At 57.5% G+C, this 122,093-nt stretch overlaps 1 protein-coding gene and 3 long non-coding RNA genes across 15 annotated transcripts; 1 reads left to right on the top strand and 3 right to left on the bottom strand.

Annotated features, from left to right (window-relative positions):
* Nucleotides 1-3,989: 3,989 nt before the first annotated feature.
* LOC130599498 (uncharacterized) lies at nucleotides 3,990-10,791 on the bottom strand. Its single transcript, XR_008972243.1, has 2 exons — nucleotides 10,619-10,791; nucleotides 3,990-4,342 (listed from the first exon to the last, which is right to left on the bottom strand). It is a non-coding gene; the product is annotated as an uncharacterized LOC130599498 (long non-coding RNA).
* Nucleotides 10,792-11,258: 467 nt separating this feature from the next.
* LOC130599501 (uncharacterized) lies at nucleotides 11,259-29,606 on the bottom strand. Its single transcript, XR_008972245.1, has 3 exons — nucleotides 29,477-29,606; nucleotides 16,249-16,293; nucleotides 11,259-11,374 (listed from the first exon to the last, which is right to left on the bottom strand). It is a non-coding gene; the product is annotated as an uncharacterized LOC130599501 (long non-coding RNA).
* Nucleotides 29,607-30,142: 536 nt separating this feature from the next.
* LOC130599502 (uncharacterized) lies at nucleotides 30,143-39,175 on the top strand. 2 transcript variants are annotated; one of them, XR_008972246.1, is made up of 3 exons: nucleotides 30,143-30,302; nucleotides 35,975-36,128; nucleotides 38,917-39,175. It is a non-coding gene; the product is annotated as an uncharacterized LOC130599502 (long non-coding RNA). The 2 variants fall into 2 exon arrangements; XR_008972247.1 differs by lacking the exon at nucleotides 30,143-30,302 and adding an exon at nucleotides 35,469-35,824.
* A 6,783-nt stretch (nucleotides 39,176-45,958) lies between these two features.
* Nucleotides 45,959-105,356, bottom strand: MEF2D (myocyte enhancer factor 2D). Of its 11 annotated transcripts, none has more exons than XM_057409994.1 (12): nucleotides 105,280-105,356; nucleotides 85,601-85,670; nucleotides 72,017-72,294; nucleotides 67,950-68,153; nucleotides 62,862-62,996; nucleotides 59,492-59,702; nucleotides 57,157-57,213; nucleotides 53,358-53,551; nucleotides 52,710-52,730; nucleotides 49,836-49,962; nucleotides 46,987-47,230; nucleotides 45,959-46,305 (listed from the first exon to the last, which is right to left on the bottom strand). In XM_057409994.1, exons 3-12 carry the CDS (start codon nucleotides 72,068-72,070, stop codon nucleotides 45,975-45,977), a joined length of 1,578 nt encoding a protein of 525 aa, XP_057265977.1. In that variant the 5' UTR covers nucleotides 72,071-72,294; nucleotides 85,601-85,670; nucleotides 105,280-105,356; the 3' UTR covers nucleotides 45,959-45,974. The 11 variants fall into 11 exon arrangements, with proteins under 11 accessions (XP_057265977.1, XP_057265976.1, XP_057265975.1 ...); XM_057409993.1 differs by having other exon boundaries at nucleotides 49,836-49,965; XM_057409992.1 differs by lacking the exon at nucleotides 62,862-62,996 and adding an exon at nucleotides 63,135-63,272.
* Nucleotides 105,357-122,093: the final 16,737 nt, after the last annotated feature.

Here is a 122,093-nt window from a genome sequence, read left to right on the forward strand (position 1 = left end):
AGGAGGGATGTTGGGTTCCATAGGGGCAGCCAGGCTGGCTTCAAGGATGCTCCAAGCTCACTTTGGTCCCAGCGGCCCCAAATCCAGCATCACTGAGGGGATCCAAAGGGCTTGCAAGCTTCTGGGCAGGCAGAAAGGCATGTTTTGAGGGAAAAACCTGGGGGATCTCATGTTTCTGGAGGCCCTGAAGTGCACTTCCATTTACAAGCCAACCCGAAGGATGCGACCGGCCTCCAACATCTGCTTTTGAGGAGAAGCTGGACTCTTGCGCATCCCTCCTGCTGGCTGCACATCCCAGGGTATCCAATAACCCCCGGGTTGCTCAACACCCATCCAGACCTGCCCAAATCTCACCAGTTTAAGCCTAAAAATGCAAGATCTGTAGAAAAGGCTTCGGAAGACAGTAAATTAGGCCCTGTGCAAGGGCTCTACATGGGAAGCTAATGACCTTTTGTCTCTCCTGTCTACAGACGGGCCTCATTTGCATGGATGCAGTTGGAATAATCTCGCCCATATTTCAAGCGTGTGGCTGCATCCCCGCATCCTCCTCCAGAGAGGTTCCCTCCTGCTGTGCGAGCCATTATAACCCTGCAGCCACTTCAGACTGCCTCCAAAGCCACCGAGACACCAGGCAGGCTCTCCCCGTGGGTCAGAAAGAGAGGGGCTGAGGCCCCATATGTGGCCAAACGGAGCAGACCTGATGTAGCGTGGCTAAGGGGTACCCCAACAGCAGCGCCCACGCCTCAGCTATGGAGAGCATGCCTATGGGGAGATGCTCCAGTAACAGCCCCCATCCTCCTCCAGGGACCAAGCTTTAGGGTTGATGGAGCCCAGGTGAGTTCCTGCAAGATGGAGCCCTGGGATGCTCTTTCTTAGGTGCTTCGAGGATCTTTGTGAAGCAGCTCCCAAAGGGCAGGTTAAAAGTGGTGGAGGTGGAAAAACTTGAGGTCTCCCTGCACCTCTCCCTGCTCATGTTGCTTTTCTCCATGGCCTGGAGGTATCTCAGAGCTCAAGGGGGAGCTTTGGGTCGTTGTTGCTCCTGGGACCAGACCAGCTCTTTACAAACCCAGCTCCTGCTCAAGGTGTGCAGCAGGGCTGGCAGGGACCCCCTTACCTGGGGTAGCGCTGGCTTCACATGGCCCAACCCCATCCACTTGCTCCACAGAGATCCCAAGAGCAGGATTAGCCCTGGCTCTGGGCAGACTGGATTGCAAGAGCCAGAGCAATGCAGCTCAGGCAGCCCAGGACCCCAAACCCCTGAGCATCAGCCTCCCCCATCTTCCTCCTCAGCCCTTTGCCAAGGCTTCCAGCATGAAAATCCTTCTCTCTTCCAGCATGAAAACGATGCTGGGACTGATGCTCCCTCATTTCCTGCTGCCATCCCCCCTTCCACTGAGCCTCAGCACCTGGTCTCAGCCCCTTTCCCCTGCCCCAGGATCAGGTCCATCGGGGAGCAGAGCAGCTCCGTTAACACCTCCTCCGGTTGCGGTGCCGGGGAAGCGGCGTGGCAAACCCAAGCCCTCAGACAAGGCCGAGCTGTCAATCCAGCCCCGAGCACTCAAAGGCTTGATTAAGGACCCCCCAAAAAAGAGAGAAGGATGGGGAGGGGGGGGGGGGGAACCAAACAAAAGGGAAACGGGAATTCCTGGCCAGGAGCTGGGAGGCGGGGACGGAGGGAGGGGACAGCCCGGCCACGTTAAAATTCCGACGGAGAACTTGGAGCCGCACTATAGAGTCTAGACAAGCATTCAGAGCCCTGGCCCCGATTGTTAGGGAGCCTCTATTGTCTTAATTAACCATTTGAGCCGCAATGGAAGCAGCCAAACCTTTTCTTCCGCGGCCCAGCCCTCCTCACGCAGACAAACAGCCCCGAGTCAAGTGCTGTGATTTAAACCCCCCTCGGCACACACGCACACACACACAGACACCTTCTTATGGGGTGGGGGCTCTTTGCAAGGCTGGTTGAGGAAGGGGGTAAAGGGGGGGGGGGGGAAGAAATGCAAATCCTCAGCGCGCCGTGAATGGGAACAAATGGGTTGATTCTTTTAATCTCCTAATGTGCTTAATAAAGCATTATGGCGATGCAAATTTGACTGTAATGCTGTACATATTTTCGTTGACATGCTGGTAATTTTAGCTGGCTGAACAATCCAGCGCTTTGTTTTTAGGGAGTTATTTCTGGGTCGGGGTAAAAAAAAAAAGGGGGGGGATATTTTGGAGGGCATCCCAGCGTTTCTGCCCGTGATACCCCCTCTGCAGCTCACTCTGCAGCTAAAGCAATGGCTAAGGTGGCCAAATTCTCCTCTCCTGACCCCAGCAGAGATGCAGGAGCAGCTCAGAAGCGCTTCTCAACCCCCCTTTGAGCTCCACAGCCTCTTTTCACCCTTCCCTCTGGTGCCTTCCTGCCTCCTACATCCCACGTATCCGAAGGGGGATGCTGGAGCATCTTCAGGTACTGGAAAATGTAAAGGTATCCCAGCATCTGAACGGGCCTACAGCTTAAACCAGGGACATGTAGGCTAGATGTAAGGCAGAAGCTCTTCCCTATGAGCCCTCATCCCCCATCCAGCCTTCTTTAGGGTGGGTTTGGGATTTCTCCGCTCTGAGGGGTGCCTGCTCCTTCCGAAGGTGTTTGCATGAACCATTCCCAGTGGCCACCTTGAGGCCTGCATGTTGAGGTGGGGAAGGGGCTAACAAGGGCTCGTATTGCCCCTTCCTCACCATAACCTGAAATCTGGCACCTCTCTGGAAGCACCCCAGGGCAGCGCCAGCTTCTCCTGTGGGAATCTGCCTCCTTTTCTGCTTGTGTGTGTGTCAAGGTACAAACCTGATTGGAAAAAGAAAGAAATTAGTGCCAATTATAATCATGGTGCCAGGCTGCGGCTCTCCAAGGGAAAACTGTCATTTTGGCAGGATAAATGCAGCCCCGAGAGCTCTGGAAAGCAAACAGAGATGCGTGTCAATGGGCAGGCTCTCAATGCTCCCGAGGCCTCATGGAAAAGGGGCTTTTTCAGCCCAAAACTGAGCATCAAATGCCCTCTGCATGTTGAGAACCCCCAAAACTGCTCTGCCCCCCTCATGGGAGCCCCAAGGCGTGCACTGGACCACTCCTGCCTCAGCATCTCCACAGGGCAGGGGTAGAAGCACCACTGATGATGGGGATGGGGTCCTTTGCAAAGCCCCTGAGTGCAGAGGGAGCACAAGCCTGGAAAGCCACATCCCAAATACATTGGCTATAGGAGCAGGCAGCAGCTCTCCCCATCCTCCTCTCAGTGTGCAAGCCTTTGCTGCAAGGAGGGTGGAAACTGGAGGCGTGAAGGGTCTCCCCTTAACCTATAGCGAGCATTGATCCCTCCAGCACTTCAGGGATGGTGGCAGGAAGCCTCTCAGCAGCTGATCTCCAGCAGGGAATGGCTGCAGGAAGGATTAAGGGGATTAACATGGTCCAGGAGCTACTTCCAAGAGGTTTGCCACAGCCAAGCGCAGGGCAAGGAGAGGCCTTTACTGGTCCTCCCTCAGGACCATTCCCAGCCCTCCCAGGATGCAAGGAGCAGCATCTGTGGGGAGGAAAAGCCACTTTGGCCCAACCCACATTCCCAAATTCCCCCCGAATTCTCATAGAGAAACAAGGACCCCAGAAACTCACATGCTCCTTCATCACACATGTGCTCCATCCATCACATCCATGCTCCATCCATCACATCCATGCTCTATTCACCCCATGCTCCATCAATCACAACCACACGCCAGGCATCATGTACACGCTCCAGCCTCCCTTGGGAGGACAGGGACCAGCCCAATACCCTGCAAAGGGGCTGGAGATGTCCAAGGGATGCCAAGGGTGACGTTCCCCCTGTTTCATCTTTGTTCCAGCCTCGCAATGTTACCCCTCTGCTCCTAATAATTCATCTGCTCATTCGGTCTGCGCCAAACACCTCTTTCATCACCATTCCCCGCCATAGGAACAGAGCCACCAGTGAACAGACACCTTGAGCAAGCCAAGCTTTATTGTCGGCGATCCTTCGCTTGGGGTTGGGTTTGCCATGCAAGAAAAGCAGTGGGGAAGAAAGAAAGAGCTCTCTTAGAGCACCGCGAACAAGAGGGAGGCAGAGGGAAGCCGAAGCCTTCCCTTCATTAGCATGAAATTTGCTGGTAATTAGATTTCGGGGCATGAATATTTTAAAAACATGGAAAAGACAGGCTGTCAAAAACAGCCCGGCACCGGCAATTCCATCATGTGGGAGACAGAGACATCCACAAGCCATTAACACACATTTCCTGCGCTCCGAGACTGCCTTTCCTTGCTTTGCTCCTTTTCCCCTCCCAGCAGCGTGTTCTTCACCTGCAAGCAAAAGAAAACACAAAATCACTGCAGCTTCCATTGGAGATGGTTGCTTCCTGCTTTGCCATCATCCCAACGTGATCCTGGCGCTGGTTTTCCCTCCCTTAGCATCCTTCCCTCCCCTGCCTCCCACCGCAGCCTTGCTTAGCACAGGCAGGCCTGAGGTTGGGTCATCCATCAGACCTCCCCCCTCCTGCAGGACCAGATTAAATTAAGGCTGCAGGAAGCTCCTGTCTTGATCTTGAGGCTTTTCTGCTGAAAACACTGATTTTGATCACTATTTGCATAATTGTATGGTTAGGTGCTCACCGGGTCCCTAATGATATGATCTGTGTTCAACACCGCTCCAATGAGGGACGCTTGTGAGGGGCATAATAAACCACTGCTCTGTGCTCACCTTGGCTCTGGGCTAGGATCCCCTTCCCACAGCTCCTCCCTGCAGCCTCATGACCCCCAAAGCACGGTGGGGCCAGCCCCACACACAACCTGTGTGAGGACGTGCACCGAGGGCGATGCCAGCCCCAGGGGACAGGGGTTGTGGTCGGGATGCTGGTCCCTGCTACCAAAACAACCCTCGGCAGAGCCATCATCCTCTGATGGCTCCATCCGAAGGGATGCAGTTGAGACGCAGCACTGCGGGCATCACTCTTGCCCATGCTCCGTTTCCAACAGGACCAAAAGGTGGATGGGAAACAGCCCAGTCCCACATTTCCCTCTGTTTTCTCAGGAGAACTTTGCATGCCAGAAAGAAATCCATCCCAGGGGCTGTTTGTTGGGATCATTCAGGATCTGAGCTCGTTTGGAGGTGGGGGTATCACAGGGTAGGACTCATCCATGCCCGGAACCAGCACAGGCACCAGAGCACATTCCCTGTATGACCAATGCGGTGCCACCAACCCCATGGACGTGCCCAGGGAGGAGCTGCTTGCTCATGCACTTGTCAAGAGGACATCAAGTTAAGATGCTCCTGCTCATTGCAGGGGGGTTGGACCGGATGACTTTGGAAGGTCCCTTCCAACCCAACCCATTCTATGGGTCTGAGATCCTGTTCTCTCCTGAACTCTTCCTGTGCAAAGCATCAACATCTGGGGGGGATTTTTGCTTTCAAAGAGCCTGGGTTTAGCCCTAAATGGGGACCAAACACTTGAAATGCTCTAGAAAAGGGGCCTCTTTCCTCTGCACATCCCAAGTCCTTCGGAAATCAAGTCCTTATTATAACCGAGCCCTCAAAAAGCCTCTTGGGAAGAGGAAACTACAACAAGACCCCCCCCCAAACCCCCATTATTTGACCTTGCTGTTAAAATTCTCCATGTTAGATCCTCTCTTCACTATCACCGTGATCATCTCTGGCAAATTCAGCCTACGCAAAACAGCCCCACACAAAGCAAATCCTAGACCTCAACTCGGGTCATGCCTCCCCAAAATCTCCTTTGCAAAGGCTTTATCGGCCCGAGCAGGGAGTAGAAGCAGTTGGTACAAGGAGCTGAGCGACCAAATCAAAAGCATGTGAGCAGATTAAAGAATCAATCGCTCCGTTTGATGCGGAGGAAATCCCGCTAATTATAAAGAAGGGGCTTATTTCCTGGAGTCACTGTGTTTGAAGTCATCCAAACCAGGAATACTTCATTCCTTTATGGAATATGGAACACCGAGCCCCTTCTCCCACTCTCCAGTCCTCTGATGCCATCGCTGGCACCAGGGCTTACAGGGGGTTATGGTGATGTTCTTCCCTATGTGCCTATGCACTTATTGGGTCAAATGAAGCCCTCACATTGCCTGCCGGGACGTGTTTAAATGTGCTTTCAAAGGAGGTTGGAATGGAAAAGGTGAAAGCTGTGGTTTAGCCATGCCAGCTACCTGGCTATTACTGCAAAGGGGTGCGCGTTCCCTGCCAGCAGCTTTCACAATCACGTTCTTTGGAATGAAAGCAGATTGAAGGGGTTGCCCTCATCCTGATCCTTGAAAGGGGAAGGGGACTGGCAATGGCGTTATCAAACCTCACCCTCCACAAGCCCTTCCACAGCAGGAAGAGAGGAGCGAGGTGAGGCTTTTGGTTTATGGACACGGGTCGATTACACCCATGGACAGGACAGAACCCCTCGGTATTTGGAGGCAAAGAAGGGCTTCTCCTTTCCCAACTGGCATAAAGATGTTGAATGTTGAAGACTCTCTGATTTTCTTCATCTTTCCAGGTCAGGACATGCTTTGCTCAAGGGCAAACCACCCCTCTGCAGCTCCTGGTTCTGGAGCCAGGTGATGACCAGCACAACTTGCATTAAAACCCCAGCAATAATCCTCCTTTTGGAGGCTGAACAACGTGACCTAAAAGGTGCAGGCAGGGAAAGGCAAGGAAGTTCACTTGATCGAGTCTTGCCATCCTCGCTGCGGGCTCAGGGGGAGCTGGATACCCCTGAGTGCATCCCTGGCGCTGATGCTGCTCCCAGCCCCAGCGTCCTCAAGCAAAGCCACCCCTGGCTATGGAGCGAAGCCCACAGGGTCAAACCCCTCTCCCAGGATGAGATTAAGCTCTCTGAGCCCATTATTCCTCTAAAGGCAACCTCTGGGGAGCAGGTTTCATGCAGAGCTGCCCATTTCCATGCTGGGGCAGCACCAGGACAGCCCAGGTTTGGGTTTTGCTCAACCCTGGTTATGAGATTTGCCTCCTGCGCTTCCCTGCCTGGCCTCAGATGTTTGGGATGGACTGAGCAGCCGGATTTCTCCTTGCCCCATCCCTGGCAGTGCTCAAGGCCAGGTTGGATGGGGCTTGGAGCAAGCTGCTCTAGCGTGAGGTATCCCTGGTTTGGAACTGGATGAGCTTTAGTGTCCCTCAACCCAAAGCATTCTGTGATTCTATGGTTCTATGACAATAACACTTCCCTGGGCACCAGCATTTGGCCCTTCCTGGCTGGTAAGAGAACGGCAAGAAGGGAATTGGGTTTTATCCAAAGAGGCTTTCTAGGGCTGGAGATGATCTTCCCTCTAATCCATCTCAGTGACATGCGTTAGCGGTGGCCTTGGCAGTCCTGGAGCCATGCTTGGACCCGATCTCAAAGGGCTTTTCCAACCTGGTTGATGCTGATTCTATTCTATGCAGCAGCAAGGGGCAGCCCCAGGGCTGAGCTCCAGGTCCGTGCCTCAGCCATGACCTGCTGCAGGAGGAAGGAGCCTTGGCTGCATCCCCACTGCCAGAGGGATGGGCTCAGGGCAGACAGACCTGGACCCTCCCTGGTCCTACCGCTGCCCTGCATCCCACCTCCTCAACCAGGGATGCGGGGTTTCTACGCCCCAAGCACATCCCCATCCACCAGCCCTTCCTGTACGCTGAGCACCGGGACCTCAGCACTGGGGCGCAGGAAAAGGGTTTACTCCCTGCAGGAAGGGGTGAGCAGGTCCCCACGGAGCAGGGTGATTCTGAGCGGGTCACTTTGCCTTCATTATCTGCAGTTTGTACACAGGCATCATTAGGGATTCATTCGGTTTCCCTAGCAGCAGGCATTAGTCTGGTTCCCTTTCCCCCTTCCCTCGCCAGCGCCCTTTATTTTTAGTGTCTTATTTACAGTTTGACAGAGTAACTGTAACCCTTGCAAGCTACTCCAGCGGCTTTAATCGGGGGAATAATGGCTCCTGTCTGGCCATGAATAGAATTTAGGGGACAGATTGTTCCACACTCGCCCGGTGGGGTAATTTATTTATGTGCGCACTTGTCAGGAGGAGAAAGGGACGGGGGGGATCTGTATGCGCCGAGGACACTGAAAGGGAAGGGAGAATGGAGCCAAACACCCCAGATCCCACTGCACCCCCCCGCTTCCCTTGCTTTTGGCAGCTGAATGCCTCCAGTGGCCGTGAACTTGGAGGGGTTGAAAGCCCCATTCCCAGGCCCTCGGCACGTCAGCGGGGCCGCCGGGTGCCGGCAGCGGGCTCGGGGCTCCAGATGGGTCCGGCCGCCGTGGGCAGCCCTCCCCGGCACTGCCCCGCATAGCCGCGGCGCGGGGAGCACGTCCCATAGCAACCGTACAGTAGCGGGAGCACAGCGGGGGTCTGGGAAGAGAGGCAAAGCCCTCGGAGAAATACAGGATGGGGCCAGACAATGGCCCCTCTCATATCATAAATTACACGGCAGCAACAAAAGGGGATGGATCCGGCCCTCGTCCCCACTCCCGCAGCCTGGGTGCTGGCGGGCATCCTCGGACAGGGTCCGCTCTTCAGCGGGGACTGGAGCGATAGGACAAGGGGTGATGGGTTCAGACTGAAACGGGGCAAGATCAGGTTGGAGATAAGGAGCAAGCTGTTCCCTGTGAGGGTGCTGAGGCGCTGGCATTGGGTGCCCAGTGAAGCTGTGGCTGCCCCGTCACTAGCAGTGCTCAAGGCCAGGTTGGACACAGGCTCCAGTGGAAGGTGTCCCTGCCCGTGGCAGGGGTTGGACCTGGATTTAAGGTCCTTTGCAACCCAACCCGTTCTATGATCTATGATTCTATGGCAGTGGCAGCCTGATGGGTTTCCAAAGGAGGGAGGTGGTGGCGTTGCCCCTCCCAGCCCATGACATCTCCTGCACCTTCCTCCTGTCTCCACTCCACAGCAACCCTGCATGCTGCCCCAAAATGCTGCCAAGCATCCGATGCCTGCGCATGGAGTCATCCATCACATCAGGCATGTGGTCCCTCAGCCAGTGCTAACCAGGAATGGGGAGAAAGAGATCCTGGTGCAGAGGCGCGATGCTTTCTCCTTCTGCTCTTCAGAGAAGAGGCCCTTTTGCTCCTTTTCCTCTTGGTGGTTCAGATCCGGGAGCATTTTGCATCCAGAGCCAACAGCAGCAACGTCTCAGCTCAGCTTCTCCCATGAGCTTTTGCCTGGGTCTGGATGAGGCTCCATCACAGCCCGCCCTGGACTCCCATGCAAAGCAGGACAGCGGGATGCAGACAGTGGTGCCCTGCTTGGTCTGGCTTCCACCTATGCTGGGAGCCTTTCCCTTCCAAAACATAGCCTTCAAGTTAGCACGTAATGACAGCCTCTGCCCAAGTGAAGACCCTTTCTAAGTCACTGGTGTGGTATTAAGGCATCCCTGATGTCTACACACTTCTTACACCCACAACAGCCATGTGGGTACAGAGCATCTTTGCTCCTGGGGTATTACCAGTTTACTGACAGAGGTGCCTAGAGCTGGGTGAGACATAGGAGGACTAAAGCAGGAGGAAAGCACCAAGATGCCATCTCCAGGCCATGGTGCAGAGAAGCACAAAGTGTTCTCTGGACCTCCATTGCCTGCGGCACAGCCCATGCGATGCTCCTGGCGTTTCTCCATCACTGCTCCAGGACCAAAGGCTTGGTGTTGGCTTTTTGGGAGCAGAGGTCCTGCAGGTGATGAGGGCTCTCATCCAGCTCTGTCCCAGACACGTGCTCAGGATCCCACCTCCGGGGGTCACCACCATCTCATGGCCAAGAGATGCACTCAGACCTAAAAGCTGCTCTAGTCCCAGACTGCTTCGGGTTGGAAGGACCTTAAAGCTCCAACCCAGGGACACCTTCCACTAGAGCAGGGTGCTCCAAGTCCCATCTAACCTGGCCTTGAACACTGCGAGGGATGGGGCAGCCACAGCTTCTCCATTCAACCCATTCCCCTTCAGGGGGGATTCAACCCATTCCCCTTGGCAGAGAGACCAAGACTTCCCCTTGCTCGGCTCAACCCCAGCCTTGCACACACTCAAAGGTGCAAGAACGGGGTCTTTGCTGCCCCATCCCACCACGGCGACGGTCGGCAGCGAGACCTGCGGCACGGCTGCGTCGGGCCTGGAGGGGGGAACCCTCCTCGTCGGGGTACAATGAGTGTCTATTCTGCTGATCACAAGCTTAATCCTCTTTGGTTTTTAATTGGCATTTGGGCTAAGCTGATTTAAACCTCTTCACCTTGTTGGGTTCCCCCCTCCCCACTTCTTTCTCCTTTAGTTTTGGACCAAATAACAACGCTGCCATCACCAAGTCCCCGGCACAATGGCATCTTTGTGCGAGGGTGAGAGGAGAGGAAAGGGGAAGGGAGGGGGGGAGAAGGGAAATGCGCTGAACCCACTCGGCAACAATGCGGAGTTTGTGATTCAGACTTGACCACTGGCAAAGGACCCGCTTCAGCTGCGCCTGGTTAATAAACACACTGTCCCTTCCCGGCCCCTCTCCCCCCTGCCCATCACCTCCGCCTCGGGGCTGCTCTACCTGTGGTACCCATCCCCGGACGGATGCGGCATCCCTGCGCCCCAATGCGGTACCCGCATCCCACCCCGCTCTCACCAGTAGCGCAGGACCAATGCACAGCAACAGGATGGTGATGTCCCAGGGTCTTCTCCATCCCATCTGGTGTTGGCGTCCCTATGGCGAAGCCCCAGGAGCCCCGAGCAGCCTGGAGGGATGCTGCTGCAAGTCGTGGTCTACATCATTGTGCTCCAGGAGGAGGAGGAGAAGGAGGAAGAGGATGCAAGTGGGAGCAGCCACGGTGAGGGGCTTCTGCACAGGTCCCACTGGCGGGGCTCTGGTGCCTTTTGGACGTGGTTTCTTCCCCACTGCTGGGTTCATGCTCACCTGAGTTAAAATCAAAAGCAGCAGAAACACCTTTTTCACCCTCTTTCCACTTCAAAGACAAAAGAACCCCAAAAGACCCCTTTGTTCTCCCAGGTGGAAACCCTTTCACAGGGATTGAGGATCACGAGGTAACATGGACCCACATGGACAAAGTTACATCCACAACTGTCCCAGGCTTTGGGATGAGGGGATGGGGAGGAAGATGCTGGTGACCACAGAGCTTTTGGCCTCTCTGTTTCCCTATGATGCGGTCATGGTGGTCTTGAAGCAGTCCCTGAGCATTCCCTATGGGATTCAGCCCATCCAGGCAGCGTGCAGAGGCTGCCCAGTGGAAGAGCTTATGGAAAGCCTTAGAGATGAATCCACTTACTAGGAAATTCCATGTCAACTGTCAGCGGGGCCGGAGACACGGGATTCACCAGCTGCAAAACGAGCAGAGCATCACAGAGGGGGATCCCACTCTGGTCCCTGGCAGGGAGAGAAAGAAAAGAGGATGGGAATGTGCTGAATGTCAGCCCCATCCTCCCGTGCCTGGATTACACCAGAGCAGGGAGATTACAGCCACGTTCCTGGCGGGAAAAGGGGATGGAGGAAGAGAGGGATCAGTTGGGACAAAGCAGGGCTGGAGACTGGAAATCTAAGCCAAAACCCCCCTTTTGTGGCTGCTTTTCTTCCCCATTTGCCTTCTCCAGGCTTCCCTCCCTGCCCAGGCCACTGCCGGCTCCACCAAGGCACTTGAAAGCCTTGGGAGATGCATTGAGGGAAGATGCTTGGATCAAATGTAGAGTGAGGATCCCGTTGGAACCCATCCCTGTGACCCCAACCCGGTGCTCTGTGGGAAGCAAGCAGGAGAGCTTGGTTCCTTTCTCATCTGCATAAACTCTGCCTTCATCCCTTCACACATGGATTCAAACAGCGAGTGCAGAGGTTGCTTGGCTTGTTTGATAGAGGAAGGTGCTTGGGCCAGAGAAAGAGCCTTTTTCCCTGCCCATTAGTCCCATAAATCATTGATAACACTACAGAAATCAGAGAGAGAATCCATGCTGTGGGAAGGAAGTGACGGAGAGTGAGCGGGAGCAGCGCAGGGATGCCCACATCCATCCTCTCCTTCCAGCCCCACTTCCCACCCATCAACGTGCCCCATCCCAGGCTGAGAATAAGGAAGGAAGAAACCCCCCCAGACCCAGCGTGGAGCAAAGGTTAGCAATGAAAGCAGTGAGAAACCAGCTAAGTCCATGCGGCTTAGCCAAATAGCTGAGAGCCTTAGTGCATTTTTGGGAGCTTTAGGAACGTGGTTCCCATTCCTGACTAAGCACGTTTGGCAGGCGGAGGGGAGCGCGTGGCTGCAGGAGGGATCCCAAGGGATGGTGATGGTCGTGGTCACCACTTCCCTGCTCCCTTCCCACCTCAGAGACCCCAGGCGGGCCCAGGACTGAGCTGAGCAGCACTTCCCTATGGGGACAATCCCAACCGAGCGCGTTTGGGGCTCCAGCATCCACCCACCAAGGGGAAAATCCCGGGATTTCTGTTCCTTCTCAGGATAAATTTCCGGTTGGTTTTAATCTGCTTTCCACATTCCCGTCGCACCAGGGTTAAACTCACTCGGGGTATTGAGGCTTTTAAGTTTCTAGGGTCCCATGGCAACAGAGGGATGGGGAGAAATTAAGAACAACAAAAACTCTCCTGTAACACCCAGATCTGCACCTAAAGCATCAGCTTCTCCCAACAGGATCTGCAGATAAACCCACCCCACAGCATTCCCAGTGCCGGAGTAGAATGGCTCAGTCCACACCCCATTGGGTTCTATGGTGTAGAAAGGGAGGTTTCCCCCCTCTTAGTGCAAGATCTTTGTACCCACAACCCATCCGGACCAGGTGAAGCCTCTCCCACCTCTGCTTATCCAAGGAGGGGATGAATTTGCTCATGGCTCACCTTGATTTCCCCTCTTGAACAGCCACAGAACGGGCTCAGCAGCTTTAAAAATGGCTCTGTTGGGTTTTTCTGGGGGAAAGAAGTGGGGGGGGACACCGAGATTACAAATCAAAGGGGTTTCCTTCATCCTATTGAGGTCTACGAGGAACGAAATAGCATTTCTTGCCGAGCCTCAAACCCCACATTATCCATGTGGGGCCCAATGATAATGAATAGAAGATGGGGTACAAAAGCCTGTCCCTCGCCTTGGCTCCATCCCACTGCACAGCCTGGAGCCGAAACAAAAGGAGCTCGAGTTTTAGGGGGTGAGTTGGGTGCTTTGGGCATGGCCGGGGGGTCGTTCATGGCCACGACGCCCTACAGTGAGCCCCACGAGGGGCGGGAAGAGGAAAACCCCCATGGATGAGGATGGGATGAGCACCCCGCGGCGAGGATGCGGTACCCGGGGCGGGATCGTCGGCGTTGCCCGGGATGCTGCAAGGATGCAGCCGCCCGCATGGCGAGGACCAGGGGGGGAAGAGAATCGGCCATTTTAGACGTCGGCTGCCTAAAATGGTGGATTCCCACCTTTTTTTTATCCCTTTCTGCTCCCGTTTCCAGCACGCATGCACCCGCGGGAAGGGGAGGGAGAGGGCAAGGGCGCCGGCAACGGGAGCCAGCCTGGAATTAGAGGGAGAACTGAAAAGAGGGGAAAGGGGGGGAAAAGAGGGGAAGGATGCGCTTCGCCTCGACACGGCCTATCCTATCCGTTGGCTTTTGTGCATCCTGCGGAAGGGAGAAGCAGGAAGGCTTCGAGGGGAGGGAAAAAAGTGGGGGGGGAATGAAGAGTATTAGGGTGAGGCTGGTGAGGGGCAGGGATGCGCATGGGGTGCGGAAGGGGGGGGATCTTCCCTCCTTTCTTCGCCGACCCCCCTTCGCCCTCCCCGCAATCCCGCTTTGACTTTTCCCACAGAAGTAGCCAACCTCCAAGAATGCAAATGACATTCATTATGCAAATGCATGCAAATCAGGTTTAACTATCGGAAGAAGGGCTCGGAATTTCTAATGGGTTAACTCTTTCGCGCGCAACCGGGATCACAAGAGCCCCCCGTGTCTTCCGTAGGGCTTTGTGTTCCCTCATCCAGGGCCGGGCACCCCGACCCGCACCCCCTGTGGGTGCCCCGTGGTCCCCATGGAGGGTGTAGGGTGGAACAAAGCACCAGGGCAAACCCAGCATCACCAACAAAACCCCACTGGCGTGGGAGCGCCTGCCCCTTCCTTCCACACGCGGGCAGGAGGGGAGACAAAGCAGGATGAATGCAGGACTGGGGGGGGAAGAAGAGAAAATAGGGGAGGAAAAGGGAAAACAAACAAAAAGGGAAATGAAAAATTAAAAAAGGAACAAAAAAAATTAAAGGAAATAGGAAAGAAAAAAATTGAAAAAAAAAGAAAAATGGAAAAGGGAAAAATGGAAAGGGGAAAAAATGGAAAATTAAAAAAATGGAAAAGGAGAAAAATGGAGAAGGGGAAAAATGGAAAAGGGGAAAAATGGAAAAGGGGAAAAATGGAAAAGGGGAAAAATGGAAAAGGGGAAAAATGGAAAAGGGGAAAAATGGAAAAGGGGAAAAATGGAAAAGGGGAAAAATGGAAAAGGGGAAAAATGGAAAAGAGGAAAAATGGAAAAGAGGAAAAATGGAAAAGGGAAAAAATGGAAAAGGGGAAAAATGGAAAAGAGGAAAAATGGAAAAGGGGAAAAATGGAAAAGGGGAAAAATGGAAAAAGGAAAATGAAAAAAGAAAAAAAGCAAGTGGAAAAGGAAAACAAAGGAAATGGAAAAAGGAAAAAGAAAATGGAAAAGCAAAAAAAAAAAAAGGAAAAAAAGGAAAATGGAAAAAGGAAAAAATGGAAAAGGGGAAAAAAAAAGGAAGAAAAGGGAAAAGGGGAAAAAAGAAGAAAAAGGGAGAAAAGGGAAAAAGAAAAAAGAAAATGGAAAAGGAAGACAAAAAATAAAGGAAAAAAGGGGAAAATCTGGATTGAAACCCATGAACTAAAGAAAGGGAAGGGAAAAGCAGGAGGCGAAACCCTCCCCACGCTGCACCCACAAAGGCTGGTGGCAGCCACGAGGGTTCTGCTGTTCACATCCCGCCGGTGCCGGGACAGGCACGGAGCCACCGGCTCTTTCTGCTGGGGAAAGAAGGCCCCAAACGGCCCCAAATCCCCCTTTTTTTTGCCAGCTTTTGCATTGGAAAACTCCTCATTTCCAATCGCAGCTTCCCGGGTGCTGCGTGAGGCCGTTCCCCTCCAAGAAGGGACCTATGGAGGGGTGGCACCAGGACCCCCATCTGCATCCCTGTGAGCCAGGATGCTCCCAGTCGTGGCACCACCACCCCTCTGGGAAGAGCCCAATTCCCCATCCCAGCCCCCAGAACACAAAGGCCCCGGTGCCAGGAGCTGAAATGGAGAAATCCCGGTGCTCACCATCCGCAGGGATTATGGCAAGGGAGCAACGGATGCATCGCATCGTTCTCAATGTTTTATAGAGCTGCTGCTATTGATTAGCAATAATAATGCATTTTAATATCAATTCTGAGCCTTTCCTGAGGATTATGCCTAAACCCTCTGATTTTCCTGTGATTTTCCATGATTTTTATGCTCCTTCCTATACCCACATTTGATTTTTTTGGTCCCAATCTGCTCCAAACCTCTTGTTCTTGAGGCTGGGAGCTGCTGGGAGCAGGAGGAAATCTGGGCTAGGGCAAGAAGCTCCCTAATCTAAGGGGTTTGGTTAGGAACACCATTGAAAGGATTGGTTTATAGGGAGCTGAAGTGCCCAAACCCCGAGCTATTGGCCAAATCCAAGTGAAATAAAGCTTTTTCTTTCATTAATAAATAGTCTTTATAAATGTGATCTTTGCCTGCTCGGGCCCCTGCAGAGGGAGAAATATGCAGCATTTGGTAAACCTTGAGCATCCTAAACCAATGAGAAATGGGTCAGCCCATTCCCTATGGAAAAAAAAAATAGGAGGGGGAATAAATAAATGAACCAAATCAGGATTAAAACCCTTATCAATGAAACCAATCTGGTTTCTTTCTTCTCTTCCTGGCCTCCAGCACGTGGCAATGGGCCATGTGCGGCCCTTGCCCTGCTCCTTTGGACTCCCAGCCCCACTTCCCAATGGTCAAACTGGAAGCGGGTGATTTTGGGGGAAGAAGGATTGGAAATGCTATAAAGGATAAAAGAATTGGAGGCAGAAAACGGGGCTGGTGGGTGCAGATCCCTATTGCTGGTGTCTAATAGGCAGCATCATTATCATAGCACACTGCTGAGAAAGCCAACTTCTCCAATGCTTCCTTAGGAGCACACACACAAGGAGCTTGTAAATTGTCCTTTACTCAGCCTGGTACCTCCTTAGGATTCACTTAGTAAATACCTGGTGGCAGAGGCATCCCCGGAGCTGCAGGGCACGGGCTTCAGGCTGCGGGAATGAAACACAAGTTTGGTGGGGTTAGTGCTGGAAAGAGCTGGAGAAGATCACATCCCAAACGGGCTGATCCTTAGGAGCCTTCCAACCCAAATCACTCCAGGATTCCATGAGCTGGAATTCTGGGTTTCTCCCAGCTTCCCACATGAAAAGCATCGTTTGCAGCAGTGATTTCAAGTGTGGTTTGCTATGGAAAAGGCACCTCTTTCCCTCCACCTCCCTCCTCTGTCAGATTTCCCCATTCACACCCGCATCTGTTTCAAACCTTTTTGCCACATCCTTGCTGCACCTCTTGAGCCCTGGAAAACTTCAGCGTTTTCCCAACCCCGAGGCTGCAGTCTTTGGGAAAAACAGGGAAATTTGCAGCTTCTACCTCCCCCCACACCAAAATACAGCTTTCCAAGTGTTTTCATCACTTTGCATTAAAACCCCACTGCCAAACAGCACTCACTGGGAGTGTTCAGCCATGCCGGGGGGGGGTGGAACCTGGCTGTTTCCTGCCCATAAGCCCTGTTTTATGCCCCAAAAGACCCATTTTCACTCCTTGCCAAAGGGGGTGATTTCCAGATGGGATGCTCAGCACTGGGCTCTGTCCAGGGCTTTTCCTAAGCTCCACCATGGGGAAAATGAGCTGGGAGAAGATGCCGCTGGTCTCTAAGTGAATCCAGTGTCAGATGATGGAAAACAGAGATGTGGAAATACCAAGTCCTCAGGATGAGCTATGGGGCAGCAGGAGCCGCCACCATGGTTGGAAGTCCCTAAAGGCTCCAGCTCCGTGCCCCAAACCAACATTCCCAAAGGAAAAGAGCCTTTAAAGTGCCCAACTGCTGCACAAACCTCTTGGTTTTCCTACCTAGCAGGACCTGTGGGGGTTTCTTGATGAAATCTGGGATTTGGGGCTATTATACGTGCACCAAGGGGTATAATTCTTTCTCTTTCAGGGAGAATCCTGACTTTTCACCACTCCTGGCAAAAGCAAGAGGAAAAGAGGAATCCTGCAGCAGCGACTCGCGATACCCGATGCCCATCACCTCTAAGGATGCAACGGGACACGGAAACACACTTTGCCCACCAACCAATTCCCGCTGGGATCACAGAGGGGATTTGATGAGCAAGCCTTAACGCAGCAGGAGGCGAAGGCTCCCTGCACTGTTTTGGAGGCAGGAGCTCCTGCTGCTCTTCTCTGTAACCACTTGCACCTCCTCTCCCATTGCCCTTTTCCCAAGGCACCTCACCAGCCTTGCCAGGGCCCGGTGTTTTTTGGGCCACGTTCCCTTTTGCATCCCTCCAAAGACACCACGGAAAAAGAGAAAGGAACCCAACCAAACCCAGCGCCCTTTCTTCTGCTCTTCCCAAAGGACCGGGAGGCGCGAGCACTCGAGAGTCAAATTTGCCCAGGACCTGCGGTCCCTAAGAAAGCAGGACTCATTCTCCTTCCCCAAACTCCACAGCAGCAACAAAAGTCCCTTTCAAGCCCTTCCAGACGCAAGTCCTTCAGCTCAATTAGTCAGGCACACAGAGACACAAAAAAGCCTCCCATTCAAGCCAGTGGCTGGCTGTGGAGGACAAGGGCGAAGAAAGGATCTTTCTCCCACGCTTTCACTGGGTGTCATAACAAGCAGAAAGCCCTCTTACGGGGGGATTATTGGAGATAAGAGTCCGATGGAGGAGCTGGTGCAGGAGCTGGGGCTGCAGGAGGAAGGGAGGAGGGGATGGGGTTGGGAGCTTGCAGCTCCCAAGGTCGGCAGCGAGCGCGGCACCGCGCTCCATCGCCAAGGGTTGAAAGAGGAATGACGATATTCCAGCCTCCCCCCTCCCTTTCCCCGGTCCACACACGCGCAGAATAATCCCGCTTCTCCATGGCAACCTGCTCCGTGGCCATCCCTCTCGCACCGGAGGAGGGAGGCAGCTCAACGGCTTGCCCTGGTGCTGGCAAAGCCTCCGTGAGATGGGCAGCGGGGCCGGGAGCTGTTCGCTCCCTGATGCTCCAAAACCAAGTGGTTATCCCAAGACAAAAGGGCCAAGAAGATGGAAAAGCTCCCTCTGTCCAGAAAGCCACCCAACCCAGGGGATGTTCCTGGGTTTAAGGTTAAAAAAATAACTTTTTTTGCCTTAAAAAAGGGACGAATTTGGTGGGTTTGTGGCTCAAAGTCGAAACAAAGAGGGAGAAGGGAGAAAATGCCCCGAAGAATGGGGTTTGTCTGCAAAATCATGAGGTGGGTCCACGGTCTGGGGCTACCCGTCCTCTGTGGTACCCATCCGACATCATGAGCCCTCAAAGCTCCCTGTAGGCAGTGGAAAGGTCCTTTAGATACCAATACTCGCAGCATGCATCAAGGTTCCTAAAGGAATTACGACCCTCATTCCCTTCAACAGCCAACCAAGGTTACATCCTTAATACCCCACAGCCTTCCCATCGGCTCCATGTGCGGCTCTGGAGACCGGTGCACTTCCAGCTCTTTCCAAAGCCATGATTCCGGGGGTCATCCAAGCAAATCCCAAGTAAAGGTTAAAAAACAGAGGGATTTTTTAGGCACCCTTCGCTGCTGAGGGATGCTCCCATTCCCAGAGGATGGGAAGAGCATCCAAGCTTAGCAGCGTTTTACAAGGATCGGGGATATAAACTCTCCAGCTTGGGGATGGAAAGCTGAGAAACTCTCTCGGAATACATTATCCCATAATTGTAGGGTTTCAAGCACTCTCCTTCCAAGCAGCTGGTGCCTGCTGATGCCAGAGAAAGGTTATTTGGACCAGGCGCCTTCCTGCCCGGGAATCCCTAAACCAACCCTGTGAAATGCCATAAAAGCTGAATATTCCGCCTTATTCTTACCTAAACTTGCAGGTATTTACCAAAGGCAGAGGGGAGGAATGGGTGAAACAAAGCAGGCTGCTCAGGGATAACCCTTCCTTCTTTCCCAGGGCTCTGCTTCCCTTTATCCCCCCAAACAGGGGTGAGTTTTGAGCTTCCACCAGGCAGGAACCTGCTGAAGGTCAAATGAAACCTGGTTTAGCTGCACCCACCTAAGCAATGCAAGGCCACAGGAGAAGCCAAAAGCCTCCTGGAGCCGCACGCAGGCTCGGGGCTGAGCCAGCCACCAAACACCCACTTTTTCCCATTGCCAGCACTTATTAATCAGCTTTTCTTTCATTTTTCCTCTCTTAGAGCTGCTTTTTCTGCCCGTTCCAGAACCAGCTCCACCTACCCATAGAAACCCATTGCACCAAGCGGCTGAACCCAAAGCAGATGCTCCCTTTGCCGGCACCAGCATCCTGGCACCGCTCCCTTTGTCCCTGCTCCGGCAATACTCCAAGCCCTAAAAGTGGAATTAAAATGGCTTTTACACCTAGCCCGAGCTGTCAAAGCTGAAGCTCAGGCCACGGCTGGGTGAGGATTACACAGCTTAGCTTTACACTTACAGATGCCAGGTTTAAGTCTGGTCTCGGCTGGAGCAGGATAAAGCCTGGAGTTATCCATCAGCATGAAGCCTGCGATCCACCGATAACCGAGACGGATTCAGATCCAAGACCTCCCGTCCATAAGGACACCCCTCAGCCCCAATCCCAATCCACAGCTGGGAACCACAACTCCCCAACCCTTTTGCTGCCAAGCCAGCCACAGGCAGACCCTGCTGCTCCCAATCCCATCGGTTGTCATCCTTCCTCCCAGTGCTTTACAGCCAGGGGGAAGCGCAGCGAGCGGGGAGGTGTCGGCCCTCACGCGCACACGTCCCTTTCCATCTCCATCCCTGAAAATCCCACAGGACAAGCCAGAACGCAGCCCCCAGGGACTATTTTTAGGGCCACGTTGGCAGCGCTGTCAACACAAGCCTGGACCAGCAGAACCTCCCGCAGCAGCGGCGGCGGGTGACGGGAGAGGCGAAGCTGCCGGCGAGCGCCGCGGCTCTGCCTTCACATCCAATCACCCCGGCTGCATTTGAGCGACCTCTGTCTCCTCCAAGCAGCCTCAAGACCACAGAGCTCATCGTTTTGCTCCTATCCGTCCCCTTCCCCAAGGCACTGCCACCCTCTTCCCGCAGGCAAGGCGCAGGAGAACCGTGCGGGCCCCCCAAGCACCGCGTTTGCACCCCGGGATGGGGTGGGAGAGGAGAAATCCCTTCTCACACACAGAAACCAGCACCAGACACCCCAAAGCCATCCCAAGCCGCATCAGTGACCAGAGCCACGTCAGGTGGGGACAGGGATCGGGGTCACCTTTCCTCATGTCCCAGTGAGGGCCCCTGGTTAAAGCAGAGCATCCATCCAGCCCCTGATCCCACACACCCGGCACTTGCTGGAAGGAAAGCGGGGCCTGATGCGATTCCGATGGCGGCTTAAAGCGCCCACTCAGCTGCTTTCTCATAATCCCCACAGGAAAATCATTCCCTTGAAAACCCTCGGGGGTTTTGGAGCCCTGATTGTTTGCAAAGGAAAGACCCTGCTCTCGGCACAAAGACGAGCTCCCCTTTCAGCCTCGATCCAGGGCTGGAGCCTTCAGTAAGCGTTTTTGACCCCTATAGGTACCGATGGCAAGAAGCTTTCTGCTTTCTCTTGGCACAGAGACATTCCTCACCCCCAAAACCCAGCTCTGGTCCTGGAGCACATCGCATGGACCCAGTACCCCAAAAGCAGAAGAGCTTTAGGGGTGATGTGGACGCAAGCCGCTGCCTCCTGCCTCAAAAGCACCTTTAAAACCATCGCATCTCCCATGCAAACATGGCTGGGAGTGCTTGGAGAAAGGAAATATATCCATACATTGTTCAACCCTATAGATATACACACAGATCTACATCATATCCATATGGTTTCTTTGGGGTGGCACGGCCGTGCCATTTCGCACCTACCCAACCCTGCGGTGGGAGCGCGATGCCAGAGAGAGAAAGGAGCTTTGCGGAGACCTGGAAGGGCTTGAGCCATCAGGGCCTCCTTTTGTTTGCAGCTGAGAAGTGGAAAAGGCCAGCAGAAAATTCCTCCAGTTGGGAAATCGCTGCTTTCCCCACTCCTGGTTTTAAATAGGAAAAAAAATGACCAATTTCTCACTGTTTGGAGCGGAGAATTTCCTTCTCTTATAGGTAAAAATGGGGAATGTTTCTCCTCTCCAATATCCACTGGCAGCATTGACCAGCACAAGTATTCCTGCACATTTGGCAATGTCCCGACCCGCATTGTTCATGAGGAGAAGGGGCTTTGGACCCAACAACAAACCAACCCGCTGCATTCCCACCGCCTGGCATTAAGTATTAAGGACAGGAGCTAAAGACAAGCTCTATCCTAAGGGAAAGCATTACAGTGAATGAAATTAATTCTCAATAATTCTATTTGTATATTCAGTTCTTCTCAATGACTCACTGAACCAGAGGAAAATTAGCATTGCTCCATTTTTACCTCTCCCCAAACACTGCTTCTAAGCACGGAAAAGAATGCAGAGAGCTAATCTCTTGATACACAACATGCAAGCATATCTCCTATTAATGTCTCCAGCAGTTATGTGACCAGAAGGGAGAACTGAGTAGACAGTGCTGAGTGTTAACCAGTCAAATCAGAGTGTCCAAGCAAGCTTAAACAGCCACATGTAAGCTGCAATTTGGATCAACGTCACACCAACACGCGGGGCTTTCTCCTTGCTCCTGCATTCCAGTGGCAAATCGAGGAGAAAGGGGGGAAAAAAGTCATAAATCAGCTCTTTGCAAGAGTATTCCCACCCGTGTTCCCAAAGGCCTCGGAGAGAGCCAAGCTCTGAGTATGCAGCCGGTCCCACCACTGGGAATCATCACCCACAACGACAAAGATCCGAATGAAGAAGGAATCTCCACCGGCATGGAGAGTACCAGGATCAACAGCACCCCAGCAGCAGCAAGTGGGGTGAAACTGGCTCCCATTTGCCTTGCCAGGCTGGGAGCACAAAGGAGAAGACCTGGAGATGCTTTAGCCCTGTGGTGTCGCGATGTCCCTGAGCCAATGGGAGGCTCAGGACTGGTTTAAAGGGTGGGTTTTGCATCAGGGAATGAAATGCACAAGCTCTGGAGAGCCGGGCCAGGCTTTAAACCCATCCTCTCCATCATGGACCACCATGGGCACCTCCTGCCCCTGGATCCATCCTGCCATACACGGGCTCCCTCCTCTCCCGGTCGAGTTTCGCCCTCGTCCCACTTCGCATTCCCCCATTCCTGCTCTTGTCTTTGTTATACCCAAGCAAGTGACACCATCAACCATCAGCCTATGGTGGTGCCGCCTTGGCCCTGCACAGACCAGGATTGGTCACCTCGGAACACCAAAAGATGATCGCATCCCATCGCTTCCAGCCTCTGATTGGACAAAAGGCGCTTTTTTCCCCCCCGCCTTGAACGAAGACACTGGCCAATGGTGGATGGCACATGGCAGCTCACCAGTGCTCACCCAGCAATAAAAGTCCCTTGTCCCTGGGTGAGCCACCAAAACCCCTTCGCATGAGGGCTCAACGCCAGGGTCCACCCGAAGCCACCTCCCAGTCCATGAGCCTGGTGAGCACCAGTTCCACCGGCAACTGTTCTCCTCCCATTTCCATCTGCCTCAGAGGGATGAAGGAGGAGAGCTCCTTGTGATGACCTCCTGGTGCCACCAAAGCCAAGGTTGTCCAACTCCATCCTATGAGATGCTCAGGGCTGCGAGCATCCATAGAGGACGTTCTCCCTTTCCACGGAGGATGCTCTTTCCCCTTCCACGCACCAAGGCTCGGATGCTTCTGTTGCCCTGTCCTCTGTAATGTCCCACTCTGGCTGGAGACAAGCAACCAGGCCAGGAGAGTGGCACCTCCAAGGGCAAGGAGGAGCAGCAAGGCACCAGAGAATAAAACAAGAGCTCTTAAGAACTTCCCTACGCCCCTGCGACCGCCAGCGTGGGCTGCGGGAGCAGCGCCAGGAACAATAGCAGCACCTAGATGAACCCTGAAGGGAAGACAGAAAGGAGGTTTTCCTTCAGCTTTCCCCAAGCAGATCATTACAGGGAGTTAAGGCATGCACTGAATTATTCGGAATTACAGGGCTGTGGGTGAGGAGGGAGGCAAATACCTTGTTCGTTCATTTAAAGTCATCGTATGAGCAGGAGATCTCTTTTACGTTACACCCAGAGGTGCAGCCTTGCCCCGGCCAAGCTGCCAGGGACAGCTTCTTCTGCCTCTTTCTCTTTGCCCCTTTGCTTTTTGCGAAGACCCCCACGAGCACATGAGCGAAACGAGCGGGTCCAGCACAGGTCAGAAGGCAGCTCCTTGCCTCTGTCTCTCACAAGAGGGTTTTCATGAGGTAGCAATGCCAGAATTGCTCCTCTCCAAAGCAGTTCAGGTGCTGGCACCCCCGTTTGCTCTTTATTATCATGAACTCTTTCCCCCCACCCCCCCACCACCCCCCCCCCCGGCGTTGGAATCACCATTCTGAGATTAGAAATGATCTTTACATCATCACAATCCATCACAAGATCTTTGTGTTCTTCTACGCACCATCAAGACCCCTTTCCAAATTGGTTGCTGTGTTTTGCAGGTGGCATCTAAAGGCAACCAGTCCGACCCTTACAAGCGAGGGGGAAGCACCCGGTTCCCCTCTTTGACCCAAAATTCCCTTCTACGGTAAAGCAGGTAAAAAAAGAAAATCTCTGTTTCCATCAGGGAAAGGTTGGTAGAGAAACCAGGGGAAGGGATAAGGACCAGCGTGGATTTGCAGAGAGGATAAATTAAGCAAAATCAAGTTCTCTGATTAGTCTCCCGTGGTTTCATACGCGCATAATATATTTTTTGCAAATCCCCAATCTTGGCATCTCGAGTCTATTCAAAGAAATGGAACAGACAAAGGGTTAAAAGAAGAAAGAAAGCATTTGGATAGAGGTACTAGGGAATTAAAACAAAGAAAACGGCAAGAAAGCAGTTCCCAAATCACCAGATCCTTCTCTTTTAATCCTGAGATGGAGTTATATCTATCAGGGAAGAAAATGAAACAGACAAAAAACAGGGAATGGGATACGGGGAGAGGGGAAAAAAAAAGGAAAAGGAGAAAAAGAAAAGGAATCCAGCGCTCGTATTTGCAAAACAACCATTAATAACCAGTGCTCTGTTGCTGCTTTATTAAACAGATAATCCAGCACAGTAATCTGCATTGATTTAGGGATTCTCTGGTGCTCTACGACTGGTTATGCAACGAAAAGTTCCTCCTTGAGCTGTAGTTCTGCGTCCTGGGTTTAACTAATTCCTTATCTGATGGGAAGTTTGACTTTGCTAATTCAAGACCAATTCCCGGCCACATCCTCGTCTTTCTCAAGACGGACGTTCTCTTCGCATGCACAGAATCAAGAAACTCACTTCAAATCACAGGAGGCAAAGAGGTTCTTTTAGGAAAAAAATCAAATCCTACCTCGGCTTTTAATTCCAGTCTCAAAAAGTTGTCTTTGGGGGGGGGCTTTTTTCCCTTTTTTTTTTTTCCTCTTTTCCTTTCTCTTCCCTGCTTTTTTTTTTTTTTTCACTTCATTTTTTCTTTTCCTCCTCTTCCTTTGGATGAATTTCCTTTCTTCTCCACATCCTCCTCCTCAGGCGTGTAATGGGGTTATTTTTACTTTCGGTTATCTAGCTTTATGAAGACTCGACACCACTCATACAGCTAGATAACCAAAGATAACAACCAACCCCTGAAGTCTACAGCATTAGCAGGAAAAAGCCAACCTCTTCTTCTCCAGGGGGGTCGAGGGGCCACATGGCTTTTAAGGAAGGAATGAGGGAGGAAAAACGGATAAAAAGATGCAAATATTAGCAGCGAGATCCAGAATATCACCCCCGCTACGGCAGCGGCCCTGTTCCTGCATCCCAGGGGCGAAAGCATCGGTGGGACAGGCGGGATCAGGCCCCTCGGGAACACAATTTGGAGCAGAATTCCAGGATCGCCCCGCCAGGAGCTGCCTATTTTCTTGCCGAGTTGGAATTTGTTTCATTTGCAAACCAAATGCTATTCTGCAGGTGCTGAGAATTAAGCCCGCATTATTTTTAATAACTATCAAATTAATGCATTCGAAGTGGTAATAATCAAAGCAAATAGAATTTGCGCCCGCAACTTAAAATATGCGTTAAAAGACCGATAGGACGTTTCCCCACCCATAAATGCATTTAACGCCCTCGAAACAAAATGACTGCGAAAATCAAAACCTGCCCGTTTAAATAAAGAATAACTTGTGGTGCCTTGGGCTCAGCCAAGATCTGGGGGACAGAAGCGATGAATAAACACAGAAAACACGGAGGAAATGATGAAAGGGAGGCAAGGGAGGAAGGAGGGAGGAAGGGAGCGAGTCCTGCTCGCAGCTCAGCACCCCGGCCCTGCGCGCAGGGTCCGCGCAGGGACCCGCAGCCCTCCTTTGCTTCGGGGGGGACCCGCAGCTCCGCTCCGAGGGCACCCGCAGTCCTCGCCTTCCTTTCCCGCATCCCTCCGTCCTTTTTTCCTGCGCGGGGAACCCGCATCCCTCCGTCCTTCCCTTCCTCGGGAGGGGAGAACCCGCATCCCTCCGTCCTTCGCTTCCTCGGCAAGCGGGGACCCGCACCCCTCTGGTGAGGATCCTGCATCCCTCCGCCTTTCCCCCCGCACACACATCGGGGCCACCCGCATCCTTCCATTCTTCAAGGGGAGGACCCCGCATCCCTCGCCTTCCTCCGGGAGAACCGCATCCCTCCCTCCCGCCTCCACCTGCATCCCTCCATCACCTCCATCCCTCCGGTCAGGCTGCGGGAGGCGGAAGGAGGGGGGGGGGGGGGGGTCCTCGAAGCTCCGCTCCTCCAAAACGCCGCCGCCCCCCCCCCCGTCTCTCCCGCATCTCTCCCGCGGAGCGGAGCGGAGGCAGCGCGGGGCCGGAGCCCGGCTCGGCTCCTACCTGCTGCCTGCCGCTGCCTGCCGCTGCCTGCCGCTGCCTGCCGCTGCCTGCCGCTGCCTGCCGCTGCCCGCCGCTGCCCGCCGCTGCCCGCAGCCTCTGCGCCGGGGGGGAGCGGCGCGCGGCACTTTTCATTCATGCTTTCACACTCCCGGCCCTCGCCGCCTCCCCTCATTGGCTCGGCCCCGCCTGACGTCACCCCGGCCCTGATCTCCCACCCCTCTGCAGCGCCTATCGGTTCATCAATGGGCGGGTGAGGGGCCCCGAGCCGCGCGCACCCGCGCGTCGCCGCCACCCATCACCACCCCCCCCCCAAAAAAAAACCCTGTCACCCCCCCCCTCACCTTCATCATCCTCCCCCCCCCCCCCCCGCCATCTGCACCATCACCGTCATTATGGCCATTGCCCTCAGCACCATCATCGTCCTCATCGCCACAACGATCAGCACCACGACCACCGCCCTCACCACCACCATCGCGGTTGCCATCACCCTCATCACCACCACCACCCTCATCACCACCGCCATCGCCAGCGTTACAACAACCGCCCTCATCACCGCCACCCTGGCCACCATCGCTACCATCATCCTCAATGCCACCACCATCACCTTACAACCACCACCACCGCTATCATCCTCAGCACCAGCGCCATCACCCTCAGCGCCATCGGCCCTTACCCATCCCCAACACCAAGCATCACCACCATGACCATCATCTCCCCAAACCTTCCTCCATCTCTCCACCCTCTCGGGGCCTCAGCCCTCTACCTTCTGCGGCCCCTCACTGCGGGGTCGGGCAGGGACCGGGGCCTGCCCGCACTCTGCAGACCCAGAGGGACATCAGATGCCATCAGATGGCATTGTATTTCTGCCGTTAAGACACCCAGCCCTGTTCTTTTTATTGCCCAGCCTTAAAACTAATAACGGGATTTTTCATCAAACAAGAACGAGGTTTTGGGGTTTATTTGGGGTCTTTTTTTTTTTGATTGTTTTGTTTGGTTTTTTTTATAATATTTTTCCTTTACTCTGAAAATTCCCCTTTGCCTCGGGTTTCCTTTCCCTAGGATCAAACAGCCGGGTTTGGGGCTGCAGCTTTGCCTCTGGGGCAGGAGCAGCAGGGACCAGCCCTGGGGGCCCTAAACCTGTCCGAGGTGGGAAGTGGGGGGAGTGGGCAGCGCATCCTGACCCCTTTTGCCCCAGGACGTAGCCTCTACTCCCTACCCCCGGACTCTCACTGCCTGCAGACCATCCTCGTGGCCTCCTACGTGCCCCCCGGCTGCATGAAGGGGTTTTTGGGTGTAGAATTTTCACCTCCAGCTCGGTTTAGGGAAAAAAAACCACGGATTTTCGGACACATCCTAAAGAGTGCTCAGGGAGAGGAGCGTGGGGGTCCGGCACCCCCGGTTCTAGCATCCCCCAGAGGGGATTTTAGGGACGCGGCCCCGCGCCTTCGCCTCTTTTTAGTCTCCTTTTTCGTAAATCCACGTGAAGAAAAGAAGAAAATCAGTTCCAAACGATCGAAATTTGTATTTTAGGCTCCTCCGAGAATTACCCTTGAATTTTGGTTGAAGCCGCCAAAAGAATAAACACGATGAATTTTGTTATATCCCGAGACGCGATGCAATGATACGGATTCCACTTTCAAACTTACATTCACAGCGGGATTATCCCAATGACACATGGTGTATATATATATATATATGTACATATGTATATATGTATGTACGTACGTATGTATTAAGGTCGCGTTCGAGCCGTCCCGGGCCGGGAGGGTTTTGGGGAAGGACCCCATAGATGCTGGGGTGCATTTCGTGTTTTATTATCAACCCAAGCCCATCTCCGCGCTTTGCTGCTGCCGAAAGGCGCTTTAGGGAGACCGAAGCCACCCCAAACCCGCCGGTAAATACCCGAGAGCCGCCGCCGCGATCGCGGCATCACACCGGGCACGGCCGATTCGGAGCTTCCCAGCCCTCAAACGAGCTCGCAGGCCATTGCAGCAAGGAAAACTTCATTTTGGGGAGGCTAAAAGCGGAGCTGAGCTGGGCAGGATTTGACCCCGCGGGTCCCAGCGCTGCAGAGACCGGAATCCACTCATGGACCGAAAAAGGAATCAAAACCTACCCCAAATGCTGCGCGATTTTATTCTTCCCCGAGCAAGGTTGAAGCACAAACTCCCTCTTTCCCCAGGAAGGGAAAATGAGGGCTAGGGATGCGGATGTTGTAGTTTAAAAAAAAAAAAATAAAATTGGGGAAATTTAAAATTTAAGATTTTAAAAAATGGGGAAATTTAAAATTTTAAAATTAAAAATTCAATAAAACTGAAATTTTAATTCAAAGGTTCCTGGGCAGGAAAAAGCCACGCGGGATTTTCACCATCACCAGCCCCGAGCGTCCCATCTGCCCCGAATAACGGCTCCAATTATAATAACCTCCCCCCCCCCCCCAATTACTTCATTTTGGGGCCCTTCTCGGCCTGCTGCGGGGTTCTCTCATCGGGCTTTAACTGAACGGAGCAGCTCGGCCCTGGTTGGGAATTGGTGTGGGGGGGGAATTAAATGAAGGCCACGCAAGGAGAAGTTTGGAAGTGGGGGGAATCCTCCCATTGCCCCTCAGCTCCACACCCTGCCGCGCTCAGCCGCGCAGGGAGCAGGAAGAGGAGCGTAACCTCCGCTCTTGTAACGCGGGGTTGATTTCATTTCATTACAGCCCCATCCAACGGGATTTGGTTGTTCGGTAGCGAGTCCCCAGCTCTGCGCACCCCCAAATCCTGCCCCCAAAGCCCGGCCGGGGGGTGCAGGGAACGGGGGTCACCCGTGTTCGTGTCCCCGCAGCACCCTCGGCCGCTCGCAGGAGGGAGATTTGGGGTCCCCCCACCCAAATCCTATCGGGACAGGGGGGTCTCTTGGCGTGGAGGGCAACAATGAGCAACGGACACGCTGGGGGGGACCACGACCGGGAATAGCAGCATCCCTGCAAGGACCCGCACCCCAAACCTCGGTCCTCGGCTGCACCCCACCCGGAGTGGGTCTGGATCCCCCATGGGATCGGGGGAAAGCCATCGTGGATGGGTGAAACGCGGAGGGGGGGGGAACCTGGGGGATGTGTCCCCCAAACTTTCAAAGCTCAGATGCCCGGGGGGGGGGGGGGGGGGGAATCCCACCTGCCGACCCCGCAGCCCCTCCAAGGTCCCGCTCCCGGAGCATCCCCTTCCCGACTCCGCAGCCCCTATAAAGACGTTTTAAGGGATGGAGCCCCCCAGACCCCCCCTTTTTCGCCGCCCCCCCCCTTTTGTTTTTGTTATGATTTTCTCACCGAGTCCAATAAATCGCGCTGCTCGTCTGGCCTCAGACGTGTTCAGCAACCCAAGCCCCGCCGCTTTTGTTCCGCCAAGTCTCACATTGTTTGTCCGGCTGCGGGGCCGGCCCAGCGCGGCCCGCGGGGGGCTCCGCGCCCCGGCCCGGCTGCCGGCAGCAGCCGCAGGGCTGAGGGGTGTGGGGGGGAAGCGGTTGGAGAAGGGGGGGACTGGTCCGGTCCCGGGGTTCCCCCCGGATTCTTCAGCCCAACTCGAGGGGAATGCGCCCCTAAGGCCAGCGGGTCCTGCCTGCGCTGCCTGCTCTGCTCACCTGCCTGCACTGCCATCCCTCCCTGCCCTCTCATCCTGCCTGCATCCCACTGCCCTGCCTGCGCGGCTCTATTTCCCTTCCCTACCCTGCCTGCACCCCAGCGCCCTGCCTGCATCGCTCTGCCTCCCTGCCCTATCCTGCCTGCACCCTCAGTGCCCTTCTTGCACGGCTCTACCTCCCTTCCTGAGTGCGCTGCCTACATCCCTCTGCCTCCTTGCCCTCCTGTCCTGCCTGCACCCCGGTGCCCTGCCTGCATCGCTCTGCCTTCCTTGCCTACCCTGCCTGCACCCGGTGCCTTGCCTGCATCTCTCTGCCTCCTTGCCCTCCTGTCCTGCCTGCACCCCGGTGCCCTGCCTGCATCGCTCTGCCTTCCTTGCCTACCCTGCCCGCCCCTCCCCGTAGCCCTCTGGTCTCCTCGATGGCCCCGGGACCGGAGCTGCCGGCGGAGGTAGAAGGGGCCGTGCCCGGCGTAAGGATATATAGGAGCGTCCGCGGAGCCTCCACGTAGCCTATACGTAAAGTATACGTGTTGGAGTTAACAAAAGTTGGGCTGCAAACGCGGGGCGGGGGGGCCGGGGAAGGGGGGGGGCGTATTTCCAAGCTCACCCTGCTTATTGCTAGCAATCGATCAGCAAGGATGGCAATTAAGAGCTCATTACCATATATGCAAATCTAGCAAGCCCGCTCCGCAGGCGCGTAAAGTGGGGGGGGGGGGGGGGGGGTTGAGCGCCTCGGGGGAAGGGCAGCGGGTTTCGGGTCGGGAATCGTGGGTTTGAAAGGATAGGAGAGGGGAAAATAGAGGGGTTTTGGGGGTGTCGGGGTGGGTTTAAAGGCAAACGGAGGGGCCGCGGGTGCACAAAGGACTCGGGGCTCGTCCGCGTCCCTGCTTTGAACGTGGCCCCCAAAACCGTCATTTAAAATTAAAAATAGCAATAAAATTCCCTCCTTTTGGAAATAAACTCCCCGAGGAGCTCCCCAAAACCCCGAGCCGGTGCCCTGCAGGGAAAACCCCGTTAATTCGGTCTAAAGGGGTCCCCGACCCCTCGGGGGGGCTCGGAACGCTCCCAGCCCCGGCTCTGGCACCGAGAGGAGGATTTTAAGGGGAATTAAGGACTTTTTAACGTTTGATTTATAGAAACCCCCACTTTAAGAGGGTGATTTTCCAGCGCTCGGGCTCGATCGCGCGTTCCCCCGTTGCAATGAGGAATTAACCGTGATTTCATGGGCATCGTCGCGTTTTCGGGGTCTATTTTTCGCTTAATAAGCGCAGATTAGGAGCGAAGCCCCCCTGATATTTAGTAACCAAGGCTGGGGGTGACACCACAGGGAGCGGGTGTCCCCCCCCCTCAGCAGCGTTTTCCACCAGGGTATTTTATGAACTTCCAGCCGGGTCTGTGCTTCCGTCTTTCTATTTGGGGGAATGACTTTGTGTTCCTCCTTCCCCAAGCCCGAATCATGCTTTATTAAAGGTAAATAATGCTCGCTCCGAGTTGGACTCCAATTTCCTTCCCTACTTGGGATAGATGGTTTTTAATTCCCCATAAATAACGTTTTCTCCCCGCTTTAATGTAACGATAATGAAATGAAAGCCGGGAATCGATTCCTTCCCCTCAACAGGGGTTTGGGGATGAATAAGAGCTATAAAAACACCCGAAGTGAACAAACCCATCCCGAGGGCTCCGGGGGGGGGGAGACCCACACATTATCGGCCGCAGCAGCTCCACAAGCCCCGGTCAGTCCCTCTCCGAGCCGGGCCAGCGCAACAGCCCTGAACGGAGGTATCCGCAGCGGGCTCTGTCTTTATTCCTTCCCCTTTTCCCCCCGTTTTCCCCCTTTTTTAACTGGGAAAAGCCCCTTTCCAGCGGCCGCATCCGCAGCTCGGCAGCTGAACCGCTTGTCCCGGCTCCATCCAGGTCGCTGCTCCCCGCATTCCTCTGCCTCATCCCTCATTAATTCCTCAGCTCCCAGGACTGATTATTTTACACACATATTTCCCCCCCATCCCCTTCATTTATTTACTGCGAATGGCCCAAAATGGAAACCAGCGCCAGGCTGAGGGATCCTCCTTTATCCCGGGCATCTCCCTTCCATCGCATCCCAGATTTTGATTTGATTCTTATTTGTATTTAGGGAATGAAGCCGCCAATTTCTACAAATCTCCTGCGAGTTTTGGAATGGACCGAGCGGTGTCTGGAAAAGGGGGAAAAATCGATCCAAATCCCCTTCGGTTCCTCCTCTCCTGGCAAATCCACAGTTCCCGATGAGGCGAAGCCTTTTCCCCGTAAGCCCTCACCCCAGCCCCGGCGGCTCTGGCATCACTTCACCACCCGCGGGCGAGGACGGCGGCTTCGCCCCCCACATCATGCTCCAAAAAATGGGATCATTTCCACTTCCCCCCTTCTCATCCCAAAGCAGCAATTCCCAAAGTGCCGGCAGCCGGAGGGGATGTGCCCGGCCCCTCCGCACCGCAAGTTTTGGGGCGCAAAGCTCCGCTTTATTTTCTCTTCTATCGAACTTTAAAGTGGAGGGAAAAAGAGAGGGAGATCCATGCCGGCTTTCCCGGAATTCCCCCTGGAATGCCTGCGGGAGGACTGGCTCCTCCGTCGGAGGGCACCCAGCCCTTCCCCACAGCCGGAGTTCTTTTGCCCTCCCAGCTCCCATCCCTTTTGCACAGCACCAGGGATCCCACACGGGCGTTATTTAGGGAAAAACAGGCGGTTTCAACGGATGCTTTTCTTTAAGCGACCTGATGATGGGAGGCGAATCCCTGGCTGCGGCGAGGCGAAAGGGATGATCCAGGAGGATTTTCTCCACGGAAAACCGGGATTTTCGGTGCTCGCTGCCCCAGGAGAGGGGACCCGCGGCGCCCCGCGGGACTTGCGCGCACCGGAGCCGCGTAGCCCTTACCGTGATGCAAAAAAAGCCCCCATCAACCCCAAAGCAACCCCTTAATTCTGCCCAGAAACGCGCCCATCGCTGGGCACAAGATATAGCGGGTGCTGGGGATGTCCGCCCGTCCCGTCCCCCCCCCCAAGGCAGGGGTGCAGCCCCCCCCCCGGGTTTAATGTCAAAGTCTTTGCTCTATTTTGCGCAGCCCCCCCTCGAGCCCCATCCCCTTCCCCGCAGCCCCATTGAGGCCACGCACAACGGGGAGCTGCAAAGGGGGTGCGCCCGTTGTGAATGCACCAGCAGCATCCCCAAAGCGGCTCAGAAAGCCTTGGGGTGCACCCATCCCTTCCCCACATGTACCCCACTTGCGTGTGCCCCAGGCATGCAGCCCTTGTGAGCATGCAGGGTGCACTTACCCCGCGTGCAGGACACGCAGGCTGCGGTGTGCGCATGGGGTGCATACATGGCTGGGTGCACATACGTGAACACACGTGCACACACCAGCTCCATCCACCCAAGCACACCCGCAGCGAGATGCTCCCCGTGCCCCTCCGTGTGTGGAGGGGCAGAATAGCCCCCCCAAACTGCTCTGCCCATAGGAAGGGATGAGCCTTTTGCTGACTGGTGCTGGGCACCAGGGAGCATCTCCGAGGCTCTGATGCCTTTGCAGGGTGCTGAGAGCCTTCAGGGCCCTGGCATGGACCAGCCCTGGTGGGATTTTGAAGGGAAATCCCTTCCTTTTTGCCTATCAGCTCCGTGTGGGAGGCCTCTTAGAAGCGCATCTTGCTGATACCCAGTGATGGTCAGATACAGGGTTTGGGTCGCAATTCTCCTTGTGGAGAATTCCTTCAAAATCTGGGCTGTCTGAGCTCTAATCTCATAGATCTGGGGGGGAAGGAGAGGGGTTTGGAGCTGGTGATTGCCAAGGAAAGGTCTTTGTCTCACCCACTTGTGCTTTCACTGGGCATTCTCGCAGTGCCACGGCTGCAGCATCCCCCCAGACAAAGACAAGTGCAACAAAAGATGCTTTTTGGTTGTGTGCTGAAGAGGACAGGAGCAAAGAAGCTCCAGATCTGGCCCTAGGGCTGGGCCAGCCATGGACACCCTCACCCTTTGCTCCATCCTCACCCACCAGCACCCACAGGGAAACAAATCCCTTCTCCCTGAAAGCCTCGTGTCCTCCTCCTGCTTCTCCCCACCATTTCCTACCTCAGGTGGACATTGGAATAGTTCACCTAAAAGGCCAGACCGCAGCCGGATGCCTTCAGAAGCACCCCTATAACCTGGGAGCATCCGAAGGGAAGCGGGCTTGGAGCCTGGAAAGAAGGAAATTCATTTCTATGGGATTATTTGGGCCTTTTGGGATGTTTTCCCAAGCCAACAGCAATAAAAACCCACAGCAGACACCCCCCCCCCCCTAACCCCACCAAACCCAACCCGAATGCAAATATTCCCTCTTCCCAGAGCGGAGGGGAGCTCTGTTTTGTCTGGATGGAATTGGGTGAAGTGTTCCCCCGGCACCTACCCCGGCTCCCACAGCTGCCCGACGCACTCAGTCCAGCAGGTGCCTTTTCTTCTCCTTCAAAGGGCTTTGATGTGGACAGCTCTTTTGGAGAATGGGTTTGTTAGTAAGAGATGCCTGGCACGAACGCGGCCTGATTACAGCCCTGCTCGTTAAAAACAGCTTCCCTAGGTACTGAAGGGGATAACAAGGATATTTCAACATTCCCAGCGTGCACCTTTAAGCGGCAGAAAATAAGGGAAATTGCTGCCGTTTAATTCACTATTGCTCCTTTTGAACTCCCACTGGCTTCTCCCTGCAATTGTTCCCTTCGCCGGAGCTCCGAGCCGAGGCTCGATGGCAGCGGCATCACAGGGCCGGAGGGATGGGAGGCACAGCGGGACCGGCTTCCCCGTGCGGGAAAGGGGCCGGGATCCACTTGGATGTCGGAGGTTTCCCACACCAGGGCCCACGGCCCCGTTGAGAATTCCTCTTGGATTTGGGAGCAGCGTTCCCTTTTTGGCTCTACCTCGCAGGGAGCTTTTTTTTACCCCCCAAAACGAGAGCAGAAAAGCCCACAGCTGGTGTTGGGGGATGAGCCGCTCTCCCATGTTCTGCAAAGAGGGAGGGGGGGGGAAAACCCACCCTAACCCTCTAATTTTAGATGTTCTGCAATGCTTACAGCATGCATCCCTCCAACGGCCTGGCACGGGGGCTGGTTTCCACCCCAGCACAAGGAGAGGAAAGGAGAACTCGGCTCCGCTGCGATCTTTTCCATGCTCTCGCCATGGATATCTCCCCCTTTCGGGGGTCTTTCGGCCCTGGGAAGGCCCTTTGGTTAATAGTTACAGATGGCAGCTCCCGGGCGGAGGATGAGGCCTATTTGGGGTAATTTGCCCACATTTTGGCTTCATCTGCTCCTTTCAGAGTCTCTGTCCCCAAAAAAGCAGCTTTTTGCGGAGCGTTGGGAGCCCTGCAGATGAGCCCCCGAGTCAGATCTGTTATTTAACAAGAAGTCCATTATTTCCCAGCTCTTTGGCCCTCAAGACCTGGATCTTTCCCTCTATGGGGCTGTGCCTCCACCATCCTGCATGCGGCTGGAGCCCACAGCTCCATCCATCCTAACCCATGATCCTTCTCCTCCGAGGTTTTAGACCCAGACCCGAGCAATTCCTCCTTTTCCCATTTAACCCCCAAGAAGCAGATCCAAACCAGCACCTAAACGTGTGTGTGTGTGTGTGTCGGGGGGGTGAAAGCGAAGCCACAGCATCCCCATCCTGAAAGGGGGAAACGATGCACGGAGGCAGGACAATGCGGCTCAAAGGGCCCGGCGGGCTGCAGCCCCCTGCTAAAGCCGAGCCTTAGGGGAGGGCGAGGGTCTCGGCTTACCCGGCCTCGCATCAAAGTCTCCTCCATTGGAGCAAATAACCTTTATGTCCAGGGCCTAGCAAAGTTTGCTTTCTCCCTCCAGGGTTAGGCACAGCAGGAGCAGAAGAGAAAGCAAGGGCTTGTAGGAGGCTCCCTGCGCATAATAACCTCAGAGGAGTTTAGGTCTAAAGACTAAAAGGCTCTATTTACTTTCAGTGACAAGGAACAATCTAAGCAGATGTCCTTTGATGGGATTAGTTATTAATCCTTGAATCACGGGTAAATGGGAAAATGATCCATTCTTTGCCGCAAAGTCCTTTACTCGCCGAGGTTTCAAGGCTGGGCCGGAGGGTTGTTAGCAGGAAAGGGCTCGACCTGTCCTGGAGGGGCTCTGGGGGCCGGGTTTGATTCCCAGTGTAGTTTTTACAGTTTGTGCCCTGGAGCGTGGAGCCGAAATGAAGGGAAAAGAGGAGAAATCAACCCAAACCCGCAACGCCCGAGGGAAAGGGGGCTGCTCCCTCCAAGGGCTGAGAACAATGCGACGTGTCAGACAGTTCTCAGTGCAGAGGCCCGGATTCCTCAGGTGATAATGGTGATGGTGGGAATGATAACAGTAATAATAGCAGTAATAATAATGATGATGATCTCATCCTCAACAACAATAATAACAATAATAATACAGCCCCTATAATGATAAACCCTATAATAATAGCACCTAGAACACACCTATAATATCACATATAATAATGATATCACCTATAAGAATATCATCACATGTAAGAATATCAATAGGTAGTATTAATAGTAATTGTTAATAATAATCGCCTATAACATCACTTATAACACCACCTATAATTATATCACCTAGAATAATGATATCACCTATAAGAATATCATCACATGTAAGAATATCAATACCAATATCACGATTATCATTAGTATCAATAATAAGAATAATATAATCATCACCTATAATGTATAATAAGCATCACCATGTCTAATAATAATATCACCTAGAACAATGATATCACCTATAAGAATATCATCACATGTAAGAATATCAATACCAATATCATGATTATCATTAGTATCAATAATAAGAATAATCATCACCTATAATGTATAATAATAATCAGCATCATGTATAATAATAATAATATCACATAAGATAATGATATCACCTATAAGAATATAATCACATATAGGAAAATAATAACATATAAGATACCAATATTAATAATATCAATATCAATAACATGATAACCTCCTATAATAATATCACCTATAACAGCACCACATATAATAATCAGATCGCTTAAAATAATGCTATCACCTACAAGAATATCATCACATAGAAGAATATAATCACATATGTGAACATCATAGCATATGCAAATAGCAATAACATCATTAATAGCATTATAATCGATAATATTAATGGTAATTATAATGTTAATAATGGAATTGTCACCTATAACAACACCTATAATGATGGTACCACCTATAAGAACACAACAGGATATAAGAATACAACCACATGCCATGCGCTCAGGAGCTGGAAGTGTGGGAAGAGCTGGTGAGATGCTCCGGGGTGTCTCAGGGGACCAATTCCCAATGGATATAAATCCATGCGGATGCTTCCTGGAGCTGTAGGCACGTGAGCCTCTTCCCAGCGCTGGGAGGGCGATGCACTCCCCAGCCAAAGCCGAAGTTAGTGGGAATTTCCCCATCTCTCAGAGCCCAACTTCCTCGAGCCAACATGAACTCCCAGTTGGGAAATGGAGAATTCCCAATGGAAAATTTCCTCTGCTTCCTTTTGATTTGTGGTCCCATTGCACAGAGCAGCGCTGGCTCCGAGGGGGGATAAACCAAGCTCTGATTGAAGCACCACACGGTGCTGACCCGCAGGACCCTCTCCAGGGCTACGGTCACAATTCCGACATCAAGGAATAACAGATAAACCCGTGCTTGATTCGGTTACAATTCCTTTATTGATCCTTTACTATTGTTTTACTGACCTTTTACTATTCTTTTGCTGATCTTTGACCACACAAAGAGTAGTTTCTGGCTGCAGGGAGTGAGCATCATATGTGGGGACACTGAGACCTGGATAATGTTTTAACCAAGGGTTTAACCAAGCATCCAGCCTCCTCCCTTAGACACTTGGAATGGCGTTTTCCAGCACGTAAAACAGTGGGATAATCCGGAGCCAGCTGCCTGCATTTGGGCAAGGGCCTGCAAGGAGCAGCCTATTGGAGGTCAATGGCTTTGGACTTCAAGCATCTTCATGGGATGGGGAAACTCCACGCTGGGAATGCTGGGCACCGCTGGGCAGCTCCAAATCCAGGCGTGCAGGCGATGGGATGTGTCCTTGCCTCCGCTGCGGGCCTTGCTGGCTGCCTGTTGCTCTCTGTTAGCACTGATGGGGTCCGCATAGGGGCAGCCCAAGGAATTCCCACCGGGATTGGGATCGGGATCATCGCAGCCGCGGCTCCCTGCGCTCTGCCGCCACCTGGCGGCCAAACGCGACCGTGCAGGGTCCCCATCCCTCTCCCCCCCACCTCCCCTCTGCTTGTACCAGTTCCCACCAGTGTCCCCCCAGCAGCTCCCCTGGTCCCAAAGACACCCCACAGAGAGCCAAGGCGGGCAACGGGGACCCCAAACCGTCCTCAGGCGCTCCCGCTTACCTGGTATCCTCGCTGGCAGCCCAGCAGAAGTCCCACCTCCAGGCAGAGCGAGGCTTTCCTTGCTCTAAAACCAGGCTCACGAGGAGCAGGGGATGGTCGGACACCCGCTGGGAAAGGCTTTGACTGGGAAACGTGGGCCTGATCCATAGGGAGCTATAGCAAGGGCTGTCTCGGGGTGTCAAGCAAGCAAGCAGGGATGGGAGGCATCAGAACTTCATCTCCCCACAGCATCACAGGGGAGCCATCACCCAGCCTTAGGGCTGCTGGTGGGGTACACACAAAGCCCGGGGTGTCCCAGGTCCTCAGACTGCCTGGATCCCAGGGACAGGGATGGGAGACTTGGGGACAGCTGAGGAGGAAAGCAGGGGCCCGGTGGCTGCCCCAGATGTACCCCACAGCCCTGGGTGCTGGGACAGCCCAAGGCCCATCCCCACCTCAGCAGGAGCTTGAACCCAGGAAAGAAAGAGCCAGAAGCAGCGGAAATTATCAGAAACGTGTATTTTCTTTTCTTTTTTTTTAATAGTAAACCTCTTTACAACAAATATAGTGAAAGAGTTTCCAAACAAAACTCATAAGAATTTTTCATGGTAATTATTATCATCATCATCATCATTTTTTTTTAATATATTTTTCTTTTTTTTTCCTTTTCTTTTTGTTATTTTTTTTTCCTTTGTTTTATCTTAGTGTGGAATATACAATAACGCATCACCATACAGCACGAAAGAAAAAGGGACATCGGAAAACCAAACCGGACGCCTCAACCACGGGCTGCAGTCCCTGGGAAGGAGCCACTGATTGTCAAGGGTGCGGGTCGGGAGCAGGGATGGGAAGGGACAGGGATGGGGGTGATGGTGTCCCCAGCACTCGGGAGGTTCCCAGCCAGGTCAGCAAATACTCAAGATGGAATTAGGCAAAGATCCCGGTTCCAAACTCCATAAATCCTCCCTTGCAACGCTGCTGCTTGGCAGCATCCCACACACAGCATGGGGCAGGGGGACACCCCGGTCCCCTTCTCCATGCACGCAGCAGGCTGCCTCCCGCTCCGTACCGCCCATCCCGTGAGCATCCCAATCTCGCCTCGCACACGCACGCACACGTACACACACACACACGTGGAGGAGCATCAGGAAAACGAAAGAGGTTCAAAAATAGAGAGATATATATTATAGATACACAGTTCATCCTTTTTTTTTGTCCTTTTTTTGTCCTCTCTTTTCAACTGCTTCTCAGAACAATAAATAAGCTCCTCAGGGGAAGTGCACGTCCTGGTTCGCCTCTACCTGTGCAGCATCCTTAGGGGGGAAAGAAGGAGAAGAGCTGCTTGTGCTGATGCAGACCGAGCTGTGCAGGGGATCCCATTAACCCCATGCAGAGGAGCTGAGGAGAGAGGGATTTCTGCTTTATTCCCTTATTTTAGTGCATCCTTTAAAGGGTCTGTTCTATCTTACCAAGACGGTTGCAGATGCCCCGGAGTATGCTAACACCTACCTGCTTTACTTGAGCTATGGGGAGCTTGGGGGTGGGAGAAGACTGAGGCCCCGACCCGGAGGCCATCCTAGGAGCCGGTTGCCAATGGGATTTAACAGCACAGCCGCAATGGTCCCACTTGGTTCAGCATCCCATTCACCTGCAAACAGCTTGGGACGAGCCGTGGGGAGAAGGGGAGTCGTGGCCTGAGCTTGGTGATGGGGCTGCTTCCTCCCTTAGCCTTGAAGGCATTTGCTGGGAGCCCTCAGCGACATCCCAGCATCCATCCCATGATGGGGAAAGGATGCTCTGTACTGCTCTGTGCTGTGGTTAAATGCAGGGAGGGGGGAAGCAGCTCTTGCCCTTCTCTGCCTCTCCCCACGGCATCGGGATGAGGATGCCATAAAATCCCCATCGCTGCCTGCTTGGAAGATGCGGCGAGGTCTGAGCCACACCACCCTCTTCTGGCTTAAAGGAAGCATATTCCAAAGAGGACTTCGCTCAAAACGGAGCTCCAGAGGGACAAACTGAACATGAATGGGTTTTTCAGCTGCTGGGGAATGGAGGGGAGCTGGGGCGACCACATCCATTCCTCTGAGGTCCCCTCTTCCTGCTGGGAGCATCCCTGTGCACCATGTACCTCCCCATTCCCAAGGCTCCCACAAAAGCTGTTCCTGCGTGGTGCTGAGCTCCAGGACCCATAGGCAATCCGGGAGCCCTCCATGGAAACGCATCCGTGGGGCTCAAACCATCACCGGGCTGGGGCATGGCAAAGTGGGGAGCAGAGAGGGATGGGGAGGGGGCTACGCGGGAAGAGCCAAGAGGGGGGGACAAGAAGAAGCTGTACAAGGCGGCCACGGCCGAGGGCAGTATTATTACAATATACTCTGACAAAAATAGAATCTCATTTCATAGCAATACAACAAAAAGGAGCTTTTCTGCCCTGTTACCACCGCTGACCGAGTGAGACTCGCTATTTACATGTACAGTAGCCAGGTTAAATACCCCAAGTGGAAGAGCAGAGGGAGAGGAGGACAGAGAAGGGAGGCTTCGGGCAGGGAAGGGCGATGGAGGCGGTGAAACCTAACACTTGGTTGAGCTTTTCCACGTTAAAACGACAAGAAAAGGGGGGAAACAAAAGGGGGAGGAGAAGCGAAGTGGGCTGGGAAGAGGAAAAGGCAAAGGCAAATGGTGTGGGATTGGGAAAGGGAAACGAGAGCTGAAGCCCACGGTTCCAGACTCACCCCCGGCCCCAAGAGAGGCGGATGGGGATGAAGTTTTGCCCCTTCGGGTGCTCTAAACGCCCCAAACAGCTCCAAATTGTGCCTCATCCGGGGGGGAATGCAGGATGTGGCACCGGGGGGAGGCACAGACAAGGTATGGCTGGGGAGATGCAAACTCCTTCCCTGTGCCGAGGGGTCCTGCTCGACCTCGGCCACTTCCAGCATTCCCGGTGCCAAACTTCCCAATTCCCAGCAAAAGCACTGGGGGGGAAGCACAGGAGATGGAATTTTCCATGGAAAATGGAGGGGGGGGGATGTAGATTTGTTTTTTCCCTGCTTTGCTGAGGTTTGGGGGGGAGGAAGAGGAAAATGAAGGGGGCAAGGAAAGGAAACCGTCTTTCTCCTCACCCCGCTTTCCCCCACGGGACCATGCACAGCCCCTTGTGACAGCCCCAACAACCCTCAGACCCCCAAGCCCGGCAGCAGCCCCATACACACGGCAACAACCCCCTTCCCAAAGGATCTCCATCCATCCTCATCCAAGCCTCCAACGCAGCCGGGCTCTTCGCCATCCCCTAAACCCACCCCATTTAGCGGGGGGGGGGGCACCCCAACCCCTCACACCAGACCCTGTGTGATCGCTCCACGCTGCACTGAGACCATCCCCATCCATCCATCCTCATCCTCAACACCCTCCAGATGCACCCCACGCTGGTATCTGCGGCTCAAGGCATCGCTTAGGGTCCTGCTCCATCCCCATGTCTCCTCATGGGGATCTCCTGCCCCATCCTGCGGCTGCAGCTGCAGAACCAGCCCCCGCGACCTCCTTCCATCCTCCTCCTCCTCCTGCACCAAGCCAGGGTGAAGCCCCGGTTATCCCAGTGCACACCAGCAACAGAGCCCCCATCTGCTCCTGGTGCCCCCCCCAAAGCACACGGCCATACCCCCCCCAACGCTGCTCTCCCCAGCATCACCCCACCAAGGGGACACCATGGACCCAACCAGCCCCATCCCCATCCCCACCAGCACAAACCCCCCCCAAAGGAGCCAGCCTCGGCTCTTCCAAACCCTGGGAAAGACCAGCCTTCCCGGGATGGGGGGGTCACAGCCATCCCCCCCCCCCCCCAAACGCCAGCATCCCAGCTGCATCCACCAGCGCCAAACCCCCCCTTGGCACTACGGTGCCCCCATCACCCCATAGCGAGCAGTGGGGTGCTATGGGGTGATGAGTGGTCCCCATGGGGTACCAAAGGGGTGATGCTGGTGGAGGAGAGGGGGGGGGGGGGGGTCTATGAACCACCCCAGCTTACCTCTGCCTACGGCCCGCGGCGTCGAGCCCCGGTCGCGCGCGTTGGGGAGGGATCCACAAGAGATGTCAAGGAAGGTAAAAGATCAGAAACAAAGACTTTGGTTAAGTAACCACACTTTTAGAAAGGGATATATCATTTTGGAAACATTATCAGTGCATACTTCTTAATATGAAAATATACACAATTGTATTTCATTCTCCAAAAAAAAAAAAAAAAAAAAGGAACAATTAAAAACAAAAGCAAACTAGCCCAAACACAATATATTAGCTTTTTTTTTTTGCCTTTTTGTCCTTTTCTGCGTGTTTTCTCGTCCTCCTTCCCAAATTTGAACGCTACTTTGTTCAGGTTACACTTTTTTTGGCTTTTTTTTGGCTTTTTTTTTTTTTTTTTTTTGTAAAGTTTTCTTTTTTTTTTTTTTTTGCTGTTTCTTCATGCATTTTACACCTTTGATAGCCTTTGAGAATAAATAAGCTCCATTTTTGCTTCCACATCTCTAAAAACTGCAGCATTTTAACTATTGTCATTGAAATCGTGCAAGGTTTTTTGTGGGTTTTTTTTTTCTTTTTTTTTGCAACACCCCTTTTTAAAAAATGGAAAATATTTTTTTTTTTGTCCCAAACTCAAAGAAAAAAAAAAAATAAAATCCAAGAATCCCAACTTAAAAAAAAAATGACCCACGATTGTAACTGTCAACAGTACAATGAGCACGAGAACAGAAAGGGAGACCCGGAACGGGCCTCGAGGAGCACAAAGGAGGGTGTTGGTGTCTTAAGATTGTCGTTTCTCTCGTTGTCTTTTGAAAATTAGGGGGAGTTTTTTGGGTTTTAAAGTCTGGGGGGGGGAAGGGGAGAATGACCCGGACACAAAAATAAGAATATAACCCTAAAATAACCCCCCAAAATCAACGCTGCCCCCCCCCTTCCTGAAACTGCATCACCGCGATGGTGAAGCTGATGCCGGATGCGAGCCCGGGTATCCCTGCTCTTCCCACGAGCTGTACTTGCCCGTGGCATCAACCCCAAGGGGATGATGGAGTCCTGCCGCCGGGATGCTGCCGATCGGCGGCGCCGGGTGGATCGAAACCCGCGTCTCCACGGAACCCAGAGCGTTTTTAAGGCCTGGGGTTTGTGGTCTTTTCCATCCGGGCTCTCAGCTTCGGAAGAGTGAAGTCGGGAGGCAGGGCATGAGGTTCATGAGCAAAAATGGAGGGGTGGGGGGGGTGTTTTGGTGATGGTTTTTGTGTCCCCCGCAGGGATGCTCCAGCGGCGCGGATGGCGTCGAGTGCCAGGCGGGTTTTCCATGCCTCCTTCCCGCCGGGATCTCCGGAGCAAGCTGCTCCCCAGCGGGGCAGGACCCCCCCTTTTGGGTTGGGTTTTATTTCCTTTCTCTTTGTGAAGGAACCCCAAAATCAAACCTATAAAATGAGACCAATGAGACGTCGATAATCCCACCTAATTTCCAAAGCAAGGCCGTGCAAAGAGCTCAGGTGCGCGTCCGGCATCGCCGGCTCGGGAAGGGGCCAGGGGGGTCAGCGTAGGCGAAGGAGGAGGATCACGGTCCGCAGCGTCTCTCCCGCTTCCCGGATGGAAAACCGGAGCTGGAGGGAGGGAGATCTGCTTCTGCCGCCGGTGCCGAGCTGGCGTCTTGGAGGTGAGAGCTGAGCATCTCCCCGGGATGCAGCTTGGGGAGGGAGGGATGCGGGAGGGGGTTTGACCACATCGAACCTGCCCAGAGCCGTCCCGAGGCTCGACGGAGCATGGGAATGGGAGAGGGAATTAAACATTTACCGTTCAAAAGGAAGAAAATCATCAATTGGACAAACTCTGTGGCAGCGACTGGCTATTTCCAAGGTTTCCATAGGGAAATTTGGCTTGGAGACTCCCCCCGGGCAGGGATTTCAGGGCAGGATGCTCAGCCCAAGCTTTGGTACCTGGGCAAGGTTTGGTGCGAGCTGGCACCGGTCATGGGCTGAGCACAGGCTTCCCTGATGCCAGTGCTGAGTCTCAGCCCGAACCAATTCCATCATCAGGGAGAGAGGGAAAAGTCAGGGTAGGTGTTGGCTCTGAAGGGATGCGCCCTCTTCGGCTCTTGATTTTCACCCAGTGTTGGGAGGATTTCCTCCAACCACTCACTTTTTAAGTGATCCCTGTTCATAATAAGCAACGTTTTGGGTGTTTTTCCCATTAGAAACATTGGGAAAAACGCTTGGTTGGGAAAAGTGGATAAATCTCCATAAATCTGCTTCTGGTTTGCCATCAGCACCACGAATCAACGCACAGAGCTGGCCAACGGAGGCTCGGGGAGGGGGATGAATCCCACCGTGACTTTTTGCTCCTCTCTCCTTGCACTGCCTGGGGGGGAAGCCCAGCACCGCTCCTGGCTCCCAGAGCCCATCCAAAGGAGCTGTTTGGCAAAGGTGGCATCTGGGCAGGTTTGGTGCCGGTGGCGCCGGTGCGGTGACAAGGACGGGGACGGGGATGGGGACCAGCATCCTGGAGGAGAGCGCCTGCAGGGAGAAAGCCCGTCTCCAAACCCTCAATCCCTAAGCTGGAGGCTGCATCTTGGGCTCAGAGAGAGCTGAGCAACATGAGGAAATTCCTTGAGTTTTCCTCCTTTTTCCCTCCACTAAATCACTCCATTGAGACTTTCCTTTCCACCCAGTTCACCTTTGTCTTTCGAGGCCTAGAAGCCTTCAGGCCAAACCCCAAAGGATAACGAGGTCAGCTGCATCTTTCAATGAGAATCACGTATTCCTGTTTTTCCAATTTAAAGCTTTGTCCCGTGTGGGATGGGAATGGGGAATGCATTTTTACAATGCATTTACCAATCCTGTTTGGTAAAACCTGTGGTTTTCTGTAAAAGCAGCATTAAGAATCACAGAATCCCGGAATGGGATGGGTTGGAAGGGACCTTAAAGCTCATCCAGCTCCCACCCCTGCCATGGGCAGGGATACCTTCCACTAGAGCATGGTTGCTCCAAGCCCTGTCCAGTGGGATGGAAGTGTCTAAGGAATCCTTCCTCTCCAAACACACTGCACCCAGGCAGAGGCCAGCCTTTGGGAAAGGATGACCGGAGTCTGAACACGGTTGTGGCCCGGAATAGTGGAGTTCCCTTGGGTGCTGCCTGCATCGACCTCATGCAAACAGGTTTAAGCCTCCCAAATCTGCCTCTTCCTCCTTCTTATCCCTTTTGATTTAGGAAAATCAGTGCCTGCCAAAACCCTTCAACCTTCCTGAGAGCTGGATCACGTCCGAGCCGCCCTCCCCTGCACACTGGGCCTGGGAGAGCCCCAGCACTGCGCTTTGGGGTAGCCTCTGTGCCCCATCTCCCCTCCGAGCCCATCCTTGTTGCAGGCGCTCTTCCCTAGGGATCCGGTCCCACCTCCCGAGGGGGACCAACATCCCCCCATCTTGCACTCAACGGGCCCCCACCGCCACTACGGGGATGAGCATCCCCAGCTGGTTTTGGGCAGGACTCAGCCGTTTGACTGGCATCCCTCCCTTCCCAAAGCACCCGCTGGCTATTCCCAAGCCGAGGAGCGCCGCTATGCACTGCGCGCGCCGCCTGCTGCGCTAGGATGAATGCCTACAGAATCCTAAAGCTATTTTTCAGGCAGTTTATGATCATTCCCCTCCCACCCCATCCCATCCCATCCCATCCCATCCCCGGGACCCGTCTCGCCCCATCCCTCCCACCCCTCCCGCCCTTGCCCCGCGGCGCCAAGGGATGGCGAGGAGCCCGTTATGTGACCCAGGTATCCAACCGCATGCGCTTCACGGAGGGGCTCTCGCCCTCGGGCTCGCTGCTGGCTCGCAGGAGGCCCAGGGAGGAGCCGAAATCGGGGCGGGCGGGATCATCCCGCTCGCTGCTGCCTTCGTAGGAGCTGGTGTTGCTGCTGAGGCTGTCGACGGGCGAGCGGCCGGTGGGCTCGTGCCGGGGCTGGTGGGGGAAGGTGCTGAGCGGGGTGGCAGTGTTCCTCTCCCGGTTGGGCGAGACGGGCTCCGACTTGATGCTGATGTTGGGGTTGGTGTTGACAGTCAAAGTGGTGGTGTGGGATAAGTGACTCCCTTGTCTGGGCGGCCGGGAGGCAGCGGGGGAGAGGTTGGGAAAGGAGGAGGAGGGGAGTGGGAAGGGAGGAAAGGGGGGAGAAAGGGAGGAGGAGATAATGGGAAGTTGCTCGTTATTATCTCTGCCGTGGCCTTTTAGGTGCCGGAGCACAGAACTCATAACCCGCACCCGAAGGAATCCAGAACGGCCAACCTGGCTGAGATTATGAATCTGATTCCACGCTAGATTTGGACTCGTGGTGAGAACTAGGGGTTATGATGACCCCAGGAATCACAATCCATGAGCTCACCATGAAACAGTCACTGCCGCGCCAGGATCAGACCCTGCACAACTCTAACAGGCAGCATCAATTGAGTGACCACTGGTACCCATTATCAGAATCATTGAGCCAAAGGATGGGTTGGGTTGAAGGGGCCTTAAAGCTCATCCAGCTCCACAGGCAGGGACCCCTTCCGCTGGAGCAGGATGCTCCAAGCCCCTGTGTCCAACCTGGCCTTGAGCACTGCCAGGGACGGGGCAGCCACAGCTTCTCTGTGCCAGTGCCTCAGCACCCTCACAGGGAAGATTCTGCCTAAGATCCCACCTCCATCTCCCCTCTGGCAGGTTAAAGCCATTCCCTCTGTCCTGCCCCTGCATCCCTTTGCCCAAAGCCCCTCTCCAGGTTTCTTGTCAGCCTTTCACTTACATTAAATTCCCTAGTGATACAGGAACCAGATGCTGCTGCGGCTGCTGCTGTGGCTGTTGCTGCTGCGGCTGCTGTTGCTGCTGCTGTTGCTGCTGCTGCTGCTGCTGCTGTTGCTGCTGTTGTTGCTGCTGTTGTTGCTGCTGCTGCTGCTGCTGCTGCCAGGCAGAGATGTTGCCAAGGGACAGCCCCCCGGGTGAGCTGAATGCTGGCAGCGAAGACAACTCAGCGCTCGGCAGCTGGTAATCTGGAAAGGAAGGAGCCCTTCGGTCACTTCAATGTCAAAGCTCCTCCAGCAGAGCCCTGAGCACTGCGAGGAGATGGAGACCAGAGGCACACACCAGCCACGACTTAGAGAGGCTCAGCTACTGCAGGGAGTCACACAGGGAGGCTGGGCACTGGACATCCCAAACTGGGTTGGGTTGGAAGGGGCCCTAAGATCACCCAGCTCCAACCCCTGCCACGGGCAGGGACCCCTTCCACTGGAGCACACTGCTCCAAGCCTCATCCAACCTGGCCATACTCATTGCTACTCCCTGCCCTTTGGTCTTTTACATCCCAGGGTGGTTCCCAGCCACAAACCTCACCACAGGCTTCATCCAGCCTCTCCCCATCTCCTTCTTCTTTCACAGCCATTCGCCATCACTCCCAAGAGCATCCCACCATGGTTCGCTGCTCATCACCACTTGGGTTGCAGGGATGCAGCAGCCCCAAGCCCCCTTGTCCCTCCCAACCCTGTGTGCCAGGAGCTGGGGGCTCGGCTACCCCAAAGCTGCTCCATCCCACCACAACCCTGACCCGCTGTCATTAGAGCTGGCAGCTAATGAGGCATCTTCTGCCAGCCTGATGATAGAGTCATGGAACGGGTTGGGTTGAAGGGACCTTAAAGCTCACCCAGCTCCAACCCCTGCCACGGGCAGGGACCCCTTCCACTGGAGCAGCTTGCTCCAAGCCCCTGTGTCCAACCTGGCCTTGAGCACTGCCAGGGATGGGGCAGCCACAGCTTCTCTGGGCACCCTGTGCCTCAGCACCCTCACAGGGAAGGATTTCACCCTTACATCCATCCTTCTTCCATGATCAGGACATGGGGCAGGCTCAGGGATAGGGGGCAGGCCAACAGCCCCCCTGCCCCACGCCCCCGCGGGCAGCAGAGGGCGCTCTCCGCCCACCGCCGGCTCCCACCTCCCTCTGGTCCATTCCCCCCCCACCTTTGCATGGCGTGGGGCGGGGATGAAGGATGGGGGTGATGCTCTTCCCGAACATGGAGCATCCTGCTCCGGTGCAAGGTGTCCCTGCCCGCGGCAGGGGTTGGAGCTGGAGCAGCTTTAAGGCCCCTTCCAACCCAAACCATTCCCTGCTGTGCCCCCCCTAGTGCCTCCTCCTGCTTTCTCGCTCTGGGTTTGGGCGTCCCCACCCCAGCGGGGCCCCGCTCGCCAGCAGCAGCCGAGCACAAAGAGGTGGCTGCAAAGGTGCTGAACCGCTGCCAATGCCGCGGGCTGAGCCGAGCACACCCTGAGAGAGGCCCAGGGCCTGGCTCTTCGCCCTGCGCAGCCCTTTCACCCCCCCAGCACCAGCTCTTCTGGTTGAGGAGCTCCTGACACCCACTGGTTATGGCAGCCTCCACCAAGGGCAATGGCAAGAGCTGGAGCCACCCCATAGACTGGGTTGGGTTGGAAGGGACCTTAAAGCTCCACGGGCAAGGACACCTTCCACTTGCTCCAAGCCCCATCCGACCTTGAACACTGTTAGGGATGGGGCAGCCACAGCTCCCCTGGGCACCTCAGCACCCTCACAGGGAACACGATCCCATACCTCTTTTGTCACGTTTCCCATCTCAGAGCTGAGAACAGTTGGGTTTGACCCAACCAGGCTGCAGAGCAGCCATGGGGAAGGGCAAGCCTGGCCAGCGAGAAGCTCAACATAACCACACAGCTCCCACCCAATGAATAGGATAACCCCGGAAAGAACAAGCCCCAGCGGCCCAGGCTTGGAGCTTGCTCAGGGCACCTGCAGCCTCCAGCAGGGTTTTCGTGCAGGCGATGACAACCCCGATAACATCCCAGCCACCGGCACGGAGGGAGCCCGCGTGGGATCGCTTCCGTGCCTGCGGTCACTGCAGGAGGAAAACCAGCCCGGGGAGCTGGAAGCCAGCTCCTGTCCCCACGCGGAGCGGGAGCAGCGCGGGGCACAATTACAGCCTATTTTGGGCCCTTGGGCTGGTGGAGCCAGGGCTGGGGCTGCCTTGCATGGGGTGCAGGGGGGGAGAGGAGCCTCCTCGGCACGCATCCTGTGGGCTACACCTACTCATTAGGAGAGGGAGTTCCCAACGTGCCTATTTCGGGCTCTTCCAGACAAGCAGCTTTTGACATCGTGGCTGCTCTGAGCCCCAGTGAGCTATGGAGGACATGCAGCGAGTCCTTAAGGTCCTGGTGGATGGGTTGCAGATGATCCCCCTCCATTCCCATGGCCCACAAGCAGGCTGGGTTGCATTCCTCCCAAAGTTTTAGGGGCCCCGACGCTCATTTCCATTAAGCCCCTATTACAACATCACCCCCAGCTCTCAAGAGCATGCAGATGGGTGGAGCTGTAATTAGCACCCACTTAAAAGCACCTTCACGCTGCCAGCACAGCGCAATGGGCTGCAGCGTGACCGACTCCTGCCCTCACAGCCCTTGAGCATGGGACAGGGAGCTCTTAGGGGGCTCGATACTGGTTCTCCCCTTGATTTCGATGCGGTGAAACCCTTGGCAGTGAGCCCCAGGAGGGATGATGGAGGTGAGGAGGGAGGGCCGGGCGCGTGCTTGCAGCAGCACCTACCCCTTGCCCATCACGAAAGGGCTGCGGGCTCTTACCTGTGTTGTAGGCTGTGGGCATGGCAGAGAAAGGCAGCCCCTGCGTCAGCAGGCTCGGGGTGGCCACGGAAACAACCGGTGTGGTTAAGGAGTGAGCTGCCTGGGAGCCACCCAACCGCTGCGTGTTCTGCTGGGGAAGCAAAGGGAGAAGGGGTCAGGAGCCCGGTGCATTGCACTTGTTATCCCCCCCAGACCTCAGTCTGCAGCTGCATCCCCCCACTCCTCTCCAGGCATGCACCAGGCTGTGAAGCATCCGAGGCTGTGGGACTGAGCAGGGCCACTCCTCACTGCAGCAAGGTGCAAACCACCCCATCACATTGGGGGCCCCTGTGATGTTCATCTGCAGGTCACTTGGCATGGGCCTTAGGTCACCTTGGTACCCAGGGCTGGGCTTCACCCCAGGGACCCGCGATGCCCCTGCATGCACGGAGGGGATGCCTTGGTTTGCATCCGCCCTGGGGTAAAAAAGGGTGGAAGTTCAGGTTGGAGACAAGGCACAAGCTCTTCCCTGTGAGGGTGCTGCGGCGCTGGCACAGGGCTGCCCCATCCCTGGCAGTGCTCAAGGCCAGGTCGGATGGGGTTTGGAGCATCCTGCTCTAGGGGAAGGAGCCCCTAGGGGCTGGGACTGGAGGAGCTTTAAGATCCCTTCAACCCAGCCCATCCCGTGGCCCCCGGGTACCCTTCAGCAAGCCCAGTGCTCAGCCCCCTGCCCGCTCAGAGCCCTCCTGAGGTTTGGGGGACTCGGGCATTAGCAGGTCCGCTATGGAAAACTCCTGCCCTTGGAGCTGTGCACGGCAGCCTCCCCCCAGCCCCATGGCTTTCCAGGCAGTGACGTGGGCACATCCAGCCCTGTTTACAAGGCAGATAAGCTGCGCTGTCTCTGCTGAGCTGATTTAAATCGGCCTCAAGAGGCTTGCCTCTAAGCTGAAGCACCCCGGCACCCGTCACCTCGTGAAGCCCAGGGCAGCGCCCAGCTTAAATCAGTGCCTGGCACTAGGCTGCCTGCATCCCCAGAGCCTTGTGGGGCTGGCTGTGGGTTCATGGCCACGCAGGAGCCGCCTGGGATAAGGCTGGAGGCTAAAACCCCTGCCCTGGCCACCTCCGGAGGTGAGAGCCCCCTGCACCCACACGCTGCCTCCCCAGCACCCATTGAAGGCGATTACCGGCGCTCTAATTGCTCAAGCCCTGGGGCTGCAGGAGCAGGTTTATCCTGGCCCCTATCCCGCTGGCAACCACCCTGGGCCATGGCCGCAGCCTGCGGGTTAAGGAGGCTGCAGGGAAATGCCTTCATGGGGGGCAGAATTCAGCCCCATCCCGCTCCTGCCTGCGCCAGAGCCTGAGCTAGACCAGCAGGATGCGGCCCCACAGCCCCTTTGCCCCCCGGTAGCTGCTTTTCCTGGGAGAGCACGGGCATGGGGATGAGTCTGACCACAACCGAGGGTTGGGATGAGGGGATGCTGTTGAGCAGGGGGGTATCAGCGCTGGGAACGGGGCAGCAACCACCCCCCCCTATATTTACACCATGAGTGCGGGGATGCCAGACCCGGATCCGCATCCTGATTCATGCAGGAAGGATGCTGAGGGTGTGCACACTGCCCCAGCCCCACACTGTGCCCCTTGCAAAATGGTCCTGGTTGCAAAGTGCCACGCAGGAGGTGAGCCCATGCATCACCATGGGCTTGCTGATGGGATCCTGCTCCAGCCCTTGGATGAGGGGCATAGGGGGGACACATCCGGACACCCTTAAAGGGCTCAGAGCCTAAAACCGCACCCCAAAAGCAGGCAGGGCAAAGGGTTAAGGGCAGCGCGAGGGGCAGCTGACTCATCCCTGTGTGTGTGAAGAGGTGGGAGCTGCCATGTGGAGAGATGTGGTGTGTAGGTTGAGCAATGTGGAAGGAGCAAATCCAGGGAGAAGGTTAACGGAGCAAGGCGAGGGGGGGGATCTGCACCACGAGGGGCGAATCCACAAGGACAATGCTGGGTTCTCCCCTTCCCAATCCAGCTGTGCCGAGGTCCCTGTCCCCCCTGCCCGGGTTTCATCCCCCCATTGCCACCTCCTTGCGCTTCCCCTCCAGGCAGCACCCAAGCCGGTGAGCTCAGCCTAACAATGAAGGCTGCTCATGCCAAGCGGGCTCATTCCTTGCCTGGAGCAAGCTGCTCCTCCTGCTCGGAGACAGGCAATGCCCTCTGGCAGCGGGACTGGTGACATGGGAGCAGATGGGGAGGCGGGAGCTGCCTGCTTCCACTCTGCGCATGGGGAAACTGAGGCACGAAGCGGCTTGGGAGGGGGTTTGAGGCACGGAAAACAGCACAACTCAAGGCTGCCAAAGCTTCCCCCTTGGCCAAGTGGCTCCTCGCAGGCTGCCAGAGGCATTGGCTTGCTCCTGGGCTGCTGGAGAGCGTTTCCCTGGCTGCTCGAGCTGCATCCGAGAGCAGCGCTCGCCCTTCCCTCGCTGCGCTGACCTGGCGCCCATCTGCCTTGCACCAGAATAGCAACAGAGCAGAGTGAATCATTGCCACAAACAAGGTGGCATTCACTTTGCTGGCACGGGAGGGCAGAAAAACCCCCCAAAGCCATTAAAAAGAACATGGAACGCTGCCCCCCCTGCACAAAGGAGGTTTGGGGGGAGGCAGGAGGCAGCCAGTGGCTTTACATAATATCCTTCGTATGGGAAGAGCCTGATTTCCTCCCTATCTCTCATGTGGTGGCAATGGGCCGGGTATTCCCGGAGGGCAAAGGGAACAGCGTCCACCCCCTGTGATGGCCCCATGCCAGGGCAGGGTGTGGGGACCAAAGGGACAAGCAGCCCATGTCCCATCCCAACCCGTCCCCCCCTACCCCAGCCACGATGCTCATCTCAACAGGGAACTCACCAGAGCCAAGTGGTCCTCAGTCTGCGCGCCGGAGAACAGGGAGAAAACCAAGAGGTACCATTAACACCAACCAGCACCACCACGCTCACCAGCACCGCGCCCTCGCCGACCACAGGGCACGTACTGGTCATACTGGTGGCCAGCACAGGGCTGTTGGCATCCTGTTCTGGAGCCTTTGGGCCACAACAACCCCCTGCAATGCTCCAGGCTTGGGGAAGAGCATCTGGAAACCGCTCACGGAGCTGGGGATGCTGATGGATGGGAGCTGAACGTGAGCAGCTTGTGCCCGGGCAGCCAAGAGGCCACCAGCATCCTGGTCTGGATCAGCACCAGTGTGGCTGCGGGGCCGGGGCAGTGGTTGTGCCCCTGTACTGGTGAGGCCACAACGTCCCTGCAGGCGGTCACGTCACAGGGCCCTCAGTGCCATGGGTTAGTGCTGGTCTCGGGGAACGGGTCGGACTGGATGAGCTTAAAGATTGATTCCCTGGTTCCATAAACGGGAACCCAAGCCCCATCCCGCTCCCAGTGCGACGGCAGGGAAGAGGCGCCCGCGCTGCACCGGCTCCGTCGCAAAGCCCCCCCTGCAGGGTGCCTGCTGGCACGGGACACGCTGCCACCGCGGTGGCCGGGCTCTGCCTGGGCACTCACCAAGTGATGCATCAAGCCCTTGCCGCTCTGCGAGGTGATCACGCGCAGATCCGGCTTGCGGCTGTTGCTGGCGAGCTGGGTGCCGTGCGCCGGCGGCGGCGGCGGCGACTTGGCTGGGATGATCTTGCCCAAGCTGCTGCCGTTGGACACGGGAAGGAGCCCCGGGGAGGCTCTGGCGCTCACGTAGCCGTTCCCTGCGGGAGAATGGGCGCCAGAGAGGATGGAGGTGAATGCAGGGCGCTGGGAAATGGATGCCCCGTGAGCAGCGCGGCACTGGGGCTATGAGCTGCAGCAGCGCTGCAACGGGGCTATGAGCTGCAGCAGTGCTGCGATGGGGCTATGAGCTGCAGCAGCCCCACACTGGGGCTATGAGCTGCAGCAGTGCTGCGATGGGGCTATGAGCTGCAGCAGTGCTGCAACGGGGCTATGAGCTGCAGCAGCGTGGCACTGGGGCTATGAGCTACAGCAGTGCTGCAGTGGGGCTATGAGCTGCAGCAGCCCTGCAGTGGGGCTATGAGCTGCAGCAGCCCTGCAGTGGGGCTATGAGCTGCAGCAGCCCCACACTGGGGCTGTGAGCTGCAGCAGCACTGCAGTGGGGCTATGAGCTGCAGCAGCCCCACATTGGGGTTATGAGCTGCAGCAGTGCTGCACTGGGGCTATGAGCTGCAGCAGCCCCACACTGGGGTTATGAGCTGCAGCAGCCCTGCACTGGGGCTATGAGCTGCAGCAGTGCTGCAATGGGGCTATGAGCTGCAGCAGCCCCACACTGGGGCTATGAGCTGCAGCAGTGCTGCAATGGGGTTATGAGCTGCAGCAGCCCCACACTGGGGTTATGAGCTGCAGCAGCCCTGCACTGGGGCTATGAGCTGCAGCAGCCCCGTGTGCCCCCAGGCTCCCCAGAACCCTCCTGCACACCAAGCAGGCTCAACCACAGGCCCAGGGCAGGTACCTGCAGCCTCCCCAGCACTCAGATGCCTGCAGCGGGAGCATCCTCCGCAGCACGAGCAAACCAACCTGCCCCAAGCTGCCTGCAAGGGGCAGCTCCTCGACCTGCAGGAACCCACTGCTGGCACTGCAATACCAACCAACAAATGAGAGAGGCCTGATTTGCAGCAAGGGCTCTTTACACTGCTCGGGCAGGGTACCGGGGCCCTAGCAAAGGGGGATAATTCCTGCTCCGTTCACTTTTAAGGTCTCTTTATGGCACCAGAGCAGCAAAAAAAGGGGGGCTGTGGCAGAGCGAGGACTCAGTTCACTGCTCCCACTGCCCCTTTGAAGAGCTGAGGTTCCCTCCTCCTCCTCCTCCTCCTGCTGCCCCACTTAAGGATTTTATGTGCAAAGAGGGATGGGGAAGCGGGGGGGGGGGGGGGGGGGGGGGGGGGGGGGAGGGAGGGAGAAAGAAAAAGAAAGGAAAGGAAGACAAAAATGTAAAAAGGAAAAGATTTGATGAACATCAGGAAAGGAATAAATTGGATCAGATTACTGTTCTGATGAGGGCTGGGCTTGCTTTATGAATAGGCCCCAAAGATAGCAAAGCGTTTAGCAATCACCAGGATTCAGTCCTCATATTCATGGCACGTTAGACCAGGAAAAATAGGTCGCTGATTGCATTATTAATCGCATCGAGCATCGTGCTGCATCTGCAGTTCAGCAGGCGGCTGGTGGCAGCGCCGCCGCAGCCCCGGCGCCTGCTCAGCAGGGACCAAGCCCCAGCCACCGCCTCTCCCGGAGCCGGCCCGGGAGGACCACGGCGCTCCCGGGCTCAAGCAGGCCACGGAGCCGGGGCTGGTGCCATGGGTGCTGCCAGGGATCAGAGATGCGGCGCGGGAGGGATGCTGGCGGCGGCAGCGCCACGGAGGGGATGTGTCCCCAGGGAGGAGCTCTCCCAATCCCAAATCACCGTGGGCAGCCGTAGATCAGGTCCCGGCTACCCCAATGCACCATGAACCAGATGCATTTCGCTTGCAAAGCCCCTGGCTTTGATCTCTATGAACAACAAAGGTGCATCAAATGCTCTGGGTGACCTCCACCTTGCAGTGCCGGTGGCCACGCAGAAGCCAGTGGAGGCAAAGCCAAAAGACACATGAAACCCCACAGCATTCCCCTTCCCAAGATGGCATCGACACGGATGCCCCACAGTAACGGCCCCTTTGAGGGGCACGCACGTCCCTGTGCGTGTCGGAGCACTTGGGGCCGCCTTTGCACCACCCTGGTGTGAATTAGAGCCCTGTGCCCTCGCCAAGCTGGGGACACCCAGGGCACAGCACCCTGGCGATGGGGCAGGCAGGGTGGGCAGCGTGATTCCCACCGCCGGGGGCACTGAGGACGGATGGGGCACACCACGGGTGCGCGGGATGCAGGGACGCAGCCCGCATCGCAGCGCATCATCGCATCACGGCAGGATGAGGCCAGAGGCACCCGGTGGCTGATGATTCAGAGGCAGCAGGTGATCACACTGCAAGGAGGAGGAGGAGGAGGAGGAGGAGAAAGAGAAGGAAGAGATGTCCCAGGTACCCAAAGCGGTGCCAGAGCTGGAGCCACGCGCTCAGCCCGCAGCCGGCGCAGGGAGCCCCAGGGAGGTGTGGGGCCAGCGGGGGTCCGGGGCTGGCCACGGCCGGGCTGTCCCTGCTCCTCGCTCCTGTTTCCTGGAGCAGCAGCAGGAACGCAGGGAATGCTCCGGTGACGTCAATGCTGACATTCACGGGCCCTGCCAAGCTCCGCGCTGCCGCGGCTGCTCCCCGCAGCTGACGTTGGGGTGGCCTCCGGGACGGGGTGGGGAGGGGGAAAAGGGCCATGAAGGTGGTTGGGGGCTGCAGCACAACGGCCCCAGCAGAGCCCTGCGTTGGGAGATGCCAACCCCATGGATTGCCCCGGTAGGGTTTGCTGCCCTCCCGTGCTCACACGGCGGCTGCCACCCATGCACAGGGTGAAGGTCAGGCTGCGGTGCCAGGGAAGGGCATGGGCAGCCCCATCCACACCACCGGTGGCACTTGGGCTCCGGTGTGGTTTGAACTGGGGTGGGGGGGGGCAAAGCTGAACTTCACCGTCCGCCTCTGTGCCGGAGCCCCACTGCAAAGAGCCCCCTGCAGAGGGTGCTGAGCCAGGCCAGTGGTGCAGGGCCGCCTTCCCCCTCCACCTCACCGGCATGGCCGGCAGCCACGCTGCTAAGCCCTGGCCCGCAGCCCACAGCTGCTTCCCAGCAGGATCCAGGGGCTCGGGAGGCACCGACGCAAGCGCCGGCCCCAAAGAGCTCGCCCTGCAGCCGGCGGAGCGGAGGCAGAGCACGGGGCAGGAGGTATTATTAGAGCACTTTATAGCTGGGGAGCTAAGCCACAAAGTCTGAGCCTTGTTAGCAGCGAGGCTCTCGCAGCGGAAAGGACCTTAATGAGCTTTTTGCCTTGCAGTAAAATACCTTTATAGGGCCCGAGCGCAAGGAGGAACCGGGTGTTAAGTGACTCACCCCAGGTCAAGGGCAGGAACGGGGAGCTAAACCCAGAGCTGCCCAAATCACGGTCCTCAGTGGCCACCTCCATCAGCCCCTTGGTTTGCAGCGATCCCAAAGAGCCAGGGGAAATGCTGGCCCCAGGCCATGCACCCTGCTTATGGGGTCCCTACTGAACCCAGCAGCCCCAGTGAAGGTGCTGATGGTTTTGGTACGTGAAGGGGGTCCACGCACCAGAATCTTCCCTTTGCACTTCTCCATCGACCAACGGTGCCAAATGGCAAAGCAAAATCCTACGCTACACGTGGGGAAACTGAGGCCAGGAGCAGCAAACCCAGCCAAGGGCTCTTCACTTACCCACAGGGCTCGGGCAGGCTCCGTTCGTGTTGTTCAGGTCTCCCCCCAGCATCGCCCCTGCAAAGCAATAGGAAACATGGGATCACCATCCGCTCGGGAACAGGGTGAGCATCCCTCCTTTTGGGAGGGAGGAAGAGGGAGAGCGGGAGGGAGGGACGCAGGGGAAAAGGAGCAGCGCTGCTCATCCTGGGCAAAATGAGCAGCATTCCTGGTGATCAGGTTGGGAAACATTACCCAGGCATATCCATTTCCTTTGGGAAGGAGCCAGGCAGCACAGGAGCCTGCTCCAAAGGAGGCAGCTTGGAAAACACTGCGCCTATTCTATTCCAAGCCCCGCTTTGGGGGGACACGGGGGGCTGGTGCTGCTGGAGAAGAGAGCCCCAGCAGCAAGACGTGAAACACAACCTCCCCTGTAATGTTCACACCGAATGGAAACCATCCCCGTGCTGCCAGGACGTGGCTGCGCTTCGGCCTCCCGTGGTCCCAGCGCTTGGGAAGCGCCGCCGCTCCCTGCTGTGCCGGGAAGAACCATTCCAGAGCCCTTCTTATCCCAAGAAACCGAAGGTTTCGCCTCTCCTGCAAGGAGATTTTCCTTCTTTGCAGCCTTGTTGGCGAGCTGCTTCTCAAAGCCACCTATTGACAGCCCGAGGGTGCCTTGGCCACGCTGCAGGCAGTGATTTTCCAGCACCGGAGCTGCAACCGCAGTCATCCCGGAGCCCTGGGCAGGGGAATGAAGAGCCTCGGATCCCAAAGCCCTCCATTACCCACTGCCCAACCCTTCCCAGCCCAGATGGGGAAGCCTGAGCCACAAACCTTTTTCTTCCAGCCCCGTGCTCTTGGTTTGAGCTCGCAAAGCCCTGAAAGCAGGAGAGCAGGAGGGCTGAGCCGCGTCCACGCAGGGAAATGTCCCTGCTCCCCACATGGGAACAGGACCGGGGACGCTGCGGGTCCCTAAAGCCTTTTACAGCTTGAAATAGGGGAAGGCTCCAAACCAAGGCACCCTTCTTTTGTGTGATCACCACGAAGCGGGGCCATCCCCTTGGGGGAATGATGCCAGCCCCATTCCCAGCCCTGCAGACCCCCTTGGGTCCCTGAGCTGGCACTGGCTCCTGACCCAAGGCTGCGCTGCGCGTTGGCTTTGGGAACGCGGCTCCGCTCGAGCCCGTTGCTGTAAAGAAAAGAATGAAGGGGAAAAAAGAGTTCTAACATGCAAGGCCCTGGCTCCTACAAACAGGATTCGGCCGTGTCCCAGGCAGGGAATGAATGAGATGCAGATGGTTGGACTTGGAACACCTCTGCGCTCGCAACCACGAAATGATCCCCCTTCAGATGAACGCCGGGATGGAAACACGAGGAGCCTCCAGCGCCTTCTGCACCGCAACCAAGCCTCTTTCTTTTCAGCAGAGGGGCCTGCGAGAGGGCAGGGACCCAGAGCTACGGCTTTCCGTGGCCGAGGAAGGCTCTGCTGCTCAGGCTGCTCTTTTTAGAGCAGGAAGGGCCCTCTCCATCAGGTCTGAGGGCTCATCGCAGTACCCGAGCGCTTCAAGCCATCATGAGACCATGTGGAGAGAGCAGCAAGCCACCAAGCCAGCTCCAACCACTGCTCCTATTGCATCCCAGCCCTGGTATCTCTTTCTGCTCACTCTCACCCCACTCAACCCACTGCTGGGGGCACCCCCAGCACCCAGATGTCCGGGCGGTCGCAGTCAGTGGCTCTGCCATTTGCAGCCGATTGTGATTTCTCCAGACCATCTGTGACAACCGAAATAGCAGGCAGGGGCTTTCTGCACGCTATTCTTATTCCTGATCACACTGCAGGGCTGTGGCCACACGTCGTGTGTGTGTGTCCCACCCCGCTGCTGCAGGGTGCAATGGGTGATGAGCTCCTCCTCTCCCCATCCTGCCCTCGGCCACCCATGGCCGGTCCCCGCTGGAAACGCCTGCTCCCTGCGATCTGTCACCGGATCCACATGCGACCAACTGCAACCAGCAGGGCCCGACTTCCAAAAAGGCCCTTTTTAGGCAGCAGCCCCATGTCACCGGAGTGCCACCGGCGATGGGATGCCGGCAGCCACCCCCAAGCCTGGGAACGGTGCCGGGTGACTCATCCCCTTGTGCTTCCCAACCTCAAAACACATCCCTGCAGGGATCCAGCTCTCAGCAAGACCTGGGGTAGGCAGAGAGGTGATGCTCGCACTGAGACCCCTGGCCTGGACCCATGGCCGCAGGGGTCTCCTGCATCCCGGGATGCTCCACGCTCGCCGCTGCACACCCAGCAAGGCTCCCCCAGCGAGGATGAGGAGGGAGGGGAGCGAAGGGGCACGGCATCGCTCACCTGCGCTGGCCGGCCTCTGCGGCAGCCCCGGGGACACGGTGTTCCTCTGCAGCGCCGGCTGCTGTGGCGAGAGGAGCCGCGGGTCCGTCAGCGAGGAGGTCACCAGGGACTGCGTGACCAGCGAGCTGCCGGGGTTGCTGAACTGCAGCGTGCTCTGGTTGCTCACCGGCACCGTCACGGGCATGGCGAAGTTGGGAGCCGGCACTGCGGACTGAGCAGAGAGCAGCGGTGAAGGGGAGCAGGGGGGGAAGGTCCTCACGTCGCAAGCTCTGAGCAAGAGGGGGCCTGATCCTGCACCACAGCAACTGGAAAAGGGGGGGGGGGCAGCACCTCAAAGCCCCACTTCACTGCTGACCTGCACCGCTCTGCTGGCGCCCTGCCCATGCTGGCAGCTCGCAGGGATGCACCGGAGCATCCCTCCAGGGATGGGGCAGCCACAGCTTCTCTGGGCACCCTGTGCCAGCGCCTCAGCACCCTCCCAGGGAAGAGCTTCCTAATACCTAATAATATCTAATCTAAATCTCCCCCCTGTGATGGGAAGAGCCCTCCCAGAGAGCCAGCAGTGGATCACCAACACAGGCTGGCACTGCTGCCAGTGGACAGGCAGCTGGGAAAGGCTCGTTTTGCCTGGCGTGGCCCCAGGGTGACACTGGGATTCACCCTGGCACCTCTGGGAGCTGCTGGGAAGGAGGAGCTGACCCTGGGGAGCAGGAGCATCGCTCGAGCCCTATCCGGGGCTGTGGGTTGAGGACCGGCTTCACCTACGGGTGCCCTGCTGGAGCCAGACTCCCTGCGATTATCCCAGCGTCTGTCTTATGTCACTGATTTGCTCTTCGTTAACAGGAGCAGGCACCTGCTTAGAGGCTTTAGCAGGGGCTTTGCTAAAGTCCCACTTTAATTTGCTCAGGGATGGAGGGGCAGAGCAGCCCAGGGCCGGATGGGACCATCCCGGGGCTGGAGCTGGGAGTGGTGAGGGCAGAGGGAGCCCAGCATCTCCCCACCGCACAACGATGGGGGCCCCTTGCCCCTCCAGAAAGCTGCTCCTAGGCGGGTGATTGTCCTCTGGGGACTGAGAGGAGGCCGGGGGGGGAAGGAGTGGGACGGTGCTTACCCACGCCTGGCTGCTGGAAACCCTCCCCACCAGCCTCTCAAGGGCATCCCGTCCTTCAGAGAGATCCTGCGCCTGCAGCCAAGCTCCGGGAACGCCGGCTCGGAGCCTGCGCTGCGGCACCGCGCTCACGGGGACCCGGCTCGGCCTTTCCCCACTGCTGGGGAGAGCTGGAATCGCCCTGCTCCTGCCGGGAGCTGCAAAGCCAGGAGGAGGAAGGTGGCCGGGGCACTGCCGGAACACCGGGAGCGGCAGCGGGGGTAAATCACGGAACCACACACAGAGACACGGCATGGGCTGGGGTGGAACGGACCCCGAGGTCATCCAGTTCCAACCCCCTGTCACGGGCAGGGGCACCTCCCAGTCAGTGCCTCACGGGTTTCCATCGCTGCAAACCCATCGGTGCCCGTGCACAAGGGAAAGGAAGGCAAAAGCTGCCCCTTGTGCATCGCACCTTAAACAACGCCTTGACAAAACCAAGAGGCTGGTACCCCACCTGCGGAGAGGACGTTTGCTTTTCATCTCTCTCTTATCTCACTGCACAACCCAGGCCACCAGCAACATGGTCCCAGGTTCCCCCCCCACCCCAACCCCTAGGGAAGGCAGCTTGCACGTCAACCCAAAACGTGGGGCAGGAGATGCACGCAGCAGCCAAACCTCAAGGATTCCTGTTCCCACTCAAAGCAATTCCAAACACCAAACGCAGAAGCAACGCCGAGGCCTCTCTTGAGCAAACAAGGCTGTTGTTAAGCTTCCCCGGGTGCTGAGGCTGGTTAGTTCTTGTCACACACAAAACCAACCCAGCTGGTTATAAAGGAAGCAGCGTCTTCTTCAACTGCATCGCTCGGTCCCTTCGCTGCACACGGAGGTTTAGTGGGGGAGCCCGATGCTACGCCCAGACTACGACACCTGAATGCCACCAGCCAAAATGACTTCAGGGCACGGAGTGCTCCTTTGTGGCACAGCTGGATGCTGCCTCCAATGATGGGAGCCTGCTTGGAGCCCTCCCTTGGCAGCAGGCACACACAGATGCTGAGCAGACCCTGCTGTCTGAGGTGATTCTACACCCAGCTTAAACCTCTAATGACTTTTCGACCTATTCTGCACCAGTGAAAGGGCTTGTGTCAGGTACTGGGGGGGTGCCAGGGCTAAAACCCGCTCCCCAGTAGTGAAACCAGGGAGGCCAAGGCAGAGCCAAGCCTTGCAGGAGCTCACCCTGCACTAAACCCAGCCTGGAGGGCACAGCTCTGAGCATCCATCACTGCCTGCATCCCATTTGGCTTCCCCTCCTCAGCTCTCCCAGGGCTCAGGGCAGCCACCCCCCATCACCCCTGCAGATGCAGATGCTGGGGACCTTGGGAGGCTCCTGGAGCTCACCTGCTGAGTCAGCACAAGGAAGAGCTGTGCACGTCACAAGGGCTAATTCTCAAGAGGAGATGGGAGTTTTAACTCGTGGGGGTTGCAAAGCACCAAAGGGCAGGTTATTTTCTGGGGGGGAGGGGGTCTGGGTGTGGGGAATTATGACACTGCTTCATCCAGCCCTTAGGAATGAGCCTCTGCTCTGCTCCGGGCAGCATCAGTTCTGGCTGCAGCAATTCAGGGCTAATCCCTCTGAAGGAGCCTCCCCTGCATCAACAGTCTCTGCTCCCTTGAACTAACAACTAATTTGAAGCGTGTCCCTCCTCCTCCTCCTGTCTCCTGACACAAATCCCTTCCAGCACTGTCCTGATGCCACCCCAGTGCCGGCTCCGGGATCTCAGGCTAAAACCTCCCTGGATTCCTGCCACGGCCACCAGCTGCCCCGAGGGCTCGGTGGATTGGGGGGAATTAATGTGGAAGAGCCCAAAGTCTCACAGGGATGTGAGGGGCTGGCATGGCGTGAACCTGGAGTCTTAATCCAGGCAAAACAAACCTGGTTTTGAGGGGAAAAAGGGGGGAAAAGGAGGCCTTAAGCCAGTATTTGCAGCGAAGATGGGGAGAACATCCTCCTTCACTGCCAAGCTGGAGCCACCGAGGCTCAGGAACGCTGGAGCTAATGGGAATGGCTTTCCCAAAGGATGCTCCTGCTCCTCCCGGTGGGAAACACGAGGGACCCCCAAGGGCCCTCGTGCCTCTCACCCCTAGGGTGCATTCGGGGCTGTGGTGGGCTGCACGCATCGGCTCCCAAGGCACAGCACGGCTCCGAAGCAAAGCCATGCACAAGGCAGCCCCTCCATCACTCGGAAGGGAAAGGAGGGGGGCTGCAGACCACCAGCTACTCACTGCGAGCCGGTAACTCTGCATCATTTTATCAAACTCCTCATCAATCTTTTTATACTTCTCTTCGGTCTGCGGGGTCAGAGCAAACACTTCATCCCCTTCCGGGCTCTCGCATTCCCTGTGCTTCTTGTTCAGCGCCTGTGACGTTTGGGGATGGGGGGGGGGACACAGGACACGGAAGGGGGGTGTCGGGGAGGGGAAATGGAACAGAAGGAGGACAAAACAAAAGAAGAACATATAATGAAGGTTTTCCAGCCAAGGGGGCCCGGTACTTACACCATAGCGCTTGAACAGGATATCCAGATCCTCGCTGCCTTTACGGTATTTATCCTCCATCAAGGGGCTCTGGTCTATGGAGTCATCGCCGTCGGGCTCCGGGCTGTCACAGCCGTTAAAACCTTTCTTTCTTAACGTCTGCAAACACAACCGGGACAGTTTGAGGTCTGGGAGTGGGGATGGGGAACACGGGAAGGTGCCCGAGACGGGCAGGTCCCCCCCAGGACAGCCCCTGGACCACAGAGACGATGACTTTGCCCCAAGGCTTCGGTGACCTTCATGGAGTTAAAGAGTCAGGAGCCAGCCCTGACACCAGGCTGTCCCTAAGTCGGGAATTACAACATGGGGAGGGATGGATGGGGAGAAGCTTCTGTGCTTTCAGAGGATCTGTTTACGCCAGAGCTGAATTTGGACCCGTACCAGCTCAGGCGCATCCATCACCTACAATTACTACAATGACAAGGAGGGGAAATAAACTTTAATGATACCTGTTCTCCTGCTAAAAATAGGGAAAAACCTTCTTCCAAATAGCAAAATAAGGACCAAAACAACAAGCAAAGAGCAGCTTCTCCTGGCAAAAACCAGCTGGGTTCTAATGGAGCGCATTTTCCATGCGTGATGGGTACCGCATCAAGAGCATCGCATCAAGAGCATGGCACGGGTGATACAGGAGGGTGATGGTGACAACACCCAGGGCAGCAAACCCCACAGCGAGCCCCAGCTGCACGAGCAGCAAAGGGGCAGAGAGCTACTGAAGCGACATCTCCTCCTTCGTGAACAGGAGCCTGGTAATCACACGCACGGTGGAAGCCCCAAAAGTTCCTCTTGCGAGCGCAGTAGCCAATCTGCAGATTGTGTTACACATGCACATTTAATCACTCTATTTTCAAAATACCAAAAGCAATTAGATGTTATTACGGAACCATCACTTGCCAATTCAGGGGGTTTTTATTTAGAAGTCAAAGCTACAGAATTTCCTGGAAGTCTTGATCTCTTTTCATGCCAAATTCAGCAGGAGGAAAGAAAAAAAGCAGGGAGCCTTGACAATCCTCCTCTTGTCTTCCTAAACTGTAATAAACATCAAGGGCAGGTTGGATGGGGCTTGGAGCAACCTGCTCTAATGGAAGGTGTCCCTGCCCGTGGCAGGGATTTGGGACTGGAGGAGCTTTAAGCTCCCTTTCAATCCAAAGCATTCCATGGTTCTCTGCTGGGAACTGAATGGCTCTGCCTTTTCCCACTGGTCCTGCTTGGTGGCCGCTTGTGCTGAATGACACTGGTCAAGCAACAGGCACCAAACCCATCCTCCAGCTGAAGCTTTTCACCCTATTTCCAGTCAAACTTACTCCTTCACCGTCCTCAGTTGAACACTCGCTACTTAGATATGACGCAGTGGGGAGAAGTCCTCATCCACATCCAGCTCCACCAGTGAAGGGGCTGGCTCACTCTTGATCACGGTGGCATCTGAAGCCCTGTTTGGTGTTACTTATAATTCCTGCCACCTAATAATCGGTCCCTGTCCCTGGTCACAGACTTCACAACATTTGTTATAACTTAATTGTCTCTGGGTCTGATCTCCACCACCAAGTTCAGATCAGAGCATCCCGAGCTGGGACAAGCGGCTGCGATGCCACCATCCCATTGAAAACCCAGCAGCAGCCCCAGGAAACATCAAGCCAGTTGTGCATGGGGAGAAAAATCCCTCCTGGATGCTACAGGCAGCTGCCTGCGGGCACGGAGGGGAGGAAAGGAATGGAGATGGGCTCCAGAGCTGGCACAGCAGAGGATGGGGATGATCTGCAGTGTGATGGGACAGGAAGCACCGGGGCCCAAGTCGCAAAGCAAAATCTGCTGCTCCAAAGGAGCTCTGGGACAACAAAATGCCATTCCCAGCCATGTGAGCTGCTGGGGTTGTCATTTTTTTGGGATAAAATAATGTGTGTCCCACGTTGTCTGCTCCCTGACAAGATGATGTAAAAGGAAAACCATCCTGCTGGAGCGGGAATCAACCCCAGCCGTTCCCGGTTTCAGGATCTCTGCAAGGTCTTTTGGAGAAGAGCCTTCCTTCTCATTCCTCCTCATTCCCTTTTCCAGGAGAAAAGCTGCACAGAGGCGTGAAAGCTCTTTGTCACCAGGCTGCACCCCGAGGAACACCACTCTCTCCCCATAGAAAACAGACCTAAAACCAACCCCTTCACAGCAGAAGGTTTTCAAGGAAAACCAGGGTGAGAACCTCACATGGCAAAGAAACTCCATTCATCACCTTCCATCTCCCTGCCACCCCCAGGCTCCCCCCACCACGGCAGGACCCGCTGCAGGTCCCCCTCTTCCAGGCCATGTTCCCACTCCCATGATCCCAGCTCACATGGGAACAGACTTCTAACCCGAAGAGGGGGAGAGAGCAGCAGGAAATGCAGAACATGTGAGAGGAAACGATGCTCAACCAGGATGTGGCTGACTTCCCTTCGAGGAGGGGGCACTCAACCACCGCAGGCTTTGGGGAAGTCTGGATAAGGACGAGGATGAGGATGAAAACACGGCACCGGCAGCTGCCTTTGCAGCATCCTCTGCGATGCCCTCTGAGGAACGCCAGCCCCGGGATTTAGGGAAATCTCAGCCCTCCCCGTGACATTCAGCCAAGGAAAGCAAGGAGAGGCACTGCTGCATGGCTTCAAGTGGCTCTGGAGCATCCCCTTGCCCTGTTCTCACCCCACTCCCTCATCACACACACTGGCACGTCAGGCGGGCTGCGCGGAAACGAGAAGCGACAGCGAGGAGCAAAGCCGGCGTGATCCCGGCACGTGGCCCCCAGCGTGCCTGGCCGGGGGCCTCCGCTGTCCCCCGCCTCATGAAGGGAACCCCCCTCTCTGCATTAAGAGAGATTTGCTCTGACTTAAAAGCTTCCAACGGCCAGGGCTTTGCCAGGCACGGAGAGAGCCGCAGGGGTTTGCGTGGCTCAACCCCACTGCTGCCAATCCCCAGCGCGGAGGCGTTCCCACAGGGGATGCCATAGAGTTATAGCATAGAACCAGACTGGTTTGGGTTGAGGGGACCTTAAAGCTCACCCAGTTCCATGGGCAGGGACCCCTTCCACTGGAGCAGGGTGCTCCAAGCCCCATGCAACTTGGCCTTGAGCACTGCCACGGATGGGGCAGCCACGGCTTGTTGCTGGGGAAGCTTCCAAGGATGCAAAGATGCACTTGGAGGAGTCAAGTTCAACTGGGAGTCACCAAGAGACATGAGATAAACTGGGTCTGTGCGTGGTGGGGCCAAAGCCGGGCTGGTAGGACCTGACCTGGGCAAGGGGACATGGCTGGAGGGGTGGGATTGAAATCAGCACCAGGAGCAGGAATGGTCTGGGCAACCCTAACCCTGCTCCCAGACGAGATGAGGACAAGGGGGGGATGCTTGAGCAGCCTCAAAAGCTGCCTCCACCCCAGTGGGTTTCACTCCAAGGAGCTCTTCCAACCAGACATGCCGAGCCCGGCGTGTTTGGGCTCTTTTCCTTGCCATCCACCAATGTCCTTCCGCTGCCGATGTTTCTCTCCTCGGCTTTGGATGCGGCTCCAGCTTTTCATGTGGTGCAAACACAGTATTTCTTTGGGTGCCAAGGACTGTGTGTAACTTGTCGGCTTGGGAGTGTTTGCAGCCTGGACCATAAGGGAACAGCGAACGCTGCCCAAAATGTTTACGGGTATTTTTAGGCCAAGACAAATCTGTTCGACGCCGCGAGCGCCGCGGTCGGAGCATCCTGGAGAGGCTGGATGAGGCGGTGCTGAGGAGCAGGCAGGGAGCGGTGCCGGAACAACCCCGGCATGGGCATCACCTGGCTCAAAGAGGCCAAAAAGGGGCAATTCAGAACCATTTCTATGCCCCCTCCACAACCAGGCACTGGTGGACAAGGAGCCAAACCCCCCATGGTGGATGCTTGGCTGTGGCCATGTTGGTGGGAACCAGTGAGGTGAAAACCTGAACCCAAACCTCTCAAAAAGAGCCATTTCATGGAGAAAACACAAGAAAAAGCAGGATTTAGGAAGGAAGGTGTTTGGTTTTTCCTTCTTCATGAAATCACGGCCCAAATGTGCTGCCAGAGCCGCACCAAAGGGATTCCAAGGCCCGAGTGGCAGGAGAAGCCGATGCCTTCAGCAGTGCTTTGACACGAAGCTTTGTGCCATGTGAGCTCCAAGCCTCTGACCCACACAGGGCTCTCTGTGGGGCTGTGCTGCTCCGCTCCTTTGGGATTAATCTACCCCCCCCGGAACGTCAGTGATCAGCCAGCCAAGGGCTGATCAGATTGGACTCACCATCCCAACCGCAGCTGGACAAGTCTTGAGCAACCCCATCTACACAAGAGAGTGGCCGTGCTTCGAGCCGGTCGGACCACAGGCACCCAAAGGTGCCTCCCAAGCTGAATGACTTCGTGGTTCAGCCCCTGGTGCCCTCCTCCAACCCCACCACGTGTCTCAGAAACAACAGACAGGGGCACCATCACCACTGCACCCCATTGCAACCCTGGGAGATGCCTCCCAAACTCCATGGTTTGCCTGGACCACGGGGAAGTCCCACAACGCAGTATCCCGAAAAACCCGATTGTATGGCACTAGCTCAACACATCACTCGAGACAGCTTCAAACTCTACTACCCAGACCCAAGTCTTTTCATAGCCTGGACCAAAACCAGGTTGGCATCAAGTCCTGGAGATCTGCTTGCTCCCATCCCCACCCAGCACCGACCTCCTGCATCCATCCGGCTGCGGTACCCGACCCGGCGCCGGCTCCAGCACCACGGCAAAGCCCGGACAAGGACGGGTGACCTCACCTCGATGATGTCCGCGTTGGTCCGGCTCTCGTGGGGCTCGTTGTACTCGGTGTACTTAAGCAGCACCTTGTCCATGTCGGTGCTGGCATACTGGAACAGCTTGTTGGAGTGGTTGAAGATGATGAGGGCGATCTCGCAGTCGCACAGGACGCTCAGCTCGTAGGCTTTCTTCATCAAACCGAACTTGCGCTTGGTGAAGGTCACCTGAAAGCAAGAACCACGGTGAGGAGCCAACCCCAAACAGCCTGGAGAAAGCCGGGATGACCACTGGAGGAAGAACAAAGGGAACAGGAGGGCAGAGGGAATCTTCTCTCCTCAGCTTGCCCAACTGGACCACATACCCCAAGCTCTCCTCTCCCACCTCCCTCTTCCAACCAGTTCCTATCGCTGCCTATTTCGGGCTCCTCCAAAGGCAGACACTTCACAAGCACAGAGATGATTATCAGCCTTGGAAATCATCACATCTTGCCAAATCAAGAGCAAACGAATCTCAGCCCCCCCCCCCAACAAGCAGAGCTGCCATCTGTCCGGGGGCTGCGCGGTGCTGGGTGCTCATCAAGTTGAACATTCAAGCACTGGAGATCTCATCTTCGCTCACTGCAGCAGTGCTGTGAGCACCCAGCCCTGTGTGCCAGGAGCTGGGGGCTCGGCCACCCCAAAGCTGCTCCATCCCACCCCAGCCCTGACCCGCTGCTCTGAAGTCTCCACTCAGCCTTCTCTTCTCCAGGCTGAGCAACCCCAATGATCCCAGCCTGGCTCCAGGCCCTGCTCATCCTCGTGGCCTCCTCTGGATTTGCTCCAGCAGCTCCATGCCCTTCTGATGCTGGGGACAGCAGAACCCAGATCCTTGCGAGCTGGCTGGGGGATGAGGACAGAGCTGGGTGCAGGCTCCAAAACACTCCCCAGATGCCAGACAGATGCTGGGCTGCATTTCCCAGCCAAGGCTCCTAACAGGACCCAGCTGGTGGGGAAGGAGCTGGTTTGGGCTCTCCACCGTGGCCACTGAAGGTCCCTCAGCCCCCACAAGGAACAAATGCACCCCACTTGGCCAATGCCCTCTTAGCCAATGAAAGAAAGGAAAATGAAGGCAGGAGTCAGTGCTTTGCTTTAGGCATCGCTCTCAGGTTGAGGCAGCAGCCTGGGGAAGGGCTGGAGATGAAGCCGAGATGCCCTTGGGTGCCCCTTGCCATGCATGGGAGGGCTTGACCCCACTTTGGGCCTCCACCACAGCATCGATTTTGCAGCTGAACAACTGTAATTTGCAGTGTTGAGGGAGGAGAGTCCATTGCCTTCGCTCAACTCAAGCCTGGACAAGCTGTAACACCAGGAAGAGCTTCACCTGGAGCATCCCCATCCCCACCGGCAGCATCCCTGCTGCACCCAGCTCCGAGCATCCCTCCAGCAGCAGCCGCATCCCTCTGTGCAGTTGGGAGGGCAGGGCAGGGGCACACGACGGCCTGTCCTGCCCCACCATCATCCAGAGATGATTAAGCAGTAACGAGATTGGGCTCTAATCTCCTCATCCCTTGGGAAGCGCGTTGGCCCCGCGTGCCACGTGCGCCCGCTCTCAGCATGCTTGGGCTGCGAGCACCAGCGCTCACATTGCCGGTGGCCCCCTTCCCGGGGGCATCCAGGACCTCTCAGCCACCCAAAATCCCTCCTGGGATGCTCCCAGGACTGAGAGGAAAACACAGTGGTGTCACCACCAGGACAGAGGGAACAGCTGAGGGTGGTGGTTCCAGCAGTGCCCGGTGCTGGGGACCCACCTTGCTGGGCACCATGAGATCCCTTGGCCACGACCATGGAGCCATGGAATCAACCGGGCTGGAAAAGCCCTTTCAGCTCATCCAGTCCAACCATTGCCCAGCACTGCCAAGGCCACCACTAACCCATGGCACTGAGGGCCTCGTCTACACTTGCAGGGACGGTGAGTCCAGCCTTTGCCTTGGGCAGCCTGTTCCAATGGGGCAGGAACTGGTCCTCAGCTCCATCTAAACCTCCCCTGGTGCAGACTGAGTGGCCAGTTCCAACCCCCTGCCATGGGCAGGGACACCTCCACCTCACACTAAACCATGTCACCCAAGGCTGTGTCCAATCTGGCCTTGAACACTGCCAGGGATGGAGCATTCACAACCTCTTTGTCGTCCTTGAGCATGGGGTTACCTGCCCAAAATCAAGCAACAACCTGAGCTGAGGCAAGCAGAACCCAGAGCACCGAAGCATCCCTCTATGGACAAGGGGTATTCCCTCTGCAGGTAGGGACCGGGTGGAGGAACATCCTTTTGCCTTGGTACCCCAGAGAAAAGCAAAGCCCTGCCATTTAGTCAGCCCCAACACTCACAAGGGTCAGCCAACGCTGCCTTGCACATCTCCCTGTGACCTGGGGCAGAGACCCCAAACCTTCCCCTACCGCCGTGCATGAGTCTCATCTAGAAGAATTAACCTTCTAAGTCTAAGAGGGTAATCAAATCTCATGCTCCACGGCATAAGCTGATCACCAAAGGGGTCAGGAAGGAATTACTGCCCCACACTAGCAAGGGATTTTTGCCTTTCCCCTGATGTAGACCATATTGGTCGCTGCCAGAGTCAGCAGGCTGGCCCTGACGGCCTGATGCTCTGATCTGTTATGGCAAATCCTCTCCACTAAGTCCTTTAATGACATTAGCGACTCTTACTTGCTCTCCTCCCCTGGTTTTGGCTTCTGCTGTCATTCTGCTCTCCTCTGTGCGGGCTCGTGGTCCATGCACCCACGGGCGGCAAGGCGCAGGGTGAGAGCAGGGCTGGACTCACTGATGCTGAAGGTTGGATGCAGGATGCATGGGAAGAGCTTCACTTTGCTCCTGTTCACCCTTTGCTCCTGAGTGTCCTTCAGTCCTGTCCCATCCCTGGCCAGGCCTTCCTGAAGCTCCTCGGCTGTGCCATCAACCCCCAGCATTACCAACTACCTTCTGCTCACCTGAACTTCTACTGGGGCTCCAAGAGCTGCAAATCCCTCTCCCCCTGTGCAAGGCTGGTCACTGCTGCCCCATAAAACACACTCCAGCTTTGTCACTAACCCCATTCCCTTCTAATTATGGGACTAAGCAGTGCCATGAGCAACCGGGAGATTATCAAAAAGCATTTTATGCCCATCGCATCCCCCCAGCCCTAATGAAGAAAACCTGCAATTTCCTCTTGTTTTGCTGTGGGGCACTAAAGCAGCTCCCCCAGTGCTGGCATTTGCCCCTTTGGAAGCATTAGGATATATAAAACAATCTTGTTTTTGGGAATAAAAGCAGGAGAAAAAGTGGGGCAGCCCAAACTGGGGCATGGGCAGCGGTGGCTGCACCGGAGGCACAGGCTTGGACGTGCTGAGCCTGACTCAAGGACCACAGGAAGCCAGGGAGCAAAGGGATCCGCCTGGAAGTCTTGTGGTTATGGCAAAATAGAGCGGTGGAGTCACCCCAGAGCCAAGCCGGGGTGGCCAAATGCTGCCACCCAGCTGGTGCTGCCCAGGAGCATGAGCATCGGGGAGAACCCTGGTCCTTTGCATCCCTGAGATACACACCGGCATCTCTACACGCGCACGTCTAGGGCTTGGCTTCAAGGGAGCCCGGGGGGAAACAAAGCCCTGGCTCCATCTGAGTTTTCAATTGAGAAAAACAAGGAGAAAAAAAAAGAAAGGGAATAATTTGCTGTTTGCATCCCAAAAAAATGGAGACGCGTTGCGGCTGCTTTTCATTGGAAAAACCTCACGGCAAATGTCAACTGAACCAGATCTTCTGCAAGAGACACGGGAGAGAAGGGAGCGAAGCGGAGAAGAGACCTCCTTCTGGAGAAGAGCTCAGATGGAAACGGCGTGAGGAGCTCCGGGATGAGGAGCAACGCCCGGGTAAGGCAGAAACGGTGCTGGGATCCGCCTGGATGTGGCCCCGAGGCCCGGTTTCCGCTTCTTTTTATGGGTTAGACCCAAAGCAGAAGGCATCGATTGGGCTCAGATGGGTCATTTTGAAGCAGAACCCTTCCAATCCCCAAGAGAAGAGCGGGTGAGGAGGAGTGGAGAGGGGAAGGGAAGGGAAGGCACTGACCTGCCGGTTGCGCTCGTCCGTGATCCGCTGGATCTGGATCTTTTTCCTCCCCATCTTCTCTGGAAATCCTCGCCGCAGCCGGGACGACTTCGCTCCAGGGGAGGGGAAGAGGAGCTCCTTGTTAAAACGCTGTCATGAACGGCTGTGGGATGCTTTGGGGTCAATAGGAAAACCAACCCCCAAACAAGGCTGTGTCGGGGGGCTGCGTGCTCAGTTCATGGTACCCTCCGGCGCGGCCGGGTCCTGTGGGGCTGAGCTCTCAGCGGCTGCTCAGGAACCTCTGCAAGGACAGAGACAAGAGTGAGACCCTCTGGCCCCAAACCCCATCCAGGATCCAGCACTCTCCCCGTCCCCAGCATCGCTCCGACCCTCCAGCCCACGGGAGTCTCTGCTCCATCCTCCTGCCCACCTTGGGGCCAGGAGGGCTTCCATAGACTCAGAGAATCCCAAACTGGTTTGGGTTGAAGGGGCCTTACAGGGACCCCTTCCACTGGAGCAGCTTGCTCCAAGCCCCTGTGTCCAACCTGGCCTTGAGCACTGCCAGGGATGGGGCAGCCACAGCTTCTCTGTGCCAGCACCTCAGCCCCCTCACAGGGAAGAGCTTCTGCCTCAGAGCTCATCCCCTGCTTCAGGTTAAAGCCATTCCCCTTGGCCTGTCCCCATTGAAGCCGGGTCACGGAGAGCTTCTCACCCAACACCCCCAAGACCTTCTCCTCAGGTCTGCTCCATCCAGCCTCCCCCAGCCTGGGTCTGTGCTTGGTGCAGCTGCAGCCCCGCTGCCTTTCTCCAACCTGGTCCCAATTCACCCCAAGGATGGAGCCCGAAACCGCCCGCGCTGCAGGACATGCGTGGGCTGGACACAGCGATGCTCATCGAGGAGGAGGAGACGACAGCACCCAGCCCGTGAATCATTATCCCTCTGTGACACTCCAGGCTTTCTTTTCCCCTTAATAAAGTCAGCAGCAGCCGAGCGGCTGGTGATTAACTTGGGCAATTTAAATCCGTCTCCAATTCCTGCATTAATCTTCAATTGGGAATTTGAAGAAGTCTTTATTTGACTACTTTTAATATAGATATATAAAAAATCAGGCACAGAAACCTACTTCTTATGGGCATGCTTCTTACTCCATGATTCCGCATTGGATAATGGGACAGGGGCTCAGCATTCAGCATTCCCCAGCACTCGCATCCCTGGATGCAAGGGGGATAAAAGGGAAAGCCACCAGTTCATCCTTCCATAGGGACGTTTTCCTCCTGGTTCTCTCTCCGAGTGGCTGGATAAGGGCAGCGATAACGCTGCATTTAAGGCGAGGGTGTCCCCTGCCAAGACACAGGCAGAGGGAAAAGCCAGTCCCAAAATAGCCTCCTATCTGCCTCCACTTGGCAGCCCCCAGCCCTCGGTCGTCACCAAAAGCATGGGGAAAAAAGGCTTTTTCTCCTCTTCCCATCATCCCAAATTCACCCGCAGCATCTGCATCCCAGCTCCTCCTGCTCATCTCCCACCCCAGAGAATGGAGCCCCTCTGGACCTCACTGAAGCCCCGCAGGGACCTTGACCCCATCCTTCGCCTCCCCATAGGACCATGCTGCGACAACAAACAAGCCCTGATGGTCTCACTCCCACACTTGTGTTTTGGGGGTTCACTGAGTCGTCAGAGTGACTTAATCTTGTTTTCTGCTTCTTTTGGGGGGGAAACTATTCACTGTGCACCATGCTTTGTGGTTTCAGTGCTGGTTCAGGCAGCCAAGAGGCAAACAGGACACTTCTCCCCTCCTGATATCCAGAATTTGCCTTCTAGGGAAGATGAACCATGGGGAGCCCAGGAAGGAGATCAGAGAGAAAAAGGGCAGCAAAATCCTAGAGCATCACCAGCCCTAGAGCATCACTGGTCCCAGAGCACCATTGGTCCCAGAGTACCACCGATTCCAGAGCATCACTGCCACAGGAACATCCCTCAAAGGTCCATGACACAGGAAGAGCCCAAAGGAAAACAAGGATTCGTGTTTCATCCACCCAGGGTGTCCACTTGGCATTTCCACCACCACGAGCCCACAAGGGAGAGGGGATGAGGTGAGGCTTTCACACGCACGGAGAACACGTGGCAGAGGAGGAACTTTCTGCCCTTTCTGCTTTGCAGCTTTTCCCTTTGGAGTTTCCATTCCTTTCAACTGGCTGCAGAATATTCACCTTCACCACCTTCAAAACCACCGGCAGCAGTGGGAAGCAGCAACAGCTCCACATCCGGACCCAAGGCAAGATGCTAATTCTTTCCTTGTGCTGCAGCTCTTGGACAGAGAAACCCTCTGAAAAGACAGCAGATTTGCTGCCCAAACCAGAGAGGAACTCTCCAGAAGCAACAATAAACACTGCACAACAACGGGCAGTAAATTTAAACCGAGTGAAAGGAAACACATTCTAACACAATTTGGTTGTGGGACTTCTTCACAGGACGCTCTCGTGGCCAAAAGAGTTAGGAAAAGAGATGGGATGAGGAGAAAATCCCTGCCCCAGGCTTCCCACAACCTGGTGCTTCTTACAGGGGAGTGGTGGCATTGAAAGCACCTTCCCCTCCCGTGCCACAAATAAACCCAGGTGTTTCCACACAAACCACCTTTTTCAACCACCAGACCACGGTCTCCTGGGTCCTCATCCTGCTGCCTGGATGGGGGCCACTGTCCCAGCCTCAGGGTTTGCTCATGCTGATGGATAAAGTCCCCTGCAGGAAAAAAGGGGGACTTGGCAACACTTGGCTTGACCCCATGGGGAGCAAAGGAGCTGGCCCCTTGATGCTCTTCACCCCTCTCCCCTCCGCAGGAAGGAAAACACCCACAGGGAGTGCGGTCCACGGATGGGATGAAAAGGAGGGATGGAGGAAAGCACAGCTGGGATCTCAGACTCCCTCTTTTCCTCTTCCTGGTCCTGGTGCTGGAGTTTTGGGGTGGGTTTCTGCGGTTTGAGGCTGTTTTTCTCCCCACACCACGTTTTTCCAGGCACGCGTTCACGTTTCCTGCCCAGGTGGCTGTTTCAGAAGGTCCCACCACAGGCCTGAGTTTCTGATCAGCATCAATGAGCCCAAGAAACCTGGAGAACCTCCTGGCCCCCTGCCCAGCACCCATGCACTGCCACTGCATGCTCTGGTCCAGCCCAGAAGCAGCCACACTACACCAAGCACCGGGACAAGAGCCTCCAGAGCTCCCTTTCCTCCATGAGCACTGCTCTATCACCATACCAAGCCATGGGGATGACCCAGGACCCTCCTCCGTGATCAGGTGCAACTGAAGCACCTAAAGGCACACGCTGTCAAGCACCTGGAGCACAGCCCCCTTCCTCAACCTGCTGCTCATGCTCTGGGGGTGCAGCACAGCACACAGGTCATGGGGAGTTTCTCATCAACCAACACCCCTACGTCCTCCTCCTCAGGGCTCCATCGGCTCTCCACCCAGGCTGTGTTTGTGCTTGGGATTGTCCATTGCCACACGCAGGGCCTGGCTGACACTAAAAGACACTAGAGAATCTCTGCAGCCCTGTAAGGCAGGTTGACTTGGCCAAAATGTGACCCAGTGCGGTCCTGAACCACGCTTCGGATGGCTCAAACATCACAAGACCGGGACAGGGCCAACCCAGGCACCCACAGCCTCCCCCCCATCCCTCATGCTGCCACTATACCCAGTGGTACCCGTCTCCATGGTGACCATCTCCACGCAACCACCGAGCATCTCGGCTGCTCCACCACCGGCAGCACAGGGACTTTTGACAAGGGTCTGCAGGGACAGGACAAAGGGAACGGCTTGAACCTGCCAGAGGGGAGACTGAGATGAGCTCTTAGGCAGAAGCTCTTCCCTGGGAGGGCGGTGGGACACTGGGATGGGTTGGATGGAGAAGGTTTGGGTGCCCCATCCCTGGCAGTGCTCAAGGCCAGGTGGGACACAGGGGCTTGGAGCACCCTGCTCCAGTGGAAGGGGTCCCTGCACATGGAGCTGGGTGAGCTTTAAGGTCCCTTCATCCCAACCCAGTCTGTCAGATTCAGCATCGCCCCAGGGAAGCGAGGAGAAGCACCAGGATGGAGGCAGCCCATTAGCACCCGCATCCCTCCCTCTGCCCTCCTCCCCTCCCCTCGCACGCCTATGACTACGGCAGCAATTAACACACTCGCTAATTAACTCCGAGCAGGTGCTGGTTAACTCTGTGCTGAGTAATTCAGAGCCGGCTCCAAGTAAATTGCTTTCAATTGGAGCGGCGGGTGAGGGAGCAGAGCCGGCATTGTGCAGCGGGGGGGAAGGAAGAGGCATCTCAGCATCTCAGCTGGGAGATGTTTTCACAAAACAAGGGATTTGGGGGTGCTGCATCCACAGCCCCACAAGCGGGGGGGGGGCAGCGAGAGCTGCTCTCTCTTCCAAGTCTTTGTTTCAGGGTTTTTTTAGCCACTACCCACATTTCCCAGCCCTTTTCCCTATTCCTAAACGCTCGGCACTGGAAGCAGCAGGGCTCGGTGCCTCCTCCCTTTCCCCATCGCTTCTACACAGCCCCGTATTTCCCCCCGCGTGCTTGAAGCCACTTGGACTTCTCACAGCCCCTTGCTATTTTTACTGCGCTTTGATTGCATCCCTTTTTAGTCACCTCCTCCCTCCAAGCCAGCCCCGCCGCGGCCGCTCCCCCCGGAGGTGAGGGCATTCAGCTGTCCTCCCTCAAACCTCCGCCTCGCAAAGCCTCCTGCGCTCCCAGCACGCCGGCAGCTTAAATAAACCCAACCTCGGCTGCGCGGGGAAGATCAAAACGCTGAGGCCAAAAGCTTTAGGAAGAGGAATGGAGGCAGAGCAACGCCTCCTGTCCCAAACTGGATTTTCCCTTCGAGCCCTCCACAGCCTTCATTCTCCCAGCATCTGCCCCTGCTGCTTCCCAGTCCTGCGCTGAAATACACAGGGGAGCCAAAGGGAGGCCAGGATGCGGATGGGTCCATCCCAGCACTGGTTCAAGGGGTGTTTTCCCCTTCTCCATCCCCCAAAGCAGGCCAGCGCCACAGGGATGTCCTTGGCCACTGCAAAAGCACTCAAAGGACAGCTGGAGGCTGGGGGGAAAAAGGAAGGAAAAGGGAAAAGAAGAAAATCTCTCTCCTGTGAAGATGCTGAAAGGACCAACGTGGCTCATCTTCCAGAGGAGAGGAATGGAGGATGCCTGGTCACGGCACAGAAAGTCCAGAATCAAAGGGAGAAAAGCAGATGACAGCTATAGCAGCCCGTTGTGCCCAGGCACCAGATGCAATTCCTGCAGGACAAACCCATCCTTTCCCCAGGATTTGCAGGAATTCTTCCAAAGATGGGGTTATCCTTATTTGGCTCCATCAAATCTTACTTGGCTCCATCAAACCAAGGGGCTGGCTCAGCATAACAGGACCAAGCATCCTTCCCCTGGCACCCAACAGGACCAATTCACCCAACCCAGCCCAGTGGGACCAACATCTTGGGGGGGGGGGGGGGGGGGCGCAGCATTTATCCACGTACAGAAACACCCTCCGTGGACACCTTCCCTATCTTGGAGCACCTCCAGGTGACGAGGACCATTGCACACAGCCCATGGGCACAGGGGGGGTTACACGGGGCAGGATCTGTCCCATCTCTCTGCCCATGACAGGAGAAAGCCCACGCTGTGCTGCAAAGCAGCCCGTGAGCTGAGCCTGCCATGGGAAGTGGTTTTACAGCCTCTGTGTTGCTGCCGAGCCCTTCACCACCCCGTGCTGGGGGAGCCGGCCAAGCCAAGGGGGGACCGAGGATGCTCTGGAGGTGATGCTGCTGCTTCGGCAGCGGGGAGAGCAGCCCCACGCTCTGCTGCGATGCTCCCCAGCGCACACCTGCAGCCCTGCCCACGGACAGGGGCTGAGGGGAGGCGCGATGGGGCACGAGCAGCGGCACCGGACTCCTCCTCCCACCGCAGGAGAGCTTTAGGAATCACCGCAAAGCAAGCAGCAAAGCACAACCGAGGGCTCCAAACCTCAGCTTGAGGCTGCCCACGTCCTGCCCCAGCACAAACCAACAGGGCCGCTGGGCTTCCATCCCTTAAGGATATGGATTTAGCTGCAGTCACCTCTTGAACCCGACTGTTTAAGTTCAGCTCTTGCCTTCCTGTTTCCTTTCTCGCTGCCGGCCAGGCCTGCCTTTTGTGACTTAGTGGTTGTTTTTTTAACACATCCTCTCTGCTGACACCAAGGACTTTTGAGTTTCCTTCTCGGTGCTTTCTGGATCTGCAGGACCGGCTTCCTCCTCCTCTGCAGCAGGGGGGAAGAGCTACCCTGCCTGAAATCCAGTCTGCATCCATGTTAATGATGCTCTTATAGAATCCCAGAATCCCAGACTGGTTTGGGTTGGAAACGACCTTAAAGCTCATCCAGCTCCAACTCCTGCCACAGGCAGGGACACCTTCCACTAGAGCAGCTTGCTCCAAGCACCCTGTGTCCAACCTGGCCTTGACCACTGCCAGGGATGGGGCAGCCACAGCTTCTCCCTTCAATGCATCTCAGCTCCTCAGCTTCTTCATAGGGAAGAACTCCTGCTTAAGAGCTCATCTCCATCTCCCCTCTGGCAGGTTAAAGCCATTCCCCTTGCCCTGTCACTGTCCCCATTAGCCTGCAAAGCCACTGGCAATGCTCTTGCCACCAACCACTGACCCAAGCCGGCTTTGCTGCGGGATGCAGCAAAGGGGATGTGCACCCGTACAGGGATGTCCCTGGCACCGCAGCGGGCAGCGAGCGCAGCCATGAAGGACTCCAACTCGCCAGCACAGCATTGTTTAGCACCTCTTTATCTCCAAACCACACCAAGATCAAAACCACACCAACAAGCTAAAGTCTCCTCCAAGGCTTCTATTCTGGTTTCAGGATGATGCTATCTGGGTTCCTGTGTCGAGCCTCCAGATGCAGGCAGGGGGAGGGGAAGAGGAAGGCGGCCGAAACACGGCTCCGGAGCACAGCTCCCGCTCAGAAACGCAGCTGGAGCCTCCCCAGGGCCGAATCCTGCTCGTCCACAGCAAGCACAAACCCAGCGCCCGATATCCCCCGCACGCCTGGTGCCTATGGGAAGGTCCCTGCTTCCCCAAGCATCAGCAGCCGAGCCGAGGGCTCAGGTCCTCCTGCCTGCGCAGGATCCATCCTGGCGGCTGCAGGTACAAACCTCGGGAGGCTCAGGAGAGCCGGAGCGAAGCCGGATTGGATCGGGTCCCTGAGGAACAGGAACAAGACACAGATATCCCTGACCCAGATTCAGGAAGCTCTCCGGAGGGAAGCAGATGCCAACCAGCTCTGCTGAGCTGTAACAAAACCACGCGCCCTGCCAAGACGGGCAGAGCCTGGGGAGGGAGCGAGGCGCATCCCAGAGTGATGCCGGAGAGCTGGCATTTGCCTGTGCAAGGGCAGGGAGACAGGAAGGACAGGGAGGCAATTATTAAACCGGGGGGTACCCAGAGGAGCTGTGGCTGCGCCATCCCTGGAAGTGCTCAAGGCCAGGTTTGATGGGGCTGGGAGCATCCTGCTCCAGTGCAAGGTGCCCCTGGAAGAAGGGAGCCTGGGCAAGGCCACCAGGGAACCAGCATCACCCCGTGCCAAGGCAAGGACACAGCTTCCTGGGGGAAAAGCCCAAGGGACAGCACCCCCTTTCCCTGGGCACAGCCTCTTGCGTGGAGCATCCCTGTGCCACCTCCATCCATCCCCAGGGAGGAGCAGCCGGACCACACGGAGCCATTCCCCTTCCCTTGTGTCCTTATCCATCAGCAGCTCGGGAGCTGGAGGCCGGGGGTAATTTTCCCCTCTGTGCTAAGTAGGGTTTTCTAAATGAAGGGAAGCAAGAGCCCATTATCCAGCTCCATCACCCACCCCACGGCTCCCTGCAGGGCATGAAATAACCAGCTGCCAGCTCCCCATAGCCCCGCGCCGTGGCAATGAGATCGCAGCTTCCCCTGTCACCGTTGTCAGAGCAGGATTTAGATACCTGGTAATGAGGAGGTTTAATGTGACAGATGAGAGGTTGACTCATTAAAAAGGAACGGAGCGAGAAGGAGGGAGCTGAATCCGGGCTCGGATCCTGCGCTCGGGAATCGGGAGGTTGTCCCCGGAGCATGGAATGGGTGAGGGTTCCTAAACGGAAGGGATCCTCCAGCAGCTCTCAGCCCCACTTGCCCCAGTGCTGAGGCCACAGGGAGGAAAAGGAGGGATGGAGGAGCAGGATGTGGGGCCACCAGTTCGTACCCCCAAAGCACACCGCACCAAGAGGGGGGAACTGCTGCCTTCAGCTCCTGCACCAGGGGTGGGATCCCAGGCTGGGACACCGGAACGGGGCTCCCCGTGGTGGGAGGAGGAGGAGGAAACCTCCCCTGCAGGGAATTTAGGGGCTCTCCTTGCAAGGGGATGGGATTCCCCCCCCCCCCGGTAGCGCAGAGCACAGCTCTCCCCATGGTGGGTTTTACCCAGGGGAAACTCCATGAGACCCAATTGCTGCTCCGGACCCTCTGTGAGAGGGATGGAAACCCACGGCAGCCCCACGGGACAGGGCAGAGAGTGGAGCTGTCCCAAGGGAAACATCCCCCGTGTCCATGGGGATGGGGGACGCACCCTCCACGGCCAGCACAGGGCATCCTGCTGCCACCTCCCCTTCACCCGAGGGCAGCGGGGTCCCAAGCTCCATCCCCAGCCCTCGAGGATGCTCCCAAAGGCTCAGCCCTTCCCCAAGGGGCCACCAAGATCTTTCAAACCGGCCTCCCCAACCCACTTCTTGTTCTTCCTCCACCCCCAGGCTCTGGTGAGTAAGAGCAGCAATGCCCGGAGTCATGGGGCTGCAGGCTTATTTGCATCTCCTCGCTGCTAAACCACATCCATGCCCACAGCAGCCCTCACATCCAGCAGGTCTACAGATGTGAGGGCAGCGCTGAAGCAGATGCTGCTCCTGCATCACCCCATCGCACCCTCAGGTCAGGGTTTCACCACTAAGCTAACAGACAGGGAGCAGCAGCATCCTCAGGGTCTGCAGGGTCCAGCACATGCACCGAGGAGCTGGTGAAGCCAGGAGCTTCCCAGCATTGGGAAGGGGATGGGAGTCACCAGCTCCTCTTGACCATGAGAAGAAGGATATGAACTTCAGCAAAGTCAAGCTTAGGAGCGTAACTGATGCAAATGAACTTGATTTGCCACTGCTGTGACAATGCTGAGCCCTGGGAGGGTGACCCCAGAGAGTGGAGGGATGGATGGGAAGGACTCAGCCAGCACCACCAGGACCAGGCTCCTTCCTCCATCCTGGTGCTCAGACTCAACCATCACAGCTCTCACCAGCCCCTGGCTCTCCCAACGTGGAAACAACCCCACACAAACCAGTGTCCTGGCCATCTCCTTTTCTCAGGGGTGGATGTGCCCATCCACCCGTCCACATTCCCACCCCAAAACCTGCTTTGGTCCATAGCCACGGGCTCATCAAACAGCCGGATCCTTCCAGGTCCACAAACAGCATAAATCACCCGGGTCCGTAACAGCACCATGCAGGAAGCAAGGCCCAGCTGCCCTGGCTCAGCAGCAGGGTGCATGCCCATGGTGGGACAGGGAGAGCTCCTCACCCCGTGTCCCTGCATCACAAGGCGGGTGGGTGAGGATCCAGCCCCGACAGCTGGTGCTCAGCTGTTGCTGCTCACTCACAGGAACCCTTCTAGACCCAGGGGCACCGATCCTGCTCTGCCCGTGCCACCAACATCAAGCCAAGGCAATGGCCATCACTGGCAGCTCCGGTCAGACCCATTGGTGATGGCTCCCATCAGCAGGGAGCAACCGACTCCTCCAGACCCCTCTGCTGTGCCCTGAGAGACCCCCCCCTGCATCCTGCATCCTGCATCCCGCCCTGGGACAGCACAAGAGGGATGTGGAGCTGCTGGAGCAGGGCTGGAGCATCCCTGCTCTGGAGCCAGGCTGGGAGAGCTGAGCTGGGGCAGCCTGGAGAAGAGAAGGGTCCTCAAGGGGAGACCTGAGAGCAGCTCCAGTGCCTGAAGGGGCTGCAGGAAACCTGGAGAGGGGCTTGGGATGCAGGGACAGGGCAAGGGGAATGGCTTTAACCTGCCAGAGGGGGGATGGAGAAGGCAGAAGCTCTTCCCTGTGAGGGTGGTGGGACACTGGGATGGGTTGAATGGAGAAGGTTTGGATGCCCCATCCCTGGCAGTGCTCAAGGCCAGGTTGGACACAGGGGCTTGGAGCACCCTGCTCCAGTGGAAGGTGGCCCTGCCCGTGGCAGGGGTTGGAGCTGGAGGAGCCCGAAGGTGCCTTCATCCCAACCCATTCCATAATTGTATGATTAAGATGGAAAAAGCTTTTTCTGGGATGAGCCAAGCCCAGCGCCAGCCCCAGCCCCAGGGACTGGACTCTAAAGCAAGGAGGGAGTTAACGGGAGGCGTTTGAAACCCCCAACCCCAACCTCAGGAGGAAGCCCAATAAATCACCTCCCCAGCACGAGGATGGAGTAAACACGGTGCCTGCTCCCCGCTTTCCTGTTTGCTGTCCCACATCCGAGCTCAAACAACCGCTTCCAAGCAGCCACAGCACCCGTGTCGGGCCCCAGCATCACCCCTACCACAGGGGACCACGGCTCTGAGCGCCCCACATAGGGGCTGGATTCCTCCCCAGTCTGCCTCCACCTGCTTGTGCTTTCCTTCCCCATCTATACCCAAACAGGAGGGAATCTCAGCTCACCCACTCCCCACCGGGGAGCCGCGGGCTCCCTCCCTGCCTCAGTTTCCCCCTCTCCATGCAGCTGAACCTCCCAACATTGGAATTTCACCCCCAACCCCCCCCCCATTTCCAACCCCCAACCCCATCTCCCTCCCTGCTCAAGCAGCCCTGGATCAAAAGCAACGGGGTCCTGATTTCCGGGCACTTTTGTGCTTTACCACGAACACAAAGGGGGAAAAGAAAACCCAAAACAGAGGCAAGACTCACATTGAAGAGCTGTGTCGGGAGCAGTAAAGGGGGGGTCTGGGGCAATCACACCCCCCCCCTCCACGGCAGAGCAGCGGTGACCGTGCTGGAGGCTGACCATAGATAAGGGCTCTATATTCGGCGCTGAAAGGCGATCGGGCTGGGGCTGTGCCGGGGCTGCTGCTCCGGCTCCAAACTCAGCACCGAGCCTGCAGCGTCACCCGTGTTTCAATAAGGAAGGAACGAAAAGAGGAGGAGGAGGAGGAGGAAGGAGGAGGGGAAATCAATAAATAAAAAGGGGAGAAGGGGGGGGGGGGGGGGAGAAAAGCGCCGGTAACAACAGCACCGAAATCCCGACCGAAACCCAGGGAAAAGCAGGCACAGGGAGGGGAAAGGGGGGAGAAGGAATGAAAGGAAACCCGGTTTGGGGCTGGCGAGCCTGGGAGCGACGCCTGCTTTAAAAAAAGAAGTGGCTAATTTTAACTCTCCAGTGGAAAGAGTGAGAGGGGCTTCCAGGAGCCAGGGCGGCTGCGTCCTCCTCCTGCCGCCACGGAGGGAGGCAGCGCTTGGATGGAGCCACCGGTCCCACATGGAACCACCCCAAAGCCCCCCGGGTTTGGGTGCCCGAAGGGTTGGGGAGTGAGCCCCCAGAAGGGCTCGCTTGCAAACAGCCTGAAGGCAGCAGCCCCGATGCTCACTTCCTCCATCATCCCAAACCTAGGGGCAAGGAGGCAGGATGGGGATGGAGCCATGGGTGCAGCGGGAGCGTGGGCCCGGCTGCTGGGTCACTGTGGGCAGATGACATTTCTGCACATGCATTCCTGACCACGCTGGCTTTTCCCCAAGGGAAAAGAGCTCTGAAGGCATTTCCCCACCACCACCCCGTCGGTGGCCACGCACTGGGTGAGCTCAGACAAGCAGAGCTGGGCCCACAAGAGGCCACGTGGCTCCATAGGGAGCTAAGCTAAAAGGTGATGTCCAGCAGCAGGAAACCAGGATCTCACCTCTCCCAAAGGCGGAAAGAGCCAAGAAGTGGGATTTTCGGTGAGCCCATCGGTTGGTTTTTACAAGCTCTCTCCAGAGATGGGGAGGATCCTGCTGGATGCAAACACCTCGGTACCAAGAAGGCTGCACCCTCATGCTTGGAGCTTCAAAACGAAGCACTAAACCTCAAGAGAACCCCATGAGAGGCCTTCGAGGGCAGAGGAGCAGAGCCGCTGACCCAAAGGCTCTCCCCAAAACAACTGGAAAACAACCTTGGGCTGCAAAACCCCATGGAGACACAAGGAGGTTGGCACAAGCCCTGCAGCTCGTCCCTGCCGTTGGTCCGAAGGACCACGTGCTTTCCCGAGCACGGCTGCAGCGAGATGATGCGAAAGTCTCCAGGACGTGAAAGAGCTGATTCAGTTCAGGTCACGGGCCCGAGGAGATGGGATTGGGCTGTGAGAGGTTTTCCTGGTGCACCTCAAATGGGGCTGGCCCCAGGAAGACAAAATGCCTATTGACGGCGGGCAGTGATGCTGCACGGCGCAGGCTGCCTCGGGATGAAAGCTCCCGGTGCCCGGCTCGATGTTGCTCTTCTGATTGCTCCGCTCCTGTGGCTCGCAGGGCGAAGGGGAGCAGCCCCCAGAGAGGCTTTTGGTCTCCCCGAGCTGCACAGCACCGCTGCTCCTTGGAGCGAGCCACGATGCAGCTGAGGCATCACTTGCGGCGCTCCTCCTCCCCTGCTCAGAGCGCTGCGCTGGCGCCGGCAGCAGCACGGGGCTCTGTGGGAGGATGCTGCCAACCCAAAAGCCTGGGATTTGGGGGAGCCCAGGCAATAAGGAGCCTGTGTAGCTGGTGGGAACGGAGCCGTGAGCAGGGGGTATGGGGTGGGGGAACGCAGCTCATCACAGAGCGGTTTGGGTTGGAAGGGGTCGGAAAGCTCCTCCAGTTCCAACGCCCTGCCCTGGGCCATTCCCCCTCGCCCATTTCCAGCGATCCTGCCAGCGTCCTGGGGCACCAGGCCCACGGCACTCGGGGGCTGTGTAAATCCTGCCCTCCATTCCCAGCCGAGCCATCCCAGCCCCGCTTTCCTCCAGCGCTCCACAGCCCAAACCGAGATGGAGCAGGGCCCTGCCCCTGCGTCTGCCCTGACAAGCCTGAGGAGCTGCTCTTGGTTTCTATCATCAGCGTAAGTGATGGCAGGATGAAGCCCTTGGTGCTGACCTTGCGGAGGAAGCAGCGACTGCTCTCCCCAGCTCCAGATAAATCACTGCCCCTTCTCCAGCATGAGAAAGCCATCGCAAGCCAGCGCTCCCTAAGCAGCGGTGACAGAGCCCCCTCCGTCAGGAGCCGGGCTCCCGTTGTCTCTCCCTGCATTGATTTCACTATCAGGTACAGAAGATGCATCCCATCAGACCACAGAGCCCTCATAAATGGGGCCCGCGGCGTTGTCTCTACCACAACCTCACTGCAGCCAAGGGAGAGGCCAACAGTTACCAGAACAGCAATAAACAGGCAGAGAAGGTGGAGAAGGGGGAAAACCAGGATATGGGGCCCGCTCCCAACAAGGAACAAGAGAAGAGTGGGTCTGGAGCAGGGGAGATGCACGGCCCCCAGCAGGTGAACTCAAGGGGGCAGGGGCTCCAGGAGGTTGGGGTTTCCCCTCCTACCTGCTACACAGCCTCCTGCATCTTCTGCTCCTGCCAGAGGATGAGCTGCAGGCACCGCTCCTCAATCACACTGCAAGGGAAGAGCAAGCAGACATCAGTGCGAGGGGCTGGGAGCAAGGACAAGGCTCCCCATGCTTCAGAGGGGACACTGAGAAGGTCCCAGACCCCCCCTACCGAGTGAGGGGACAGGAGCTGGGGATCCCCTCCTGCACTGCCCTCATCCTGAGCATCGCTGCAAGGACCCAGGAGCCCCAGCGCTGAGAGCATCCCAGTGGCCGGAGGTGGGGATGGGACACGGGAACCTTTGGGAGCCCAAAAGGAAAGGGGGGGGGGGGGGGGGAAGGAGTTTTCTGCCCCTTTTTCCCCGCTGAACAAAAGGGAAACTGAGGCAGCAGGGCCAGGACCTGGCTCTGGGAATGCACCGCAGCCTCTCCCCACCTCCGGTGCTGCAACAGAGCAAGGAATTGTGCTCGGCTCCCTCATCCCCTGCTCCAAGCAGGGAGCCAGGCTCCCCCCCTCCCACGGCCAGCTCACTTCCTGACCCGACCAAATCCAGCCCGAACAAAGCCTCCGAGGCGGGCGTGTGGTTCAGGTCGGGAATGCACACGGAGGGGACACCCCAAAGCAGGCGCTTTCCGGGCTGCCAAGAGCATCCAACCCCACGCCACGCATCTGGGGCCCTGCTGATGGCTGCGTGAGGTTGGTACCCAGGCCACAGAGGCCAGGGTTTAATGCAAAGGGTGCTCCAGGAGCATCTTCTCCTGGGAGCAGATGACCTGGTGTGATAGGATCACAGAACCCCAGCCTGGCTTGGGGTGAAGGGGCCTTAAAGCTCATCCAGCTCCATCCCCATGCCATGGGCAGGGACAGCTTCCACTGGAGCAGCTGGCTCCAAGCAACCAACCTGGAAGGTCTGCACGGGAGGAATGCTGCCCAGGAAGAGGTTTCATAATGCTCTTGTATGAGCTGAGGTGGGGAAAGGGATGGAGGCAGCAAAGGCGGTGAATTCCCCTTTCTAAGGGAAGAAAGAGAGGGGAGGAAAAGGGAGGAAGAGCAGACAAGCTTCCTGCCCAGCTCTGGGGCAGAAACGCTGAGCAGGCAAGAAAACGGTTCCTGTTTGACAACCAAAGCTTTGGGAAAGGTCTCGGAGTGAGATCTGCCCCAGGAACAGTGGGAAACCCTCCCCCAGCATGGGGGCACCTCGGGGGGGCTTTAATGGATGGACTGGGGCTGGTGCAGCCTGACAGGGACAGGATGCTCCAAGCTGCCCCGAAGGATCCCAGGGGATGTGAAGGGATGGCTCCAGGTGACAACCCCGGATGCTCGGGTACCTGCTGGGCTGATGCTCGGCACGGGGCCTTTGCTAATACCCCCAAATACCCAGAATCACAGACACTAAAGAGCCTTCTCTTCTCCAAGCTGGACAAGCCCAGCCCTCTCAGCCTGCCATATATGTATTTATACATATATATACCCACATATATACATAAATCCCTAAATATATATATACCCACATATATACACATCCCCCAAATATATACAACCCCATATACATTTACAGACACACACCCCCCTGACTACATCATGCATATATGTAATACCCCCAAATAAATAACCCCCTTGAGCCATTAGAGGAAGGGTCTGAGGCAAAGCCCATCCTCGCTGCACACAGAAGGCTGGAAGCCACTAAAGTGAGCTCCCGGCTGGGTGCTGGTGCCCCATGGGATACCCCGCAGGGCCATGGGGCCGTCCCAAAGCTGAGGGGGAGATGGATGGAGCTCCTCCGGGCTGAAGGGGACAAGAGGGAGGCGCAGATTGCGGAGGGGAAGCAGCCGACCGCAATCTCTCCTTCCCCTTTCTCTGTGTTTCCTTTAGCAACGGGCTCGGGGCCGCAAACGTTTGGATGCCAAACCCAAACTTCCCCCCCCCTTCATCCCCATCTCCAAGCTCCTGACCTGCTCCATGGCTTCTCTGCCAGGAATTCTGGACCCCCATCCCAAAGATGCTGACCCCAGACTCTGGGGCTGGGCCATGCCGAGCTCAGAGCATCCCAGCAGCAGCATGGACCAGCTCCCCAAGCCCCCAAAGGCCGTTCTCCCTTTCTCCAACCCAGGAAACCAAAGCATCTCAGCCATAACTCAGCCCTCAGCCCGCACCAGCCACCGGGAATACCCCCCCCAGGCCTTCATTAGGCCTGATTTGTCTTTTCCCTTTGGGTTTCCTGCGGCTTGCCACCAAGGGATGGGAAGGGACAAACCGGGAGAGATCCCACTGCAGGCAGGAGCACCGGGCGGGACAGTGCCGGTGGTTCCATGGAGCAAGAAACCACAGCTCCCAAGCACCCATCGTGCCGGATCCCACACTCCAGGGATGGGAGCCACGAGGGGGACATCCACCTCCAGCAGCACCAGATGCTCAGCTGGAGATGCGGGGATGAGCGACGGCACGGGAGCGATGGCACAAGCCCGTTGTGCCAAGGACACATCCTCACCGTGCAGAAGGTGCGACCACCACCACCAAAGCCTGCACAGGGATGGGGCAAAAGCACGGGGGGGGGGGGCTCATCCTCACCTTGCAGAGGTTTTGCCCCCATAGAGGGTCCCAGCATGGGTTTCCTGCCCAAATCCGTCCCTTGGGTGCTCTCTGTCACAGCCACCACGGAGGGGTTGCGACGTTGGCCAATGGCCCTGCCAGGACCTGGGGGACACCAAGGGGGTGCTGGGGGGGGAAAGAGTGCAACCGTTGGAGCCGCTGAGTTTCGCTCTCGCCACCCCAGTTCCCCCTTGGGTGGAGATGCAGAACTGAAACCTCCAGATGTAGGGACGAGGGTGGGGGAGATGGGAGGGCAGGGGACCAGCACGGGGCTCGGCAGGGGGATGGAGGGGGGACCAGGAGTTGCCATAGGGGATGGAGAGGGGACCAGGAGTTGCCATAGGGGATGGAGAGGGGACCAGGAGTTGCCATAGGGGATGGAGAGGGGACCAGGAGTTGCCATAGGGGGATGGAGAGGGGACCAGGAGTTGCCATAGGGGATGGAGAGGGGACCAGGAGTTGCCATAGGGGATGGAGAGGGGACCAGGAGTTGCCATAGGGGATGGAGAGGGGACCAGGAGTTGCCATAGGGGATGGAGAGGGGACCAGGAGTTGCCATAGGGGATGGAGAGGGGACCTGGAGTTGCCAAGGATTCACAGAATGGTTTGGGTTGGAAAAGACCTTAAGCTCCTCCAGCTCCAACCCCTGCCACAGGCAGGGACCCCTTCCACTGGAGCAGGGTGCTCCAAGCCCCTGTGTCCAACCTGGCCTTGAGCACTGCCAGGGATGGGGCAGCCACAGCTTCTCTGTGCCAGCGCCTCAGCACCCTCACAGGGAAGAGCTTCTGCCTTATCTCTGACCTGAACATCCCCTGGTCCAGTCTGAACCCATCACCCCTTTCCTATCGCTGCGCTCCCTGATGAAGAATCCCCTCTCCAGCACGGAGATACCACACATTGCCTTGCATGGGGGTCCCAGCTCCCCTACTGAGGAACAGCAACCCCATGGGCCCCAAGGCTGATGCAGCACTTGCCCCCATCCCGAGCCCAGGAACCCAGGAAAAGGAAACCACCCTCACGAAGAGCAAAGCCCTTTTGCTTTGCTCTGAGTCGTGCTCTGCCGTCGCCTGAGTCAGCAGCCTGCACCCAGCCTCTCCCTATGGAAACCAAACAAACACCTTCCCCCAGGTCCAAACCCTGCAGCCCATCCATCTCCCTGCTCTGGCAAAGAGCAGCAGGTCCCCAGGACCTCCTGCCTGCCATCCAGGTGATGCACTGGGGGGGGCTGCTGCTTGCACCCCAAACCCCTGTGCTGGCACGACTGCCGGTGCACAGGGAGGAGGGGGGAAGTCACTAGGAAGGACCAGGCAACACCCAGAGCATCCTCTGCCCCATGGTGGCAATGGGGACACGCTGGAAAATCCCAGGCCAGCTCCGGGGCTGGAAGCTGAGAGCTTTCTTTAAGGCTGTTCATAAAGGGTGACTTGCAAACAGGCAAGAAGAAGGCCCTCCCTGCGCACAGGAGAGGTGCCCTGTGCTCCAACACAGGGCAGCAGAGATTTGCATCTCATGCCGGGTTGTGCCACAGACCCTCCTGCGTGTCCTGACCTAAACCAGCCTCTGCTGATGCTTCAGGCACCCAGCACCTCTCAATAGTCCAACTGGTGCCTCCAGCCCTGCCTCTTCCAACGCCTGAGCATCCTCTGGGGAAGGAACTGCTCCTCGTCTCCATCTAAACCGCATCCCAACGAAGCCAGCATCCACCAGGACAATCATCCCCACCCTTAAACAAGGGTTTAAGCCCCCAAACCCCCTCGGTAGCCCCGTGCAGGGAAGGGAACTGCTCCCCAAAGCCCACATCCACTTCTTTGATGCTGGAGATACCAAAGCCTCCAGATGAAGCTATTCCTCCCCAGCGAGGTGCCGAGCATCACTCGCACATGCGGTGCCGTCGTCAGCAACTCCCACACTGCCCCCCACGTACACCACTGAGAGGGGAAGGCACGAGGAGGGGGGGTGGTGGTGGAGGCACCTACAGAGAGAAGATCTGGGTGTGATGGGGGGCACAGTGAAGGGAGCAGCACGAATCCATGGAACACCCCCCCTCTCCATGGGGCAATGATGCCTCCATGGCCAGCACTTCCCGGGATGGGAAGTGATGGATCTACCCCAATCACCCTGGGGAAAACCTCAAAGGCAACCCTCACTCGCACCAGCCAGCACAAAACGTGGGGTCTATCAAGTGTTGGAATGCCAGCCTGGTTTGGGATGAAGGGACCTTAAAGCTCATCCAGCTCCATGGGCAGGGACACCTTCCACTCGAGCCCCATCCAACGCTGCTGGGGATGGTTCATCCCAACCTGCCCTCTCAGACCAATTTTCAGTGGGAATCCCAGCGTTCTGATGTAGGAGGATGGAGCAGAAGCAGCTCTCGGGCCTGGGAGCCAATCCCAACCAACAGAAAGTGTTTTCCTTTCTAATGCCATGATTTTCTTTAGCTAATCTCTCCAGTGGAAAGGGAAGACGGGCGCGGGATGCTGCCGGCGGGATACAGCACACGTAGCGCCCCAGCCAGGACTCCATGCCCTGCTCCCCATTCCTATCCCTTTTGGTCATATTTATCCTGCCTTCTTCTCGGAATCACTGTGCAGGGGTAGAACAACAACAGCAGAGCTCTGGGAAACTCTTCACAGGGGGGATTTGGCTCCATTCCCCTTTTAAAACTCCCTTTTTCCCTTTGGGTTTTCCCTGCTTTGCACAGGGGGGTTCTGAGATCCCTTCCCAGCCCCAGCAGATCCCTCTGCTCCCATTTGCTTTGCCCTTCCCTGGCAGAAAAGTGGGGTCCTCACCTGGCTGGAGATCAGGGAGTCATTTGAGTTGGAAAAGACCTTTAGGACCATTGAGATGATGCTTTTCCTGCCGCAAAAGGAGCCCTGCTCATGGGATGCTCAGCAAAACGGGAAGTTTTAGAAGTGGGAAGGAGCACAACCACCCAGGAATGGGGTTTGTTTCCTATCCAAGGCAAGACCTTGGATGGATGCAGCAGGAGGGGACAAGAAGACCCAGGAGCAGGGCTGGAGCAGCACACCAGAGCCAGGAGCTGGTTGCACCCCTTTGCCAAGCCACGTGGCCTCATCCATCCCCCAAGGAAGCAGAGAGCCAGGGCAGGGAGGAGGCCGTCGGATGCCATGCCCGGAGCCCATAAATTACAGCAGGGAAAAGGAGTTGCGTTTGCCCTATTTCTTATCTGCTTGGAAACGGCACCGCTTTCCCAGCTGCAAAGGCAGCTCTGTTCCCAGGAATTTCAGCAAAGCCATGACCTCCTTCCAGGATCATACAGTATATGGTGGCGGGGAGCCAGGGCTAATTATAGGCACAGGAAAAGGGGAAAGAGGCGGCTGGAAAAGCTCTACCTTTCCCAGCGGCTGGAAGCAGGGCAGCACGGCCCCAAGGTGGGAGCATCCCAAAGGGCAGGGTGAGAAGAGCACAGCCCCGCGCTCCTGGACATCACCATTCCCCTCTTCCGGAAGGATACAAATCACAGCTCCCCAATTCCTTCACGCCCTGGGAAGCTCCACAACGGGAGCAGGACCTGGGGCTGCTCCAGCAATGGCACAAGGAGCACTAATGGCTCAATCCTACCCCGGGGTCCCTGGGGAGATCCCATCTCCTGGAGCCGAGCGATGCCCCAAGCCCTTCGCTGTGCCCTGGCAGAGCCAAAAGGATGCTCTCCACATTCCGAAGGCAAATAAATGTGCATTAAACTTTCAACAGCAGCAAACGCTCCGGAGAAGGAGCATTTAGAGCCTGGGTCATGTTCATCCCCTTCTCCCGACCCCACCATTCCTGGCACGGAGGATGGATGAGGACACAGGAACCTACGCGCCAGCAAAGAGGAGGTTGGACAGGAAAGCACTAGAACCTTTCAGCCACCGTGGTTCTCCTCCAAGCCACGTTCCCACCCCAAACCCAGGGCTAACGAACACATCCCACCTATCCCCTTTGGAAAGGGGGGGGAAAAGCCTCTTGCTTGAGTCTCCGCTCATCTCTGCTCGCTTATCCCCCCTGGACTGCGCTTCCCTGCTTGCTGCGCGCGTGGGAAGCGTGGCTTTGGGTTTGCTCTTGGCACTCACTCCTCAGACCATCTCCTGGGATCCTGCAGGTCGCAGCCGGCGAGGCCAAGCCCCGCTCCATCACCCGGCCAGGCAGGATTCCCACTCCCCGGCTCCAAAGTGCCTTCCAAACCTGAGGCTTGCAGCGATCCTGACCCCCACCCTGCCCCGGGGGCTGCAGAGCTGCTGCCATCACTCAGCAGGACAAGGGAAGGATGCAGGAGCTGGGTGCTGGCAGCACGGAGCATCGGGGCATCAGCTCCAGCTTCCCAGCGGGAAAGCGGCCGCTCGCTAAGGGAAGGAATCCACCCGCACACGCCGGCTCCATCCGATGCCCTTTTTAAGGCTCCTATGGCAGTGGGAAGGGGGATATCCAGCACCGAGCTCACTGGATAACCCCAGCTACAGCCTTGGCACCCGGGGGTGCCGCAGCAGGGACACTCGGGGCCGCTCTTAGGGATGAACCAGACCAGCTCCGGTTCCCACCACCAACACAGGCAGCGATGGAGGGGAAGATCACCTGAAACATCCCTGCAGACCACCCCAAAGTCATCCCCACCTCTCTGAGCAGAGCCCATCTCCCCCAGCGCTGCCGTGGCACCGGTGGGAATGACACAGCCCCTTCCCAGCCCGGGACCGCCGCCACACAGGGCTCTCTAAGCCCTCCCGGGATAACAAGCTCACAATGAGATCCTAATGAAGGATTAGGGAAATAGAGTTTAAAGAGATTAATCTGGGTGCAGCACTGAAACTTCTTTTTCCGTGGGCCCATCCACACGGAGCTGCCCCCGCTGCCGGCTCCGGCCACTCGGGATGGTTTTTCCGTGCAAAGAGGGGCTGAGCCTGTGGAAAGGATGGAGGAACACGCACCAAAACCCAGCTTGTGGCGCCTGCAAGCCCTGCCCGAGGCCCTTTAAAAGTGAGCCAGAGGCTCCCTTCATCTCTCCCCTCCCACACCAGTCCCTTCCCATCTGCATCCCAGCTGCGCGCAGCGATGCTCTGGTCCCTGTCCTAATGCGCGGCGCGGTTATCCGCCCGAGCCGGAGCCTTCCAAGAAGCCCCAGGGAAGCAGGTACTCAACTCTCATTCAGGGAAAGTTATTAATAGGCATTTCTTGGCTCTAGGCAAACAGAGCAAGAAGTCAGCCCTGGCCTCAAAGAGCTCGGCGTGACTGCCAGCCCCACGCGCTCCCAAAGGTCAGGAGCCTGCTTCGCCCCCAAACCAGACGGTGCTGGTTTAAAATAGAAAGCATCACATCTGGGGGTGCTTTTTGGGGAGGGGGGGTGTGGATTTGGCCACTCATTATTTTCCCTGCAATCACAACCATCAGTAACTTTCTCCTACTGGAGAAAAGGCAATGCCACTTCTGCCCCCATCCCGGGATTCCAGGAGCTGGGAATCCACTCAGCCAGCCCCACGAGCAGCGGCGCCGCAGGCAAAAGAGGCTGGCGGGGAGCAGGGCTCATCCCAAAGGCAACGGGGCTCATCCCATGGGAGCGGGGCGATGGCTCGAAGCAAGCCCCTTGGATTCCAGCGGAGCCATCCAAAGCCACGCGCCGGAGGGGAGGTGGGATGGGGATGAAACAGCCCCGTCGCAAGGCTGCGACCCAAATCAAATGAAGATGTTTGGAGCGGATCCAGATGTTTATTAGGGATATAGGGTATAAATAATTACCCAGTAGGAACTGTGTTCACAGGCAGCAAGCCCCTTATCTAAACCTGATCGCAGCACAACACGGGCCCAGATGCAAAAGAAGAACCATGGCACCGGTTTTAACCCCAGTAAGCCCTGGATGCTCAGACTGGAGCTGCCAGCACCCAGACCTCATGGGGACACAGCTCTGGGAAGGGAGCAGAAGGAATGGATGAGGTGAGGGTGCAGGGAGCTGAACCCTGCCCCGTGCTTGGCACCGGCTGCAGGTAATGCGGCACCAGCAGGGACAGGAGCCGCTTGTGCCATTGACCGGATCCCTCCAGGCCTGTAAAAACCCAGCTGCTTAAAATACACCAGCAAACCAAACCCTCCCTGGCCCAGCAACCTCCGAGCCTGGACGCTGCAATCGCCTCCAAACACATGGCCCTAAGATGCCAAATGGCAGAGGGGGGACGGCGACAGCACCGCAGCATCACCACCACCAAGCCCAAGCCGAAGGGCTCGCACACAACTGAGAAACAGGCCAAGAAAAGGCTTTAACAGCTCAAACCCCCCCAACCTGAGCCGCTCTCTCAGCATCACCAAACCTACCCCACGTGGGAGGTGCTGGTGGCCCTCACCCCCCACCACCAGCATCCCAAAAACTCCAGCACCCCACCAGAGAGGGTTGGAGAGGAGAAAGGCTGGAAACTTACTGTAGGAAATGGGCTGCTCGGCTCCGACTCCCTTGTCCCTACTGGTGGGAAAGTCTATAAATCTCTAATAAAGAGGGGAAAAAAAACCCACCCAACAATAAATCCCCTCCCATTTTATTCCTTGTCTCTCCCCCTGCTTCCAAAGGATTGCGAAAGCGAGAGGGCAGCCGGGGCTTGGATCTGCGGCATTTCTGAGTTCCTACGGAGTCTGGGCTCCCTGCCACCAGCAACAGCGGCTCTGGGGGTGTGGAAAAAGAGAGGGGGGAAAAAGGAGGAGAAGAGAGAAAAAAAATAGGGGAAAAAAAAAGGAAAAAAGTCCTGTTTATTTTGGGGGATGAGGCACAAAGCGCGGCTCCGGCATTCCCGCAGCATCCGCGCGCGCCAACAGGAGCGACTTTGGGATGCAAAGCCTGGACTTGGGGTGCAAACACGGAGCTGGCAGAGGATGCTCGCTGCTGGGGGTACACAGAAGTGAGGAGCCATCTCCTCCATAAGGAACACAACGCGTCCCGGGGTACATGCACCCATCCCAGGGAGCACCCATGGGTGCTAACGGTGCCTCGGCCCTGCTCCGGTCGCTGTAAGGGGAATTACCAGAGACAGGCTGGAAGAAAAGCCTCCTCCAGCCATGACCCAGATTCCCCTCCAGCCTGATCCCTCACTGAAGTAATAATCCTTGGAGGGCTTCTGGTCCTTCTCTTCCCCCCCCCCCTTCCCTTTCAAATCCATCCCTGCACGTTGCCATGGCGATGAGGGTGATGCTATAATTTCGGCATTACAGAGAAGAGAAGGTGCCTGGTACGCGAACGAGCTGCAATGGGGATGTATTTAGGGGAAAAGAATTAAAAGAGAGGAAAACAATGACCAAGGCAGCACCTTGGCTTCATCAGCAAGATGCTGGGCTGACCCAGGGCTGATGGATCCTCCCTGCTACAGAGATCTGGTAGATCCCCCTCTCCTGCCCTCTGGGAGAGCATCCCGGGGCAACAACACAAGAGGGACAGGGAGCTGTTGGGGCGAGGCCAGAGGAGGAGCTCTTGCTGTACCCAAGGCTGCCCTGAGCTTGAACACCCTATTTTGGGGGGTGGTGTTGAGCCCACCACAGCTCAGCACCCGACCACTGCCAAAACCAACCAACTCCGCAAAGCAGCAGCTCCAAAAGAGCTCCTCAGCCCTTATTTCACCTTCATTTTCCACCACCTTTCCTTTCCACCTTCCTTTGCCCACCTTAGGTCCTGGTGGCATCCCATCACCACCAGGATGTGGGACCCCTGGAGCTCCCATCCAGCTCCCCATGGGAGAAAACCCCTCTGTTGCTCCATGGCTTTGCAAGGCCATGATACAGCCCTGGGTGCTCTCAGGGTCTAATGCGGTGTCAGTGTGGTTTCCGCACAGGAGGGATGAACCAGGACCCAAGCCGGAGCACTGAGGGCTTCACCCCTCCAAACCCCACCGGCCTCAAGCTGTCCTGCAGCTTTAGCCCCACTTCCACCCCCCTGTGCCCCATCCCACCGCATCGCCCCGCACCCAGAGCACCGAGCTTCCAATGGACCCACAACCAAAACCGCATCGTACACAAACAGCTCTGCCCAAACACAGCCCAACAGCCCATGACCCCCAGCACGGGGGACGTGAGCTGCCAGTGGGCTCACGGGGTCCCAAAGGAAGCCAGAAAGCCCCATGGGGGCCGCCTCGCCCCATACCAAGCTCACCTACACACCCTTCGTAATGGGTGAGGTGAGCAGAAGGCGCTTCGGTCCAGTGCCGGCATGGGGCACAGCATCCACAGCCTGCACCCCTTGGGTTGGGTATGAGGTGTGAGGAAGACCCCGGTAGCAAAACCCAAGTGGTTGGCATGAGGGGAGGGTGTGGAAATCACCGTGCCAGAGCCATGGTGCCTGGACACAGCTCCAAAAGGCAGCGTAAAGCAGGGATGTTCAGAGTGGGGCCAGGATGCTCGGAGGGGAACTGGGATGCTTGGAGGGGGCCGGGATGCTCGGAGGGGACCGGGATGCTCAGAGGGGACCAGGATGCTGGGGCAAAAAGGTCTCCCGAGCCCATAAATGCATGCACAGCATTGTAAACCCAGGCAATCCAGCCATGGGGTAGCACAGCGGGGCTCGCAGCACTCCTCAGTGCACATCCACTTGTAGAACCTCAAGGAGACAAGAAAATTCAGAGCATTCGGTTTCAGTGCCCCAAAAGGAGCCAACCCCTCAAACGGGCACCTTCAGCATCCAACCTGTCAGCCTTGAGCCATCAGGGTGGCTTTTGACAGGGCCCTGAGCTCCGTATTTCGCCTCTAAGGTATTTATCTGTGAGAAGCTAAAAACCAAGCCGCATTTGCATGACAAAAAGAGCCCGGGTTGCTCAGGACCTGTGCGGCAAGGCAGGGACAGGGCATGCAAAGCAGCCTTCCTCCCTCGCCAAGCAGAAGGCGCTGAAGGTCACCCGAGCGGATGCTGAGCTCGCGGTGCCTGGTCCTATCCGCTGGAAAGGACACGGCAAGAACATCATCCCTGATGGGGAAACCTCTTCCCAACCTTCCCACTGACACCCCATCCAGCTGGAGCGGCCCTTTGGGGCACAGGGGCAGGCGTGAAACCCTGCTTGCGCCCGACCTTAAAACCTCCAGGATCAGAGGGCAATGAGCAGGGCTTGCACCGACTCAACTTGATTTGCAACCAGAATCCATCACTCCACGCAGCTTGGTCCCCCCTCAGAAGCAGGGTCTGCAGGGGGGATGAGGAGCCCACTGGCAGCGCAGTGATGTGCAATGAGCCTTTCCCCACCACGCTCCTTCCAAGGTGGCCCCAACGCAGCTCCTCCAGCACCCCAGGAGCACGCACGCACCCAGCACCACGCTGGGCTCAACCCAGCACCGACGTCATTGTTTTGGGACAAAGTCCCTTCTATGACCCGGTGCCACCCAACTCCCCGTCACCTCCTTATCTCCATCACAACCCCTTTACACCCGCCCTGCAGCTCAATTAGAATCATAGAATGGGTTGGGTTGGAAAGGACCTTAAGATCAGCCAGTTCCAAACCCCTGCCATGGGCAGGGACCCCTCACACTAAACCATCTCACCCAAGGCCTCCTCCAACCTGGTCTTGAACACTGCCAGGGATGGAGCATTCACAACCTCCCTGGGCAACCCATTCCAGTGCCTCAGCACCCTCAAAAGCAAAGAACTTCTTCCTCAGATCCAATCTAAACTTCCCCTGTTTCAGTTTTAACCCGTTATCCCTTGTCCTATCACTATACAGTCCCTAACGAAGAGTCCCTCCCCGGCACCCTATAGCCCCCCTTCAGATACTGGAATATCTGAGGTCTCCATGCAGCCTTCTCTTCTCCAGGCTGAACAGCCCCAACTTCCTCAGCCTGTCTCCATACAGGAGGTGCTCCAGCCCCTGAGCATCCTCATGGCCCTCCTGTGGCCTTGTTCCAACAGTTCCACGTCCTTTTGACATTGAGGACCCCAGAACTGCACACAATGCTCCAGGTGAGCTCTCACAAGAGCAGAGCAAAGGGCCAGGATCACCTCCTTGGACCCGCTGGTCACGCTCCTTTGGATGCAGCCCAACCATCCCCAACACCAACGGGGATCACCCCCCCCCCCAAAAAAAAGCCAGATGCTCATCTCTTCCAGCACCGGGGAGAGGATTGATGGAGGGAGCAAGAAGCAGCCACCAGCTGCCGCGGGGAAGAGGCTTGGCTGCCTCCACCGCCAGCATCCTGCTCCAACCATTTGTTCTGCTTCTATTTTGGAGCGCGCTGGGGCTCGGCGGCTCCCAACCTTCCCAGCGCCACAGATTCTGTGCTCGGAGGCAGCGCCGGCTCCGCTCCCCGCCTTGGCAGCGGCATCCGAGCGGGGCCCGGGGATATTTTTGCTCCAGCGAGCCGGGAGGTGCGAGTTTTCCCGGCGGCGCGGGGGAAGGAGGGCTGTGGTGAGGCAGGGAGCGAGGATGGGCTCCATCCCCGCGCTCCCAGCGCAAGGAACGGGGAGTCCACACCTTGGAAACAGTGGAGCATCGAAGCCCTAAGGGGAAAGCATCGCTCCAGAAGAGCACAGAGAGCCCCAAGCCCGCAGGCACCAGTCCATGCACCTGGAGAAGAGCCCGGCACGCACGGAGCATCATAGAGCGGTGTGGGCTGGGAAGGGCCTTAAAGCTCAACCAGTTCCAAGGGCAGGGACACCTTCCACTAGAGCAGGATGCTCCAAGCCCCATCCAACCTGGCCTTGAGCACAGCTTCTCTGGGCACCCCCCTCACACAGGGAAGGATTTCATTCTTATATCCAACCTGATGTATTCATCCTTATATCCAACCTGATGTATTCATCCTTATATCCAACCTGATGTATTCATCCTTATATCCAACCTGATGCATTCATCCTTATATCCAACCTGATGCATTCATCCTTATATCCAACCTGATGCATTCATCCTTATATCCAACCTGATGCATTCATCCTTATATCCAACCTGATGTATTCATCCTTATATCCAACCTGATGCATTCATCCTTATATCCAACCTGATGCATTCATCCTTATATCCAGCCTGATGTATCCAATCTGATGTACTCATCCTTATATCCAGCCTGATGTATCCAATCTGATGTACTCATCCTTATATCCAACCTGATGTATCCAACCTGATGTATTCATCCTTATATCCAACCTGATGTATCCAACCTGATGTATTCATCCTTATATCCAACCTGATGTATCCAACCTGATGTACTCATCCTTATATCCAACCTGATGCATTCATCCCCATATCCAACCTCATACACTGCCTGTGTGATCCCAAGCGCTGGAATACCAGATGAAAACTGCCCTGAGCCCACATCCAAGCACGCCCTGCCCTCACCCAGCTGCAGTGGAGGAGTTAGCAAAGCACGCTGTCTGCTATCCCTGCGTTGTCTTAAGGGCAGAGACGCGTCTCCAAGGAGCACGGGGTTTATCCCTAGGAATAACTGCACCTCGCAGTGCAAGGTGGAAGGTGCCCCTGCCCATGGCACCGGGTTGGAACTGGAGGAGCTTTAAGGTCCCTTGAACCCAACCCAGGCTGGGATTCGTGGATTCCATCGCACTGATTTATCTCCCGCTCCCAGGAGAAGATGCTCCTGGACCACCCCAGCCTGGGGCTGCGGGGCAGGGCAGCCTCGGCAGCACAACAAATGCCTGGCAGGTCCAAAGGACTGCTTCGCATTCCTCATTTTACACAGCATTACCTTTTCCTTCCTTGGCAGTGGAAAACTCCTGCGCTGGGACCGCGGCTCAAGGTTATGGCTTGGGCTGGGGGAGGATTTCAGGCTTTACAACCCAGGAATTCCAGGCAGAAACCCAGAAACTTTGCCAGCTTTGTCCTAAACACAACGGTTTTTCACCCAAATTATTCCATTTCTTCAACTTGTCTTTTTTTTTCCAGCAGGTTTTAAGTAAACCCCATTTTCCTGTCCCCAAAATAAGGATGCTTCCAGCAGAAACCTCTCACTGACACCATGGACATTTTCCCATTCCCTATTTCTTCTCCTGAGGAAAACCAACCCAACCCGACCCCATGAACCTTCCCCACCTGCAAGACATGGGATGTGTTCCTGGGTTTCTGCAGTGCCCAAGGAAGTGTTCCCTGAAGTCTTCCAATAACTGGAGAGGAAAAATGCTCTTAAAAAATTAAGTTTCATCTTAATAATAATTAATAATAATAATAATAATAATGATGAAGCTTTCCAAAAGGATGGAGAGAAGTGACATTGGTCCAAAAGGCACTTTCATTTCCAAAGGCAGATGCAAACTTTCAAACCAAGGCTATTTATAACCACTGCTTATAGCCATCAATAACACCTTCCGCCCCACGAGCTCCACTGCATCCTCCTGGGTAGGGAAGATGCTGCCAACAGCCCCAGCACCCTGCTGTGGGGTGCAGGATGATGCCAATAATCCCTGCCTGTTGCAGAAGGAGGAAGAGGAGGAGGAGGAATCCCTTTGCTGCCTTCTCAGATGAGCCTACAAGAGGTGACCCCCTTGCAGCCCTGGGATGGGCACGGGGTCAGGGACCTGGCCCCGTTTGCTGCCCCCCAAATCTCTTTACTCCTTTTCGGGGCTGGGAAAAGAAACTCAACCACCAAACATCGGGGAGCTGCGACTTCCTGCTTCCTATAAAAGGGGGAAGAGCCGCGGGGGAGATCCCCCTTCCCTCCCCATGGCACCCGGACCCCACACGCGCCCCGAGCATCCCAGATGGGAGGCACCTCCTGCTCTGGAAGCGGTTTTGGGCTGGTGCCGGCCGCTTGCTGGAAGCCGTTTGAAGTTCTGGAAAGAGAAACGATTCCTCCTCCTCCTCCTCTTCCTCCTTGCCCAGAAATAGGCCAGTTAATTACCCCCTTTCCAACCCCAAACCCAACACTGAGTCAAGGCAGGAGGTGGGAGCGCTTCAGCCCCGCGCTGGCTCAGCCCCAAAGCCACCGCAGCACGGCTTTGACCTTGAGACGTCCACGCCGGGGCATGGGGGCAATGGCAAGCACAGATGGCAAGGCCTCAGCTCCCTCCTGCTCCCGGAGCTCAGTCAGCACCGGTCCGTTACAAGGAGGAGGGTCGGGAACGCGGGTGCTGAGGAGCCCCTTCCACACGCGGCCTCCAGGAAAACCCATGGGGAATCGCACGTTGGGAAAGCATCCGTGTCCTGCTCGGCACAGCCCCGGCTGCTTCGCGCCGGGACACCACGGTGGTGGCTCCTGGGTGGTGGCCACAGCCTGACACATCCCAGCGCGGCCACCATCCTGCCCTACCGGCTTGTCCTGGCACGGATCCGGTGCTCTGCTGTCATAGGGGATGGTTTGAGGGAAAGGGACCTTGGAGCTCATCCACGTCCAACCCCCTGCCACCGGCAGGGCCACCTTCCACTGGAGCAGGACGCTCCAAGCCCCTGTGTCCGACACTGCCAGGGATGGGGCAGCCACAGCTTCTCTGTGCCAGGGCCTCAGCACCCTCACAGGGAAGAGCTTCTGCCTTAGATCCAACCTTTGTTTCAGTCTGAACCCATCACCCCTTGTCTATCAGCACAGCCCCTGATGAAAGCCCCTCTCCAGCATCCTTGTAGCCCCCTCCAGGCACTGGATGCTGCTGCGAGGTCCCCCCGCAGCTCAGCTCATCCAGACCCACTATCCCACTGCTATCCAGGGGCACCTCTAGCTCAGGAGATGGGAAACCGAGGAGCAGCCCCCAACCTGGACACAAGCACCATGGGCCGAGCTTCCCCCCAAAACTCCCCCCATCCTGCACCCAGGATGCAGATCCCCCCATCCTCTCAGCCACCATTGAAGAGAAAGCAAACATACACACACCCCCCCATAATAAACCACCCCAAATCCACGTCTTTAACTCCACGTGGGCACTGGGGCTTTATTCCTCAGAGGATGCAAGCTCCCGTCTTGTTTTCAAGCAGTGGGGAGCTCCAGCAGGGAGACACCAGGAGCGAGGGAAAAAGGGAAAAACAGAAGGAAAAAGCACAAGGAAACCAAACTGGAGCGCGAGATGAAACCCGACAGATCTGTGGAGGGAGAGCTGCTGGCAGGCAGACAGCTAGATCCATCTTGAGAGCAAAAGCAAAGTGCTGCTCAAACAAGGCACAGGGAAAAACCTCGAGGTCTTTCCGGCACTGCCTAAGCTCCCATGGAACAAAATGAGGAGGAAATTCCAGCTTTTTCTTGAAAGCTGCTCTAATTAGAAGCGGGGGGGGGAAAGGAAGGAGAAAGGAATTGGAGGTGCGCTGATGGGAAAGGGATAAAGAGCATCTCGAGGAGGAGAAGGGCTGATGCATCCCATGGTCCTGCTGTCAGCGGCCGCGGGATTCTGCTCTTCCTCCTCCTCCCTGCCCCTGCTGTGACTCACTTGCTCTGTGCTGGCCGCGCCTGGCTAGAGCAGAGCCACAGCTTCCCGGGGGCAGGAATGTCATCTGCAATAGAGTCACCTCGGAGCTGGGGATGGCTCAGCCTCCAGGACCTGCCAAAACAGCGACCCAAACCCGAGCCCCGGCCCTGGGCGCAGATGGGGAGAGGCAAAGGGGGGTTTGGGGGGGGGTATTTTTAGCTGTGGCTGCAGATGGGGAAGTCCGGCCACGGCATCTACGCAGCAGCCCCCCATCAGCTCAGGCCACCTCCATGTGCTCCCGGGTATTAACGGGGTTTAATGGGATGCTGCCGGCTCACTTCCCAAGCCTCGGGGGCAGTGCCTGGCCAGGGCTGCTCGCTCCACCAGCACTGGGCACCCAGCCCCAGCACCACGCATCCCTCTCCTTCCTTTCCCTCTGCTCCCAAGGAAGCCACCCATCGCTGGGGTACATCCCACAGCATCCCATGGCGGGTCCAGCCGAGCGATGCCGACCTGAGACAAGGAAGCAGCTCTGGCTTGGGGACAAACACAAGGGAAAAGTCATTTCCGCCCCTTCACCCCGGATGGGTTTTGGGGTCACAGGGACAGAGCCCTCCTGGTCCTGTGGGATGAGCTGGGCGGCATCACCCTCCACCCGCTCCATCCTTCGCCAGCGCCTCCGGGTACCACGGAGCTGGGTCCCGCTCCCGGACTTTTGGGGCTTTGTTCTCCAAAGATGCCATTTGGCCGCCCCGGCAGCACGGAGGGACCTCGAAGTGGATGTGGTTTATGACCATATTTAGGCTCCTTTACGTTGCCAGAGTGGCAGGAAAGGGCTGCGGCATGAAATGAGAATCAGACCCCACTTGTTTCACTTGGCAGCCTGGGAAAAATCCACCCCGGGTGACTCCGGCACCGTCCGAGCCTCCACCCTGCCCGCTCGGGGCCGGGATAAAACAGCAAGAGCCCTTTCCAGCGCTTCCCAAACGGAGCCGAGAGCCCTACGCGGACGAGGAGGGAACGGGGCGGTGGGAATGACACACATGAACCACAATCCCCTTCCGAGAGCAGCACCGAAGCAAAGGGATGTGCCCAAGGTCACTCCTCAAGGTGCCCATAGAAGATGCAGGGATGTGACCCCCCCCCAGCAGGAGATGGTTTGTGATGGGTTGGCGGGGAGGGGGGGGGACTGGGGCAGGACTGGAAGCACTGCGTCCCTCACACACAGGCACAGGAGGTAAAACCCCTTCAGCACGTTAAACCCCCGGCACGGCGGAGGCGACGGCGCTATTCCAGCATTCTGGAAACCCGAGCGGCACCGGGGAGGGAGGGGGGGACGGGGGCCACCTGCTCCCAGCACAGCACAAGTGTGGATGCCTCAGCCTGGCAAAGCCACGACAACTGCAGGGATGAAGGGCAAGGAAAGGGAGGGGGGGATGAAAAGGAGAAGCCACGAGGCCCATCCCGAGGTCTGTGACCTTCAGGATCCCACAGGCAGCAATGCCGAGGGCAGCTCAGGCTCCGCTCCCAAGGGACACGGGCAGCCCCCAAACGCTTCCCAGGCCGAGGCCACCGGCAGCCGGGGGGCAAAGAGCCCAAACCCACCTTTCCCACCCTCAGACCCCGCAGCCCCCTCGCCTGGATGCGGCTCCCGCAGCGTCCCCATCGTGCCGACAGCCCCGTGCCCATGGCCTGGATCCCCCGGGACACCGGGACATGGGGGCACCCACCTTGGCGAGGCGACGCCGGCCCGAAAATCCACGTGGGAGCAGGCGCTGCGGGAGAAGAGGCTTTGGAAGGGCAGGATCGGGGTGGGATCGGGGGCAGGGACACGGGGAGGAATTCGCACCAGATGTGCTCCACTTACCGGTGCCTGCGGCCGGTCCCCAGCCAGATCCGCATGGACAGGGAGGATGAGGAAAGGGGGGGACGGGACGGGACACCCCAGTTTGTGTCCCTATGGAGCCGCGGGCACACACACAAGTGCCTCGCTGGTGTGTGCAAGGCATGGGGGTGGCAGGGGAGGGGGGATCAATACAGAACCAAAGCCCCCCCAAAGCCGAGGGGCAAAGAGCGCCCCAGATGCTCCGCAGCACCCAGATGCCGGACACCCCGCATCGCTCCCCGCGCCCCTCGACGTCCCGGGGCGCGGGGGGGTTGTCTTGCCCCCCCCCAACACATAGCAACCAACCCCACCGCTGGGGGCACCGGAGCAAGGCCTCAATCCAGCCCCCAAAACGCTGCCCCCCGAGCCCCACAGCATCACCCCCCCCCCACAAACCCCACATCCCCACTCCTTCAGCTGTCACCGGGATACACGAGAGGGGGGGTCCCCGCTGGGGGTGCAACCCCTCAGGACCCCCCCCTCCACACACACCCCCCCAACAGCACGGAGCGGGCCCCATCGCCCGTCCCCCCCCCCCTCACCTGCTTCTTCCCCTTCCTCCCCTCCTTCACCTCTGCACCATCTTGGTGACGGGTTTGTTTTGAAGCGGCGCCGGGGAGGGGAAGCGAAGGGAAGGGAAGGGAAGAGGGGGGGGTGGGAAGGATGCGCTCGCCCATCCCCGCCGCCTCGGGGCGGCACCGCGCAGCACGGGGGACGGGGGGGTACCAAAGGGTACCAAACCCCCCCCCCCCACCCCCATGAAATCACAGCCCGACGGCACCGCGGATGGAGGATGGGGGGGGGGGGGGTGTCGGAAGTAAGGCGGTGATGAATTAAGGGGGGTCAATGGGGCGATGGGCAGCGCCCCCCCCCCCCCCCCCCCCCCCCCCCAACCGGGAAGGCACCGAGCGGGGCCGGACCCACCTGCGCGGGCGCGGAGCCCGGCGGCCGCCTCCTCCCGGGGCTGCGGCGGAGCCGGCGCGGAGCGACCATGGCCGGGCGGAGGGGGGCGGGGGGGGGCGGGACTGAGATTGGAGGGGGATGGGGGGGGGGAGAACTGGGATGGGGGGGGAGGGACTGAGATTGGAGGGGGGGGAGGATGGGGGGGGAGGGGGAGAACCGGGATGGGGGGGGGCAGGACTGAGATTGGAGGGGGGAGGATTGGGGGGGGGAGAACCGGGATGGGGGGGGGAGGGACTGAGATTGGAGGGGGGAGGACTGGGGGGGGGAACCGGGATGGAGGGGGCAGGACTGAGATTGGAGGGGGATGGGGGGGGGGAGAACCGGGATGGGGGGGGAGGGACTGAGATTGGAGGGGGGAGGATTGGGGGGGGGGGAGAACCGGGATGGGGGGGGCAGGACTGAGATTGGAGGGGGGAGGATGGGGGGGGGCAGAACCTGGATGGGGGGGGCAGGACTGAGATCGGAGGGGGGGAGGATGGAGGGGGGGGGGGGAAGAACCGAAGAACCGGGTTGGGGGGGGGCAGGACTGAGATTGGAGGGGGGGAGGATGGGGGGGGAGGAGAACCGGGATGGGGGGGGAAGGGACTGAGATTGGAGGGGGGAGGATTGGGGGGGGGGGAGAACCGGGTTGGGGGGGGCAGGACTGAGATTGGAGGGGGGAGGATGAGGGGGGGCAGAACTGGGGGTAACAGAGGGGGGTAAGGACAGGGGCTGGGGGGCAGGACTGAGATTGGAGGGGGGAGGATGGGGGGGGGCAGGACTGAGATTGGAGGGGGATGGGGGGGGGAGAAACGGGATGGGGGGAAGGGACTGAGATTGGAGGGGGGGAGGATAGAGGTGGGGGGGGGGGGGAAGAACCGGGTTGGGGGGGCAGGACTGGGGATAACAGAGGGGGATAAGGACAGGGGCTGGGGGACAGGACTGAAATTGGAGGGGGGAGAGGATGGGGGGGGGAGAACCGGGGGGGGGGGAACTGGGGGTAACAGAGGGGGGTAAGAAAGAGGGGCTGGGGGGCAGAAACAGGGCAGGAGGGGGAAGAGAGTTGAGGGTCAAAGCGGGGGGGGACAAGTGGGGGGGAGGAAAGAGATGGGGGGGGAACAGAGCTGGATGAGGGCAGAGCCATGGGGGGGTGGGGGGTGAAAGAGCTGGGGGGGGTTGGTAACAACGAGGCTGGGGGGAGCAAAGCCAAGACCCCCCCCTCCCACCCGCAGCACCCAGTGCAGCCCCACTCATGTGGGTGCTTCCCGCTGCGGTGATGGGGGAAACGGGGGGGTTCTCAAGGGGGGGAATGAGGCTGGGGGGGGGGGGGGGGGGGGGGGGGGGGCTCAGTCTTGGTGTGGGTCCCTACAAGCCACATTTGTCACCCCCATCCCGGTGACTGGGGCTGGAAAAGGTCCTGGTCCGGCCCCATGCAGCCATGGGGCTGCTCCGGGTATCCCCCCCCCCAAGGGGCTGCAGCAGGACACGGGCTCTCCCCGCAGCACCGAGCCCTTGGGGCCGGGCACACGCGGTGGAGGACGCGGCACCAGCACGGCCTGGCCGCATCAAAGCCCGTCCTGCACTGCGGGGCATCGCGTTCCCTCCGCTCCTGCTCCTCCCGGAGCTTCGACCCGGCGTAAATCGCTCTGTGGTTGCCCTCAGGAGATCCAACCTGTTGAACAATGCCTCCTGCCGCAGCGCTCGCTCCTCGCAGGGGCTCCTGGGGCTGTGCACTGGGGCAGGACTTGGGGTTTGAGGGGTTTCGGGGACCTGATTCCTCCCCTCGTGGCACCTTGTCTGGCGCTGCACAGCAGGGCAGCGTTGGCACCTGGGCGCCGGGGATGGGTATGGGCCAAGGAGCATGGCTGGTGGTGGTTCTCTCACTGCCATGCCGTACGGGATGGCTGGGACCCAGGCTGTCCTTTCCCTGCGCCATAAAGCAGTCCAAAAGCTGGTGGGGGGCTGCTCTCAGCAGAAGGATGCTCGTGTCAAGGGATGGAGGCTCCATGGGAGGTGTTTCATGGATCCCCACAACTGGGGGGTGCACACCAAGGTGAGGCCGGAGCCATTGACCATCACCCATCCGGTGCCGGCCTCCTGCTCCTCCGTGGCACGAGGTGCTGCCCGAACCCCAAAACGCCGTTCAGCACCCCAAAGGCTGAGGTGATGAGGGAGGCTGGGGCTGGCCTTTGCTCCCGTCGGGACTGTTCATCCCGAATGGCTCTTCCTCAAGGCCAGGAGGGCAGGAAGAGGTTCCCAATGGCAGTGACTCAGCCGAGGGGGTGTTTTGCAACACGCTGGGTGTGGGATGAGGCTCCTGGCGTGTGGATAAGGAGGAGATGAGGTGTGCGGGGAGCACCCGGCTCCAGGAGGCGCATGGGCAGGGAGGGGTGAGGGGACCCGCATCCCAGAGCTGCGAAAGGGCTCCTGCTATGGGGCACTGTGGATGCTTGGCACCGGGATGGTGGCACGGGCACCGCCGGCCCCTCTGGGTGCAGGCCCCCCAAGGCAGAGCACAGCACCCGCAGCCTTAACCCTGGGACAGACCAGCAAAGAGACAAGTAGCCGAGCTCAGTGCTGGGAGCATCCCCAGGGTAGGAGCAGGAGCTCAGGGCAGGGATTCTCCCCCTCTGCTGCGTGAAGGGGGGACCTCAGAGCAGCTCCAGTGCCTAAAGGGGCTCCAGGAAAGCTGGAGAGGGGCTTGGGATGCAGGGATGCAGGGACAGGAGAAGGGGAATGGCTTTAACCTGCCAGAGGGGGGATGGAGATGGGATCTTAGGCAGAATCTTCCCTGTGAGGGTGCTGAGGCGCTGGCACAGGGTGCCCAGAGAAGCTGTGGCTGCCCCATCCCTGGCTCTGTTCAAGGCCAGGTTGGATGGGACTTGGAGCAACCAAGGGGGATGGAACTGGGTGAGCTTTAAGGTCCCTTCAATCCAAACCATTCCATGGTTCTGTGATTCTGTCCCATTAGGACACGCTCAAAGGAGGGGCCGGCTCCAACCGGAGCACCCCCGGTGGCACCGGCACCTCATCACCCCCCTGCCTCAGTGACACAGTTTCCTGCTGGCTCCTTCCCCCATCCCCACACGTATTTCTGGTGGACTTCTCCTCGTGTTTGGCTTTTTGGGGCTGTTTGTTGTCAGTCGGTTATTTTATGATATTTATTGTTAGAAAAGGGGGCTATTTTTAGCAGCCTGTTGGTTTAGATAGAGATGGGATTAGTCATCTCCACCGGGCGCTGTTTGCAGCCTCTCCTCAAGGATTCTCTGGGGTTTGTTTTCCAACCAACTGAGCTCACAGAGCCAAAGAAATAGCAAACAGAACTCGTCCTCCTGATGGGCAGCTCCGGGGCCTCCCTTCGAGCCGCGGGCTGGGCGAGAAGGAAGAAGGATCCAGCCCAGGGTATTTAGGAGCCGAAGCCCAAAGTCGGTCGGAGCCGGCTCCTGCTCTTTCTCTTGGGAAGCCAGCGCTGAGTAACTCCCATCCCGCAGCAGGCTGCAGCTCCGCGCAGCTGGTACGCAGCCTCCCCACATCGGGAATTGCTTTCCCTCAGCCCTGTGCCAGCGGGTTAGAAGGGAGGAATCCTGCGTCCTGCAGGATGCGCAGCCACCTCCAGCCTCGGGCGGGTCAGGCAAAGGGGCACCCCGAAACCTAAAGTGGGGGGACTCAGTTGCTCCTTCCCTGCTCCGAGCGCGGGGAGAGGAGCTGGCTGAGGGCTGGCTTCAAAGCCAAGAGGTTGAGAGCTGGAGCAGCGTCTCTCCCCTCCTTGAGACCTTTTCACTCTCTGCTGCTGTCCCCCAATGGAGCCAAGGTGCTTTTGGGGAGACCAGCGGAAGGTGGGGCTCGGATGCGGCCAAGAAGCAAAGCTTGAGGCTCACCTTGGCACTGAAGCGCTGCCGCCAGCTCATGCCCAGGGATGCCACAGCCCTTGGGATGCTGCAGGGGCTGCAGCCAGACCCTGTCCCTGCGGTGTCCCTGGGGGGATCCCTGGGGTACCACTGCGATGCCCGCGGTGGTGGCACCGGTCACCCCTGAGGACAGGGCATCAAACATAGTGCGGTGCCCCACTAGCCCTGTGGCACTGAGATGGGGGTTCCTGTGGCACTGCGATGGGGGTCCCTGTGGCACTGTGATGGGGGTCCCTGTGGCACTGTGATGGGGGTTCCCCCCCCGGCCCTGCTCCCCATGGCACCACAATGAGGGGTGTCCTCCACCCTGTTCCCTATGGCACCACAATGGGGGGTGTCCCCCGCCCTGCTCCCCATGGCACCACAATGGGGGGTGTCCCCAGCCCTGCTCCCCATGGCACCACAATGGGGGGTGTCCCCAGCCCTGCTCCCCATGGCACCACAATGGGGGGTGTCCCCAGCCCTGCTCCCCATGGCACCACAATGGGGGGTGTCCCCAGCCCTGCTCCCCATGGCACCACAATGGGGGGTGTCCCCCGCCCTGCTCCCCATGGCACCACAATGGGGGGTGTCCCCAGCCCTGCTCCCCATGGCACCACAATGGGGGGTGTCCCCCAGCCCTGCTCCCCATGGCACCACAATGGGGGGTGTCCCCAGCCCTGCTCCCCATGGCACCACAATGGGGGTTCCCCCCCAGCCCTGCTCCCCATAGCACCACAGTGGGGAGGGGGGGGGACAGGGGTGCCAGACGCACGTTGACAATGCCGGGGTGGGGGGGGTGCACAGCGCCTTCAGCCGGAGCAGGGCCCGGGGGAGGTGGGGGGGGGGCCGCGGCACGGAGCAAGGGGATGCTCCCAAGGGACCGCAGAGCGCTGGGGCCGGGTCCCTTTGTGCCCTGCCCCCCCCCCCCCCCCCCCCCCCCCCCCCGGTCCTTCCTCCCCCCCACCCCCCCCACCCCCCACCCCTCCTCTTCCTCTCCGGGTCTAAATTCTCCCACAGCGCCCATTGACGTCCCGCCTGCGTCACCGTCTCCAGCACAACCAGACAGCACGTGGGAGAGGCAGGTTTAAAGCGGCAAAGCCCTGGGAGGGCTCCAGCCGCGGGGCCACGGGGAGGGGGGACCCCCCTGAACCCAGACCTGCCCCGGCTCCTGGTGCCCCTGCCCGGTGTCACCCCCGCGGTGCAGCGCGGGTTTGGGGTGGGATCGGGGCCGTTCTTGCCCATCGGAAGGGAGCGCGGCCGCGGTTTGCTTCCCGGTCCGCGCCTTCGCCCTCCTCTTCCTCGCTTCCAAACGCAAGCCCCGGTGTGGAGCAGGAGCGCTGGCGGCCGGGGCAGGCGCTTGCGGTGGGCATCCAAGCCCACAGAGCCCGCTTCCAGCATCCCGGGGGTATTCCCGGCTCCCATTCCGGTACCTGCGCCTTGGCAGCCGGATTTTGCCCGTGCCCAAAGGAAAGGTGCTGCTCGGCTGGGTGCTGAGGGCTGGGGACACGCAGGGGAAGCACCAAATCCCTGCAAGGACTTGGGGTGCAGCGGGTTTGGTGGGGGCTCAGGCACCTTCCCTAAAGCCCACCCAGCGTTCCTGCCCCTGGATATCGCCCTATGGAGCACTGCAGGCCATCACCTTCCCCATGGCTCATGGCTTGGGGTGGGTTGGGAGAGCAACCCCCTGACCCCAGAGCATCCCTGCTTCCTCCCCAGGGCTACGCTGGGAGCTATTTTGGTCCTTTTCCCTTCTATTTATTGCACTGAAGCCCTGTGTGGTCGGAGGATGCTCTGCTCTTTGCTTCCCGATTGCTTCCTTCCCACCCATTGTCTTAAAGCCGGGATTCATCCTGATCCCACCGGCGCTGGCTCCCGGGGAGCAGAGATTCCGGCTGCAAAGCTGAGTGCAGCTCTGTGCTGGTGAGGACCCTTCACCAGCATCCCCATCCCCATCCTGCCTTCGGTGTGGTGTGATATGGAGTGTCACTGCATGGGGCTGGCCCAGATGACCTCTGAAGGCCCCTTCCACCCCAGGCTGCCCTATGAGTCCCTGATTATCTGCTCCCTGGGACCAAACCCTGATGGGAAACATCCAAAAGCTCCTGCAGGCAGCAAACCCAGCCTGGGTTTAGCTCAGCCCAAGCTGGTGGCAGCGTTGCTGGTCTGCATCAGAGGTCTCCAAGGAGGACAGCAAGATGATTCCCAGCTCCTGCTGCTGGGGGTTTATCAGCATCTTTTAGCACCCCTGAGGGTTAAACCCAGCACCTCCCTTATCAGCTAAGTGGGGCTGTGAAAGCACCCATCCTATCTCAGAAGGAAAACACTACGGAGCATCCTGAAACCCCACATTAACCAGACCTCTCCTTTGCCTTCCAAAGCAGAACACTGCAGCCCCTTTCCCAGAGCAGCCGGTGGGGCAGACCCTCACCAGGCTCCCCAGCCAAGTGCAGATCTCCATGTGCCTGAGTAGCTGCTGACTGGGAGCAGCCCAATTCCAAGGAGTCCCCCGAAGTTCCAAGCCTTGCTCGGATCAGAGCTCGTCTCTCTGCAGCCTGGAGAAAGCAAGGATGTGGCTTTCTGCAGCCGGACCCTCTTTGCTGTACGTGAGCATCTCCATTGCCCTCCTTGGGATGCTGCCTGCAACCCCTGCGCGCACGCCTGGCCCTAATGAAAGGGCCCGGCACCTCCCCATTGCCCAGCCAGTTAAACCAGCACAAACTAAGCTCAACGCACACAAAAACCCTCTCCTGGGTGAGGTCCTTATCGCCCATGAGTCAAAGCAGCCTCCAACCCATCTCAGCGCCGATGGGATGGGAGGTGCCTGCGTTCTGCACCCTGGAAAAGGGCCGGAGCTCTCCCAGCCGTGGCCCTTGGGACCGGGGCCAGGCTGCCCTCGCTGCTGCTCACTTGATCCCGTCTCCCCTGCTCCTAATCCGTGCTCCCCTCCCGGTATCCCCCGCTCCGCTTTAATGCCAGGCGCTGGCCGGCAGCCACCCGCCGCCGGAGGACGCCTCTTCTCCCGGTTATGCAATGTGCGGATGAGCTCTTTGCCTTTCCCTGCGAGGGAGCTTTGGGATGGGGTGCCCCAAAACAGGGACCCAGAGGCAGCCGCGCTGCCTCCCTCCCTCGCCCTGCTCCGGGGCTGCCACGCATCCCTAATCCCTTCCCCTTCTCCCCTTCCCATCGCATCCCAGCGCTCCCGCGGGGTCCAGCCCAGCTCCATCCCTGCTGGAATGACGCAGAGCGGTGGCTGCAGGCTGTGCCCCGGCACTGCTGACACCGAGGCCCCTTTCCCTTCAGAGGGCCGTGGCATGGGCATGGCCCTGAGTCCCTGCACCCTCCCCAGCCCTTGCCCCAGGGATTGATGGGTTTATCTGCTCCAGCACAGCCCAGCTTTCACGCTGGAGAGCTTTGGAGATAAGCATGGGCTTGGCAGAGGGGGGTATTTAAGGCTCAGGCTGCTAAGTCCTGGGATGCTGTTCCTAGGCTGCCATACACAGCAACACCTGAACCACAGGCTGGGTGCTTGACCGTGCCACCGGCTTATATTGGGGTGCATCTGGGGTGCCTGGGGTGGAGGAGAAGCTTCCAAGTGACAATGGGGTGCCCAAATGGGTCCTTTCCTTGCTGCAACCTGGGACCCCCCGCTGTGCTCTTCCCAAACCCACCACAGCAGGGAAAGCTGCCGAAAGAGCCTTTTCCAGGGAGCAAAACTTCCCCAAACCTGGCTGCTTTGGAGGGCATCCCATCAACCCTGACCCTGGATCCCTGCTCCCGCAGCGCAGCAGCATCCCGGCGCGCTGGCGGGGGGAAGGTTGGGACACAAAGGACATGCTGTTCCCTGCTCTCCCCTTAAATTATCCTGCCACATAGAGGAGATCTCGGTGCTATTTTTAGGCCTGGCTTCTTTAATTATTGAGAAAGGCTTTGAAGGATCTCTTGAAGGCGAGGAGATGCTCGCCCGCGGGTGCTCACCGGGTATCCCTGCCCGCTGCCATCCCTCCTTTGCCACTCGAATCCCGGGACACCAGCTCCTGCTAGGATGACCATGGGGATGGGGAGAGCCAAGCTGGGCTGTGAGCCACAGCTCTGCACAAGCACAGCAAGAGCCACAGGAGGAAGCGGCTCCCATAGGATCATGGAATGGGTTGGGTTGGAAGGGACCTTGGGGCTCATCCAGCTCCATGGGCAGGGACCCCTTCCGCTAGAGCAGGATGCTCCAAGCCCCATCCAGCCTGGCCTTGGACACTGCCAGGGACGGGGCAGCCACAGCTTCTCTGTGCCGACACCTCAGCACCCTCACAGGGATGAAACGCTGGATCCCAGAGAAGGAAAATCAGCACCGGCTTCCACCAGAATTCACCGGTTCCATTTTTAACTAAACCGGCCACTTTTCTGGCTGGAAAACGACCTTATTCCCTGCTCACCGAGTGAACGGCAATGGCAGGCGATTTCCTTTCTGCTTTTTCAGGCTGTTTCCTTTCATAGCTCCTTGTTTCCCTGACAAAAAGCCAAGCAGAGGGCGGCCTTTCTTTGACATTAAAGGCTCGTGGTCAACATGAGGACCGCTGAGATTTCAGCATCGTGAAGAAAGAGCTGGAAACTCCCCTGGCATCACCTGCCAGGGCTTTGTCATCTCCGGTCTAACAACACCTTTTGGTCCCTGCCTGCAACCTGGCCTGCGGGCTTCAAGGGAAACATTGATTTCCCCCAGCCAGGCGGGATGAACTGCCACCAGCTGAGGGGATGGGATGTGCAGGGCATCTGTGATCCGCCCGTGTTTCCTAAGGGAACAAGAGGGAGAGTTATATATAGTCCTGGATTTGGGCTGCTCAGCCTCCGCCTCTCCATCACGGTGGGTACCAAGGTAATGATCTTCATTCAAGGCCAGGTTGGATGGGGCTTGGAGCAACCTGCTCAAGTGGAAGGTGTCCCTGCCCGTGGAAGTGGGTGAGCGTTAAGGCCCCTTCCAACCCATCCCATTCCACGATTCTATGACACTGAGGTGCTACAGGTTGGAATTACCCTCTGCGAGAGACCCCCTGTTCACTCTGGGGTAGAACAGAGGGATAAACCCCCCTCTGCACTAAGCATCACCCACGCCACAGTGCGGATGCCCCAATGCAGGGAGCATCTTTGGTCCAACCCCCACAAAGCCCCCTGTGCCATGGGACCCCGCCTGCATCCCACCTTGCCTCCCCCCACGGAGCTCCCAGAGTGATGCCACACAACCAGGATGCTCCAAAAAGCTGTCCCAAACTAATTCAGGAGGGCGGGATGAAGCCATGGGATGGGCACCAAGACGCAAAGCTGCTCTAGGGCTGGGTTGCCTGCTTCGGGGTGTGGGGGGGGAGTTGTCAGCCACTGCTCCTTAACACCCTGACAAGCTTATAACTATTTCATTTGTTACACTGTGAACCTCTTTAAATTAATGAACATAAGGTTGTCACGGTTGCTGTGGCGACGACACGTTGCCAGGGCAACGGCAGCGATGCAGAGCCTGCGGAGTGTAATCAGGGGTCAGGCTAAGGATGGAGCCAGGATGCGGGGTGGTGGTGGGGGGCTGTGGGAAGGGGCAGTGAGCCCCAAAGCATCCACCAGCCCCCCAAAGCCGTCAAGATGAGGGGAAGCCACCATTGCAGCACTGTCCTGCCACTGCCACCCTGACGTGGGGGTAAAACTGCCTGGATAGCAGTGTCTGCACAGCCCAAGGATGCTCTGTGTGAGCCTGGAGATGGGGAAGGCATCATTGAACCATGGGATGGTTTGGGTTGGAAGGGAGCCATGGGAACATGGGCAGGGATGCTTCCGTTAGACCAAGGTTGCTCCAACTCACAGACCCTGTTCCCATGAGGCTTTAACCTGCCAGAGGGGAGACTGGGATGAGCTCTTAGGCAGAAGCTCTTCCCTGGGAGGGTGCTGGGATACTGGAATGGGTTGAATGGGGATGCTGTGGCTGCCCCATCCCTGGCAGTGCTCAAGGCCAGGCTGGACACAGGGGCTTGGAGCACCCTGCTCTAGTTTAAGGTGTTCCTGCCCATGGCAAGGGTTGGAGCTGGACGCAGGGAGTGAGGTGCAGGATGGGAACCATCCCCTCCCCGGCACAGGGTGCGGTGGCCGCTCTCCGCTCGGGGCAATGCAGCCCCAGCCCTTCCCTGTGCTGGGACCCGACACGGAGGGCGTGAGAGGGGAAAAAATGGGGTGGGGAAGGCAAGTTTCGGGGCTGGGGATTTCGCTGTGTCCTGGGGACGGAGGCCTGGGCTCAGGCAGGGCCATCGGCACAGAGGTGGGGAGTGCCGTCACCGCAGGGACATCCCCAAGGTCGCCGCAACATCGCAGGGCTCTGGATGGGCTCTGTATACTCCTTGTATCGTTACATACATGTGATTTATGGGAGTGCTTGTTTTTCCTTTATATACATATGTATTATACACCATAGAACCATAAAATCCTGGTGTGGGTTAAGGGACCTCAAAGCTCACCCAGTCCCAACAGGGACCTTCCACTGGAGCAAGCTTGCCCGGAGCCCTGTCCGACCTGGCCTTGAACACTGCCAGTTCAAAGCCACTTTGTGCCCTAGCTTTTGACAGTGCCAGAAGGAGGGATGACCCATTGCCATTGCCCCCTCTGGGGCTCGTGATGCCAAGGGCACACGCGGCCCCGAGCCTGCCTCTTTGTGCCGAGGTTTCATAAGCGCGCACGTGCGCGATGCTGTGCCACAGAGGAGCCTTCAGAAGCCTCCTGCCTGGCAGGGGAATGCCTAGATATTGCTGTTTCCCCCCCCAAACATTGCTCATCAGAACTGGAAAAGGGAGGGGGGTGGGAAGGCAAAACCAAGCTCCATAAAAACCCCATAAAAACTCTAAAATCCACATCCCGGTCCGAACAAAAGCCACCTCCTCGCGGGAAGGATGCGCCCTCAGGCGCGGAGCCACGCACCCCGTGGGGCTCTGCTGGGATGTAGCGCCCCGTGGGGCCCAGGTTCCATGCTCCTGATGGGAGGTGAAGCACGGGGAGCCCCCCGGGGGGGATGCTTTGCTTTGCCTTTGCTATCTCCGGAGGATATGGAGCGCCGGCGAAGCAGGGAGCCGAGCGGAGCCTGGCTCTCCTCGTGCCCCAGATAACGCTGTCACCCCACAGGAGCCAGGCTCGTCCCGGCCAGCTCAGCAGAGAGGCCAAAGGGTGACAGAGATCTGTCAGAGCCTCCCTCCTGCTGTGGGATGCCCAGGAGGGACGAGATGCCATGGGGCCTTCCCCAGCTCTGCTCTCCATCACTCACCATCCACCGAGAGCATCACCTGGGGGCCCTCGCTGCTGCTCTGCCCGTGCCCCCCACCTCTGCCCGAGCTCAGCACCACGGTGCTGGTTCTTCCAAGAGGGTCATTCCCAAGAGCCAAATGTGACTCGGCAGCCAAACCGCAGCTTCCCCTTCCAGCAGCACCCGAGTCAGCATCATGTGCCTCGGGCCGTGCTCCCTCCATCCCTCTGCTTGCCTTAATTGCAGGCAAGAATGAAACCCAAAAGGCAAGGAAGGGGAAAAAAGCACCAAAAGCTTCAAGCCAGGGCCAGCTTCAGCGAGGAAAAGAGCAGCAAAGCCTGCTCCAGCAGCAGCCAAGGCTAAGTACACAGCAAATGCATCCGTTCCCAAAGGATTCGGCACCTTCCCGCTGCAGCTGCTGCTGCCCTGGGATGTGACCTTGGGCTGCAGCGGCTGCTGGTACCTCTCTCACGGTGCTCAGCACCCCGAAACCTGGGATAAAGCTTTGTAGGATCAGCTGGGTGCTCCCATCGCCTTGGCCGGGGATTGCTGGGTGCTATAGGGAGCATCCCCGCTCCCATCCTGCAGGGTCCCTGGCCCTAAAGTCAAAGTCACTTGTGCAGAAAGTACTCGCTGGGTCTGAAGCTCTCCGGGCACGAGGGACTAATCCTGTTCTCCAGATTAAGGCAGCGTCTTGCCATGTGATGGGTTGGAAATAGCGCCCGAGGCTCTTCCCTGCTCCGACCCGCGGCTGTCCCGACTTAGAACCATGGCATGGTTTGGGTTAAAGGGACCTTAAAGCTCATCCAGGTCCACGGGCAGGGAGCAGCTTGCTCCAGGGCCCTGGCTTTGAACACTGCCACGGATGGGGCGTTCATGGACTTCTCCCTCGCCACAAGCCCGTTTGCTTGCTAAGCCTCATTTAGTTCCTGCCGGTCCCCAGGTGCAGAGCTCGGTTTCTCCTGCTCCATCCCAGGACCAACCTGCACCTCCCTCCCCGTTCCCTTGGCACCAGGCACACCGCCACCTCCGCTCCCTAATCCCCCCTAATCCTCATCCTCTGCCTCCGCGGCGCGGAGCCCGGCTGGCGCTGCCTGCTCCAGCTCAGGAGCACAGATAACTCGCTATCTCCCACCCCAATCTCTTCCAGAGTCTATTTTCTTCCTGCCCGGAGCTGATTTCTCTCACCTAATTGCCCGGAAAGCTCTTTTCCCTTCCTCTAATCAGCCTGGAGCAGACTTGCTGGAGATAATTGTGCTGAGACCTGCGCACCCTCCGCATCTCCATCTCCCCAACACTCCCCTTTCTTCCCCGAAGCCTTCCTTGGTCTAATTATTACCCGGCTCTGTTGAGTTACTCCAGGGCTCGCTCCAGTGGTACCCGCATCCCAGAGCATCTGGGACAGGCCGTGGCCCGCTGTAAGTGGGCTTGCAGCGAACAGGCTTGCTCTGGGTCGTACAATGGTGTGAGCAGGAGCAAAACCTGCTTTCAAAGGCGAGCTTTGCTGCTTCTCTCGCTTCTGTTTGCTCCGAGGAGCTGCACCCCACGATGGGCTGCACCCCACAATGGGCTGCACCCCACTGCCCGCAGCCAGCAATGCACTCGTCCTTAGGCCAGGCTGTGATTTGACCTTCCAGTGCCTGAAGAGGGGTTACAGGGATGCTGCAGAGGTGCTCATCACCGGAGACTGTAGCGACAGGACAAGGGGTGATGGGTTCAAACTGAACTTTGGGTTAGGTATAAGGCAGAAGTTCTTTACTGTGAGGGTGATGAGGCCCCTGCACAGGGTGCCCAAGGATGTTGTGAATGCTCCATCCCTGGCTGTGTATCCCAACCCCATGGCACGGGGTTGGAACTCAATGATCTTAAGGTCCCTCCAACCCTTTCCAACCAAGCTGCAGTAGCCCATCCCACCCAACCCAGTGCCCAAGGGTCCCTGGGACCGTTTTCCTCCCATGCACCCCATTGCAGCCCCATGGAAGGAGCCGTGGGGGTTGTTTCCCCAGGCTGCACCAGCCTCATGGAGCCACTGGTTGCTTTTGGTACCCAGCTGCCCTCAGTCTCTGCGGCTCCTTCCATCAACCCTGTCGGTACCAAGAGCCACCAGGACCTTTCCTTACAGCCACCACAGGATCTAATCCCGTGGGGCCTTCACCTCGTTGGTGGAAAACCTGATTTCAGCCTCTCATCACTCCCAAACCCTGATGCACGGATCCAATCGCTCCGAAGCCCTCGCACACCTCTCTGCATATCCTTCTCCATAGGTTTCCCCCCCACCCCACAGGTGGCTTGGATCTCTTGCCTCCCTAATCCCTGATGCTTGATCTCTTTAACTAATCCAGGCAGGATTTGGCACCCTGGACCAATTCCCTCCATCTTTCCCCCCCTCCTCAAAGCAGCAAAGCCCAAACCATTTTGGGGGGGGTTCTGCCTGTTCCTCCCCTCCCATCCCCATGGGTGACGCGGTCCCCTCTGGGTGTGATGTGATGGCCAATGGGGTGATGAAGGCAAACCCCCCCCCCAAAAGGAATCTCCCCTCGCCGCCGGGACGGGGTGCACCGGCTCGACCGGTCCGCACCCTGCTGCACCCATGGGAGGGGGACGCGCCGGGCCATGGGATGGAGCCGAGGGGAAGGGGCTTTGTGCCACTGCTGCTCCCATGGCTCCATCACGAGCCCGTTGGGAGAGGGACCCGCTGTGGCCTTGGGGCTGGAGCACAGCTCGCCCCAGCTGCCCCTTTCCTCCCCGTGAGTCACGGCCACTGATTCAAGCAGAAGAAGCTCATGGAAGAAGTGGGGGGGAACGGGGACGGGACACATTTACAAGCACCAAGGGATGGATCCCGGGTGGCCGGAGCCCAGCTCCAGCCCCAGAGCTCATTCTTTCCCCTGGAGCATCTGTGCTGAGCAAACCTTCCCCTTCCCATGGCCCTGGTCCCTGCTGGCTCAGCAGCACAGGGAGCTGTGTGTGTGTGGGGGGGGTGACTCAGGGCTCGCTCCCGTTCCAGCTCAGCCCCATAAGGGAAGGGTTTTGGGGTCGGATGTGGCTGCAAATCCCAGCTCCAGCCTCCCATCGCTTCTGTTTTCCTTGCTCCTGAGACCTGGGCATGGGCTGGAGCTGCTGGGATGGAAAACTACACCAAGGGGAGGATGGGGCTGCAAAGGAGCTGGGAATTGGGTCCCACCTGGAGATGCTACAGCAGGGATGCAAGAGCTGGGGCCTGATCCTCGCTGCCTCCCTTTGGAAGGGGGGAGCAGGGCACTGAATCCCTGTGCTTGGGGGTTCCCCCCACACCCCCCAGCTCCTGGGGGGGTTTAACCCTTCAGGTGCCACCAAAGCCCCCCCCCTCTGCTCGCAGGGAGGGAGGAGGATTCCCAGCTGCTTCCCAGCTCCCTGCCTTTGGCATGGGAGCGCGTTCCCAGAGCGGAGCAGTGGGAATCGGCTGGGTTTGTTTGCAATCCAGCGCTGACCCCGGGACTGGGAGGGGGATGAGTCAGCTGGGAGCAGGATTCCTCCCCAGGCCTCTCCTCTCAGCTCACACGAGCTCCGGTTGGAGACAGAGCAACCAAAGGGGTGAATTAAATCAGTGCTGGGGAGCAGGGACAGGCTCCGGCCTTCCCGCTGCTGGTGCGGAGCAGGATGGGACCCACGGACCCCCCCCCAGAGCAGGGGCTCGCAGGAGGATGCTGCCCGCAGCCCCGGGAGCTCCGCGCTGCTGCTGCAGCCCTCCAAGGGTTAAGGCACATCCGTGGTGCTGCCGCCAGGCTCCGGGGCCCCAGGGGCAGAGCCTTCACCCACGCCCCGGTTGCTCAGCCCTGGGGATGCCTGGGGGCACGGAGCTCCTGCGGGAGCAGCGGGGATGCTGGGAGCGTCGCCATCCTTCCCGAGCCTTTCCCTTCCTCATCCCAGCCCCAACCTGGCCCTCGGGAGCCGGGCTCCATCCCTCCCTCCCTGCCGGAAACCAAGCTCCAGGAGGCAGAAAGGGACCTCACCCTGCGGCTTGGGACCGATATAAAGGGGATGAATCCTGCTCTGGCTGGAGCCGCGTGCCCCCACCCCTCCACAGCACTTCTGGTTTGCTCCCTTTCTCCTGGGCAAAGGGGGAAGGAAGGGGGTGAGACCGGATGCTCCCCATGCTCCCGGGGAGCACAGCAGGGCTGGCTGCCTTCCCCATGGGCAAGGAGAACCCATCCCTCTTAAGCCCCCCTTTGCTGCTCTGAGGGCCAGGCCCCTCTCAGAGGGTGCCACAGCCCCACGGGTGCAAAGCAAGTGCCCATCCCAGCCTCACCAGGGAGGTGAGCACAGGTGTGACCCCATCCCTCCGCCTCCTTCCCCCTATTCCCGCAGCAGGGCTGGTACCCGAGCTGCTCACCATGGAGCACTGGTCCCCGGGATGCTCCAGCCTGGCATCTTCCCGGCGTCGCCAAGGCAACGGCAGAAACACAACAACCAGCAACAACACACTGCAGACAGTCGGCAAACATTCCCTCTTATTTCCTCCCCGGTGCCGTTTGTGCTTTTCCCCCTCTCCCACGAGGAAGCTGCTGCCATGGGAAGGGAGCAACAGCTCTATTCGGGAGCATCCTGCACCATCCCGAAGCATCCCACGCCATCCCGGAGCATCCCGCGCTATCCCAGGGTACCCCACACCATCCTGGAGCATCCCGCAGCATCCCAGGGCACCCCACACCATCCCAGGGCACCCCACACCATCCCAGAACACCCCACACCATCCCGGCAGGAGCCGCCTTGCGAAGCCCCTGGAAAACTCTGAACCCCGAACAGAACCCGGGCAGGATTGAGCCACTCACCTCCCTCCTTAGAGCCGCAGGTGAGGGCTTGGGGTGCTGAGAGTAAGGTGACCCCCTCCTCTTGGACAGCCGCTGGGATGTTGGGATGCCCTCGGTCCAGACTTCCACAGCAGCCTCTACCCAGCCAGGTGCTGGGGGCACTCAGCACCCTTCTGCACAGGCCAGGGAGGCCGCGAGCATCCTCAAGGCTGAAGCGGGAGCAGGGAGAGGGTCGGGACAGGGCCCTAGGTGCCCATGGAAGGGGCTCTGGGTGCTTGGGCACCCCGAGGCAGCGCCGCAGCCGTGGCAGAGCAGGGGATTAGTGGGCGCAGCGCGGGGCGCGGGCTTTCCAAATGGGATTAGCATCGCTGCGGCACGTGATGCCGGAGCTGAGCAGTGCTCCGGGAATGCTGCCTTGGAGCCAGCACCTGCAGCCCCTGCGCAGGCAGGAGCAGGGCTCCCAGCAGCCCCATTGAACAGCCTGGCATCCCATTGGGGTCTGGGGGTCCTGCGGGGATGCTGGGGCGGGCAGAGGATGCTGCTGGGACAGCGAGCTCCCAGCCATAGACCTCTGTACCTGACTGGTTTGGGTCGAAAAGGACCTTAAAGCTCCGACAGCTCCAGCCCCTGCCATGAGCAGGGATGGCTTCCACTGGAGCAGGGTGCTCCAAGCCCCTGTGTCCAACCTGGCCTTGAGCACTGCCAGGGATGTGGCAGCCACAGCATCTCCATTCAACCCATTCCACTGTCCCATCACCCTCCCATCCCATCTCCATCTCCCCTCTGGCAGGTTAAAGCCATCCCCCCTGTCCTGTCCCTAACCTGCCCTTGTTGTGGCAATTCCCCGTGTGCCATGGT

The sequence above is a fragment of the Pezoporus wallicus genome, unplaced genomic scaffold (genome assembly GCF_028554395.1).
Source record: "Pezoporus wallicus isolate ANWC-B61680 ecotype Strahan unplaced genomic scaffold, APGP_CSIRO_Pwel_v1 contig_12477, whole genome shotgun sequence".
Taxonomy (NCBI): domain Eukaryota; kingdom Metazoa; phylum Chordata; class Aves; order Psittaciformes; family Psittacidae; genus Pezoporus; species Pezoporus wallicus.

Coding starts and splice junctions, on each gene's coding strand:
- MEF2D (XM_057409997.1), bottom strand. CDS start 72,070: ATGGGGAGGAAAAAGATCCAGATCCAGCGGATCACGGACGAGCGCAAC. Junction 62,997..63,134: donor TCCTGTTCAAGCGCTATGGT/GTAAGTACCGGG, acceptor CAAACGTCACAG/GCGCTGAACAAGAAGCACAG. Junction 49,963..53,357: donor AGGGCTTGATGCATCACTTG/GTGAGTGCCCAG, acceptor CTTCCCCAGCAG/AACACGCAGCGGTTGGGTGG.